Source organism: Calliphora vicina, chromosome 1 (assembly GCF_958450345.1).
Source record: "Calliphora vicina chromosome 1, idCalVici1.1, whole genome shotgun sequence".
In the NCBI taxonomy this organism is placed as follows: Eukaryota; Metazoa; Arthropoda; class Insecta; order Diptera; family Calliphoridae; genus Calliphora; species Calliphora vicina.
The window spans coordinates 42,325,421-42,469,599 of NC_088780.1; positions in this window are offsets into that span (position 1 = coordinate 42,325,421).

Here is a 144,179-nt window from a genome sequence, read left to right on the forward strand (position 1 = left end):
AATTTTTTTTAAATATTACCTTAACTTTTAACTCAACTTTTTTTGAAGTTTGGACGCCTCTAAATTGATTTTTTTGATATGTCGTAGTGGAAATTTTTTTCCTCATGGCAAAATCTATCGAAAAATCGATAACACAATATCGATTGCTAAATCGAACTCTATAAATAGTTAATTTGTCATTTTATGTTTCGTATGAAATTTACAATAGAGATGGTTGTATGTTACAGAAACCAGTCAAGTGCGAACTTTATAGTATTTTTTAAATATATGTTAATATAGATAAACAAAAGTTTTATTGTTATCAAACAGTTACACAAATATATTACTTTCATAGGAAAAAATATAAATTTTGTAAAAGTAGGAAGTTTTTTTTAATTAACTCAAAATCAATAATTTGTTGCTTAACTGGCTTTTGACAATTAAGAAAAGTATGCCCTACAGAAAATTAAGCTTATTTTTGGAGCACTTAAGACATAAACCATATTAGGCTCTAAAACTTAAACTTATTGGCTTTGGACTGACCTTATTTATTTTTTTAGCACCTAAATTTAAGGCCAATCGGATAACTACAACTCGTACAGAAAGTTGTGAAATTGTGTTATATTGTAATGTATTCAATATTCCATCTTCCCTTTTTTGAAAAATTTGCTATTTAAATTTAAAGCAAGAATATATTTAAAATTTTTGAAATAAATTGTATTTTCTAAAGAAAATTATCTGTCCAGTTACCCTGGCTCATCAAAATGAAATAATCTAAATATTGTAATATGCAGAATTGTAACTTCCAAAGTCCTCGGAATGTATTAAAATTATCCGGAAATAAGCAAACATAAATAAAAGTATATTTAGTTGAATTTTGTGTGAGTGTTATTAAATGAATGGTAAAAATTCCATAAAATTATTGCTCTGGTCCTGGTGAAGTTTTCATTTTGTGCTCTAAAAATAATGTTGGCGGAACAACCCAGATGAGTATACTTATTTTGTATAGAGGAAATATAAAGCTATAAAGGACGATGAGTATTTTCTGGATATCCATTCCTCCAATTTTCCAGAGCCATTTTCAAAGATTTTTTGAATTTGTAAAATTGTCGAATTTTTACCCGTTATTTCCCCACCAAGACATGACCCTAAATGATGATCAATTTGTCTTGAGTAGTCCTATTCATCCTTTACCTATCCATGAGAATGGTTTTGATTAATTAGTAAATATCATGGGGCATGTATACATACATATTTATGTCGTACGGAACTTCCAGTAACACCGCGTTTGAAACTGGATTAGGTTTTGTCTAGGTTCCTTTTACATAAACATATATAAGATTTTGTATCTTCCTCTTTTCTTTTAAATTATTACTGCCACATTTCAAAATGAATGCTTCTTCATCCAGACAAAGCCTCTTGCAGATTTAATGTGACATATATGACTGACTTACCATTCGTCCCCTCTAGCTCCTTCCTATACTTTCAAAGGTCTTGGTTTGAATGTATTTTTTGTTCCTTAGTTATCTCAATTAAAATACTTTTGTTTATAGTTTGGTGACACAGACTATGAACTCCTCGAAATGAAAAATTTAACAACCATTATACGATTATAGTTATGTGTTACAAATTCTACAAAAAAAGTCTTCGAATATTTTCCATTTTTTGGTGCATTTGAAGCCCAATTGAATTCTTTTTAACTTTGAAATGTTTCTACTTCCATCTGATATTAAAATCAGAAAAGTACAAATTTATTATTTTAATTGTTGTTTAAAATTTATTCGTTTACACAATATTTTTACTGGTTTTACTATTATCCTAAAATTTTGGATTTCGTACCCAAAAAATAATAAAATCTAAAATGCTGTTGAAGAGAAAATATTTATTTTTTCTATTTTAAATAATGACAATAAAATATATATATGTATAGAAATCTTCGTAGCCATAAATTGGAGTACTTGTAGGTTTGTGGCGCAATATTAATTTTCGCTCACCCAGTCCGCTGTTGTAGATTTTTAAGTCTTTGGATCTTCAAATAGTAGAAGTTTCTTAGTGACAGCTCCATTTCTCCATTTGTCTTTGGGTATGGTACCATGTGAATATGTATATTAAGTTAGTGGTTTGTTAGTCGACGATCCACAGTGGGCCCATGAGGTCGAAGTTTAAAACTTAAATCCGACAACACTTCCTCTTTGCACATGTGAAATTTCATAAAGACTGTACTAATGTTTAGACGTTACAGATTTAGTTCCCTGTTTTTTTCTGTATCACTGTGCGATCGCAGTAAATCACATAAAATTTATTGAATGAACGTTAAAGGGGCATATAAAACGAAAAGGGTATTAAATAACTATTGCCCATGCTGGTCTTTAAGTATGATCTTCAAATCAGGTATCAAGGGGATACCTATTTGAACCATATTAACATTAGAGTAACTTCGGGTATTGTGGACTATGCGTCTAATGTGGACCAGTGTCTTTTTTCAGAAACTATTGAAGGTATGATAAAACTGATTTGTCGTACATTTTACAATTTGTTTGAAACGACAATTGCACATTTGCTTTCATGAGTTATTGATATGTTGACTTTTTATTCTTGTATTGAAATTAATGCGCCTGCTCAACATTTTTTTCGGCTCAAGTAAGAAACTAAATTTGGTACAGTTACTTAGTAGAATTTAATGTTTGGTTGTTTTATATAGTTAAAGTGGACACGTAGTTTTGCATATATTTGGTAAGAATTTAAGCACATTTAGATTATTAGGTAAAAATAACTTTTTACCACTGTAACCCAAGTTCGTGTAATGTGGACCACTTAAATTACTTGATTATGTACTACTGGTCCATATTACCCGACAATAACTATGTACTTTGTAAGCAATCTATCTAAGCCAAGAACGCGACTTTTTAGTTTGTATTAATAAAAATATATTGAAATTAAATTTTTTAATCATTCATGATTAGCTGGTTCATGAATTTTATGTATTAAATACTAGTCCACATTACCCTCATATAGTGGTCCATATTACCCTCCAATTTTTTTAATGCTGATTTTTGGGTTCCTTAAAATATTTTCACATAAATTTTTTATCCTTTAACGGAAAAAATTTTCAACTGCAAAAACCATTAGAGAATACATTAGCTAATTTATTGCTTCACAACTCTTTTAATATCCATATATATTGTGGCCAAAATTTAGAAAAAACAAAACGGTAGTCCACATTACCCGAAGTTACTCTACTACCTGGATATTATGTATTCATATAGCTTCACTTCACACTTAAACTGTTATTAAGAAGAACTCCTTCTACTCTATTTCACTATGTAATTAAAATTAAAATTCCTTTTGCAATTATGTAAATTAAGTAGACAGAACTCTTGAACATGTTGTACTACCTAAGCTTTTGGCACATTGAAAAATAAGTATTTTCTACTTTTTTTCTAAATATTACGAGTGAATGGCTAGACAAGTTAAATACTTCTTTAGTGTGAAAAAATGTTTCACGCAATCAATGTCATTTCTTTAATTAAAAAAAGAGGGGGTAAAACATTATTATACAAGATGCGGTAATGACATATTAGAAGAAGCTTTTAATGTTGAAAATAATTAGTTTTTGTAATAGTGCTGTAAAAAAGGTACGACAGAAAATGTACGTAAGAAATTTTTAAGTGTAGAGGTATTTATGTTTAATGATTAGTGGCGTTATATTTTCATTCGACGTAAGAACATGAATATTAGTATATTAGTACAAAATTTTTTGATTTACTGTATTCTTAGATTTGCGAGCTTTTATCCACTTAACATATATAAAAACATACATATGAAAATTGATTAAATACCTATACGTATATCTAATATATAGTACATATATGTATGTATGCATGTATGTATGTTAATAGTAAGATTAAATTAAATCTGATATATTTATACATAGAACTCACATGAATGAGTTAAATAAGCTACATATATATGATTTTACGGAAAAAGGTTTTTACATTTTTCTAAATTTAGTTTTTTATTCAATACTTAACTGTAATTTTCGGCATGAATGTTTTCCTATATCGAATACCCAGAAAAAACTGTATTAGTTCCACAACTAGTTCTAGAACACAGGAATACAGCTGGTACTCGTTCTAACAAGTTCTACGAAGCGTTACGAAATCGGCGCCCATTCCTTGGTACCAGTTCTTTAATCAATGATATCAGCTGGAAACTGATTTTAAAAATGTCCACCATAAAATCCTGTTGAAATTATTTTGTAAAAATATTCAATGTAAATTTTTTTCTAGTAGTTATACGGGAATAGAAAATTAATATTATAGTAAGAATTGTGCTAAATTTCCCAATCATTGATAAATTCACTGTCATTTATTGTTGGGGGATAAGCTAGTTCCTATGCGCATTTCACTGGTTGCTTAGGCCAGATCATCATGAAACCTTTTGCCAAAAAGCTTTAGATAAACTAAAGATATTATACAAATAAAACTATAGAGTGAATGAGAATTACAGACACTCAGGCTTGAGTTTATCTTTTCTTACATTCCCTCTACAATTGGTTGGTTTTTTTCCGACTCGAACTGTAGTTGTAAGTGGGTAAAGGAAGAAACAAAACAAAAAAAAACAACTTGCTTTATTCAAAAATTCACTTTTAGTGTATCTGGCGCATTAGATTATTCTATTGCAAATCCGACCAAATTTGTCATTTATTCAAATTTTATTATGGATTTTCGTTATTAAAGAATAAAATTTTATATTACATTTTTCAATCAAAATTTTTTGACAAATGCAATTGAATTAAATTTGTTAATGGAATTTTAAAAGTAAATTCTGGTCTTCTTAAGAAAATTAGTTACATATTTCTAAATCAAATACCACAATTGATGTTGCAAATGTTTGTGAATGTTAAATGAAATATACATTTTTTTGCCGTGCAACACCATGTATAAAAACATGAACGTAATGAATGTGCGTTGGTAATACAAATGTTTATCACTTTTGCATGTTTATGCATATCACTGTTAGTATTTCCTACATCCTTTTCCTGTAGAAATGTGTGAATAATCAGACACATTCACTTGCTTAAACAGCTCTACATTTCCAATTATACCCTACAACACCATAGTGGAGAGGGTATATTAAGTAGCATTAATGTTTCTAACGTGCAAAAATATTTTCCCAACACCCACCTTAAAGTACAACTTCCTCTTAGCCCCCATACAACTGACCAATATTTCCTTGTTTCCGCTGCGGCGGAAATTTCCTTTGTAATTTCTTTGGCGATTGATTCCAAGTCTAATATCTTGGCATATCAGAATATAGCAGCGTTCGGGCAAATTCATCATTCCGGCACATTTCAAAAAATCTGGCCAATGTTGTAGATGGCGGTCGATCAATTCGTTGTAATACATTCTCCTCAGTAAAGTACACTATTTGATCATTTTCCAGATGTGCGGCTAAATGAACAACAGATGTATGTCTATCATAAGTTACTTCTTTATTGCTATCATAACAGCCTATTTGAAATTGAGTGACTTCATCATTGTAATTCTCCCCACTAACTCAGCCATGGCACTGCCTTTAGTTACATATTTGTAGATATATTTGATAAGTGGGCGTATTAGTGGACGTGGAAAATTATTCTTTCTGTTAAAACATTTCTGGACTATTGCGTACATTTAAAAAAAAATACCCAAATTGGTCCACACGTCCTGCGTTCGAAAAAATTGGGCGTGGTCAATTTTGCTTTCAGTAAAAATTAGCCAAATCAGTGCAGCAGTTTTTCGATTTTAGATAACTCTAAAAAAGAATTGCCCAAATCGGTCCAGCCGTACCGTCATGCCAACTAATAATTAGGCATAGCCCTATATAAGGCCCAAAATGTTGTGCAGACGATTCTCACGTAATCCAAAATCACACAGAAAAAATTATATTTCAATTCAAACATTTATCCCATATTGAACTGGTTTCAATTATTTCAAAATTTCTTGTATTGAATTTTGAGTTTTGAATTTGATTATTTTGACAATTGACTATACAATTTTCGTTATTGGTTGAATTTCTAATACAAAAATTATTGAATAGATCATTTTCGTAATTGAAACACAAAAAATAACAAAAATGTGTTTTCAATTACGAAAATTATCTATTCAATAATTTTTGTATTTGAAATTCAACCAATAACGAAAACTGTATATTCAATTGTCAAAATAATCAATTTCAAAACTCAAAATTCAATAGAAAATATCAAGAAATTTTGTTTTTGAGCAAATGAAGTTTATTTCAAAATTAAATAATAATAATGTTTATATATGTATCTTTCATCATATCTGCTAAAATGGACATATAAGCGAAGTCAGTGGAGCTTTAAACCTATAAAATAGAAGACGGTTTGCCAGCCATTACGAAGTTTTAACAGAGTTGTTCACCATTAAGATAAAGATTGAAAATATATATATTTTTTGTAAATGTTTGTGTGAAAAATTTATTGAAAAAAGTATTGAAGAAACAAATATTATCCAAAAAAATGGTTTCTGGTGAAAGAAAAATTCTGGTTAAAAAATAATTTTCCCGATTTTGAAACATTGTTGGTTTGAATTACTATGCTCGATCCATACTAATATTTTAATAATACAGATATTGATAAAACATCGAGTTAGTCGTAGTTTTTTGTTTATATCTCAGCCATTCTGAGACAATTTACTCGAATTTAAACAGCAACTGAATTTGAACTATAGCGGATATACTTATGTATAAATCATTGATGCGAGGTGTTTGGGGGATATTGAAAGTTGATTACAACATACAGATGGAAAGGCGGAAAGGCGTTTCGGTTACTTTAGTGGTCTAAATATGTGGAAAAAAATAAAAGAATATTACCTGTCTCTGAAAAAGTGTGTTAGAATTGCAATTTTATTGCAAATTTCAAGAAAACGTTTTGAAGTAAATTTGTAGTAAGTTGAATTCACATACTACTTGTATGTAAGAAGAGAGAGAAGTTGTTGTTGTAGAAAAATTGAGAGGATTCCCTTCTTGTTATTTTTTGCATAAGAAGTTCACAAAGTATCAACATCATAATAAGCAAACTGAGTGTGATTCCCTAAGTTTTCCCTATAAATGTCTGTAATGTGCACATATCAGTGTAAGCTTTTTTTAGTCTTATTAATTTATTATTAAGTATTTTGCATGCTTTGATAATCTCAAGATTTCTTCCACCATTTTTTGTGGTGGAATTTAGGTACTATTTTTCTTCTAAATAGCACTATTTCTGCTTTCTGTGGGTTAATACTAAGTCCACAAGCTGTGAACTATTGATTCGGTTGCTATATTATATCATATCTGCGAATGTTTTTGCAAATTTCCCACTTATTACTACCACTACATCATCCGCATATGCTGTTACGCCAACTCAATATAAATACCCTGGATTCAATATATTGGATTTGTGCAGATGTGTGTAACGCTCAAAAATATTTATTCTAAAATCCAACTAAAAGTATACAGGTCGACTCAGACTTTCTGAGTCGATTAAACGATGTTCCTTTGTCGGTTATAAATTACTCACGAATCAGAGAACGAAAATCACTCACGAATCAGAGAACAGATTGAATGCTATATTTTGTGCTTTTGAATGCATTCACAAAAAATTAGCCTTTTGTTGACAATATACATTAAAATAGAGTGCAACGAAAAATGATGCTTGTCTTCTATAAAAGTAAACTAACACTCCCAAAAGTGTGAATGGTTTTAATGTTGATAGAATAAATTTACGTTCATGTTAAAAGTTTTACTTTTCACAAGTTTAAATATTGTCGAGTTTAAGTTTTGAGTTTCGACCTCATGGGACCAGCAGATGCTCGTCGTAGCTACCAATTATCTCTTATAGCTTAGGAGATATTCGCATTTAAAAACTAAATTTTAAAAATTTTTACCCAATAATATCGGGACTAAATATTTCCCGATTTTCTTTACTTTTATCTTATTGGACTAACAATAAATGTATATATTAAACAGAAAAAGAATTGTTAAAATATCATGACCGACTTCAATGTTATATGCATTTTAATTTAAAAAATTTAAAATACTAATTCCGTAAGATTCTGTATGTTCACAAACTACATATGTATGCACACAAATGTGAACGAATACTTAACGAATGGTGAGAATGTTTTTAGTATCTTTCATATGGCAATCAGAAAAACAAATGTACTTACGCATAGCTCGATCAAAGGCAATGCAATAGCAATGAATTTATGAGTTGTATTAGTGCCTCTGCGCCACCTTCAGAACCTTCATAAACCAAGTAATAGTATTTACTGCTTCGGTACACAGAAAAAATTATATTTCAATTCAAACATTTATCACATATTGAACTGGTTTCAATTATTTCATAATTGAATCAAGTATTCTTGTGCTCAAAAACAAAATTTTCTGATATTTTCTATTGAATTTTGAGTTTTGAATTTGATAATTTTGACAATTGAATATACAATTTTTGTTACTGGTTGAACTTTAAATACAAAAATTATTGAATAGATAATTTTCGTAATTGAAAACACAAAAAATAACAAAAATGTGTTTTCAATTATGAAAATTATCTATTCAATAATTTTTGTATTTAAATTTCAACCAATAACGAAAATTTTATATTCAATTATCAAAATTATCAAATTCAAAACTCAAAATTCAATAGAAAATATCAGAAAATTTTGTTTTTGAGCACAAGAATACTTGATTCAATTATGAAATAATTGAAACCATGTGATATACAGTTTGTCAAAAAATTCTTTGCACATAGAGAAATAATAACAAAATTTCAAAGAAAACATTGATTACTAATATAAATAATCAACTTCTTTATTATTTTCAACACATTTTTTATAATCATATGTTTATTAATATAATAGATAACAAAAAAAATCAATTTCAATAAAACCATTCATATTTATAATAAAAAAGGACAAAAAACTCAATTTTTATACTGTCAAATAAATGTTTGCACATTCGATAAAATATTAAGTTTATGATACATTTCCAGGGTTTTAGCTGCTAATATATTGTGTGTCCTACTTGAGCATCAATTACGGCTGCCCATTGAGTTAATTAGCATAGGGATATCATATTCCAAGGGTATTTTGTCCCACTCTTCTTTAATTTATTCGTTTTGATTCTTTGGCGATATTATGCCACTTTTTCTTTAAATGTACCCACAAATTTTCGATATGGTTAATATCAGGACTTCGGGCAGGGGTATCAATAACTTTTGTACAGTTATATAGTAACCACGACCAAATAAATAAGAGTTATGTTTGGGATCATTGTCTAGTAATATTTTTATTAAAACTTGTTTGAATTTACCGGGTCAACAAAACCGAATTTCAGAATGATAGCGGTTAAATCGGTTTTTAAAACATCAAGATAAACTTATTTCGTCAATATTTTATCCAAAATCCTGATTACCCCTACTCCCTTACTGGATATACAACCCCATACCATAACTGAAAGCTTTCCAAACTTAACTGTAGAAATTAAATTTTTGTTTTCTAGAGCTGTCAGAGGTTTTCGCCAAACTTTTTGGATTACATCATGACAGTACAACATTATTTTTGTCTCATCAGAAAAAATTTAGTCGTCCCAGCGGAGAGAAATGTGCTCTATAGAAAATCTTAATCGTTTCTAAATATTTTTGATTTAGAGCAGGGGTTTTTTCCTAGCCATTCCTGAAGAATATTTGTGTTTTAGTAGCACATTTCGGAGTGTTTCATGTGATACTCTTAGCCAATAATAATTTTCCACTGGCAGATTTTCCTTTATAATAATTAAAATACAAAAAGTATAATCTTTTTCGAAATGCGATTTCCTGCCATTATTTTTATTTAAATATAAAGTCACTTGTAGAACTTAAAAAAAATATTTTTTAACTAAACGCTATGCAACCTCTTTCAAATGCGATAACATTCATAAAAAGGCCTATTTGCACAAAATTCGAGTATATTTAACCAATTTTTTGTTTTCTTCACTCAGTATGCAAAGATTTTTTTGACACCATTCATATTGAAAAAACATATATTTTTGTTGTTGGTGTTGTAACGCGTTTGTAAATTTTAAATATGTTGGTGGAGTCAGATAGTCGTAAGAGGTCCAATAACGGAATGTGTAAAAAAAAACAAAAATGTAATGAACTTATTCTTAGAATTCTTAAATGAAAATAAAATTTTAAAAAATAAAATAATAATAAAACCCAAAAAAAGGACAACGCATTTCATCTGAAGAGTAATTATTTATGATTATAAATCAAAAATATTTAAAACAACATATTTTAGAAAGTTTTTAGTGTCTCAGGTAAAATTTGTGATGTATCACTTCTACTAACGATATTGCAAAACAAGTTTGCTTAAAGTATTAATTAAGTAACTAAATAAATTAAATAATGCAGTGTAAAAATGTGTGTCACTAAAACTTAATCATCTTCTTAGTTCCTTCACCAACTTCCTATGATGAATCAAAAGTTATACTCCATCTACTTCCTTGGTGCTTATTCTTGTTTGGTAGTTTCTGGTTTTTCTGCAATTTTTCAAAACTTTTTAATTGAAACCATGTTTTTCCAATTTGACTTGTGTTACTACATATTATGTTTGTTTCAATTTAAGTAGAAGATGCGAAATACAATGGCAAAAAAAAACAGCTGCAAGGAAAATCCAAAGAATTACTTGAAAGAAAAACTAAGTTAATTTTTGGAAGAATCCGACAACAAAATGTCAAAATGAGTTATTATCTGAAAAGACTATGTAACTGTTAAACCATATGTTTTGTTGTTTAAAACATATGTCTTGTAAATGCAATATATACACAAGTTAATAGTTTAGTGCTGAAAGAAAGTAACGAAAAATTTTATAAGTTTGTAGAAAAAGAGATAAACTTAAAATGTTAAATAAATAAAATTTTATTAGATTTGAAATATCATAAACTCCATAAAACATCACGAACATATTATCCTTGGATCATCCGATGTTGATCATATTTATAATTTTCAGTCAATTATACATTTCCGTTTTTAATTTTTGTAACCTACACCACTATTAGAGTGGCTAAATTATTTTCTCGACCAAGTGGTTGTCAAAATCGTAATCTACGACGAATTCTAAGAAGGTTTGCCGAAGAAACCATGGGTCTAAAATCAAAATCGAGCTTTCCGTTTTTAACGCGAATCTTTTCTTTTTGTATTTTATATATTTTTTTTAAATATGCTAATATTTTTTTCATTTCATTTTTCATTTCATTCATGATACAACCATTAGAAGGTAGAATCACTAGGGAGAGAGTTTGAAATGCTATGCCTTGTTACGTCAAATAATAGAAAAATAAAAAACAGAAATCCAAAAATACGAATAATAACAAATGAAAATTGAAAAACATTTTGTTTATATTTGAAATACAGTTCAATATAATCGGAGTCATTGAAATGATGCATGCAAATCCGTGGGTGTTTCTTCAGCTCAACACCGCAGGCTGCACTCCATTCTTTAATTTTATTTTCAAATTTGTTCAAATAAACATTTAAATTGAATTTAAAATATTTTTCAATTTAGTTAATTTTTGATGTTTTTTTTTCAATAGTACTTTTATTTTATACTAGCTAAAACCCGGTGTGCTTCGCTACCCGTACCGTAAAGATTTACAATATATTTAGTCTATCTAAAATTAGTTTCTGTTCATGTGAAAAACATGGATTTTCTAGATTTAGTCCGCAAACTTGCAAACACTGACGTTGGGCTTTATCAATTGTCATTGCAAATACTAAGCAAATAGGAAACTGTAACCGAATAAAATCAAATGGCATTTCCGAAGTTATAATTCCCAGTTATAAAGGTCGCTCCGATTAGATTGTTCATTAATTGCCTTACTGTAAGTCGAGTGCCATTACAAATACGCAAACAATCATACAAACAAACAAACACACATTGACTTTTATATATGGGGGATTTCATGTCAAGTGAACCAACTTTTGAAATCGATGTCTTCCGATCGGGATGAAATTTGCACCAAGGTTAGCTCTATTGGATAGTAACTCAGACACAATTTTTCAACAACATCGGTCGAGAACTCTCTGAGTTATAGGGGGTAAAATTTTGACAATTTGGTCAAACAGGGGTTTTTTCTTATCCATGTAACTTATTACCTATTGTTCTTAGCAAAATGTGTTCCAAATAGTATAGATAGCTATTTCTTCGATCTTTCGAAAAAAAATATTTAAAAAAAAAAATAAAAAATTTTTAATATTTTTTTCCGAAATCAAAAACTTTTTTGACTTTTTTTTAAAATACGGTATTTTTTTTATTTTTTTTTTTTCTTAAAATAAAGTTTAGATATTTTCCTTGAACACCTACTTGGTCGCTTAGTGGGATGCGAGTGGGATATCTATCAAAATAAATATTTTGTAACTCAAAACATAAAATTTTTGACTTTTTTTGCAAAATCAAAAACTTTGTTGACTTTTTTTTTTCAAAATGGACCCTTTTTTAATCTTTTTTTTTAGGTCAAACAAAAGCTTAGATATTATCCTTGAAGACCCTTTTGGTCGCTTAGTGGGATGCGAGTGGGATATCTATCAAAAAAATATTTTTTAACTCAAGACTTACAATTTTTGACTTTTTTTTTTGCAAATACGATTTTTTTTCCAAATGGGCCCTTTTTTTAAAATTTTTTTTGTAGTCAAAAGAAAGCTTAGGTCCATTCCTTTAAGGTATTTTTAGTCCCTTAGTGGGATGCGAGTAGGATATCTATCAAAATAAATATTTTGTAACGCAAGACATACAATTTTTTAATTTTTTTTTGCAAAATCAAAATTTTTTTCCAATATGGGCCCTTTTTTAATTTTTTTTTTTTGCTCAAAAGAAAGCCTAGGTCCATTCCTTTAAGATATTTTTAGTCCCTTAGTGGGATGCGAGTGGGATATCTATCAAAATAAATGTTTTAACACAAAAATTGTATGTCTTGAGTTACAAAACATTTATTTTGATATATATCCCACTCGCATCCCACTAAGCGATCAAAACCACCTTAAAGGAATAGGCCTAAGCTTTCTTTATAGCAAAAAAAAAAATTACAAAAAGGGCCCATTTTAAAAAAAAGTCAAAAAAGTTTTTGATTTTGCCAAAAAATCAAAAATTGTATATCTTGAGTTACAAAATATTTATTTTGATAGATATCCCACTCGTATCCCACTAAGGGACCTAAAATATCTTAAAGGAATGGACCTAAGCTTTCTTTTGACTAAAAAAAAAATTTTTAAAAAAGGGCCCATTTTGAAAAAAAATTCGAATTTGCAAAAAAAAAGTCAATAATTGAATGTCTTGAGTTACAACATTTTTATTTTAATAGATATCCTACTCACATCTTCCTAAGTGACAAAAGAGGTCTTAAAGGAAAAGACCTAAGCTTTCTTTTGAGCAAAAAAAATTTTTAAAAAAAAGTCCCATATTGGAAAAAAATTTCGATTTTGCAAAAAAAAATTAAAAAATTGTATGTCTTGCGTTACAAAATATTTATTTTGATAGATATCCCACTCGCATCCCACTAAGGGACTAAAAATATCTTAAAGGAATGGACCTAGGCTTTCTTTTGAGCAAAAAAAAAAAATTAAAAAAGGGCCCATATTGGAAAAAAATTTTGATTTTGCAAAAAAAAATTAAAAAATTGTATGTCTTGCGTTACAAAATATTTATTTTGATAGATATCCTACTCGCATCCCACTAAGGGACTAAAAATATCTTAAAGGAATGGACCTAAGCTTTCTTTTGACTACAAAAAAAATTTTAAAAAAAGGGCCCATTTGGAAAAAAAAATCGTATTTGCAAAAAAAAAAGTCAAAAATTGTAAGTCTTGAGTTAAAAAATATTTATTTTGATAGATATCCCACTCGCATCCCACTAAGCGACCAAAAGGGTCTTCAAGGATAATATCTAAGCTTTTGTTTGACCTAAAAAAAAAGATTAAAAAAGGGTCCATTTTGAAAAAAAAAGTCAACAAAGTTTTTAATTTTGCAAAAAAAGTCAAAAATTTTATGTTTTGAGTTACAAAATATTTATTTTGATAGATATCCCACTCGCATCGCACTAAGCGACCAAGTAGGTGTTCAAGGAAAATATCTAAACTTTATTTTAAGAAAAAAAAAAAAATAAAAAAAAATAGCGTATTTTAAAAAAAAGTCAAAAAAGTTTTTGATTTCGGAAAAAAAATATTAAAAATTTTTTATTTTTTTTTTTAAATATTTTTTTTCGAAAGATCGAAGAAATAGCTATCTATACTATTTGGAACACATTTTGCTAAGAACAATAGGTAATAAGTTACATGGATAAGAAAAAACCCCTGTTTGACCAAATTGTCAAAATTTTACCCCCTATAACTCAGAGAGTTCTCGACCGATATTGTTGAAAAATTGTGTCTGAGTTACTATCCAATAGAGCTAACCCTGGTGCAAATTTCATCCCGATCGGAAGACATCGATTTCAAAAGTTGGTTCACTTGACATGAAATCCCCCATATGTATATATAAGGGTTTCAAATGTATACATACAAATTTTAACATTTACTTAATATTTTTGGTAGTCCGCGCATTTCTGTACTAAATATTAATATTGATAGCTGCTATAGCTGTCCCTATATATAATTTTTCATCACATCTATGGGAGGTGCCACGCCCACTATTGCTATTTTGCCCATTTTTGGCCTAAATAAGTAGTTCATACAAAATTTTAACGCTTTACATACTACAATTATACAGATAGATATGAATTTTAGTATTTAGATTGTTTGGGAAGTGCCACGCCCATTATTTCAGTCCGCCCATTCTTGTCCTAAATATTAAAATTGATGGTAGAATATCCGTACAAAATGTATGGATTCTATCTCTTATTGTATCCCATATATTAGATTTATTAAATAATCATCATATGGGAGGTGCCACGCCCTCTGTGGCTACTACTCCCATTTTTGCCGCAAATATTTAAACAAACAGTGGAATTGCTCATGCAAAATTTGAGGACTATAGCTATTATAGTTTCCTAAATATTTGATTTTAAAAATCAAAAAAAAAAAAAACAAAAAGTAGCCTATAGCTCCTTCCAGACATACATAAATATACTGTAAAAATTTCAAGCAAATCGGTTCAGCCGTTTAGCCGTCTATAGATCCCAAACTAATAATAATAAACATACATACATACAGACACACATTCACTTTTATATATATAGATTAGTCTGACAATTCAAGGCATGTAGAATTGAGAACATATTTTGTAGTGATTCTACCTTTTATTGTTATATTATGATTTCATTTATTAATTTTTATTATTATTTTATTGAGCCTTTTAAGAAACTTGACTATGTTGGGGCTTATTCGAAAGGAAATAAAGACAGAAAAGATGAATCTTTGCAAATGGAGAAGATTAACAATAAACTTCACCCGAGCATATTTAAAATGATGATGAAAATGTTCTCGATCTGATTTGTATATACATTCAGAGTCAAAATTTAGTATACAGCACGCATTTTCATCTATGAAGCTAAATATTTTAATTATAGAAAGAAATATATAAGTTTGATTAAAATTAAATTTAGAGTTTAATCATTTATTATTTTAAAAAACTTTGAAAATTAAAATCGATTTCGTGGAAAATTTATGAGAAAAAGATAAAAGTGCCTAAAGACAGCAGTCAAAATTTAGTATACAGTTGATGGGAGCGCTCTATTTTATATCACCAAAAGCCGAAAATAAAAAGTTTATATTTTGTTGGTCCCCATTTAGCTTAATTACGGCCTCTAGTTGCCTTTTCATATAGATTCCTAGATATTCAGTTATATCTATAGTAATTTAAACCCTCTCTTCCGTTAAAGAGCTTTCGAAGTTCATACTTGGATGAAATGCTTCGTTTTCCAATATTCCGGTGTAAAATTTCCGACACTAACTCTATTGATTAAGACCTGGAGATTGCGGAGATGAATATAACTGCTTAGGCACGTTACACAATAGTCACTCCTTAACAATAATTGCGGTGTGCTTTGGGTCATTGTCTTTCTGAACGACCCATGGTGTTATAGGACTTAATTTTTCAGCACTTACTTTCAGATTGTTCTTTAAAATTTGTAAGTAGTCTCGGCTGTTCATTGTAATTGCAATAAATTCAAGATTGCCAGGTTCTACAGCCCACACCACACCCACACCATATAAGACCCACCGCCATGTTTTACGGTAGAACTAAGGTAAAAAATTATAAAGACTATTTGCAAAAATATGGGAAACAATTTTAAAAATCCCAAATTAAATTATAATTAGTCATAGTTCCTATATAAGGCCCACTTTAGAAAATCACATTATCGAGCATAAATATCTTAAAAATTTGTTGATAAATAAAACCAAGGTCTATTAATAAGGTCTGTGCAACTCTACAACAATTCAAAAACAAAAAGAAAAACAGGCATTTTGTTTGTGTAAAACTATACTGAACTTGTCAAAAACATTACCAAAACAAACATACATAATATAATTTTATTTTCAAAAACATACATTTATTTTTTTTGGATATATGAAATTAAAGAACTATTGAAGAGCATTAACGCATTTTTTATTAATTTTTTTATGTTTTTAATTTATTTTTTCCGTTTTCAATTTGTTCACTACACTTTTTCTTATTTTTATATAGAAAAAGAATTGTTTAAAAATAATGACTAAGTTCAAAGTTATATGCATTTGAATATAAAAAATTTTAAAAATGCGATTTTCGCAAAAGTGCTTTTTTTCTTTTTGAATTATCGCAAAAAATTTCTAAGAGGATGTATAAGAAATTTATACTTTTTGAAATGCTAACTTTTTATCAAATATTTTAAATGAAAAAAAATTTAAAATTATTGATACCGAGGGCACCAGGTCCATTAAAAAAACGTAAGTTTTTTATGAAAAATTCAAGTTACGGCTAAAATTCTCAAATCGCATATTCGATATCAAAATATAGTAACCGATTTTAGACGGCCCAATATGTTTTTAATTATTTTGTAAAGGGTTTCGATAACCCCGATCACTGTTATTTACATTCATAAAAATTCTGTTAGGTAGGCCATAGTTTTTTATGAATTTTTATGTTAGATAAATTCTGAAATTTAAATCAAATAGGACTTACTGTTTAGAAGTTACATATTTATTTCCCTCTATTTTTTTCTATACTACTGTGTGCTGGGCTATTGGCGTAAACCTTATATTTCACGTCGACCCACGTCGTCCCTTAAAATAGCAATAGTTTCGTTGCTTATGTGGCACGTAGCTCCGTTTTGTTGAAAATAAACATTGTCCAGATCAATATCATCCAACTCCGACCATAATGACGTTTGTGAAATGCCCAATTCCAAAGAACGACGAGGAGTTGACAAACCTGGGTTTTCTTCACTTTGGGCTACATCAGCAATATTCTAGGTTGTTCTTGAGTGACGTGCACGGGTTTTATTCTTTACATCACTATCTTTTCCCAACAGCTCGAATTTTTCCACCAAAAATGCTTTGGTTTTGCGAACTGTGACTGCAAGATTTTTACCATTTTTGTATTGAATTTTAATATTTAAAATTAATTTAAAATAAAAGTTAAACATTTTTCTTTAACCCTGCTGTTAGGTTAAAAAAAACTTACGAATCTTAGGTAAGGGACCATTTTGGTCCTCTTTGTATTTTTCATAAAAAATTTTACATAAAACTCTTTGACCAGACATTTTAAATATTTATAAAAGTGAATATATAAATTTTTATAAAAAAAATTAAAAAAAATGGAAAATTGACGAAATATTATCAGTGATATTGCCGAAATTCTAAATGAAATTGATTCAGATATTTCATTTTCGTCCATATTAGATGAAAATATTGAAAGAAAGTCATACTGATGAATGTGAAATGAACAATGGTGAAGAAAATGAAGCAGATTATGCTGTAGATGCATTATACATTGCGAAAACCAAAATGCAATGGATTCCTTTACCACGTCACATTGGAGCTTCAGCGGAGAATATCACATCATTACCACCAGGTTTAACGCTTTGTGGTGTGAAAATAATCATGGATAATACGAATAAATGTGGTAGACTTAAATTTGAAAGCAAATGGAAAGATTTATTGGTGTTCTAATTCTTGCTAAGATTTTGGTCTTGTGTATACGTAATTAGGTTATCACAATAATTTTATATTGCAGTGGCAAAAACGAAGATTAGTTTGATGCAAGTTTTGGCATATTGATACAAGTGCTCTCAGCTTGGATGATGTTGTCAACAGAAGACAACAAAAAAGTAGTGACAAGTTTGAGTTATGGGACAATTGGGAAACTCTTCTTTCAATGTTTTATAACATCCTGATAACAGGTGATAACTTCATCTTTTGAGTAAGATGCAAAGGAGACGGACATATATGGGAACATTTCGGGAAAACAAAACTTCCACCGAAATTGTTTATGTCCAAAAAAGTTCCTTTATATACATCCGCATTTGCTTTTAGTGAAATCGCAGCACTTGTTTGCTATATATATCGACCATAAAACTAAATTAACTATATTGATGAGCTCCATCAATAATCATAACAAGATACCTGCAATCGTTTCTTATTATAACTGTACAAAGTTTCCTTTATCTATCTTAGGAGGCGTTGATACTGCTGATCAAACGATTAGTTACTACAACACTAAAAGAAAATTAAATAGATGGTAAAATGATGTATTTTCAAATATAGATGATACATCCGAGTTTTTACGCCAGTTAGCTATTTGCCTATCAGAAGAATACGTTTTGAAATGGACAGTCAAACCTAAAAATCCATTTGCAGCAGAGCTATTGACTCAACAAAAAGCTTCGCCATCAAATAGTGTACCATCTACAAGAGTTGATATAAAAATTTCAGCTACTAGAAAATGGGGAATTTGCAATTGATGTAAGTTCAAATGTAATGCCAAATGCATTATATCCAACATAATTGTATGCAAATCGAATCGAAAAACAATTTTTTCATCTTGCTTCGAAAATAGCAATAAGCCATAATTGTTTTTTCTTACTTTTACTCATATAAAGAATAAAATATATTGCATGGACCAAAATGGTCCATAACCTAAGATTTGTAAATTTTAATTTTTTTCTGTTCTATGTTAGCCTATATAGCTAAAAATTAACTAAAATCATTAAAATAGAAAAATAATACCTGAGCAGACGCTTTAAGTTGATACGATAAGCCATTGCAAATTTATATAAAAAATAAAAAAAAATTTGACCAAAATGGTCCAAACCTAACAGCAGGGTTAACTAAACCAATATATTCTTAGCATTTAACGTTATAAACACATCCATCCTTTCAACCCAACAAGTATTGAATAATGCATTTGGATAAACATTAAGCTTGAGTGGATTTCATGTTATATCATCGTTGGTATCAACGCCTTAAGAGAAGAACAAATCTACATATTCTTTACTAAAACAAATACTTCAGAGGAACTCACAAATCCATATGCATGTACATTAGGGTGACCCTGTTTGTATCGAGGAAAACAAATAAAATAAAAATTAATGTTTAGTTTTTTGGAAGAGACAAATTGGCAACTGGCACTTTAAATTGCTATGTTATAGTTACTTTTTCCAGTTAGCTCGTAATATCGTGGTTTTCATATTTTATTTGTATACCCTATTTTTTGTTGTTTTTCTTCAAAAAAACAACAAAAAATATAATATTAATTTTTTTAGCATAAAACTGGTCTATGTTTCTTTTAAGGGTAATAATTCTGGTGAACGTTTTGGAACATTCGTCTGATCTATCAAGGATATTGAAATCTAGCTTTATCCGCAATAAATTTTTTTATTAAGAAATTTTCTAATTAGGGTGACAGCCGATCTTTTTGATTTTAGTAAAACTTTTAGACTGTAAAATTCATAACAGTAAGGAAATTGGCTCATTCGCCAAAATATGTCCAAAAAATTAGTTTTTCTCGAAAATCGAAAAATTTAAATCGTAGGTACGGAAAAACTGTAGGAGGTATTGCAATAATTTTCTCACATTTTTATTCGCTATTATAATCTCAATAAATCCCAATTTGGTGGTCAAACAATTCTGAAATTTTAGTAAAATAGTTTTATGCTAAAATTTGTTTAACAAAGTTTTAAAAAATTTGAAAATGGAGATTTGAAACTGTCGTTAAAAAAATTTTATTTTGTTGTCATACCAACGAATAGGTTAGCGGTATCCTGCGAAGAAAAAAACTCACACACAAGTAAAAACATATATTTTAAGTAAAAATAACCTTTTATTTTAATATTTCTGAAAATATTTTAATTTTTTCCCTAAATTTCTTGTTCAAGTGGCCTGAGGTATATAGCGTTTTTGGTGAAATTATCCTAAAACTTTTATCAAAACCACTAGTTTATTTTACAGAACAAAATAATTTTTACACACATATAGATTTATGTTTACATTTGTAAACATAAATCTATGGAATTGTTGCGAATTTGAATACTAAAGTAAGCAAAATACAAACGGAAAACCGTGTCTATAAATATACAACCGAAAACATTGTCTGTAAATTCAAGCACTAGAATTCGTAAATTAGTTTTAAATTTTTTAATAAAATCAAAAAGTTATATCTGTAGTTATGAGAAGATATCCAGACATATTTTATTTTTGATAAAATTAATTAATAAACAAGTAAGAGTTTTATATTCGGATGTGCCGAATCTTGTTATTTCGAGTATATTAGCGTAACTGAAAAATGTCCGATTTTCGCCATACTTTACAGTATTTCAGAGTACTTAAATCTAATTTGTGCAAAATTTGATCAGGATTGTCGCATAATATACATATTATTGAAATCAGGATCCGATATCGCCCATATTCAATACCAAGCAAACCTTATCGACATAGAGTATTTGTGGAAAATATCAGGCATCTGCCTAATTTCGATTGGGCCCTATCGTGTTTTCAACATATATACAGACGGCCAGACGAACACAATGACGGACATAGCTATTAAGACCTTATTTTTTATTTTCGATTTTTCAAAAACGAAGTGCAGTTTTGTGTTAGGTTAGTATAAAAATAATTTGACAAAAGTTTGAGCTCGATCGGTTATAAATTGGCGTGCCGCACGAGGGTTAAAGTTCGTTAGAACATTTTCATTGTGAAAAAATGCTATTTTTTCAGTTTTTTTTTTTTAATTTTCCATTAAATAATTATTTTAGCAATTTAGTATAAAATAATCGAAATGTACGTAATTGTCGTTGTAATGAGTTATAAAAAACAAAAATTGGTTAAAAAATGTTTAAGTTATTAAAAATTCCCCAGGCCATTAACGTGTCTCAGGTCACTGGAACAAAATATATGAACAAAATTAACATATTTTGAGAAATATTGAAATAAAATGTAAATTTTACTTAAAATATATCAATATTTATTTGTATATGCTTCTTAGAATACCGCTAACCTATTGGCAGGTATGACCTAACAAATTTATTTTTTTTAACGGCGTTTTTTTAAAGTCCATTTTCAAATTTTTAAAAATTTTATTTAATAAATTTCAGAGTTTTTTGATAATCACTCAGGGATTTATTAAGAATATAATATAGAATAAAAATATGCAAAAAAGATGTCCATACCTGCTACAGTTTTTTCGTACCAGCGGTCATATTTTGGCGAATGATACCAATTTACTGTTATGAATTTTAAGTAAAAACTGTACAGAATAGTATAGGCCAGATAATTATATAATTATGAAAGTTTTACTAAACCAGTTAACCTTAAAATCGTGAAGATCAAAATTAAAATTTTACAATATTTGAAATTTCTAAAGGAATGATAGAGAAAAATTCACCTCAATGTCTTAGATTTACAATAACAGTGCAAACATAAAAATTAACCCTTAAGAGTACTAGGTGTCAAAATGACCCTCAATTTGACTGTGTTTTTCGTGATTTTAAAAGTTGAGGGTCACTTGGAACCAAAGTGCTCAAATTAGCTATATCATATATACCTTTTGACTCTACGACAAATATTTCGATATTTTACAAACGGAATGGCATCTTTTTTGATGGTGGGTAGAAAAATAAAAAAAAAAATAATTGCGCAATCAATTTCATGGTTTGAAAAGTCTGTGTTGTATTCCTGGGGCTCAGCCGCCAACTAGATATACCTTAAACTATTGGAAATTACAAGATCTTTTAAATGATATTATCAAAATTTTATTCCAATAATGCGTGCACAAGATCTCTTAAAGCATCCTTTCAAAACCTTTCACATGTTAGCAATATCTCATATCATTCCCTTACGAGAAATATGAAAAAATCGTAACGTAAAAAAAGAACTTTCTAGCCTTTGATACAGCTCACCAAATATTGATCGCAATACAAACATTTTGAGAAACGGTATATTAAATATAATTTGAATTTAGTTTTAGTTATTTTTATTTGGGGCCACCCTAATTAACATACTTTGCTATTTCGTCATTTCTATCGAGAAAAATAAAATTTTTACTACATAGTCTAAGACTTATAAAAGGATTTCTACAAGGTAGCAACTCATATTTTTTATTTATCGGGTTTCAGGCAAGAGGCTAGGATGTAATATACTTTGGAATATAAATATTTAAATATACCTATAGTAGAGGTTTCATCACTATTAAGACTATACTTTAGCTGATAAATATGGAATTTTTCATTTGTGAACATTTTATATTCTGTTGAGATAAATTATAAATGTCCGACATTTATTATTGGTTTTTATTTTTGTGGACAAAATTACAAAACCCAGACAAATGTTTGTACAAAACAAATCAATTTTCAAACAAACATATTTGTTTAGTTTCTCAATGTTATTGTAAATAAATGTGTATGTATATATTTATTAGTTTCTATTTTAATACTCTTGTTTGGTTAGATATAAAATCTACAAAATATAACCATATAACATAACTTTAAGTAAGATACTAAAAAATGCAAATTTATAAAAATCCTCAAAATAATCTTTGTATGATCTAAAAAAATATGATGTGTAAAAATACCAATAAAAAAATATTCTTTATTAAACGCTTTTCTCTCTTTAAATGTACAATTCATGAAAAAAGTTTATTAATATATTTATAAATATTTATTAAAATAAAATGAATTTATTTAATAATATAAAATATTTGGTTATATTACTCTTGACAGAAGATGTTAACCATGACTTTGTATAGCTTGCGAGGTGCTGTCAAGCTCAATGTGTCTGCGACATTTCAAATGTACTTCTACATAAAATATGGTCTCATATGTTACTCCTTTTGTAGTACTAGGAGTTTAGCTTGAATCAAATGTAAAATATGTTTTACCAAAGCATGATTTTTTTCTGGTTTTTTATATAAAAGTAAGTCTCTAAAGAATTTTTATAAAAATAAGGATTTATTTTGTTCGGCTTATACATACAGATATATACTCACACCTTACTATTTAAAGTGACTTTTAATTTAAAAATCATTGAACCTTGCTGCTTTCATGCTGGTTAAACATATACAAGTTTTTTTGGTAAAGTTTCATTGGTTTACAAATACTTTGCATTTAGTTTAAAAGAAAAAATGTTTCTGGATACAATTTTTACACAAAAATGTTCCTACCTAAAGAACTACTTCGAAGTTTTTTGAGAACACTCCATGCATGTAATAAAGTTTATTTTTATCATTTCGGTGTTAAGTTTATACTTGCTTCTACACGTTTTTCTGTGTTGTGAAAAATGTTTTGAAATTGTTTTGTAATTGAAGTCAGTGAATTTGGCTCACCAGCATACGTTTATGGAATTTTTTTTGTAGTCAGTGACTTTCACGGTTGTTGTTTGCATAGATTTTAGGGCATCCATATATTTAGCAATGAAAAGCTTTGCACAAATTTAACAGAATTTAAAATCTGAAAACGAAGTAATTTATCTCAAAATTCACGTAATTAAACATAATTCAGGCTCGAATTTTTGCGGTAATTTTATACTATAAATGGCACGCAAATATTGTATATATTCCGAAGAAAGAAAAAACAGTCAGATAGAATAATTTTTCAAAGTAATATTTGATTGAGTATGTTACGGATTGAACCAGAAAACCTTCAATTGTTACATTTTTATTAAGCAGTAAGTAAACAAGTAAACCATACTGGATAAAAGTGAAATAATTAGTCTGAACACCCATAATACTAACATAATACACTACACTATATCCAAATCTTTATCAACTTTCAATGTAATTTTTGTACATATCTACATAGTAAATTTTAAATTTTGAGTTGTAGTGGCTTTAAACCAGCGAAATGCAAACTCACACCACTACAGTTTTTAGATATTGTAGTTGTATGAGTTGAGAATTATTCTCTGGCAAAAACAAAAACAACTAGCTGAAATAATGAAATAAACAGGCATAAAAGCGTAACACAACCTGCTTCTATCAATGCTCATGCGAAACTGACTGTTTTTATACAATGTGTGTGCTTGCGTACATGTGAAAATAAAAACAAGAGAGCTCATTTGAGAGCTCATTGCATTTCGCTGCTTTAAACTAAGTGAGCGAGTATTTTTACATAATATGTCCCTTAAGTAAAAACACACTATTCAGTTCTAATTCTAAAATACATATTTACTGGAAAAAGTAAAATTATGTTATTTTACCAATTCAAATGTATCACTTTTTAAACTAGTAAAAACCGAAATTATTATATCCTACTCCATTCCTCAAGTTCGTCCACAATGTGCATTTAGTATCAACATTTATTTACATCATTTGTTCTCGTATTATGAATACCGCAGCGTATACTTATTGCAATAATCACATATTACCAGTACGCTAAAATGGCCAATGTACAATAAATTTGCAGCTAAAATATGTAATATTTCATTACAATTACTTTGAAAACAAATAACTAACATACACAAATAAGAAGTTTCAGCCATTCTTCAGAAAAAATTTAAGAATAAATTTAATTTATTTAAATATGTACCCGATTTAAGGTCAAGAGAACCAACTTTTGAAAACGATATCCGATCGGGATGAAATTCGCACCAAGGATAGATCTATTGGATAGTAATTCAGCAGTGTTGCCAGGAGCTGGCGAAAAAAGAAGCTATATTGGCTTTAAAAAAAGGCCAGAAAAAGCTAAACCGCTTTAGAAAAAAAGCCAAAAAAAAGCTAAAATATTATAAATTAAGAATTTTGGTTTATATTTATTTTTAAATAAAAAATTAGAAAATCTATCTATCTATCTATATATATAAAAATGGATGTTTGTATGTGGGTATGTATGTATGTATGTTCCGAATGAACTCAAAAACGGCTGGACCGATTTTGATGAAATTTTCAGGGAATCTTCAGAATAGTCTAGCGGGTAACACTGTATGGTCAGATTTTTGATTTTCGGTCTGTGGGCGGAGGGGCGTGGCATTTTTAATTTTATACATTATACCGCTAATACCATCTATATATATAAAAAACGGCTCTACCGATTTTGATGAAATTTTCAGGGAATCTTCAGAATAGCCCAGCGGGTAACACTGTATAGTCAGATTTTTGATATTCGGTCTGTGGGCGGAGGGGCGTGTAAAAATCTAATTTTTACATTATACCGATAATGCCCTATCTATATATGTATATAAAAATGGATGTTTGTATGTATGTTCCGAATGAACTCAAAAACGGCTGGTCCGATTTTGATGAAAATTTCAGGGAATCTTCAGAATAGCCTAGCGGGTAACTCTGTAAGTCAGATTTTTCAATATCAGTCTGTGGGCGGAGAGGCGTGGCAAAATCAAATTTTTACATTTTACCGCTAATGCCATCTATATATATAAAGAACGGCTGGACCGATTTTGATGCAATTTTCAAGGAATCTTCAGAAAAGCCCAGCGGTTATCACTGTACAGACAGATTTTTGATATTAGGTGTGTGGGCGGAGGGGTGTGTAAAAATCCAATTTTTACATTATACCACTAATGCCCTTCTATCTATCTATCTATCTATCTATCTATCTATCTATCTATATATATAAAAATGGATGATTGTATGTGGGTATGTATGTATGTATGTTCCGAATGAACTCAAAAACGGCTGGACCGATTTTGATGAAATTTTCAGGGAATCTTCAGAATAGTCTAGCGGGTAACACTGTATGGTCAGATTTTTGATTTTCGGTCTGTGGGCGGAGGGGCGTGGCATTTTTTAATTTTATACATTATACCGCTAATACCATCTATATATATAACAAGTAAGAGTGCTATATTCGGCTATGCCGAATCTTATATACCCTTCACCTTTGTTGTGGATGCATTATTATTTTTTATAATTAGTATATATGTATGTACATTGCCCACTTTCAGCGTACAGCATCCTAAATTTATCAAGAACACAAAAAACAACAACAACGCCAAACGAAACAAAATACCAAAAGAAAAAACAAAATACGCAAGGCAATGAAACCAACACACATCCAAACATACGTTTAATTGTATAAAAAACAACAACAACGCCAAAAGAAACAAAATACGCAAAGCATGCACATTAAAACATACGATTTGTTGATTTTTTGTCAAAAAAACCAACACACAACCAAACAAACGTTTAGTTGTATAAAAAACAACAACAACGCCAAAAGAAACAAAACACAAAAAAAAACAAAATACGCAAAGAATGCACATCCAAAAACATACGTTTTGTTGCTTTTTTGTCAAAAAAACCAACACACAACCAAACAAACGTTTAGTTGTATAAAAAACAACAACAACGCCAAAAGAAACAAAAAACAAAAAAAAACCAAATACACAAAGCTTGCACACCCAAGCATACGTTTTGTTGTTTTTTTGTCAAAGCATGCAATACATTGTGTTTTTTGATGAAATTTTCAGAGGTTGTCTCGGATTTTTGCTCATATCTCCGTTATTTATGGACGGATTTTGCTGATTTTAAATAGCAAAATTCTCGAAAGTATGTCTGACAGAATTGTTGAAGATTTGGATCCCGGAGATATCTGGGGCCTTCAGAAAATTGATTTCAACAGACAGACAGACAGACAGACGGACAGACAGACAGACAGACAGACGGACATGGCTTAATCGACTCCGCTATCTATAAGGATCCAGAATATATATACTTTATAGGGTCGGAAATGAAAAATGTAGAAATTACAAACGGAATGACAAACTTATATATACCCTTCTCACGAAGCTGAAGGGTATAAAAAACGGCTCTACCGATTTTGATGAAATTTTCAGGGAATCTTCAGAATAGCCCAGCGGGTAACACTGTATAGTCAGATTTTTGATATTCGGTCTGTGGGCGGAGGGGCGTGTAAAAATCTAATTTTTACATTATACCGATAATGCCCTATCTATATATGTATATAAAAATGGATGTTTGTATGTATGTTCCGAATGAACTCAAAAACGGCTGGTCCGATTTTGATGAAAATTTCAAAGAATCTTCAGAATAGCCTAGCGGGTAACTCTGTAAGTCAGATTTTTCAATATCAGTCTGTGGGCGGAGAGGCGTGGCAAAATCAAATTTTTACATTTTACCGCTAATGCCATCTATATATATAAAGAACGGCTGGACCGATTTTGATGCAATTTTCAAGGAATCTTCAGAAAAGCCCAGCGGTTATCACTGTACAGACAGATTTTTGATATTAGGTGTGTGGGCGGAGGGGTGTGTAAAAATCCAATTTTTACATTATACCACTAATGCCCTATATTTCATAAAAATGGATGTGTGTATATATGTTCCGTATGGACTCAAAAATGGCTGGACCTATTTTGATGATATTTTTACGGTGTCTTCAGAAAAGCCTTTTAGGTAACAGTATAAAGTCAGATTTTAATTTTCTGTCTGTAATAAACAATTTGGTTGGCTTATACATAGGGTCATGAATAAGATATTTCCATACTGAATTTTTGAATTCATTGGAACCAGCAGAAATGCCACTACATGTATTAACATTGAAAGTTGATTCACCGACTTTGTCCGACACTGTATATTAAAATCGAGATCGATATGCAATATAAAACAAATGTTTTCTAAAGGCCAGCAACGCGGACAGGGTTCAGCTAGTATGTTCATAAAATTCATCAGCTTTACTTAAAGGAAGTACTAAAAAGTTAAATACTAGATTAACCATGTCAGAAAATGGACATTGTTGGTCTATATTTGTCCATTTGTAGTTTAATATATTCTGCCCCTGAGCCTTAAGCTTCGTAATTTTATTAGCACTTTAATTTTTCACTATCAATATGACATAATATATTTTTTTTGGTTTTACTACTTTATTATCAACGGGAAAAAAATTGATTTTGCGTAGAGTTTTCATATGGTAATCTTTGTCGCAATTGCTCAATTAATTTAATTTGTCGTATTATTTTTGTCATAATCTTCACTAATTAAAACGTTCTTTATTTTATCTCTCATTCATCAAACTAGTATGAAAAATGTGTCAAAAACATTAAACAATTTTCAATTGGCGACGATAATGGATCAAATTCCTTGAATTTTAAATCAGAAAACAGCAAATGATTTATTTATTTTTTGTACTTTGTGCAATACTGGTTTTAAAAAAAGATGGTACGCCAAATTATAATCAGTGTATTAATTACTTAAAAGTTTGGCTTTTTAGAATTGCTGGTTTGACGAAATTAAAATAAAATGGGTTTTAACTCGAAGCATAGATCCACAAGACGTTTAACGGCTATTGATCGCCATCGACTATCACAAGCCTTCAAGAGTTTGTGGGGCTCTTGTCCATTATATAATGATGAATATAATGTGTAATAACAATTTTGTCTTGAAAGAGAATTTGCTAGACATTTAAGCTTTCAGATATAAAATACTCTATTTCATTTTGAACCACTTGATATTGGCAATTGTTATTTGTTCTTTTAATACTGCACAATTCTTGAGTATGTTAAAAAGCTAAATGAAAATCAGTAATGAATTAAAATGAAAATGGTTCACAAATATAAATTTAGCCTTTTTATTTACTCTTTAGTCTCGAAATTTTTAGCCTTTTTTAATTTCAAAAAAGGCTATTTTGAAATTAAGAAAAGGCTAGAAAAAAGCCACGAAGCTAAAACCAAAATTTCGAGGCTAAAGAGTAAATAATAAGGCTAAATTTAGCCTCAAAAAGGCTAAACTGGCAACACTGTAATTTAGACACAATTTTTAAACAAGATCATTAGAGATCTATCTGAGGGGGTCAAAATTTTATATTTTGGTCAAACAGGTGTTTTTTCTCATACATGTAACTTACTACCAGTGTTGCCAGTTTATCCTTTTTGAGGCTAAAAATTTTCTTTTTGGTTTCTTTATTATGTTGAATAAATTAGTAAAAATTTAAAATTTTATTAATATGAACAATTTTTCAAAATTATCAAGAGTCACATTTAATCAAAAATTTATTTGAAAAATTGCAATTGCATTATGTATGAACTTTTATTAACATATGCATTTTTTCATTACTTAGTTTAAAGTTTTTAAGGTTTTGCAAATCAATAAAATTTGGTATTTCGTAATGGTTTGTGAAGTTGTAAATCGAGATTTTTTCGAAACTTAAAAGAATACAAATAATGTCCGCAGTTCTCCAAAGGGTATGTGGTTACTGAAAAAGGTTGAACTTGTGATATTGTGAGCTCTTTGCTTTTTAAAATCATTATGATTTTAAAAATGCTCGCATGCATAATTCAAAATCCAAATCTAACATTTTATGATTCTAAGAAATGCTAAATGAGGATTATAACTACAATTTATAATAATAAAAACTAGCTGGAGACCGTTTTGAAATTAGCGAATTTCAAGGAAGTTTGCATTCTATTTTATAATACTTAATTAATTCCAGATTAATTGAACATTTTGTGAGAGGGTAAGCAAAACTTCCCAATCACTTCTTTCTAAATAGTTTTAGAATATGTGAATAGCTTAGTTTTGCAATATGTGACCTAGCGTTGTAATTATGGAATATTACGGTGGTTGCATATTCATTTTTCGGCCAATCCTTGTTTCAAACGAATCAGTTGCATTCGGTATATGTTCCATGGTCTGGCCAGATGTCAGCAGCTCATAATATATAGGGCCCTTTTGTTCCCACCAAATACAGAGCATTAGCATTAGCGCCATGGATATTTGGCGTTGGTGTTGATTCGACTGATTGTCCGGGCTTCACATACGATCTCTTATCCTTCAGGCAACGTAATGGGATCATTCATAATTGTCTTATAATAATTAATATCGTAAAGAAATGAGTTCAAAGTCTTTATACCAACTTTTGTGAGGATCGTTCCATAATTTATCCGTCCCACCATATAACTCCTATGTCAGAAAATATTATATAGTCACGTATTGATGGTGGACACACAAGATTCAGCACAGCCGAATATAACACTCTTACTTGATTTGTTTGTGTAAAATATGTCTTATGCAAATTCGAAACAACCGCAGATAGGATAACTGATTTATTTTTACACAGTGATATGTATATTATTAATTAAAAAATTTTTAGTAATTACTTAAAATTTTAAAATTTTAATATTAGGAGTAACAAAATCATTTTTTCATTTCCTTACGAATATACGCTTTAATATATGGAGACTCAAAATATAAATATATTTAACATTGTTATCTAATACACTAGTTTTCATTTTTAATAGCTTCAACAGAGTTGAATTAAATTAAGTTAAGAAATCAAATATTTCACTAAATGTTTTATGTTATTGAACTAAATTTTACGAATACTGAAGAACATACAGTGTAGCTCTTGTGTACTGGTATAATTCGAATTATAAAACACATACACAAATATCTTGAATATAAAAATTACTTTGAATGACATGCAACTTTACACGATACTTTCTTTAAGCTACTCATGAAAAGTTGTTCCTGTTTTGTTCATTGTTTGTGCGTTTTTGTTATTCGCCTTTCTCTCAAAGAATTTCAATGTACAATGAATTTTAACTTAAGCATAAAAAACCATGATATTTTTCTTAAAAATATTTTCTTATAAATATACATTTATCGATGTTATTGTTCAATTCAATGCACGAATATTTTATTTTGAAAAAAGAAATATTTTTGAATATACATACCTATACAGGAAGAATTGAGGCATTACTCCATGAATATTGTTGTCAAACTAAATAAGATTAAACAATGTCCGTCCGTCTGGCTGTCCAAATACACCTTGTGCGAAAAGTACAGGTTGCAATTTTAAAGATGTTTTAATAAAATTTGCAAAATACAATTTTTTTGGCCTAGGGACAAAACCTACTGAAATTGGCTGAAATCTGTCCATTATTATACCTAGCCCCCATACAAATATCCTCCCGAAATTGGACTGGTCGGTGATAAATATTAAATTTATATAGGTCCAAATAAGTTCTATATATACGGTAGTCAAACATATTGAAAGCTGCTAAAGCCATTGCGATTTTTATTAAAAACTGACATACACTCTCCATCGAGTTTGTGAAACTATTCCAGATATAAAAAAGTGGATTTAAAGCTCTACGTAGAGTGGCAACAGGGAAATGTATGTATATGAAATTATTAGGGTACATGGATTAAGACAGTGAAATATTATGCCAATAAGTAGGGTAGAAGGGGGACCATACACCATTTTTTTTTTGAGGCGATCTCAAATCAAAACCTCAATACATATTCTTAAATTTCTTCTTGTTTCGGATACTTCGATATGTTGGCTTTAGTTTTATTCATTTCAATCTTGCCTATCTCATCTTAATATACATATTTTTTTAACATATATAGACTGACCAAAAACGGCGAAACCACCCCACACCTATGGGGGATGAGGCAGATTTGCCATTTGTAAAATAAAACAAAAAAATCCAAAAATATAAACGTATATTACTGTTTTATTCTTTAATTCACAATACGAAGTATAATAAGATATTTACTGTTTTATTTCACATAATTTAACAAAACATTTAAACAAATTGTAACTGATTTTTTCTATATTTTATCAAATTATTTTGCTCTACATAACAACGATTCCTTGTATCTGGCGTATGTACCTCAGGGAAAGTTTTGAGGTTTAATATACATTTTTTTCGTACTACAAATGAAATGATCTAAAAAACTTTTTTTACTTATTGTTCACTATTATTGATATTCTATCACCAACCAATATCTTTTTTGAAACACAAAAACTAAAGAAGTTAGCACAAAAAATTCACACCATGAAATATTTTCACAGCTTTTTGAAAAACAATTAATGGCGTCTGCCTCACATCATATGTAAAATTAAACTTTCCAACTATCAGGGATGGTAAATAATTGATAAATGAAAACATTACATGATAATGTAACAAAATCGGTTACTCGGTTTTTAAGTTATTCGGTGTTGGCATATGTGCCCCTATAGCGAATGATCCCCCTTCTAACCTACTAAAAAATGTTTGTATTTTAGTATTAGTAGTCTTCCCTAAATATATTGCTCAAAAGTAAAAATAAACGAAAAACTATTTTTGGGTAAAAAAATGATGGTGAAAGAAAAAATTTTACAAAATTTAAAAAAAGGTTATATATTCATCAATCATGTAAGTAAATTATTTGTCGGCTTCAGAAGTATATATCTATAAAGGTCCAGAATATATATACTTTTTGGGGTTGCAAATGAAAAATGTGAAATTTACAAACGGAATAACAAATATACATACATATAACTTTACCACTCAAGATAGAGGGTATAATAACTACGGTTTGATAACAATACAATACATCATTTGATGTTATTTAAGCATATAGTTCTATATTTAATTAGATTTTAGATTTTAAAAATGCACCTCTAAATATATTTTTTAAAGTTGTAAGCAGAAATTGTATTTCAAAATTTATTGCATTAATAGAACTATCTACATGTAGCCATAGTCATCAAAATCGAAATTTAATCCTATAAAAACAAAAGCAAACTATTTTTAAGTGCATATTTTTAATAATTTAAGTTCATTTTTTATGCACATAAGACACTTTTTTTAGAGGATATTTTTGGTTGTCTTGATTATTACCAATACAGAAAACAAAATGCTGTACATTGTAAGCAGATTTTTCTCATAAAAATAAAGTAATATTCATGTGGCACATTTTTTTCAAAATAGATTCAAACATTATTTTCAAATGTATTTAAGAACCATATGTTACCACATACATACTATTCGTTAATATCGAAGATTTATTACGTACATAAAATATTACTTTTACAGCTAAAGTGGCAAACATACACATACAAGAAAATATTATTTACAGTAACATATTTTTAAAATATAAATCCTTCGTATTTTAAGATAGTTTTTATTTTAAAGCAATGGTCGTCGGATTAGTTGTAGTGTTCTATTCGAGTGATATTCGAAAATAACGAGCGTGAAAATGCCGACACAATAAAACTGAAAGTAGAACTGAAATTTATAGCTTTATGAAAATAAAGTTATACATTTTATAAATACTCCCCTCCACCACCATAATGTGATTGATGTTCTATATAAGTGTGTAACATTGAGAAATATTCATCTACGATCCAAAAAACAATATATTTTCTTGATCCTTACGAAATTCTAAGTCTGTCCATCTGTGTAAAACACTCTCACTTCCAAGATACACTAATATCCCGGTTTGCGACGTTTCGTTCTGCGTCCATTTTGAAGTTGCGTCTTTTTTTAAAATTTCTGTGATTTCGAAGTTGCGTCGTTTTTGTTTCAGTATACGTCGCATGCATCGAAGTGGCGTCGTTAGTGATTTGATTTGCGTCGTTAATACGAAAATGTTTATACAAAGCTAAAACAGAAAAAGGGGTTTTTCCCGTTTAAGTCTAGTGCATATTCGAAGTTGTGTTTTTTTTAAATTTCTGTGACTTCGAAGTTGCGTCGATTTTGTTTCAGTTTGCGTCGTTAATATGAAAATGTCTGTACAAAGCTAAGACATAACAAAATCAGCAAGATTGGCGAATCCCACGGTTGAATGGTAATCGATTTAGATGACAAAAGTTAACAAAAAAATACATACATACGTACATCGATATAGAGTCTATATTATAGACTTCTGATTTTATTCTAAGAATTCCTTATTCTTTTTAATTTTATACTGTTTTCCTAAGAAGAAAAACAGTTTTATTTATTGAAATAATAGTTATTAAAATAATTTTGATTACTTCTTTTAACCTTCACAAGTTATTCGGTTCAAATTTGCCTCATTTTGAAATTAATATTTAATTTTCTCTAAAAGTTATTGGTTGATATTTTATGAATTTTATTTAATTTTAAATGTCAACAACTATGTTAGGTGTTTAGAAAAACAAATTGGCAAAAAAATATCTATAAATTTCTTTGGACTTAAAGTCTTTGGGTCATTTTTGACCTGGAGCAAAAATCTGTAATTTTTTTACCCACAATCAAGTTCAATTTTTAATAGCTTTGTAGCTCTAATATATATCTGTCTCTTTTCATCATACTTGCTGAACATTGTATTGGATTCCAAGGGTAAATATCAAAGCTATGTTTTTCTTACCCTTCATAAGGGTATCGGTAAAATTTTTGCCATTTTGAATTTAAAATTTATTTCGTACGTTTTATAAAACAAAATTCGCCAAAAAAATTTATTTTCTATTTGGGATAAATTTGACCAGAAGATCGTTAACGTCAATAAATTTTAAGAACTTATGAAGGTTCAAATAATCGTTATTTTCTTTTGTTTTTATAAAATTAGACATTGAAAATGAACTTTCACTCAGTGTACTTGTAGGACATACATTTCGTTACCGTGGCCGAAACATGGATCCATTGCAACACACCCGAGACCAAACAGCAGTCAAAGATTGAAGAAACGTTGCACAAAGTGCATAGAGCTCCATTTGTTTCATTCAAAAAATCTCGGACTTATTGACCCGCCCTCATATCATCACAAACAAATACTTGATTTTTGTACAAAATAATATTGATAATATAAAAAGAGTTAAAAGAGTAAGCACTAAAGATTTTCAATATGTAATGCGAAAAAAGTAAACAAATTTAAAAACATTTCTTTGCTTTCATAAAAATATTTTATAGCTGTGCTTTGTGAATTACTATTTTTTGTGAGGTTTCATCTGTGCACTTGGCACGTTTTTGTAACGGACGCAAAAGTATTAGTGGCTTTACCGTTTAATTCAATTTTCTTTTATTAGTCGCAACTTTATAAGTTATTGTTCAACCGTTCTAGTTTTCCTATTGTTTTTCAATTCAATGCACAAAAGGGTTTATTTTATATTTTGCACATATTTCTTTTTTGTTTGCTATTTTTATACCCTTGATGGAGGTATATTGATTTTGTCAATCCGTTTGTAACATATCGAAATATTGGGCTTAGAACCAAAAAATATATACAACATATCCTGGGTCGTCATAAGATTTTAAGACGATATAGATATGTCCGTCCGTCTGAAAGGAGCTAGCTGGCTAATACCATGTTCACACGACGGCATTATTCGTCATTCAAGCTCTCATTCGTCATTCAACCCCCAATTACGAACTGAATTACATGATTCGCCATACAAAATTTCAAGTGCGAATTACCTTGTTCGTACGTAATTCAGTTTGAATTACCTTATGAATTACGAACGAATGACTGTCATCTCTAATTTTTATCGATCATTTATGTATCAAAATCAGCTGTCCAAACAAAAATGTCAAAACAAAATAAAGAAAAAGATTTTTATATTAAATAAATAAATTAAAAGAAATAAAAAGTTTGATTAAAGTTAAATTCATTTGTAGAAGTAGCAGCTCTGCCATTCTTTCAGTCCACACCTCTAATAAAGCCCGCTCGCTGCCCTGGTCCCACTTGCTTGCACTTTTTCTTTTTTCTAATAATGAAAATAATAATTAAATTATATTTGTTTAATTAATAATGCTACAATTTTATGTTTTTACTTACCTTTTTTATCCATTGCCAAATTATAAATTTAAAATTCGCACCAAACAAACAAAAAAACATAACATATAAACAGAAGAAAAAAAAACAAGAAGAAGAAATAAATAAATGTCAAACTGAATTACGAATGTTGTCGTGTAAACAGGTTGATTCGCAATCGTAATTCAAAACGCGAATTAAGTAATTCAGACTGCCGTGGAAACATGGCATAAAATTTTACATAAATTATCTCTGGTCAATATCAATCCTTGATTTGACTTAGCTCCCATACAAATGTCCCTCCTGAATACTGTTTGAGTTTTTATAAATATGTTGATTATGGGGCAATCCTGATCAATTTTGAACAAATTACTCCGAAATTATACTGTAAAGTATGGCGAACATCGGGGAACATTTTTTCCTAGTCCCGATACAATGCCCCCCTCAGAAAATTACTTGATCATTCATAAGTGGTTTTTGATAACACTGTCCAACAAATTGAGACTTTTTGATTGAAACAGAATAGCGACCCTATAATTCTGAAAGGGCATATTGAGTAGATCATTTTTGTACAATAAACTTATAGTCCACCTGGTCGGAATTTTTTTTTACAGTAGGTCAAAATTTTCATTTTTTGATCGAAGGGAGCAGTATACTAACTGAAAAAAATGTTGTAAGTTAATGTCTAAGAGTATTCTTATTGTCAGAGTTATATTGTGGAATTTTATGGGGATCATTTTTGTGGAAGATCTTAACCATCTAGCTCCTCTCCTTAGGAGTCAATTTGACCCTTTTTTTTCGAGAAAATGAAAAAAGTTCTTTCAAAAAGGACATTTAAGGATTAAAATATTCGACGAAAATTTTTGCCGAAAATTTCAGTGGGGGTCACCAAAGATGTAGATAAAACACTTTACGCTTAATTAGAAAAATTGCACGCCACCTTGGGTCTCACATTTTTTAAAAAAATCGCCAAAATCTATTTATTATCCGAATGAGCTGATATTTAAAATATAAATAGCACTAGATAAGATCTACAAAAATGTATATACATATGTAGATTATCACTTTTAGCTCAAGAGTTATTTAGGTTTATTTATTTACTTTTTTTAATTTTGTTCGAATTTTTTTTAGCTTTTTAGATATGTCGGGCCTACGGTGGTTCGAAATTGTTTTTTTAAAATATCACCTATATTCGCGATAAAATTTCGAAAACTATAAAAAAAATAAATAAACATAAATAACTCTTGACCTAAAAGTGATAATTTACATATGTATATATATATTTTTTATAGATCTTCTCTAGGACTATTTATATTTTAAATAGCAGCTCATTGGGATCATAAAATTTTTTTTTATGATTTTTTTAAAAAATGTGAGACACAAGGTGGCGTGTAATCTTGCGAATTAAGCGTAAAGAGCTTTATTTACAACTTTGGTATCTTTGGTGACCCCCACTGAAATTTTTCGGCAAACATTTTCGTAGAATATTTGAATCCTTAAATGTCCTTTTTGAAAGGACTTTATTTGATTATCTCAAAAAAGGGTCAAATTGACCCCTAAAGAGAGGATCTCAAATAAGTTTTATATCTTTCAACCAACTTTTATGTGGATCGGTCTACCATTGACACTTCCCCACATATAACCTCTATACAAGACAAACATTTTATTGGTGGTAGGTATACAAAATTCGGTACAGCCGAATAAAACACTCTTACTTGTTTTTATCGACATTTTTCAACTTTTGCTTTTAACAAAAAAAAAATAATAATAAATCATTTGTAAATCCTATGGTCTGTGTTACAGTTTCTATTGCTTCCTCCTTTTTTCATAAATACAACATTTGCATTTGAGTTTATTTATTTCTGGTTATGTGTGCAAATTGTAAATTAAACTTGATAGAAATTTGATTATCCAAGCGGAATGATTTTTATTTAAATTATGGAAATTTAGCAAACAGTTAAACCTTTAATTCTTTGACAGTGTATCAGCATTGTTTATTTAGGAATTGTGTTGGTTTGTATGTACATATTTCGATTGGAAATACATATATCCGTTTCGTATATAATATAAATTTAAAGGAATTTATATATTTTTATTTCAATAAATATATGTACTAGGGTGGGTCTATTTAGCAATCGATATTGTGCCATCGATTTTTCGATAGATTTTGGCATGAGGAAAAAAGTTCCTCTACGACAAATCAAAAAAATATTTTACGAGGCGACAAAATGTGTGCGACAAAAAAAAAACCTTTAACAGGGTGAGAGGTGACATTTCATATTATTGCGCAATATATGTATGTGAATGCTCCATATTATTAAATGCAAGAACAAAGTTTTAGTTTAGTTTAAAGTCAATTCAATAAATGGGTATTCTCATTTATGTACACAGTACTCAAATAAATTCAGCAATAGAAAGACTACTCAATATTCATATATCCATATAATTTGTATGTGGTACCCGGGTGCCTGTCAGCCTATTAAGGGAGTAAAATGTAAAATGATTTACCACTCCCTCCCAAGACGAGACAAAAAAGTGTCCATTATAAAAATAAATATAAACAAAAAGTTATGAGTTCTCAGAAAGTTTGAAGCGCCTATGAATTCTACATACAGAGAAAATTGCAATTAAATTTCAAAAAGTTACCCGGGTACCCTGTCACACACATAAGGGTTAAACAAGTTTTGGTCGAAAAATTAATTTCTTTCGATTTTTCATTTTTGATTTTTTTTTTTCGAAAAAATGATATCGTCATATTTTTAAGTGTACAATTTTGCCTACAATTTTATATTTAAAAAATTTTAAATCGGCGAAAAAAATATAGATTTTTCGACAAAAACTCATTTAAAACCTCGAGCAAAACTGTTATCGACATCGTTTTTAGCGTACAATTTCACCTTGGAAAGCAAGTATTTAAAAAAAAATTAATGCAGACGATTTTTTTATGCATACAAAAAACCTTTAAAATAAAAGTTGAGAAAAAGTCAAAAAAATTAAATTTGGGCTCCTCGAAAATGATTTTGTTGATATGTCGTAGTGGAACTTTTTTTCCTCATGCCAAAACTATTGAATAATTGATGGTTCAATATCGAAAAATTGTTGTCCTTACAAATCCGCCCAGCCTCATATATATTTATGTCCGTATTCTGTATGTCTAAACTGATAAACTATTGTTGAAGATTGCTGTGACTATCACCGAAGATATCTTGGAATCTACAATATGTCTAAATAACTAACTTTTTCTTTGAAAATATTAAAAAATTATAATAAATATTCTACCCGGAATATATGGCATGACTTATAAATGCGAGATTTTTTTAAAATTTTTAGCTCTTATTTTGAAACATTTGTGGCCGAGCGTTCCAACGAATCAGTTGTGTTCGGTTCAGGTTCCCTGCTATGGTCTGGTCAGATTTCAGCAGCTCATAATAGTCAAGACCTTTGTGCTCTCACCAAATACAGAGCATTACTTTAGCACCATGGATATTTGGCTTCGGTGTCGATTCGGCTGGTTGACCGAGCTTCACATACGATCATTTAAGGTTCGAGTTATATAATGGATCCATTTTTCATTGCATGTAATTATTCGGTGCATTTGTATTTTATAGCGTTCAAACACCATTTCAGACCTGAAAAATCGTCTTTCACGGTTTCAATTCGTATGGTATGGATGAATCCCGCAACTTTAGCTCCCAATGATATTTCAAGCTCATGTCGACTTTTCTTACAATTTTCATTTAGTAATGACTCCAGTTCTTGGTCTTCATAATTTTTGGCTGGGCAATCTTTATCTTCCGTGTCAAAATCACCACTTCTGAACCATACAAACCATCTCTAACACGTTGGATCCAATTAAAGAAGTAAAGCAAAACTTCACGCATATGAAGCTTTGTTGGTTAAAAATTCGAAATTTTCGAAGTCAAGAAAACTTCGTTGTTTACACTATAATTTCAATAACTAAGTGAGAATAAATGATGGATATGAATTAGACAACATTTTTAAACATTTGAAATATCTTCTGCGAAAACCAGTATTTCTATCAAGATATAAAATAGTATAACATAAATTAAACAAGTAAGAAAGTATGGTAGGTCAAGCCCGACCATATAATACCCTACACCAAGTAAATGAGTAAAAATATTTTTCTTTTAAAATATCAATAATTTATATTTTTGAGTGATTTTCGGAAGTGGGCCTTATATGGGAGCTATGACCAATTATGGACCGATCACCATAAAATTAGGTCGTGTGATTTATGTATATATTAAAGTTAACTATGTTGAATTTTGTGTGTATACCAACATTTTTAAGCGATTTATGCACGTTAAAGTGATTTTCGGAAGCGGGTCTATATGGGAGCTATGACTAATTATGGACCGATCTTAACCAAATTTGGTGACATGAATTTTGTATATATAAAACTTATTTGGAGCGAAATTTGTGTAGATACATATATAAATTAAACATTTATGACCGATAAAGTTCAATTTCGAGGGGACATTTGTATGGGGGCTAGGTGAAATAATGAACCGATGTCAGCCAGTTTCAATAGGCTTGGTCCTTGGGAAATATCTTCAAAATTGCGACCTGTACTCTGCGCACAAAGTTTACATGGACATTCAGCCAGCCAACCAGACGGACGGACGGACATCGTTTAATCGACTCAGGAAGTGATTCTAAGTCGATCGGTATACTTTAAGGTGGGTGTTAGACTAATATTTTTGGACGTTACAAACATCTGCAAAAACGCATAATACCCTCCCCACTATGGTGGTGTAGTGTATAAAAACACATAATCCACATATTCCGCTCTATGTCCAATAAATAACACTGAATATGTATATTATAAAACATATGAATTTATTGAAATCAAAAAATTAAGATTAATATACAAGCAATAGTGTAATAGTATATAAATATAAATATAAATATAAATATAATTATATTTATATTACTTACAATTATTTTATAATAATCGTTTCCTTACATACTTGTATAATGTTTAACATTTTTAAAGCAACCTTTAGTGTTTTGTATAATAATGCTAATGATATTAATTAGAACAGTAGGGGGTTACATTTATTATCTGAAAACGTTCCTATACATATGTCAAATACAAAGTACACTTCAAAAGAATAGAAATTAATGTTGAAAAAAGTCCCAAGTGTTCACAGACTTTAAGGAAATAAATTAAAATTGTATTAATCAATATTGTAAGTAGGTACAAACACTTGAACATGACTCACAAGCACTCATATAAACTCTTGTAATCATGTGTGAATTTCAATGTAAAATTATATTTAATATTCAACTATTGATGAGTATTAGGGAATTCAAATTATTCGATTTTTCTCTTGTTCGAATAAAACGAATAATTCGAATAGGAGATTTTAAATTGGTCAAATAATTCGATCACAAGTTTGCAATGTTTTGAGTTTATCATTAGATTTATTAAATATTTAGCAACACTTACGTACGCACTTATCTATATCTATATATATATATAAATGTCTTTGTAAGTTTGTTTGTTGGTTGGTTTGTTTGAGCGTGACGCCTAAACGGCTGAACCGATTTTTTTGAAATTTGGAACATAGATTGATCCTTACTTGGAAGCGTCAATAGGCTTTTTTTAATACTTGGTCCAGAAAGAGATTTAAAGGGGGAAAACCGGTGAAATTGGTACCTTTAGTTACAATCAAGAGTAAACAGCTGCACCGATTTAATTGAAATTTGAAACATAGATATTCCTTTACTTGGAAGCAATTATAGACTATATAGATTTTCTTAACTTGGAGCACAAAGGGACAAAGGAGGGCAAAATTTGTACCACCCATACAAAGTAAATAGTTATTTTCGAATATCTGCAAAACTAAAATTGAGACTATCTTCAAACTTTACACGAATCAATTTCGTATCACTGTTTGAAGTTTAACTTAAAATGGGACGAATCGGAACAGGGGGTGTTACACCTCCCATACAAAGTAAATAGTTATTTTCAAATATATGGTGAACTATAATTGTGGAAGTCTTGAAATTTAGTCCGAATAGCACCCTTATCATTTTACATGGTTTGGCTGAAAATGGGCGGTATTAAATTAGTAGGCGTGGCACCTACTATACAAAGTAAATATTTATTTTCGAATATCTGGAGAACTGTAAACGTGAAAGGTTTCAAACTTCATATGAGTTACAAACTGCAAGAAGTTAATAAAAAATGGGAATGATCGGAACTCGGGGTGAATTACCTCCCATACAAAGAAATTAGTTATTTCTAAATATCTTGAGATCTATAATTACTAGATTCTTCCAACTTTGTCAGAATAGCTCTCTTATCACTTTACATAGAATAGCTGAAAATGAGCGGGAGTGGATAAGTGGTCGTGGAACTTCCCATGCAAAGTATATAGTATTTTCGAATATCTGCAGAACTATTATTGCGACAGCCTATATTATACGAATCAATTTCTTATCAGTACATGAAGTTTATCCAAAATACCTATTGAACTGTATTAGAGAAGGTCATAAAACTTTTATGGATTTATTTCGTTACCATAGTACGTAGTTGGCTGAAAATGTTCTGGATTGTATTAGTTATTTTCGAATATTTGGAGAACAATAATTGTTAAAGTCTCTAAGATTGGTACCACTGAAAGAAGAAAATTGTAATTCCTAATATTTCTAGGATGTTTGGCTGAAATTGGGCGGGATCGGCTTAACATATAAAGAAAATAGTTATAATTGAATATCTGGAGAATTATAATAGTTAAAGTAATGCTTCAAATGAGTAATTTTGTAACTATTGTAGATAAAATATATAAATATTCGAATATCAAGTGAATGTAATTGTAAGAGTCTTTAAACTTTGTGTAAATTACGTTGATGCCAGTGTCCTGTTATGCCAGAAATTAAGATGGGACGTGCCCCTCCAATACAAAGTAAATGTTTATTATCGAATATCTGGAGAACTCTAATATTCCAATTCACAATACTTTGCATGTGTTATTTTGCTACCTCGTCGCATTGAAAATTGATATCTAAACAACTGTTATAGCTAGAGTATTCTAACTTTTTATAAATAGCTTTCATATCATTTTAAGGAGTCTGACTAAAAATAGTCGAATGTCTTCAAAAAAGCTTCAAGATTTTTTAAAATCAGAGGATATTTTTTATACCTTTAACGGCATAGTATGCAATTAATCACAAACAAGAAATTCCGGTATTAATTATATTCATTTATTTGCTTATAAAATCTTTTCACATTTTTTTTATTTTACTTCGACAGGGGTAGCGAAGCGCACCGGGTCAAGCTAGTATACATATATTTTAAGATCATGGCCTTCGTCTATTTCAACGTAATCATTACAAATGTCATCCTCAATATCACTTTCGACGATCGTTTCAAAACCACATTCCCCATCACTTTAATCTTTTGTTAATCTTTTGATTATTAATTGAGATTTTGCCGGCATATGATCATGTTTAGAAGCTAAAATATCTGTTTCGAAATCAGTTCTAAAATCATTCATCCTAGTTTTTACTAAATAACAAATATTTTATTCCGTACCTTTTATTTTCATTGGTTGAAGTCCTAAATTAAACATTTTGAAAGATTTTTTAGAATTGTAACTTCTTGCAGAAATATTTATATGCTAGCTGACCCGGTGCGCTTCGCCACCCCAATTAGAAGAAAGAAATAATACTATTAAGTCTCCCGCTCACTCGGGTCCATATAATCTTTATTTCATGTTTCTAAATTCATTGATGAAGAAATTACTAAAAGTACCATTAGAATAAAGAAATAGTACCAAAAAGCAGCCACTTGTGGATTCCTACCCACTCGGGCCCATGTAAGCTTTATTTCATGTTTCTAGGTTCATTGGTGAAGAAATTACAAAAAGTACCATTCGAATAAAGAAAAAGTACCAAAAAGTCTCCCCCTAGAATTCTCACTCACTTGGGACCATATATGCTTTCCATTGTAATAGAAAATTTTGTATGAATCTATGACCCAATGTTAAAAAAATTATCAAAATTGGCTTAATAATTTCAAATATAATGTATTTTCCCGATTTTATCTCCTTTTTGGTACCTTTTTTTATCCCCATTGCGGTGGTAAAATATTACTAAAATAATTTTCTGTATCGTGGTGGAAGCTCATAGTAAAATATTCGAATGTCAAATTATAGAAAAACAAATTTTATGAAAAAGTACCAAAAATAAACACAATTTTTATCCCTTAAGGGTTCGAATTTCCAAAAAGTACCAAACTAATATTTTTTATTTTTTGATAAGTAAAGAATACAATTTAAAATTTGTTTCTATGTTTATTGATTTAAAAGATACATAGGGCGCCAAAAAAGTACCAAAATACAGTTTTACCCGTTTCTCTCCTAAAGGTTCGAATTTAGTGGATCGTTTTGGGGAGGGAGGAACCCACAGTTAAAATCTCATGATTCTAGCTTCAGTCGTTTGGGCTGTGGGATGATGAATCAGTCAGTCATTCAGTCAGTAACGTTACTCTTTTATATATATAGATTTATAGAAGGAGCTCTCGGACCTCTCATCTACAGTGATCGAAAGACTCCCATTATCTTTAGTTATTTGTCGAATTTCAGAAATAATACAATTTTTTAAGTCATTATTACTTATTTAAATTTGGAATTATGAAAAATTTAAGCGATTTAATTAATTTAAATATATATGTACATTTATTCGTTTTATTCGATTTTTCTACATAAAATTTTTCGAATTATTCGTTATTCGAAAATGGAAATTTTTAAATTTCAGAAATTATTCGATTAATCGAACAATCATTACTCGAATGAATACCCCAATGAGTATACACACATAGTAATATAGCATACAATGAGATTCAAGTGAGTAATACAAATAAAGTGGATGCATGTCAGTTTATCGTCACCTTAAATGCAAACGGACATAACTACACAAAATTTTAAAGCAGAATATTCAGTAAACCAAACCGTTATTAAGTTACGCGAATATACGAACGGTTGGCACCACTGGATTCAGCGTACTCGGATTAGTTTAACCCGCCGGATTCCCCGCTTGACAGAAAATAAGTGTCAATTTCATGTATAGCGTAATTTTATAATATCATAATATTAATTATAGTTAATAATAATTATTATTAAATTTTTATTATTAATTGAGTTGTTATATTTGGCTTCATTAATTCCTCTCATTTTACGCAAATACACAGTTGCCTTATTCATGTTATTCCCCTTAAATTGTTCACACTTTGAACATACTTAGTACATACATAAATAAGATCATTTGGCAATAAACTCTGGGAACAATGTAACAATGTACTACTATATAATTTGTTGTGTGTTATGAAGGGAAAATAAACACTTGTGGTATAAATTACATTTAAAACATAATTTATGGATTTATGCAGACTTCAATAATACTATTTTGCTTTTGAAAATTATAGCGAGAATTATGCAGAAAAGCATCTAAAGTGTGCTGCTAACACTAGTTTTTAGAAATAAAGAGCTCATATTTTACATTATTAGAACCCCTATTATAAATTAAAAAGTAAAGATTAAGTACAGGTTGTTAATGGTTGTCCATGTTAATGTACTCAGAAGAAGCAGAAGAGGTTATATAAAATTTATTAAAAGAGCACAAAGTACAAGTAAATACGGATATATTTTAAATAAAAATGAGCTTTTATTTTAATATTTCTTAAATTATGTTAATTTGGTTCGTACATTTCTTGTTTTAGTGGCCTGAGACTCGTTAATGACCTAGGGAATTTTTAATAACATTAAAATTTTTACAAAAACTCAACAAATTTTTTTTTTTCCTTGTAAATGCACCTCAAAACTTCAGCGTTGGTGCTAAACCAGTTAACGTTATCCTATCATTCTAATTTTTTACACAATATGTTTCTACAATGCTTAGAATGATTTTAGTGAGGGGATGGCCTGTACCTTGAAATTAGTTTTCGTCAATACAGTCTTGCAGCACGTATATGGTTGTGTTTTATTTTGTAAACTATTAGATTTAGAAAACAGTTGTAAAAGTAAGAAATTAAAATTGTTTGTTTTTCCAAAAATTTGAGAGTGTCACGTCTTAACCCCAACCGATTCATCTAAAATTTTTTCAGGACAATTTTTTTTTACCAAAATTCACATTCTGAAAATACGACATATAGCTAATAGTGCATTTACGCCGAAGCGAAATCTAGTACATATGAGATTTCGAGCCAAATCTAGTTATTTTGACGAGATTTCCCATACAAAATGAAATCTACTTCGTGACTAGATTTTGGGGAAATCTCCTCAAATCTACTCAGTACCAAGTGATGCAACTGTGAATTTCTTCATAACGGACTAAAAAATACAGCACTGTACAAGTAAAATTTGACAGATACAAATAAAAAAAATAATATAAAAAGTGAGGAACAATTTTAGCGTTTGATAAATATTTTCAATGGATGCAAATATGAATAAAAGTTAAATTTATAAATTATAATACTAAAAATTTACTTATTTACTGCGGGTTTTGTTAGTCAGCTGTTTTTGTTATTAAATGAAATCTTGCTAAATGTCAGAAAACAGCTGTGTAAACGGTATAGATTTTGAACAAGATTTCAACTAAAATCCACTAGATTTCGACTAAGTGTAAATGCACTATAAGTAACACCAGAGTTTAAAATTACTACTATATTAGTCAAAAAATTGCAAAAAAATTCATAATTTTACATGAAAACTGCAACAAATATTTAACAAGATAATATTTCATTGTATACATACTAAAAATATAAATACTATTTACGAATTCCATATATGCACAAGCTTCATGGTAGAAATATTTGTCGCAGTTTTTCCAAAAATATTTTGCCTTACACAATATTTTACGTTGCAGATAGAAGACAAAATGAAAATTTTTCATTTTTAAAACATTTGCTGCCTAAATATATGTATATTTTTGGTTAGCAAAAACAAATGAAATTGCTTGTGTATAATATACAAAACAATTACTACAAAAACATCATACATGCAAACAAATTGCAGCGTGAAAACCATAAACTGCAAACGATATGCGCAGTGAAAAATTCAAACAATGAAAATATGGAAGATGCTAAAAGTAGACTGCCAAACCATACGAAGTTGAAAAATGTAAAATACGAAATTGTGCAAAGTTAAAAATGTTTAAAGCGAAAATGTTTATTTTTAAAATATTTCCGCCGCATATATGGTTTTGTTTTGCCGCATATAGTCATTGAGTAGAAAAATGTGAAAAAAAACTATGAAGTTGATTTGGGTGTACAAAATAAAAAATTGTATTGAAATGTGTGTTAATAAAGAATTTTAGTGCAATAAAATAGAAGTTTTATTTTTTGAGGTATGTAATTGTATGTATTGTGAAAGATAGCAATGCAGTGAAAATTAAATTAAATAAGATTCTGGACAAGGATAGCTAGCGGAGGATATTATTATTGAATTTTTTGATTGATTGGCTTTTTTAATACGAATTCAAATGTATTTATGCTGGTGGTAATAGGAGTCCAGAAAAATTAGTAAGAAAAAAAATAATTTTGTATGTAAAGCGGTTAAAAAAGGATATATAATGCAACAACAAAATGTGATAAAAACAAAATACCATAAATAGCAGGATTGTGAAGTTCCTTTGCTTTGTATTTGTTCCTATTTTTTGAATGTGTTGTTGTTGCTTTATGCAGCTGGAGGACACACAAACCACAGTTGTATTTCAAAATTACTTGAGGTAGTAGTTAAGTAGTTGTTGTTGTATTTCCTTTTTCTCCTGCTGCACTCGTGCCTATGTAAAAAAATTGTTGAGCCTTCGTTGCATAATTTGTTCTCTGTTGCTTATTTGTTTTTTTGTTCTCCTGTTAGAAATACTACGAATGGATACATATGAATGAACATTTAAAAACACAAACAAAGTCGATCATTTACGCTCTCACTTGATATTTGTATACAGTAAAATTTTCTTCATTGCAGAATTATATTTTCAGGAACTTTCTTAAATTTCTTATCTCCTGTTATTTATAACCTCTTTGTATTCATTTGTAGTGATAAATTATTCTTGCTTTCATTCATGTGTCCTTCCATAATCTGGTTGTTGCATTTTCTATCCCTTTTTAACTCTTTTCATTTCTTTTGTTGATGCTTACATTTTCTATCATTCCTCTTTATCCTCTTTTCTCCTGCTACAAAATCACTCACGATCACGATTGAACCTATTTATGTATTTGTTTATGATTTTTGCATAAATTGTTGTTGTATGTACACACAAACAGCAATTTTATATCATAATTACCTACTTGTGTGTATAAGTTGATGTTGTTGCAGTTAATTCCGTTTTGCTCCTGTTGTACTTATACCTGTGCCTTTTTTGCATTATATCTTACACATAAAATTGTTCTTCCACAATTATTTTCTATGCTGCTTATTTTTTTGTTTGTTCTCCTGTTACAAATTTTACGAAAGGAAACATTTGAATGTACAACACTTTATTATGATAGATTTTATTCATAAAATGAATGATCCTGCTATTTATGGTATTTTGTTTTTATCACATTTTGTTGTTGCATTATATATCCTTTTTTAACCGCTTTACATACAAAATTATTTTTTTTCTTACTAATTTTTCTGGACTCCTATTACCACCAGCATAAATACATTTGAATTCGTATTAAAAAAGCCAATCAATCAAAAAATTCAATAATAATATCCTCCGCTAGCTATCCTTGTCCAGAATCTTATTTAATTTAATTTTCACTGCATTGCTATCTTTCACAATACATACAATTACATACCTCAAAAAATAAAACTTCTATTTTATTGCACTAAAATTCTTTATTAACACACATTTCAATACAATTTTTTATTTTGTACACCCAAATCAACTTCATAGTTTTTTTTCACATTTTTCTACTCAATGACTATATGCGGCAAAACAAAACCATATATGCGGCGGAAATATTTTAAAAATAAACATTTTCGCTTTAAACATTTTTAACTTTGCACAATTTCGTATTTTACATTTTTCAACTTCGTATGGTTTGGCAGTCTACTTTTAGCATCTTCCATATTTTCATTGTTTGAATTTTTCACTGCGCATATCGTTTGCAGTTTATGGTTTTCACGCTGCAATTTGTTTGCATGTATGATGTTTTTGTAGTAATTTTTTTGTATATTATACACAAGCAATTTCATTTGTTTTTGCTAACCAAAAATATACATATATTTAGGCAGCAAATGTTTTAAAAATGAAAAATTTTCATTTTGTCTTCTAGCTGCAACGTAAAATATTGTGTAAGGCAAAATATTTTTTGGAAAAACTGCGACAAATATTTCTACCATGAAGCTTGTGCATATATGGCATTGGTTTATAGTTTGTATATTTTCAGTATTTGTGCACATTAATATGAAAACGATTCATATTTATTGCGCAGTCGGTAGTCAAATGTAAAAAACGTTTAACTAATTTTAAACCCTGAGTAACACCCTAATGTATATATAATTAAGATATTTTTTAGATAGACATGAGGGATAGGAGAAATAATAGACCGATTCTTACTAAATTCAATATGCTTAGTCCAGGGGACAATAAAAAGTTTGTGGGAAATTTTGTCGAATTCTCTTTGAAATAGTTTGCATGGATGGACCCAGAAAGTGATAAAGATTGGTATACTTTAAGGTGGGTGTGACAATATTTTTTCATGTTACAAATATCAACACTAACCCAATATACCCTCCCCATTATGGTGATGTAGGGAATGAATATAAAAAAATTAATATTATAACTTGCATTTGAACTATTTGCAACATTTCATAATAAAATAATGAGCTTTTAATTGAGAAAAAATTGTTACAGATGAAAGGCCATTTTAAATAAATCGTTCATTTCTTAGTAAATTTTTGTGAAATATAAATTAAAATCCATTACCTATAATAGCATAAATATAACTGTTTAATACAAAAGAATATAGAACCTCATTACAATACACTCTTACAGTCGTAACTTTTGTTAAAAATTTACTTCACTTTCAATGTTATGACCATATGTTACCAAGTTCGGAATCATGTCATCACAGATTTATGACTTTTTAAGCATTTTTTTTCACTTGCAAACATAAGATTTATATCTGCAACAGATACAAAAGTTTTTGCAAGTTTTTTAAGAATAACAAAATTTCATTATTGTTATAGTTTGAAAATTGTGTAGTTTTTTGTATAAACTTTTTAATTTTTTGTAATCTATGTAAACAAAAGTAGTTATAAGTAGTATTGTAACAAAATATTACGAATTATGTATATTGCTATTTTGAAACTTCACCATTTAGGTGTGTAAGATATTATGAGTTTATTCTGATGTTTATAGAACCTCTAAACAATAGTCTCATATACAACATAATATACGGCAATTGGTGTCTTATATGGGAGATAATGCAATTGTTGAGGACGAAAAATTTTCATCATGGTTTTCGACTTTTTAAAATTAACCCCTCTCTAAAAAAATCCATCCAAGAAGACAACTGACCATCCCTCCCCCTGGAAAAGAGGATAACATCATGATAAAGGTCAGGCAACACGCCACCCCCTGGGAAAAAGGTAAGAATCAAAGAATTAAATTAGCAAGGTTCCCCACCAGTACACCAAATACACAGAGGGCCTTGTTTCTAGGCAACGACAAATGGCAGCACCATTATCCTAGACCAGCTACAGCAGACCAATCATCTACTTAGTTGGAACAACAACCGATTAACGAAACTGACACAAGGCAAAAAAAACAATAGGCTGGATCTTATGGCAACATCCTACATGTATCCTTGGACCCGCTACAGCAGACCAATCACCTACTTAGCAGGAACAACAGCCGTTTAACGAAACTGATACAAAAATAACAACAGTCTGAAGTACATGAAGACGCAAGATACTCCAATAACAAGGAGTGCAATCTTACATGGGAAATATGCGAAAAACAACTGAAAAACAAATCGTATAAGATGGAAGATGCTTTGTGGAAGCCAAATGCTCCCAAGAGGGGTAATGGAGAAAAAAATAAAAAAAATGCAAATTGTGGACTGATCGTCGCAGAAACCAATGGAATAATTTTATTTCTAATCTGTGTAAAATTTTGGTTCAAACTCGATATTTGTAAGATATTTATGAAGGTTAATGTGGTTTTCTGAAGTGGTTCTTATATGGTAGCTATGACAAATTATGGACTGCTCTTCAATATTTGACACCTTCTTTTTCAGGGCTTATTTAGGTCGAATTTTGACATGATAATAATATTTATGCGTATTTAAGTGTTCTTCGGAAGTGGTCCTTATATCGGAGCTATGACTAATTATGGACTGATATATGGGGGATTTCACGTCAAGTGAACCAACTTTTAAAATCGATGTTCTGCAATCGGAATGAAATTTACACCAAGGTTAGACCTATTGGATAGTAATTCAGACACAAAAAGCTCTTAAAGGAATGATCCTAAGCTATCATATGAGCAAAAAAAAAATTTTAAAAAGAGGGCCTATTTTGGAAAAAAGTTCGATTTTGCCAAAAAAAATTGTATATCTTGATTTACAAAATATTTATTTTGCTATATATACCACTCGCATCCCACTAAATAGGTCTTCAAGGAAAATATCTAAGCTTTATTTTAGGAAAAAAAAAAGTTTTTGTTTTCGGAAAAAAATATTAAAAATTTTTTATTTTTTTTTTAAATATTTGTTTTCGAAAGGTTAAAGAAATAGTTATCTAAACTATTTGGGACACATTTTGCTAAGAACAATAGGTAATAAGTTACATGGATGAGAAAAATCAAATGTTTGGCCAAAATGTCAAATTTTGACCCCCTCTAACTCCGAGAGTTCTTGACCGATGTTGTTGAAAAATTGTGTCTGATTGGTGCAAATTTCATCACGATCGGAAGACATCGATTTCAAAAGTTATTTCACTTGACGTGATATCCTCCATATATATATATTAGAATTACTATGTGTCAAATTTAAACCTGATAGCGATGTTTGTAAGAAATTTATCAGTATTTTAGGAAGTGGACATTATATTAGGGTATGTAAAATTTCATGCTAATTTCTGCAAAATATTTAAAGAAAGTAGAAAAACATTTTTAAAAACTTTTGGTCCACAACTTTGGTTCTACTTGAGCTATTTTTCACATATTCAATACCAAATATTTTTGATCAACAAAGAATATTCAAGGATAGTTTCCCGTACGTGCTTTCCTGGAGGCCCTATCGTGCCAACAACATACGGACTATATCGTCTTAGAATTTTTTAAGGAACTATAATATATACACTTTTTTTTCTACGGTCAAATATTCGTTATGCTACAAACAAAATTTACAAATAATTTTTTTGGAGTAGGAAATAACAATAATATTGTTTAATTAATTTCTGATATGTTATTATTGCTTGTTTACCTCTAAATTGGTCATTATTTATAAAAATATATCAAAGGGTTTTAAAAAGTTAACTCGAATTTCATTTTTATGGCTTCTTGAAGTTGGGTAATTCTTGATAATTTTTTATTTTTTTTTTTTAAAGAGAAGTAACACTCAGTCAATTAATATGCCTATATATAATTGTGTTACTTTCTTTGGAAAGGGGATAGAGTGTAGAAGAAAAGGCGGTGAAAGGGGGAGAAAAGCTTTTTAGTTGACAACTCTGCAATTGTGCGTTATGTTTGTTATTAGTGTAGGTTGCAGCTCCTCTGGTGGTGAGATGGCGCATTAGTTAAGCCAACAACCTTTATTTAATTATTTTACTTCGGAGGCGTTTTAGTGTAATACCACCGAAGGAGGGCGCTGTGATAAATATAAGTTATTAGTAAACTAATAATTATTATAAACTGATGTTGTTGATTGGCAGCGGTTGGGAATCGAACCCAGGCCACAAATTCCATATCATGCTTAATGATCAAACGCGCTAACCAATTAAGCCACAGCACCCTAAAATTTTTTACTTCATTTTTACTTTGAAAAACGTATAAATATATAAAAATATTTAATGGACTGTAATTGTGCATACTTATTATTGCCTTGAATCCAATGTGGACAAATATATTTTTTCCTTTATGGTGGGCGGTATAGGCGTGTCAAATGTAAATAAATTATCAATTTTGGATTAAAATGCACTAAGAATTTAAAACTAATCTAGATAAAATGAATTCTATTGTTTCTATTGAATACTACAATTTATTTTCAGAATGTGATCTGAATATTTTGAAAAAAAAAATTAATTTTTTTTGTTTTATTAAAAAAAATGGCCCATAATCATAGTCAAACACTAAAGTCGGTTCTTTTTAAAAACAACTTTAAAATAAAAACCAGCTTTTTATTAATTTGCAACCATAGTCAAAATTAAAGTATGTTTTAAATTGAACCGACTTTAACTGGGTGCCACCGCAAATGTAGAAAATGTTTTCATACAATATACAACAAAAAACAGACAAGTGGCAACGCTGAACAGCTGACATACAAAATTAAAAAAAAAATCCAAAAAACGTAAACAATAAAAGTAACCGGGACATCTAAAGAAAGAAAGTTGTTTGTTGTGGAAAAATGGAAAAGATAAGATTAATATCATAATTACGATATGTTGGTACTAATTTTATTGATAACTGTTCAATAATTGCAAAATCCCTACCAATATCTTGTAACTTAAACATATTTTACTTTGTGACGACCTTTTTTACTCGGCGAAGAACAGCAGATGCTGTTGTTAAACGAGTTAAAAACAACTTTAGCTAGTTTTATATTTAGAGTCGACTTCAGCGTCAGAAGTATAATTTAACCTGTCTATGATAGACCTAAAGTCCACTCTTAAGTAAAGTCCAGTTTAATTCTCTTAAAATGTACTTTATTTTTGACTATGATTATGGGCCAATGTGTTTAAAATGTTTTAATTCTATAACGAACTCAGTGTTGCCATTTTGTTCATTGGAACCAGTATAAATATTTTAAACTATATGGTTCGAAGTCTTTTTGATGTTGATGGAAGCTGTAAATTTTGGGTATTGTCACTCTCATCTTTCGAGGCTGAATCCATTTCTTCTTCACTCTCTAAATTAGCTCCATTATCATCTTCCTTTATTTCTTCAAGTTTTTACTCCACCAACAAATTTCCGCTAGAACGGAGTCTGGCGACTTTTTCCCACGGTATCTTTAATTTGTTTTACAAATATATGTATGTCATCAATACAAATAAACAATTTTACCTTATTTCAAATGGATAACAATTTGGTGGTAGCGTTCACCTTGTTCGTCTGACTCATAGTGTAAAAAATTATCAAAAATTGCCCAACTTCAAGAGGCCATACAAATGAAATTCGAGCTAACTTTTCAAAACCCTTTGGCAGTTCTGTTTACTTATTGGTCTATTTTCATTTCCCATTGGAAATGTTGAGGCTGGTTTTTTCTTGCTGCACAGTGTTATTGGAGGTGTCGTGAAAGCTATATAATTTGACTGGTTACTTTAAAATTTCCTGGTAGAATTTTTGATTTTTTCAAAATAATGTGTATACAATTAAGTATTTGTCATTACTTGGAATTTTAAGATATTTATTTGCTATATGGTATCTGTGACCCATCACGGACCGAAATTTAACAAGTAGCAAACAAAGTTTGCGGAAAGTTTTGCTTTACTTTATTAATTTGAAAAAAGTTCCGCTGAAGCACACCGATTGGTGTGGATACCTATTTAAATCAGATATTTATGACAGATAAAGTCCTGTTACATGTGGTAATTTGTATGGGTCCCGGATGAATTAATAAACAAATTTTAAAAGTCCCAAGGACGAAAATTGTGTACATATTTAATATTTTTGTGCATTACAAGAATCAGCACAAATGCAATATAATCTACAAATTTTTGTATTGTAGTGTAAAAATAGTCTAATCAACAACAATTTTGTCAAAGTATCTCATCGTAAGTAAAACCACCAACAATTTTACATTCGCCTCTGACAAATCTTATATTTCCACAATGATGGCAATACATATTTTTCTTATTTTAAATTAAATAGATAATAAGTACATATATTTATAAATAAATATTTTTTCTTAATTTAAATACCCGCAAGCTGTTTAAATTTAAATTAGCAGCAATAAATTTTAATTATTGCTTTTATTTTATTTCATATAATAAATATGTATATATAAAATAAATATAAACTAAATTAATTATAATACATACAACTAATTTATTATTGTCTAAGAATTTCAAGGATACTTTATCTTTAATATGATACCATGACAAGTAAATATTAAAATATTTTTACAGCGTACAATTACATTAGCTTTATATTTTACAAGAAGGCGTGTTGTAGATGAATTATGAGTCCATTAAATTAAAATTTTATAACAATTAACAAAAAATATTATTTAATTTATAGTAGATAAGATATGCATAATAGACTGTTATTGTTTTATTTTCTATTCTATTTTAAAAATAGTGTTATCATTTTAAATATTCTTGATAAAACTTTTTCTCTTCTTGCTCTTTAACAATAGCCTTTCCCACTATTTTCTGAACTAACTTTAGTTTCTTCGAATAAATATAAGTAACCAAAAATATATAGAATTTTCTAGGAAAGAGAAAATGAGATCATTTAACGTTATTTGATTTTACTAAAATTCTTATTTAATCCTGCCATAAAAGAAGATGACATGAATTGATTTCACTCTATCAACAAAGAGATTTTTTCCTCGCCACAACACCATTATATTTTCGCCATTTTATTTAATACATTGTCCTTAGTGGCTCTTAAATTTCATTTTCTTATTACACAATCAACATCTGTGGGAGGTTTAATAAAATGAAAGTCAATTTAACAAAGGTATCTTAGAAGTTAGTTGTGATTATTTTCATTTTTGAAATTCTTTCACTTGAAGTGATGTAGTTTTTTAAAGTAAAAATAAATTTTTTTACGTTACAAGTTCATAATGAAAACAGTTGATAAAATGCCAAATATTTCGATGGTGTTTTTAGGTTTTGTAAAAACTTAAGGTTTTGCTTATTATTTTTGTTGAATGTTTTTGTTTCAGAAAATTTTCAGGAAATTAGAAAATGCTGAAATTATTCGTAACTTTTACACATATAGTCGCTTAATTAAAATGCCATCAAGTGAACAAACTTAACATATTTTAATTTTTTTAAGTATCTTGATTTTAATTAAAAGAAATTTTTACTAAATTTACAACTTAAAAAGAGTTACATCTGATATTTAATTGAATATTACTTCGGCGACATTTCAATGCTGTACCACCGAAGGAGATCACTGTGCTAAATATTAGTTATTAGTATACTAATGCTCATCATAAACTGATGTTGTTGATTGGGAATCGAACCCAGGCCGCAAATACCATATAATGCATAATGATACAACTCTCTAATTGAAAACGCTCCAAAATTATTATCATGCGTGGTTATTTTTGATACACTGGTGATGAAAACTATGTGCACACAATTTTTTGGTCAATTATGAAGTAAAAATCTTCCTCATGAAAATAGGTACAGGTTAAACCATACAATTTTAGGACCTCAAAATCTTCATTCCTTGTGGGTAAAACAATTTTAGGCATTGCAAGATTAAGGTAAAGATAACCTGACTTTTTTAAAAACACGTGATCCTTCAGATTAGGTTTTAAATCCTATGTAAAAAAAATTTATTTTACTTACAAGAATTTACCAAAGAAAAGTCACTCTAAATTTTACCTTTGAATTTATTTCAGTTTCACTAAAATTTAGATAAATCACGGCAGTAAATTTAATATCTTTTTTAAATTTTTCAAAACTTTTATTTTTCACTATAAATTATTTGGATGAAGAGCAAATTGTAAAAAGAACGATTTATTGCACTTAAAGTACATACAATGTAAAACCATGTGAATAATATTAAAAGACAAATCAGGTCATTACAGTACACATATGTGTACCTTGCATTATGTCATGTACTAGAAAGTATCGTTATATCAATGTCGCTACCAATACTCCTGTTATATACTTTAGGCTATTTGGATTTTTTATAACCTAAAAAAAAATGTAGTAAAAACAAGTAAGAAAGTATAGTCCGTCAATCCCAAGCACTCTTAAAATTTAACAATTTTGTTTTCCTGTGTGAAAATATATATATATATATATATATATATATATATATATATATATATATATATATATATATATATATATATATATATATATATATATATATATAAGGACTATTTTTTTCAAAACATAATGGATGTGATTAAGTGAATTCTTTTTTTCTTGCTAGTTTCTGTTCTCTAAGCTATTGGAGGTAGTAAGTAAAAGTATTGTGTAACAAATAAATAAAATTCAACTGCACATAGCTTCACGTTTATTATTTGTACAACTTTAAATTGTTGCATTCGGTGATTTGAATTTTTACTACATCAATACAGAAGAAGAAAAAGCATCTTTAAAAAAAATAAAAAAAATATACATGCAGCTTTTGAAAAAGAATTGGGTTTGACTGTTGACAAGTGAAAGCCGATGAAAACACCGCTCAGGATCACTTTCTGTGTCCGTCCGTCTGTAAACCTTGTGTGAAAAAAATTCCAATTTTTAAGATATTTTGACCAAATTTGGTAAATATATTTATTTCAGCGTAATGACGAAACCTATTGAAACTGTCTGAAATCGGTCCATTATTTAACCTTGCCTCCATACAAATTTCCTCCCAAAATTGGACTTTATGGATCATAACTGTTTAATTTATATAGGTATGTACATTAGAGTGACAATCAGTTGTATGAAAAAAATTTTTTGTTAAAATTTTGAAGAGTGCCGGGTGGATTATTGTGACACTAGGCCTTAAAGTTAAGTGCTGAAAATTTGGGCCAAATCGGACAACGATTTCTGGACGCGAATCGAGGTCAAAGTTCAGATATATCCTAAATTTTACTATTTATATGGAATAAATAGGTTAATCTCGTTAACTTTCTGCATTGTTTTCTAGAAACTTGTAGATTTATTTATATTAATAAATATTACATTAAACATTTTTTTTGGAAATTGACCCTGTATCTCCTTTGGGTCCAAATGACCCAAAAACTGTATTATCGCCAAAATTCGGGAAATTTTTCAGTTTTTTTAAAAATTTTGCTACTAAAAAAATGCTTTTGCAATTGAATGCAAAAGAACAGAAATTTGTACGTAATTATCGTTGTAATGAGATATAAATGACAAAATTTGGTTACAAAATGGTAAAGTTATTACAAATTCGCAAGACCATTAACGTGTCTCAAGCCACTTGAACAAGAAATTTAGGAAAAATACTAAAATATTTCGAGAAAAATTAAAATAAAAGCTAATTTTTATTTAAAATATATCCGTATTTACTTGTGTATGAGTTTTTGTCTTCGTAGGATACCGTTAACCTATTCGCAGGTATAACCAAAAAAAATATTTTTTTTAACGGCTGTTTTGAATCTTCATTTTCAAATTTTTAAACATTTTGTTAAACAAATTTCAGATTTTTTCGATCATCACATTGGAATTAATTGAGATCATAATAGGAAATAAAAATATGAAAAAATTATGTCAATACCTGTTATAGTTTTTCCGTACCTGCGATTTGAATTTTGCGATTTTCAAGAAAAACTATATTTTTGTTCATATTTTGGCGAATGAGCCCAATTTCCTGACTGCTACAAAATCTATTCATAATATTATAGTCCTGGTAATTCTAAATATGGTCTGAAAGTTTTACTAAAATCGGAAAACGTTAACCTTTAAATCGTGAAGGTCAAAGATCAAATTTTTCAATATTTGGAATTTCTAATGAAAAGATAGCGAAATGTTATATATTTTGGGTCGATTTTAATGAAACTTGAGGATCCAAATTTTGACCCAAAGGAGATACAGTGTCAATTTCCATTTTTTTTTAATGTAATACTCATTAATATAAATAAATCTACATATTTCTAGAAAACAATGCAGAAAGTTAACGAGATTTACCTATTTATTCCATATAAATAGTAAAATTTAGCATATATCAGAAATCGTTGTACGATTTGGCCCTCTTTGAAATCTAAAAAAAAATCGGCTGTCACTCTAATGTACATAAATTTCTCTCTTAATAAGTTTTATATATACGGAAGTCATATCACGAAATGATCGGTACATAATTAGTCATAGCTCCCATATACGACCAACTTCCAAAAATCATTCACGAACATAAATTATTGAAATTACCTAGTGTAGGGTATTATATGGTCGGGCTTTACCGAATATACTTTCTTACTTGTTTTAGTATGTAACATCGCCATATTGCATTCCACAATATTAAATTTGTTAATTTTTAATAAATTTTCAATAAGCAAATTCATTTAATTTTTTATATGGTTTTTCGTATGACATGACGCCATATTAGGTCGGCCATTTTAATTTGCTAATTCTGATATCAAATTCGTAATTAGAGACCCCAAAAACCCCCATATAAAAATTTTTGGGTAATTTTCCACATTTTTCGACTTTTGGCCGCACTGTGGATTGTCCAGTAATTATATCACGTGATTTCTTTCTATATACAATTTACTGCTGTTAAATTTTATTTGGATTCCAGCATTTATAAGAAATTCATGCTCGTTAAAGTAATTTTGAGAAGTGGGCCTTATATGGTAGCTTTGAGCAATTATGGAACGATCGTCCTAACGAACTTATTTTTGTTAAATTTTATTTGGATTCCAATATTTTTAAGAGATTTATGTTCGTCAAAGTGATTTTGGAAGTGAACGTTTTAGTTTAGCTATGACCAATTTCTATATGCGATTTATTTTTGTTAAATTTTATTTAGATTGCATTTTATTTAGATTACATTTTTGGGAAATTTGTGCCCTTTAATATCGTTTTCGGAAGTTTGCCTTATATGGGAGCTATGACAAATTTTGGACTGTCAGTATGAGACTTATATCTGTTAATTTATACATATGTAGCTACCAACATTTTTAAAATAATGTTCCTTATACAGGAGGTACTGTGGATTACTCCAAAATAAAATTTTAAATATAATCTCTTTTTATATATGTAAATCTTATTTGTGGGGGAACTTGTGTGGAAATCTATATAAATAAGACAATTATATGGGGCCTAGCCACTTCCTACAGGCTTCGGCCCTGGGAAGAAATACGTGTATTTACCAAACTTGATCGAAAAAGCTTAAAAATTACGACCTATACTTTGCACACAAAGTTTACATGGACAGCCAACCGGACGCAATTAATTAATTACTTCGCAAATATATATTAAAAAAAATTACATTTTCATTATTTTTTAACATTTTGTCGTACAAAAATGTTATATATTAGAATCTCACTCCATAATGGAAATTCCCATACCTTTAAAATTTAGCAACAATAAGTGGCGATTTATATTATTTATACATGAGTTCATCAATAAGGATTAATTGAGAGATTCTAATATATTTCGATAAACCGATTTTATTTATTTTGATGTGAGCTACTAAGTGCATGTATAATTACTTGAATTTAAAACGTTATTTAGTGCAGAAGTTTAGTATGTTAATGTCAGAATGTAACCAGCATTAACATTTTAGTCATTTATTCTAAAATTTATACAAATATTTGTATTACATTATAATATTGCCAAGACAATTTGTATTCGACAGACTTGCTTGCATTCTACATATACACAATAACATTGACATGTTTTCAAAGATGTAACTACAATAAGGAGAAATACTAGCAATGGCTTAAATACATTTCTGAAAAAAACCCTGTTTATTGTTTTGCATATTGTCAATATTACATGTCGATGTTTACAGTTATATACTTGTTAGTATACGAGGGTTTTCCGGAAAAGCATGGAAATATAAAATACATTTGACAAAAAACTCGTTCGCTCACAAATTTTAATATATTTAAATAACACATGTTTTAAAAAATATAGCAAAAAATCATATTTTATTGTATACAACAAAATAAATGGACTTTTATTTTATTCTGTTAAAATAATTAAAAATTGCCTGTATGGACCAAATCGAAATATTTAACCTCTGGTAGAAAATCTAACATCTAATTAAAATTTTTTCAGATTAGTCCCACATTCAGCATATTAATACACATCGTTTGTGTTGTATTTCTAAAAATGTCTGTCCTAAGAACATAATACATATATTTTTGTAAGAATAATACACTAGAATGAAACAAAATGAAATTAACAAGAAAACAAGTGCAGAATATGTGTAAATTTTTTATTACATATGTGCTGAAGAAAGAATATGGCAAAATTGAATTTTAAATTGATAGTTGACTTGACAAAACACAAACATATGTTACAAATGGAAAACTATTTTGATGGTTAAAACATGACAATAACATTACATATTAGATTCTTCTGTTTATCGAAGTTTAACTTTATCATAGAAGCAAGTCAATTTTATATAAAATATATGTTGGTTTTTTCTTTCATCTATATATATATATATGGGGCATTTCACGTCAAGTGAACCAACTTTTGAAATCGATGTCTTCCGATCGCGATGAAATTTGCACTAATGTTAGTTCTATTGGATAGTAAATCGGACACCATTTTTCAACAAGATCGGTCAAGAACTCTCTGAGTTATAGGATGTCAAAATTTGACATTTTGGCCAAACAGGTGTTTTTTTTTATCCATATAACTTATTACCTATTGTTCTTAGCAAAATGTGTCCCAAATAGTTTAGATAGCTATTTATGCAATCTTTCGAAAAAAAAAAATTAAAAAAATTTAATAAAATATTTTTGATTTTTTTTTTTAAAATCAAAAATATTTTTGACTTTTTTTTTCAAAATGGGCCCTTTTTATTTTTTTTTTTATTTTTTTTAAGAAAGCTTAGGTCTTTTCCTAAGCGACCTATATGGTCGCTTAGTGGGATGAGAGTGGGATATCTATCAAAAAAAATATTTTGTAACTCAAGATTTAAAATTTTTGATTTTTTTTGCAAAATCAAAAACTTTGTTGACTTTTTTTAAAAAAAAGGACCCATTTTTTAATTTTTTTTTTTGCTCAGAAGAAAGCTTATGTGTTTTCCTTTAACACCCTTTTTGTCGCTTAGTGGGATGCGAGTGGGATATCTATAAAAAAAATGTTTTGTAACTCAAGACATACAATTTTTTACTTTTTTTTGAAAAATCAAAAACCTTTTTGACTTTTTTTTTCCAAAATGGACTCTTTTTTTATTAATTTTTTTTTTCTCAAAAGAAAGCTTAGGTCTTTTCCTTTAAAACCTTTTTGGTAGCTTAGTGGGATGCGAGTGGGATATCTATCAAAATAAATGTTTTGTAACTCAAGACAAATGTTTTTAAATTGATTTTTTTCATATTTGTGTGTAAGTGTTTCTAAAACCTTAAAAATAAAAACCACAACAACTGACCGATAATAGCCACTGGAGGGGTGCAATATGAGGCCGACTGCTATTAATTTTCCACCCCCAAAATTTGTCTGAGTTTTGTATCTTGCGGCTTTTTTAGTCAATCCTAGAGGTAGTTTTCAGCGCACGTGATTTTCATTGTTAAAATATCAGGTGCCCCAGAAACAAATTTTTGGAATCAAGTGGAAATATTTTATGGCCCTTCTCCGAAGTACCAGTTTATTTATTATTTTATGACATTTGACTTTAAGAGTGGGTGGAGAGGTAGAAGTTGACAGGTAGGTTATTTATATGGTGGTTTATTTTTATTATTATTTGTAACATTTGGTTAAACTAGGTACTTTAGTATGTAAGCCCTTCTTGACCCTAATAAAAGATTTTAGACTCATTCATTAAAACGTACTACCTATATGATCTTAAAAAACTATTTATTGTCATTCTGAAGACATACGGAAATCAGTTTTTTAGAAACAGCGTTAAAGTTAAGACGTGTGTTATTTACATAAATACTTACAAAATTCAAAATGTCTACGACTTCTAAAAAGGCTAAGGTTGAAAATGAAATTTATTCGTCTTTTTGTTTTAATCCCTTTAACAAAATGAAGCACAGATCATCAGATATGCGAAATATTTCCGACGGCTTATTAAAAAAATTCCCTACGCTGTCAAAACGATTGAAAATTTGTGGATCATGCAGGAAAGAGCTCGGAAAGTTGAACGAATTACCGAATTTGAATAGTAATGAGCCTTGCGTTGAAGTTATTCCAGATGAAGACAAAAGTAATTCCGAGAATGAAGACAGAACTGTTGATGATGATGGTTATTCTAACTTTTCAAATTCAACGAATGAGTGTCGAAACCAATACCATAAGGATGCAGTAGAAGTTCTTGAACAAATAAAAGAGAAATACAAAACGTCACAGAGTGAAGCTGAAAGAATTCAACTTCTCACGCTTGCTCCAAGAACATGGAGTTCTGCAAAAACAATGACTGAGTTTGGAACGTCTCAACGAAAAGCAAGAATTGCTAAACAATTGGTTGCTGAGCATGGGATTCTCACACTCCCAAACAAAAAGAAGGGAAAAACTTTGAAGTGCGATACTAAATCTCTAATAACTCAGTTTTATCAGCGAGATGATATGAGTCGCCTGATGCCAGGGATGAAAGACTGGATGTCTGTACGAATCGATGGCAAGAAAGTTCAAATGCAGAAGAGAATGGTTCTCTGTAACCTGAATGAATTATTCGCAACATTTCAATCTGAATACGAGGATGTCAAAATTGGATTCACAAAATTTACACAACTCGATCAACTCTTTTGATCGAGAATGTATTGAGGAGTTAAAATTTGAATCTTGGCTTCAGACTGAAAGATGCATACATACTAAAGTACCTAGTTTAACCAAATGTTACAAATAATAATAAAAATAAACCACCATATAAATAACCTATCTGTCAACTTCTACCTCTCCACCCACTTTTTAAAGTCAAATGTCGTAAAATAATAAATAAACTGGTACTTCGGAGAAGGGCCATAAAATATTTCCACTTGATTCCAAAAATTTGTTTCTGGGGCACCTGATATTTTAACAATGAAAATCACGTGCGCTGAAAACTACCTCTAGGATTGACTAAAAAAGCCGCAAGATACAAAACTCAGACAAATTTTGGGGGTGGAAAATTAATAGCGGTCGGCCTCATATTGCACCCCTCCAGTGGCTATTATCGGTCAGTTGTTGTGGTTTTTATTTTTAAGGTTTTAGAAACACTTACACACAAATATGAAAAAAATCAATTTAAAAACATTTGTCTTGAGTTACAAAACATTTATTTTGATAGATATCCCACTCGCATCCCACTAAGCGACCAAAAAGGTTTTAAAGGAAAAGACCTAAGCTTTCTTTTGAGAAAAAAAAATTAATAAAAAAAGAGTCCATTTTGGAAAAAAAAAGTCAAAAAGGTTTTTGATTTTTCAAAAAAAAGTAAAAAATTGTATGTCTTGAGTTACAAAACATTTTTTTTATAGATATCCCACTCGCATCCCACTAAGCGACAAAAAGGGTGTTAAAGGAAAACACATAAGCTTTCTTCTGAGCAAAAAAAAAATTAAAAAATGGGTCCTTTTTTTTAAAAAAAGTCAACAAAGTTTTTGATTTTGCAAAAAAAATCAAAAATTTTAAATCTTGAGTTACAAAATATTTTTTTTGATAGATATCCCACTCTCATCCCACTAAGCGACCATATAGGTCGCTTAGGAAAAGACCTAAGCTTTCTTAAAAAAAATAAAAAAAAAAATAAAAAGGGCCCATTTTGAAAAAAAAAGTCAAAAATATTTTTGATTTTAAAAAAAAAAATCAAAAATATTTTATTAAATTTTTTTAATTTTTTTTTTTCGAAAGATTGCATAAATAGCTATCTAAACTATTTGGGACACATTTTGCTAAGAACAATAGGTAATAAGTTATATGGATAAAAAAAACACCTGTTTGGCCAAAATGTCAAATTTTGACCTCCTATAACTCAGAGAGTTCTTGACCGAACTTGTTGAAAAATGGTGTCCGAATTACTATCCAATAGAACTAACATTGGTGCAAATTTCATCGGGATCGGAAGACATCGATTTCAAAAGTTGGTTCACTTGACGTGAAATTTCCCATATGTATAAACAAGTTGGAAAGTGTGGTCATCTATAATACCCTACACTGAGTAAAGGAGCAAACAAATGTGTATTTTAAAACTTCAATAATTTTCATTCGTGTGGGATTTTTGGGAAGTCAATTTATGGGGACGATTCGCCATGAAATTATATACCGATATACATGAAATTATGTAGCGTGATTTTTATTTCAAGTTATGGACCGATCTGCATACCAATAAGTCAGCTGTCCTCTAAGGCGTATATTGTGGCTAGTTTATATTTACTTCACTTGGCCCTACAGGATATAATCGGAAGGCCAATTGACATGTCCATTTCTCGAAATCAATTTATCGCCAATCTTTGATTTCAATAAATCAAACCGCACCAAATTGTGCAATTTTCTGTATGTAATGGAGTCTGTAGAGTCTGTTGACGATTGGTCTCAATCCATATTAGCCAAAAATTAGCCTCATTGCTGAACACATTCTTGTGATAAAATAGTCGTCTCTATTTTGTTCGAATCGATGACTAATTTTAAAGTAAATTTGCATAATTTGGTTGCGTTGTTCAAGAGTCAATGTATTCCTTATATTTTGCCAGAGTATACTGATCGTAAATGTCAAAAAGTGAGCGCAGTATGAAAGTTAAAACTTGTAAACATGGGTGCCAACATTATTGATTTTTTGGTTTTTTAGGTCTCTTCATTTAGGACCTATCTTGTCTTTATTATTTTTAAACCTTGGACGGACTGAAATTTGTTTTATTGGTTTGATCGATTTTGTCCATTTATAATATATTTGGGGAACATTTTATTCCCCTACATTCTTCCTATTGAAAAATTCCCATATTCAAAAATTGGTACTGGGTACAAAAACTTTATCAAAAACACTTATAATCTAAGATTTTGCAATTATTATACTCTACACCACTATAGTGAGGAGGGTATTATGCGTTTGTGCAGATGTTTGGAACACCCAAAAATATTAGTCTAACACCCACCTAAAAGTATACGGATCGACTTAGAATCACTTTCTGAGTCGATTAAACGATGTCCGTCCATCCGTCCGTCTGGTTGGCTGGCTGGCTGGCTGTCCATGTAAACCTTGTGCGCAGAGTACAGGTCGCAAGTTTGAAGATATATCGATCAAATTTGGTACATGTTATTTTTTCAGCCAAACGACCAAGCCTATTGAATCTGGCTGAAATCGGTCCATTATTTCACCTAGCCCCCATACAAATGTCCTTCCGAAATTTGACTTTATCGGTCATAAATGTTGAATTTATAAATGTATCTCCACAAGTTGCACTCCAAATATATTTTGCATACACAAAATTCACGTCACCAAATTTTGTTACGATCGGTCCATAATTAGTCATAGCTCCCATATAGCCCCGCTTCCGAAAATCACTTTAACGTGCATAAATCACTTAAAAATGTTGGTATACTCACAAAATTCAACATAGTAAACTTTCATATAGACATAAATCACACGACATAATTTCATGGTGATCGGTCCATAATTGGTCATAGCCCCCATATAAGGCCCACTTCCGAAAATCACTCAAAAATATAAATTATTAATATTTTAAAAGAAAAATGTTTTGCTCTTTTACTTAGTGTAGGGTATTATATGGTCGAGCTTGACCGACCATACTTTCTTACTTGTTTTTACTTTAAAATGTTTAAACTTTAAGTATAATAAACTGTCTTTGCACATTACCGTAACGTCAATTACTTTTAAGTGTTGGAAGTTATTAATTTATATATGGGGGATTTTAAGTCAAGTAAACCAACTTTTGAAATCGATGTTGTCCGATCGGGATGAAAAAAAGTCCAAAAAGTTTTTGGTTTCGAAAAAAAAATTTCCATGCAAATTTCTTCCCGTAATAATGCAATAGCATCATACAATTCAGCAAAAATAAGTTACATGTAAAAATAAATCTCAAAACTATATTTTCTTTTGATCAGTCTACAGCCCCCATTAGAAATCCACTTCCGAAAATCACTTAAATACACACAAATATCTTGTCAATATCGTGTCGTTATGTTTAAGGATTAAATAGGAGAAATTAAGTTTATATCAGAAATACTTTTCATTGTGCTGCCCATCACTTTGAAAATGTTTGCAATGATGTTAAGTCATTTTGCATTTTAGGTGATAATATGTATATTCCAGGTCCTTATAAAGAGTAGAGGGAAGGACTTAAAGGGATGCAAATTTTCCATAATATTCTTTGTTGTTCATAAATGTTTTTTGGCACAAATTAAATAAAACAGACTAACTTGTTCTCAATAAAATCTCTATTTGTTTGTAACAACTTTGATACTTTTAACTAGATTTCAAATTTTATAAAGATCTCCAAAATTTGGGAGATCTAAATGATGTAAACATCATCATTAAAATATAACAAAAACTTATAAGTATTGCTAATATCCTAAAAACTTACCAAATAATAGTAGTATAAAATGCACCATCACGTATTCTTTGTCAAGTAGATGTTCATTAAAGAAAACATATTTTTTTCTCAAAACCAAGTACTACTGTGGCCATGAACTTTTATTACGTTATTACATATTAAAAAAAGACAAAATGTTAAAACGTGCTGCTTTTGTGAAACTAATACAATAAGTATGTCTATGTCTACGAATTTTGTTCATATTTTACTTTTATCATCGTAAACAAGTTGATAGCTGTATTGAAAGAAGATGGTCTGTAATGTTTAAATATATAATATATATGTACTAAAACGAATTGATTGTAACGGTAAAGATAATTACATATTTATGAGAATGGTGATAAAGTAATTTGTGATACTGACCCGAAATGTTAAAGTAAGGTTTGGCTGATGCTGGAATCATGAACAAATTTGTTCTTGTAATTACTGAATACTTGCAATACTATAGTAAAAATGTGCACAAAATATTGGTCACAAATTTATAAAACTGATTGGCAAAAAACATTTTAAATGTTGTAAACACTTTTCTTTAATGTCAGTAGATAAATCATCAAAATTTACAGAAGAATATTTAATGAAACGATACAATTATATCTGATAATATTATGAAAATCCTGTTAAATCTCTTATCATATATGTATGTGTGCGATAGAAGACATAAAAGGCTTATAAACCGGAAATATTGTAGAGATAATAAATCATATATATGGTATTTTAACTGATATAAGTAGCTAAGTTACATAATTTTCTAAATGACTATATGTATACAGCTAACATGGTGACCAAAAGAAGATTTTTTCTCTATGACAACTGATGATAACAAAAGCGAGCAAACATGTTATTTATATATTAAAAAAACATGCTAACATAAATGAGTTGTATATTGGATATATTTACATATATATTAACAGTAAGGTGTGCCTAAAATAATGTTCATGCATATATGAAAGTTGTTACTCCCAAGAAAAATTAAAGTTTATTTAATTTGCAAATATTTTATCTCATAATTTGTATTTCTAGGGCTTCGTGTTGTTGAATTGTTAGATAAATAATTCTCATAAAAACTTTATGAGATATTTGCATTAGACTAGGACTGAGATATAAGCAGTCTAATGAATTTATATGTTTTTCCCATGATTAAAAATAAGGACATACAATTATTTATAAAATATTTTCTATAAAAATCATACAAATTTGCATGCATATATTTGATTCAGAAGAAAATACCTAACTTTATTATACTGCTGAACTTCTTAGCTTTTATTTGATAAACATTTTGGTATTAAATATATTTATTTGATGTCATTTTTAAATATTATATATCCTTTAAAATTTTAAAGTACATTTAAAAGAACATCACATCCTATTAAGAAAAATTTAGTACACAGTATTAAAACTCTTACAAGGTGTTGATAAATTTCAGATTTTCTATATTTGTGTTTTAGATTTGAAGAGTAAACAAAATTACAAAGAGAAATATGCAAATTAGGATGTACGTGTAAACCTTGCTACCTTTTGTGTGAATGTATATAAAAGACAAAATCTCATTTACTGTTAATACCCCGGAGGGAAAACAAATATAAGAGGAAGATTTATCGGTTTGTTACATTTTACGGAGAGACATAAATACATAGATATGCATTTGTTAGTCTGTAGGTTATAAAAATAGCTTTTGGAATTACTATATTCACTAAAATATTCTGTGATATCATGTAAAAAAAAATCATCAAAACATCTTTTCTTAGAGTATGTTTAGTTATTTTTTTCATTGATAATCTTCAAAGTATCTTTGAATTTAAGGCGTATGATTAATAAATATTTAATATGAATTGAACATCAATTATATGCAACATATGAAATACATACATATGTACATAAAATTTGTTTGTTATTTTATAAATATTTTGAAATTTCGTTTAAAAATATATTTGAAAATGTAAAGTTTGAGATTTAAAATATTCATGAAATTTTATAATTTTGATGGTATCATATTGTAATGGATTATTTATATCAGAAAATCTATATGTTTTATATTAAAACATCTATGGGTAAATAAAATAAAACTGGTAAGAGTGATATATTTAACTATGCCAATTCTTGTACATACATATACCCACTGTCAATATGAAGTTTTGGCCTTGAATTGCACAGAATTTTATAGATGACTTAAGTCGAAATTTAAGTAAATATCATTATATATAAATTATTTATTGGCAATAAAATATTTATGTGATATTGGAGTAAGGTCAATTATGTACCGATTCTCACAAAAGTTCATAGAAAGATTTGGATTCATATAAAACCTGTTTATGCCCAATTTCATTATTGTATTGATTATTATATGACAATTATGAATGTTCAATTAATTTTCTGAGGGTACTTTGTTGTATGAGATTTTCGCCATACTTTGAGCAAAATTTTAACAGCATTTAATTATAATCAACATATTTATGACTGCTCAAACAGTATTCCGGGGGAATTTTAATGTAATCATTGACCGATATTGCCCATTTTCAATACCAAACAAAGCTTACCAACAGAGAGTATTTCTGAAAAACTTCAGTCAGATAGCTCCGTTTGTACCCTATTGTGTTTTCAGCAGACAGGCGCACAGAGGGATTTTGGTGTCAAAAAGTATATTTTTCAAACACTTAATTTAAAAAATCAAATGATGCAGTTTTGTAGATAAATGTTTAAAGATGAAATGTACACTGATAGTTTTAAGAATTTTTTTTCATGCAAGGGTGTTAATAATAATACCATTTAACTTTAACATATTCGAAAAATATAGCATTTCTCCATAAATACAAAAAAAAAAATTTTTATTTTTGATTTTCCATTGAGAAAAAAAAATGTTGCCCCACTTTCCCCAAGCTGTTTTTATAATAAAATGAAAGGTGGGATTGTCTTGTTTCGATTATAAGAAAAAATAGTTTCCGGAAGTTTTCGGAACAGGATGAAAACTTCACAGTTTTTGTAGAATAATAAACGAAATATCAAAAAAATTCTTATTTATGTATGGGTTTCGTGGGCGGTGGGCGGTTGGCGTGACCGATTTAATTGAAACTCGGCATGCGTTCCTTTTTTGTATCAGTAAATGTATGTACCAAATTTCTAGACTTTTGTTTGGATATAAACAATTTTATGCGAAAAAATCAATTTGGATTGTATGGGCAGTGGGCGTGGTCGATTTTGATAAAATTTAATTTTTTTCTTAATTTAGTCCAATATATATGTACCAAATTTCTAGACTTTTACTTGGATAGAAAAAATGTTATGCGAAAAAATCTATTTGGATTGTATGGGCAGTGGGCGTTGGGCGTGGTCGATTTTGATAAAATTTAATTTTTTTCTTAGTTTGGTCCATATAATCGGTACCAAATTTCAGCGCTCTACAACCACTCCTTATAATTTTTGCAAAAAAATGTATGAAGCCATCCCTCTGTGAGGCGGACAGAGCTAGTTCATCTCATTGTATTAACAAAAATTTTAATTGGGATTTACTTTCAAAATTTAAATTTTTAAATTTTTTTGAAAAATATTGACTAAAACCTGGAAGCTTCAAATAAAACGAGTAACCTCTTAACGTTATCCGATTTTGCTGAAATTTTCAGCATTTGATTTTTAGATGTCGAAAAACATACCTTGTGAAAGTGGAAAAAAAACGAATGTGGAAAATATGGGCCATAATAAATACTTACTGTAGTAGATAACTTTTATTTACTCGATTCCAAAATACTTAAATTGTTTGCTGAGTGACTGTAATTATATACCATTATTTTTAAGTACGATTTGATAAATAACAATACAATAATTGGAAAGTAATTATTATATTTTTTATAAATGTCAAATTACTATCTGCATGTGATGTATAAATTAAACATGATTAAACATAATACATATAGAAAAACCTGCTGATATAAAAAAATATGTAAACAGTCTCACTTTGGCTTTTGACTCAAAACTTATAATTCATCAGTGCATAAAATTAATTAATTTTGTTTTTTCAAATAGAACCTCTTATCAAAGACATCAATGTCAATACAACATTGTAAATATCTGCAATTTAATTTGACAGATAAAACCGTTTTTTTCCTTTACATTTCTATTGAACGAAAACAAAATAATAGAAAAATATAATTTTTTTTAGAAGAACAAAATAATGTATAGTTCATGTATAATTGCGCTATTACTTATTCATATTTACTTTGACAACTGAATTGTGAGCAAATCGAGCACAGTCACTAAAACACTGTTATATTTGTTCAATGCATCACTAAACATGATCTTTAATTTTAAACGTATTTGTGTTACAATATTATTTTGATTTTTGTAATTTTTTTATAAATATAATACATAATATTATTGGGGTATTCACACTGTGTGCTATCAATTCATATTGTCATAAAGTACTAACGTTTTACAATAGTTTAAAGAAATTCAAAATAAAAGATTCTTAAATAATAAGATCTGTTATGCTTTGTTTATTGTGTTGTCATAACAGAACACTGTAAATCTAATTCGAAAGGGAAAAACTCTTCATCGAGCCCTTGCACTAAAGGTAATTTCACCCATTTTTGGGGCCACAACTATAAGTAATCACTGAACAGGGATGAAAATCAATATACGGGGGCTTTGAAAGTTGCTGATTTTGAATCTGATGTAAAATTTTTCAGATTCAAAATGGCGGATCCAATATGGCGGCGTAAATTTTAAAATTTCTTCTGATTCGCGTGGGTAACAATGTGAACTGTGTAAAATGCAAACTGTTTCATTTCCAAAACATAAAAAATTTTTTTAAATCTACTCATCCAACCAAAATTCAGCAAGTTAGCTATTTTGGGCGATTATAAATCATTATAAATCTTACCAAATAATTAATAAAACTTCATTATCAGATTTTAAAAATATTTCAAATCATGGATTTTAATTAGACCGTTCTTTCTGAAAAGGAACTTTGTACACTAAGCTAATGAAATGATTAATAAAATAAAATTTTAAAAACTAAACACAACAAATTCAATTTAACGCTTGGAAAATCATCCCTAAATTTATGATGAATCATTAGTAAGATTTAACTTAACTTCTATAATTATGAGGAATTTAATCTTAATTTTTAAAAGTTTTTAAGTAAACTCATTATCCTCAACTATTTAAAATCATTGTAATTCTTAAAAGGTTTTATCTAAAGTGGTAAATCAGCAGTTTAGGTAAACAATGAATATAAAAAATACCAAAAAACATGAGATTTATTAATTTTAGTCCCAAATTTTAAAAACCGGTTAACCGAGTAATATAAACCGGTTCACCGAAAATCAACATTTTAAATTAACCGATATTTCGAAGAAAAACCGATTTTTCGGTTATCCGGTTTATAAACACAAAATCCGACACCCTTAATATTTCTCTCTAATGTATTGTTACGTTTTAACCTTTTCAAAACGTTTGGTTTATTTCCTTTAAATAAACCGGATACTTTTGATTGCAAATAAAAGCCGTTTAGTAGTTTGAAAATGGTAACAACTCTTTATTTATTCAAATGTCAACAACAGAATTAAATAGTCACTCAATGTTTTTTTATACACGTTTGCAAATTTGCAGAAATACAGACACAATTTATAATGTACACGAATTTACTTGAAAAACACAACACACTTTAAGGCACTAGTTGATGTTTATTCGAAAACCGTCTCTGATAAACTCACTCACGACTGCAACCTCTGCCACTATTTATAACACTGCCATCTGCATTCTAGATTGCTCTTTAACTGTCAAAATTCGAATATTCTAGATCTTACCTAGCGTTTACACATGCAAGTAACAGTTCGAAAAACACAATACATTCACACTTTTGCACTAACACAAGCACACATGCAGCCACTTACAGCTCACTGCCTAGTGAATTTCGATGGACAGTGATTTTTTGACACTTACTGCAATAAAGTGTCAAAAACACAAACAGAGTTGCCTAACTAAAAAAATTTAAAAAAAATTACTGTATTGTGGTAAAATAATTATTATATTTTTAACTTATTTTATGTATATTTGTAAAAAAAATTGTTTTTTCTCTTCAAATATGAATAGAGAACGCTATTAAATTAATTTAAGAGCACTAATCTCATTAAAGTAATAATAATAATTATTTATAACAATTATTTCCCTACAAATATATGTATGTGGTATCCTAGGCAACTCTTAATAATAAAATAAAAGCTTTGATTGTTTGTCATTTTTACAAATTTTATAATAATTTATAATTTTATAGGAAAACTGTCTTTTATATAAAAAAAATAGTAAACATATACATATTTTAATTATCTCGTGGACATCTACTTTTTTGGTGCTTTTTTAATAGTTTTACTGGAATTAATAATGGATCCAAAATTAAATCCACAAACTATAATTAAATTGATAAATTTATATCGTTCTTATCCCCTTTTGTGGGATATGAATAGTAAGTCGTATAGGCGAAATGACTTAAAAGCCAAAGCCTATGAAAATATAGGGAATGATATGGGTATGACGGCTGAAGTCATTAAAAAAAAATACGTTCCTTACGTGCCACCTACACAGGTGAAAAAAGAAAGATGAGCATGAAGAAATCAGGCTCAGGAGTGGAGGAAAAATACATATCTACATTATCCTGGTATGATGAGATGTCTTTTCTGGACAGCTCAATTGTTATCCGCAAAACCATGGATAATGCATTGGAGGTAAGTTTATTTTAATTTTTATTTATACCCAACACCATCATAGTGGGGAGGGTATATTGGGTTAGTGCTGATGTTTGTAACGTACAAAAATATTGTCCTAACACCCACCTTAAAGTATACCAATCTGCCCAGGATCACTTTTTGAGTCGATTAAGCGATGTCCGTCAGATGTCCTTGTAGTCAAACTACAGGTCGCAATTTCAAAGATAATTCGACAAAATTTGGCACAAAGTTGTACACTGCCCTAAGGACGAAGCCTATTTTTTGTGTGTGTTAGCTTACGAATGGATCGGTTAGGAAATTATGACTGATGATAATCATCAAAGTAAGGCGCCGATGGAGCGTAATGTTGTGTATTTGAATTATTATACGTAGTAGTAGTTACACTACTCATTGGACGACTGTTAATTGTTGGTACATTGCTATTATATGCTGAAGCGAAAGAATTTACTAAAGAACTTTCACGATTACCAGTCAATGTATATGTAGTGATTGTAGTTTTTCTTATTGTCGGATATTATTAGCAGCGCTAATTGGTATCTCGACATTACGTATAGAAGAAGTTGTAGTAGTTGTATTACCGCTTAACGTAGTTGGCAAAGCTTTGGAATGCCAATTTATGGTTTCGGTTGCTTCTGAAGTTGAACATTGCTGTGATTTAGTAGGCGTTGCCATATTACCAGACATATTAAGGGCAATAGGTGTAAAAGCTGATTTTGTATTATTAGAATTGGTATTCGTTTATTACCGATCGATTCTCAATGTTCTATAGCCCTCATATAACGACCGATCTCGAAAATTTCTTTAATAAAATTAAGTTTGAAAATGCATTTACAAGGTTAACGGTATCCTACGAATACAAAAACTCATACACAAGTAAATATGGATATATTTTATGTAAAAATAAGCTTTTATTTTAATATATCTAAAAATATATTAATTTTGTTCGTAAATTTCTTGTTCTAGTGGCCTGAGACACGTTAATATCCTGGCGATTTTTTAATAACTTTAACATTTTTTAACCAATTTTTGTATTTTATATCTTATTAGAACGACAATTACGTCCACATTTCGATTCTTTTATATTAAATTGTGAAAGTAGTTATTTAGTAGCAAAATGTTTGCAAAAACTGGACAAAATTTCCTTTGAAATGCATTTCCAAACTTTAGGGCCGTTGCGCCACCAGTTAACGTTATCCTATTGTCCTAATATTTTACAGAACTTCAACAATATATAAAACAATTCTAGGGGAGGGGACGGTCAAAACTCGCAATCTTGGAGCACTCCAATGTGCATACATCTCTGAAATAACTCACTCGTTCAACAATACTGTATTAACTTAAAAAGTGTTCAGGAGAGACAAAAACTGTTCTTGGTAACATTTTAAGAGAATTTGAAAATCCGAATACATCATAGTAAGCAAACTCCATTTGAAAATATATTTACATTGTTTTTCTTTAACATGTTTGCAATTATTGTAAAATAAATCTATTTTTTGAGTTAAAACTATTTTTCTGAAACTTCTTTCTTTTTTTGTATTATTATATAAAAAGAATAATTCTAATAACAGATTTTAACTTGTTCGAATAATTCGATCACACGTTTAAAATTAATCGAATTATTCCAATAATAAAATTTTTTTTTTTTTAATAAAGAATGAAGTTTTGATGTCGGTTTTTTAATATTTTATTGTTAAAGAAAAAAAAATAACGTTAAAGTTAACAATTCAAGTATTGATAATGTTAAGAAACATTCGAAAACAAATTCCATCATTAAATTCAATATTAAATTAATATTCAGTACAAATTAGTTTCATATCGGTATAGGGTATCATATGGTCGGGTATGACCGACTATACTTTCTTACTTGTTTTTTATATTTTAAGCATAGTAGTAAAAATCCAGGAATTCAAACTTTTAAGATATTTATTAAGAAAGAAAATACTAAAAATAACAGTATATTATTTCATCAAACATAAATATAATAATAATTTTTTTTATATTTAATATTTTTTGAATTTTTAACAGGAGTAATTGTACATACGAGTAATTAACCAAGTAATTTTAAATAATTGAATAGTGATACAGATTGGTTTGTTTAGTCGAAAGTAAAACATTAGAACATTACATTACATTTGGCGGATTCAAACGGTCTGCTATTAAGTCATATTGTCATAATGTCCTAATATATTATTTAAACAAATCGTTGTTGTGCTTCAAGCAAAAAAAGATTTATTTTATGACATAACAATAAACATGGTTCAAAAAGTTTTGCTTGAAACACAACAAAAATTTGTTAAAACTATGATAATATATTAGAACATTATGACAATATGACTTAATAGCAGACCGTTTGAATCCGCCAAATGTAATGTAATGTTCTAATGTTTTACTTTCGACTAAACAAAATTTGTATTTAAAAAATCAAATTTGTATTTGGGCCACTGAAATTAAACATGTTTAATGTTCAATTTTTTCCATTGGAAATCGACATTTCCATCTGTTACTAAATGTCTTGAAATTTCATCTCTAAGTCTACAGGCATATTTGTAGGTTTTATTTTCTTGGCGACCAATTGATGAAAACGTTGATGGTATATTTTCATTTGGTAAGTCTTCTGTTATAGGCTTGGCCTTTTTTTTTGTCAAATAATTGTGCAAAACGCAAGATGTCATCACAACTAAGTCTACCGTAGACGTTTGCACTTCTATTGGACGATTAAATATGCCAAACCTTTTAGCCAACCTGCCAAATGCGCACTCTACAACCATCCTTGCTCGACACAGTCTGTAATTAAATATTTCCTGTGGAGTATTTAATTTTAATGACCTACTGTATGGCTTCATTAAGTGTGAGTCAAGTGAAAACGCATCATCACCAATGAAAAAGTAGGGAATTTTGTTGCCTCGTCCAGGAACAAGTTCCTTACTCCTTGGGATGTTAAGATCTCCATTTTCACCGGCATTGTATAGGTATGACTCTGTATAGATTGTACTATCGGAGGCTTTGCCATTTGATCCAACATCTACAAAAATGAAACGGCAATGTGCATCCACTGCTGCGAAAAGGACAATGCTAAAGAATCCTTTAAAATTATAAAATTGAGATCCAGTGTTCGATGGGGCCTTGATACGTATATGCTTTCCATCCAAAGCTCCTAACGTATGTGGAAATTGCCAAAAATTATTAAAATCTTTTGCGATTTCCTCCCACTCTACTTCGGTATCTGGGACCTGTAAAAACATTTTAATTATTATTAGATATTCTAAAATGATATACATATGTAAATGTAAAAATTCTGTTTTCAGAGAATTAATACACTAAAATATTACAATATGCCAATTGTTTGTTTATTAATTATTTTTATTTCTTTTAGGAAAGTTTCAATTCTCAAAACTGTGAAGACATTGAGGAAGGTCAAGATTATGTGTATAATGAAACCCCGTGCAAAGACTCTGGGTCCAATAAATTAGACAGAGCCTTGGAAAAGATTTTAGAACTTAAAGAAGAAGATAATGAGTTTACCGCATTTGGTGTGAGTATTGCGCTCCAATTGCAAAAGATGCCAGAAGGAAATGGATACGAATTGATGAGCGAAATTCAGAATTTAATAACTAAAAGAAAGTTGGAAAATCTACGAGAGAAACGCTTCCGTCCAATGACGCTATTCTCCCCACGGTCAAGCACTAACAACTCCTCCCCTACTGATATTTTAAGTACAGCTCTTTCAGATGCTGAAATTGATTTTGAAACAATTTTAATATAAATATAATATATATGGGGGATTTCATGTCAAGTGAACAAACTTTTGAAACCGATATCTTCCGTTCAGGATGCACCAAGATTTGTCCTATTGGATAGTAATTTAGACACAATAGTTTAGTTTAGCTATTTCTATATTTGCCAAAATGTTTACCACTTCTAACTCAGAGAGTTCTTGACCGATCTTGTTGAAACATTTTGTATAAATTACTATCTAATAGGACTAACCTTGGTGCATCCCGAACGGAAGATATCGGTTTCAAAAGTTTGTTCACTTGACAAGAAATCCCCCATACATATATAAAAATGCCAGCTGGACTATTTAATTTAATCTTTTTACCTGCATTGTATTATTATATATGACATTAATATATAAAACTATAATTAATTGAATCTTTTTAACAGAATTATTATATTTTTTTTTACTTGATTGTACCTGAATTATTATTTTGTTTAAAAAAAAATAAAAAAACGTTATGTTCCTATTTATAAAATATTACCTGTTTTATTTTTAAAAGAGTGCTACTTTTATGTAATATGTGTTTATAATATATGATAAATATCATACATTTTAGTTTTCGAGTTGTTCATTACAACGAATAAAAACATTAAATTATAGACACATTATCCTATTTAGTGAGAATTCCCAAAAAAAGACACAATAGTACTTTCTGAATTAGGAGATACAGTAAATGTTCAGAAATATGTGTCAATCCACAACTATAATTGTGGAAATATTCATGATATTAAACATATATAAGGAAGTCCATAACAAAACGCAATAATTCAATTTTGTTGGATAATCGAATAAATTTAATTAAAGACGTTGGATACAGGAAATGTTTAATTTTGGTATTGAATTACAATGAACTATTGATCTGTTAGCTTTTAACAATGGCTGCATAAAATGTGTAGAATTGGATTCAGTAAAAAACTTAAAAATTGGAATTATTCCGTTATTATGGACGTCCTTATATAATCGTAATTGAGTGGAAATCTAAATTTCTGTAATAATGGAAAAACTAACTAATTTCGCTAACTATGAAATGTATGCAATATATACTTTCCTTAAAATAAACATTTTTTAGGGCATCGTATATTGCACGTAGCACCATTGGCATAAACACGCTGATTGTGCTTCTTGATACCCTTGTTAAAAACTCCAGAGATGCAAATGAGTCCCCAGTGGCCAAGTATCGAAGAGCGATTGCCAACTTTGATCTCGGAGAAATCGCTGTCCGCATATGGGTGTCACTTTTTTTAATTTTGTGTTCAACCTACATAAATTGATTAAAAATAGTTTTTGAATGAATTTTTATATAAAATTTGTTATTGTACTTACCATATTAAGAACAACTTCAAACTGGTCTATTTTTAAACGGCAAAAATTGTTGAAGTCCTTGTCGTCATCTTCCCACAACAAATCTTTTAGCAAATGTGCTTCCATGTCCATGTCACATCTTTTGATTAGGAGGGGCTTCACCCAATACCTCCTCTTTACATTTTGTTTTTTTTTTACTTTTTGTATTTCACTTAATTCGTTTTCTATAATTTTTAGTTTAAGAATTAGAGCAATTTTTTTAATGTGTTTACGTTTTGACGACATTTTTAAAATGAACTTTTACTTGCATGTGTAAACGCTCAAGCAACTTGTAGACATTTCGATGTATTTTCGACATTTTCGATAATAATACGTATTCTCAACTTTCCTCAATCTACTTGCATGTGTAAACGCACCGTTACTAATACATAAGCCATCTGTGGTGTACTTTCTACAATATTCTTTAATTGAATATTCGAATACAGCGTTGCCAACTTACGACCAAATCAACTGAAAGCTTTTATTTAATATTGCCCACAGATATGTTACAGTCTGCCATTACAGCACTGTTATTTGAAAGCATTATGCTACTTTTAAATCAGCCCTTAAAATCGTTATATTTGAATTCAAGTACAATTTCGTAACAGTATATTATTAGATAGAAGTTATATGTAATTATGAGCTGATATGTATATTAGGGATACAACTATTGACAATTTTTGTAAATATGCAAATTGGCGTAGCATAGTGGAATAGAGCATTAAAAAATATAAAAAACCACGGTATTATTTTTTCGCGGTTGTTAAAAAAGTTCACGCACCAAACGCAATAAAGTTTTTCATGAAATATTTTCAATTATTTTGAAATACAATATATTTTATTTTAATAATAACTGCTGACATACTTCAAAAGATAGTTTTAAAATAAGGGAAGTATCCCTCACACTTGGGAAAAAAATATGAAATTAATTATATAATTTTTCAGAAAAAAAAAGTTTGGTTTATTTCAGAAATTGGTGTTGGTGCGTGATGTTTTTGATTCAAAAGGACCTAAAAAAATGATTTTCATTACTTATACAACATTGGCCATGACGTGGTGGTACGCCAAAATTACTTATATGCCTAATGTATATGGGGCGGACGTGGTACGAAAAATTTTATATATATGAATTTATATATGGGGGATTTCATGTCAAGTGAACCAACTTTTGAAATCGATGTCTTCCGATCGGGATGAAATTTGCACCAAGGTTAGCTCTATTGGATAGTAACTCAGACACAATTTTTCAACAACATCGGTCGAGAACTCTCTGAGTTATAGGGGGTAAAATTTTGACAATTTGGTCAAACAGGGGTTTTTTCTTATCCATGTAACTTATTACCTATTGTTCTTAGCAAAATGTGTTCCAAATAGTATAGATAGCTATTTCTTCGATCTTTCGAAAAAAAATATTTAAAAAAAAAAATAAAAAATTTTTAATATTTTTTTTCCGAAATCAAAAACTTTTTTGACTTTTTTTTAAAATACGCTATTTTTTTTTATTTTTTTTTTTTTCTTAAAATAAAGTTTAGATATTTTCCTTGAACACCTACTTGGTCGCTTAGTGGGATGCGAGTGGGATATCTATCAAAATAAATATTTTGTAACTCAAAACATAAAATTTTTGACTTTTTTTGCAAAATCAAAAACTTTGTTGACTTTTTTTTTTCAAAATGGACCCTTTTTTAATCTTTTTTTTAGGTCAAACAAAAGCTTAGATATTATCCTTGAAGACCAAAAGCGATCAAACCATCTTAAAGGTTTTGATCGCTTAAAAAATATTTATTTTGATAGATATCCCACTCGCATCCCACTAAGCGACCAAAAGGGTCTTCAAGGATAATATCTAAGCTTTTGTTTGACCTAAAAAAAAAGATTAAAAAAGGGTCCATTTTGAAAAAAAAAGTCAACAAAGTTTTTGATTTTGCAAAAAAAGTCAAAAATTTTATGTTTTGAGTTACAAAATATTTATTTTGATAGATATCCCACTCGCATCCCACTAAGCGACCAAGTAGATGTTCAAGGAAAATATCTAAACTTTATTTTAAGAAAAAAAAAAAAATAAAAAAAAATAGCGTATTTTAAAAAAAAGTCAAAAAAGTTTTTGATTTCGGAAAAAAAATATTAAAATTTTTTTATTTTTTTTTTTAAATATTTTTTTTCGAAAGATCGAAGAAATAGCTATCTATACTATTTGGAACACATTTTGCTAAGAACAATAGGTAATAAGTTACATGGATAAGAAAAAACCCCTGTTTGACCAAATTGTCAAAATTTTACCCCCTATAACTCAGAGAGTTCTCGACCGATGTTGTTGAAAAATTGTGTCTGAGTTACTATCCAATAGAGCTAACCTTGGTGCAAATTTCATCCCGATCGGAAGACATCGATTTCAAAAGTTGGTTCACTTGACATGAAATCCCCCATATGTATAAAAGGCTCCATTTTGAAAAAAAATTCAACAAAGTATTTGATTTTACAAAAAATGTCAAAAATTGTTACAAAACATATATTTTGTGACCAAAAAGCTGGCCAATGAAAAGACCTAAGCTTTCTTTTGAGAAAAAAATCCCCTTTTGATAAAAAGTCAAAAAAGTTTTTTATTTTGAAAAAAAAGTAAAAATTTTTTTTAATTTTTTTTCGAAAGATTGAAGAAATATCTATCTAAATTATTTGGGACACATTTTGCTAAGAACAAAAGGTAATAAGTTACATGGATGAAAAAAATCACATGTTTGGCCAAAATGTCAAATTTTGATCCCCTCTAACTCAGAGAGTTCTTGACCGATCTTGTTGAAAAATTGTATCTGAATTACTATCCAACTACTATTGGTGCAAATTTCACCCCTATCGGAAGACAGCGACTTCAAAAGTTGCCTCACTTGACGTGAAATCCTCCATATATAAAAATAATATTTTAGTTGGAACTGTCCCAACCATCCTAATGTAGATATGCAGAATTTTTATTGCATATTTTATTTGTTTATTTATTTAATTGCAAATAAACATGAAAGGGATATCCTGTTGGGTTTAATTTGAAAATAATTGTTAAAATAATAACACAAGCAATAATTTATTTATATGTAAATATTTAAATTTTAAAAATTTGAAAAAAATACCAAATTTATAAAACCATTTAACTTATTGTTATATTTGTTACATATACACCACACATGTATGTATATGTACATAATTAACAAAATCAAATGGTACTTGACAATATAATAATCAATTATTTACTATTTAAACGATGGTAAGTGTACTTCATAAATTATTATATAATTAATTGCTATTGTAAATTTTTAAATGTAAAACTATAGAGATGCCTGAACTTCTCAGCCATGTTCTCTCTACATTAAAAGCATATTTATCTTTTTTTTAATTGTTGGTGAATATCAAACTTAGCATGGTAATATAGTAAAACAACTAAATCAATTGTTTGTTTTTTTTTTTTTAAATTGTAAATGTTTTATCTCGCCAGTATTCAGTAATTCACTTAATGTTAATCGTAAAATCTAAAACATAAATAGTTAATGACAGTATTTTATAATTTCGTAATTTATTATCATATTGACTACCTTTATCAATAAAGTTGTTCCATAGCCTTTTAAGAGCAAGCTTAGAGAAAATAGTTCAAATCAGAGTAAACCAAAAAGAGAATGATTCAAATGATAATGTATTATTTTTAAAAACTAGATGATAACTAATATATTGGTAGACGAAACGAAAATTTCTTTTCATGGACATAAAGTTTAAAGTTCTCCAGAATTTCAAAATTCATTTTATGTTTAACAAAAATTTCAATTAAAAATTGTTTTCGTATTTCATCAATGTTTAAATATAAAATTTGTATTTACTAAATAATTTTTAGTTTAGTCTTGGCCAAATTTTTTGGTTTGAAATCAACCCAAAAAACTATCTGAAATATAAGAAAATGTGTTACAAAATGTATTTTTAAGAAATAATTTAAACTAAATTTTATCGAAATCCGCCAGATCGTTGTACACACTAACCCATAATAGGTATGACTGTTCTATCGTTTATTAGAATCGAAAACATTTCAAATTTCGGTCGTTTACAAAAAAATTTTAAAATGTAAAATTTGTAATTTGATATATTATAAATTTGAATTTTATGATTTTTTTGGTATCAAATCATAATGGGTTACAGAAAATTCGAATACTTAAAAATCTTTGGGTAAATTAAATCAAAAAACAATTATTAATTTCAATGTTTTTTCAACATTTACTTTTTAAGACTTTTTTTAAAATAATGCTACTTTGACCGACCCAAAACTCGAAATTTTAAATCAAATGTGCAACCTCTAAATGTTATCCGAAGTTTTCAGCATTTAGTTTTTAGATGAGATTTCAAGAATCAAACAAATTAAGGACCTCCCTAGTACCCATATTACACATGTAAATAAAGTAAATGTCAGGTTATGTATATATTTGTGTACAGTAAAAAGGTTTAGTACTGAATAGTTGATTGCTTTATAATAAAAACATTTGCGGTTCAATCATGTGGTGTATTTGTTTACCTTTTTGTGGTAAACTTTACATGACTTATTTTGGGTTTTTTTCCCTTTTGTTAACGTTTCTAAAAACTCCATTTAGCAGAAAAGGTATACAAGTACGAAATGTGCTTAATTTAGAAATTTATAATCATTGAAAAACGTCAATATTGTAAAATGTGGGCAGAATAAATTCGTTTAAGTATGTATACTTTCTTAAATTTTAATAATCAAAAATTTTGATATGAGAGATATCATATAAAACAAGTGTTATATTTGGATGTTCCCAATCTTGTATGCCCACCATCAATATGTGACAATAAAATTGTTTTCTGATCTATGCAGTTTAGGGTCAGTTATAAACCGATCCAAAAGTTGCTAGAATGATTTAGGTTCATATAAAACTTTTCTATGACATCACAATAATTAATATAATAATAATACAATGTTCCAGAGTAATTTCCGATCAAGTTTTTTGAATATAAAAATTGCTGACCTGTGGTCCACATTTAATCTCTATTTTAGCTCCTCATTGCTAACTTTTCATCATATTCAAAATGATTTTCAAAACAAATTGTACAACTTAATTTTCTTAATTATTTATTTATGCAATTTTTTGTATATGCTTTAATATGTATAACAAATTACACCTACAACATAACAAAAATAACTTTATTGCTTGTACTTATTAATATTATATATACTATATACATTTATATAGAATACAATGGTGATATTTAAAAAAAAAAAACTATAATTTGCCACAAAAAACTATAGTTTGTTTAATAAATTATATGCTAATTTATTAAATTTTATAATATATTTTCACACTCAATTCTGAATCAATTTTTTTTAAAACGACTATAAACAATTCAAAAAAATATTGGGCAAGCCAAAATTTTACATACCCTAATTGTAATTAAATTAAGTTATTTCAATAATATGCACTTACTGTATAATTAATACCGCTAATCACTTTGGTGAACTACTATCTCCAAGTACAGTGAATCTCATTAACTTAGGTTGTGTATTTTGGAATTTTATAAGGATCCAGAATATATCGATGGCTTATATTCAAATAGTGCTATAAGGAAAATCAACCTTTTACAGGAGAGCGAAAAAACTGTTTTTTTCGTTAACTAACCTTTAGTTTACAATGTGATTTAAAAACGACTTCTAAATCCTACATATATTAAGTTTTTATTAATTCCTGATATTCGCGCTTATATGTTAGATATCACTTTTTACAAGTTGAAGTTTTTTCGATTCTAACAGTGAAATAGGCAGATAGCACTATTTGAACAAAAATAAAAATGAGCTTTAATGTAAACTTTGAGGTTTTTATGTAAGTAATAGGGCTCATGCACAACACCATCAAGGTACCGTGAAATAGCTCCCAAATGAAATAACTCCCAATGAAATAACTCCCTATGAAATAGTTCCCATCAAAAATGAAATAATTCCCAAACTTGAAAAATGAAATAACTACCAAAGGGTAAAATGAAATTACTCCCAATAATCGGCGGTTTCATAATTTTAAAAATATTACTCCCAAAAAAGCGAAATAACTCCCAATGAAATAAATCCCAATAGAAATGAAATAATTCCCAATCCGAAGCAATTTATTTATGTAATCTATAAAAAGAAACTTCAAAAGTGAAATTATTCTTCGCTTAAAAAACAATTTTTGCATTGCTGGTCTATGGCGTAGCGCAAAGTTTAACTCCTCTGGGATGTATCAAAAACTGACTTCACTCAGAAAATTGATTTTGCATTGCCGGCCTATGGCCGATCGCTAAGGTTTTCTCCTCTGGGGTGTATCAAAAACTGGCTTCGCTCAGAAAAGTTTTTTGCATTGCGGGCCTTTGGCTGGGCGCTAAGGTTTTCTCCTCAGGGGTGTATCAAAAATTGGCTTCGCTCTAAAAAGTTTTTTGCATTGCAGAAAGGTTTTATAATATTTCAGAAAGCCGATTTTCATTTCGCACCAGATTTAGAAATCGTTGCAACCTGACAAAGGTCGACGATGTAAAAAGAATCTTTTCTGAGCGAAGCCGGTTTTTGATTCACCCCAGAGAAGAAAACCTTTGTGGCCGGCCAAAGACCGGAAATGCAAAAAACTTTTTTGAGCGAAGCCAGTTTTTGATACACCCCAGGGAGAAAACCTTAGCGCCCGGCAGAAAGCAGCCAATGCAAAAAATTTTTCTGAGTGAAGCCAGTTTTTGATATTTATGGGTTCTGCTTTTGCAAAGTAGAACTCAACAAAAATGAAATAACTCCCAATACAGTAAAAAAACTCCTAATTCCCTAAATAAAATGAAATAAAACCCAATATCAAATTCATTGGAAGTTGTTTCATTGGGAGTTATTGCATTTTGAAATAACTCCCAACAAAAAATTATGAAATAACTCCTAACTATGCGTTAGGAGTTGTTTCATAATGAAATAAGTCCTAATTTGTATGAAAAATTTGTTGGGTGTAATTTTTTCTTTTCGTGGGGAGTTATTTTATTTGGGAGTTATTTCACGGTACCCACCATCAATGGTGTGCCATCAAGTGATTGTGCAATTAAGCTGGACACTACAACCAGCATGCTGGTACAAAATAATTTTTTTACCAAAAATTGTGTGGAAAAGGTTGTAATGAATAACGATTAAATTTGTAATGCATTTATTATTGGTATTATCCTAAAATGAAAAAGGACTAAAACACGCGTTTGCATAAAGAAATTGCTAGAAAACAAAGGAAATCTAGGTTTTATTTAACTTTTATGAGCTAATTTTACAACACTCGATTCAATCATACTGGTACAATCAAAAAAATATCAAACTATTTTTGATAAAACTCAATCAGCTGGTACAAATCACTTGATTGCACATTCATGATGGTGTAGTGTATGGGCCCTATAACACGAGTTTTTAATATATGATTGGTTGAACAGGACATAGTTTTAGATATGTGAAGAACTTCGTAGTTGTAAGAAAGTTTATACATAAAGCTAATCAAATAAAATTCCTAAAATTTTCCACAGAATTTCTTTTTGTAGGAAGCTGTGCTACGTGGGTCTTTAAAAAAATTTGCTTACTTACTCAGGACATGCTCCAAAATGTTTCAAATGTAGGCTGTAGGGAATTCATTTTGTTGGTTGATCGGGCTTGCCCGACTATACCATTTTACTTGTTTATTAAAAAGTATTCTTCGTTTTTTTCACAACGGTTTTTGTTATATTTTTCGAATGAAATATTGAAATAAAATATAAAAAATCAAATAATGCAAATTTAAAATATTATTTAACACTTAAGTAGTGAAGATAGAAGGATGAAATTTTAGCATGTGGTATTCAATATATGGATCTTTAACTCACTATGTTTTTGAATAAAATTATTGGAAATCTAAAAGGATATTCAAGGATAAAAATTTGAAAGGACATTTTTAACATCTTTTTATCCTGACAGGATAAAATCAAAATAATACGAAATATTTTACAACCCTTCTTGATCATTTGATATCAAATTTGGCATAGTAGGATGATCAGAAGTATTTTAGAAAATGTTTTAAAAAATGTACTCCTCTGAAAATTTGAAGTCCTTTTAAAAGGAAACATGAAATGAAAAACTGAAAACACAGTTTTTCTCCATTTAATTTATAGTTTTAGACGTATATCATCCGGTTCGTGTCGTGCGGTGTAATATATATTTGGGGTATTCGCACGGTCTACTATTTGGTCATATTGTCATAATGTCCTAATATATTAGGACATTATGACAATATAACCAAATAGTAGAAATAGTGATAGTTTAATCAAAATTTTGTTGTGTTTCAAACAAAAAAGTTCTAAACTAATAAGACTATTTGAACTATGTTTATTGTTTTGTCATAAAATAATACTTTTTTTGTTTAAAACACAACAACAACTATTATAATATATTAGGACATTATGACAATATGACTAATAGCAGACCGTGTGAATACCCCAATTATATTTTATAAAAAACACTTTTAATATTTTATTACATACACGAATATTTCATATGCATATGGAACTCTTTTACTAACAAAATAAATTGTGTGTTAGATAGCACAATACAAATTTTGGAAACCATTGGAAATGTTTGTTTTTTTTAAATTTAAATGAGTCAGGGAATACGTTGATATAAAAACCTAATTTTCGGGAATATGCCGTATAGCACTATTTGAATATAAACCCTCGATATATTTTGTGGGGTCCTCGATGAATATTTCTTAATGTTACATACTGAACGAGTAACTTATATATACCTCATTCATCATTAATAGTTGAGTAGTATATACAAATAATTTTAGTTATTAGTTGGTTAAATATTTAGTAAAGTATTCAATTGATTTATTTAGCAAATAATAAATATTTACAATTGAATTTCATATACTACTATTTTTTGAATTACACTACTGATAATATAATGCTATTATTTTGTTTATTGTCACACTTTTAAGCTGACCAATAAATATACTGGTGGCGCAACGACGCTGAAGTATTGAGGTGCATTTACAAATTTTGCCATTAAATAATTATTTTTTCAATTTAATTTAAAAGAATCGAAATGTGTACGTAATTGTCATTCTAATAAAATATAAAAGACAAACATTTATTAAAAAAAATGCTAAAGTTATTAAAAAATCGCCAGGCCATTAACGTGTCTCAGGCCACTAGAACAAAGAATGTAGGAAGAAACAAAATTAACATATTTTGAGAAGTATTAAAATAAAAGCTTATTCAGACTTAAAATATATCCACTTAATTGTATATGAGTTTTTGTCTTCGTAGGATACCGTTAACCTATTCGCAGGTATAAATAAAAAATTCGCATCCCACTAAGCTACCAAAAAGGTCTTCAAGGAAAAGACCTAAGCTTTCTTTTGAGCAAAATATAAAATTAAGGGTCCATTTTGAAAAAAAAGTCAACAAAGTTTTTGAGTTTGCAAAAAAAATTAAAAACTGTATGTTTTGAGTTACAAAATATTTATTTTGATAGATTACAACTCGCATTCTACTAAGCGACTAAATACGTCTTCAAGGAAAATTTTTTTTTTGATTTCGGAAAAAATATATCAAAAAGTTTTTATTTTTTTCGAAAGATTGAATAAATAGATGTCTTGACTACTTGGGACACCTTTTGCTAAGAACAATATGTAATAAGATACATGGATGAGAAAAAACTGCTGTTTTGACACCCCTCTAACTCAGTGAGTTCTTGACCAATCTTGTTAAAAATTCTGTCGGAATTTCTATCCAATGGGACTAACCCTGCTACAAATTTTATCCCAATCATGAAATCCCCATATGTATGAAATTTGTTTAAACAAATTGATTTTTGTGTGGAAAAAATGTTGGTGATTAATATAAAAAAATACTAAAATTAGTTTTTAGTTTTAATATTGTTGTTTAGTAAATTGGACATTATTATTGATTGCTAAAAAATCGTAAACGATAAATTCTCCAGTTTTTTTAAATTTAAAAGAATACAAATTGAAATATTTGGACTCCAAAGTAAAAAAATTATATTTCTTCTGTGATCTTTGGTGGAGTTATAAAACATTTTTAAAATTTTTTTCATTGTTTTCTATTATTACAAAAAATAAACAAACAAAAATTAGTCTTGAATTCTTCTAAACTACATTTCATTTGTTAAAGTTAGCCAGAAAAACAGAATTTCTTATTCATTTTATTCCTATTTTTTAAGAATTTCTAAATTTTTTTTTATGCATTTTTATACAGATAGAACAAAACTTATTTTCTCAGTAAAACAAATCAATGTCTAGTAATTTATTTATTCTAGTTTTTCTTGACAAATAATGAATGTTTGCTATAAGTTTGCATGTACGAATTTTTATAGAACATATTTTTACTAAATTGAAGTATGTTACTTTTATGAGCTGGAGGTAACAACTTCTATACTTTACTTTTTTATACTAAATATTCATTATTGATCAGAAGTATTTTGGTATTTAAATGGACAATCGGTCCAACAAAAAAATTACACAAATTGTTGTTGCTAATGGTTAGCATATGTGCCAAAAACTAGCAAAATAGTTTGAACTAGGGATGCCAATCCCGAAATCCCGATCCCGAAAATCCCGGGATTTTTCGGGATCGGGATTTCCCGAATCCCGGGATTTGTGAAAAAGAATCCCGGGATTTTTCGGGATTAACAAATCCCGAAATATTATGAGATTTTTGATATTTTAGGAAGATTTTTGAAGCACCCAAAATACTTAGAAAGCTAAATTTCAGCATATTTATAATAATCTCGCTTCAAATCCAAACGCAGCCAGATTTTTTCATTTGAATCAGGAAGCAGCACGTCTCCCTGCCATTGACAATTTACACTTTTACGAAATTTATGTTCAAGTTATTTTCTGAAGGGGCAAATGTAGTCCGATTTCCGCAGTACTTTACAGTATAATTTCAGAGTACTTACAACTTATTTTGTGCAAAATTTTGTAAGGATTGCCGTATAATCAAGATATTTATGAATGCTCAAACAGTACTCCGGGGGACAATTGTATGGAGCTAGGGGAAATCATGGACCATTTATTTTAATTTAATGCATTAGTTTTTGATTTGTTATATTTTTACTTAAATATATTAATGAAATCAATAGTTTTTATTGTTGAATTTGATGTTTTTGACGTTTAACTAAAATCCCGAAAAATCCCGAAATCCCGAAAAATCCCGGGATCCCGAAAAATCCCGGGGTCCCGAAAAATCCCGGGATCCCGGGATTTACATTTCTAAAATCCCGAATCCCGGGATTTGTAAAACCCAGTCCCGTTTGGCATCCCTAGTTTGAACCGTTTAATATAATTACTAGCAAATCCGGTTAGTTTCGCTACACAAATCATAGCAAAACTATGAAAGGATGTTTTATATTATTTTTATTTGTAAAGAAAAAAATTCAAAAATTCCGGGTAAAACTCGGAAATTCTTTTTTTTGTGAGTCCAGTCAACTGTAATAAAAAAGCTCCCTAAAGTATGCAGTACAAATTTAGATATTTTATTTGCAAATAAATAACAACAGGCTGGTGTGCGTGGGTTGGAGAAACTTGAAGAACTAACATTAGTAAATAGCCCCGATCAACTAGTTTAAGATAAAAATGAATTTTTGGTATAAAATATGAGTGATGACAGATATAATTCGATTGGATTTATCTACACCTTCAGCTTCAAAAGTTCCAAATTACAAACTGTTAGTTACTTTTTATATGACCGCAGGAACCAATTTTTAAAATGTTATCAAAATTGGCTTGGTAATTTCGAATAAAATGTGTTTTTCCGTTTTTACAACATTTTAGTCCTAATTGAAATGATACACATTTTATTTAAATAAATTTCAGTATCGTAGATGTAGGTCATAATGAAACATTCATATGTCTATGTCAATTTATAGACAAATATTATTTTATGAAAAAATATCAAAAATAAATAAAATTTTTATCAATTAATTGTTCAAATTTCCAAAATGTAGAAATCTTTCATTAGTTATTTTTGATGTTTTACCCACAACAATATATGTATGTATATAAGACACACATTAAACAATGAAGTCTTGAAAACTTATGAATAAATTTTCATATGTCATGGAAATTGTTGTAGCTTCATGTCGTTGTCTGCATAAGATATGTAGCATGGGTTGGTAAATATGTTTGCGACGAAAATGGCTGAGTAATAAAACCACTAAATGAAAATTGTTAATAAAAATTCCAACAATTATTCTACAGTTTTCTTGATTTCATTGTTCGTGCACATTTTGTATGGCCGCGTAAAAGATTTATGTAAAAGTGGGTTTATTTTGTATTCGTACATTACACAGTAGGACAGAATCAAAATATTTTGGAAATAAATTTTCCAAAGCCGGGATTCCTATTTTGGAATCCCGGCTTTGTTATTGTTGGGCTTATTGTTCAGAGCCCAAAATTTTAAATTTCTATAAAAAATTGTTTAAATTCTGAAAGACCTAAAAAAATCCCTATCCCTTATTGAGACACTTTAAAAAAATATAAAAGCTTTACAAATTCTAGGAAACACAGAGTAATAAAAAAAAATAAAAAAAAACAAAATTTTCGAATTTTCAAATTCAAAATAAATTATTTTTGAACACGTAAAATATATTGCATCCAGCCTTTTGAAAATGATTTTCTTATTTACTGTTTAACTAACGGAAAAATATTAATGAAAATGGCCATAGATTGTATTTTGAAATTTTAATTTTAAAAAATATATCTTTGATTTTAGAAAAAACATAAAAAGTTCGCTAGTGTTTAAACATTTTGCGTTTGTCTTAAATCAGCTACGCCTGTGTAAAATTTCATGACAATCGGCCAGTTAGAAATGGCAGATTTATTTCAAAAATATTTTGATTATGCCCCACTGTGCATTCATACATCCGTATCTGTAAATATAAGAGTGTACATGTTCTATGGCATGAAATAAGTATAAGCGAAAATAATTTCATACATTTTTGGGAACATATCTCATACATAACAATTTTGTTATTTATTTTACTTGTGAATGAAATTAAGTCTTAACCCTAGTGAACAAATGTAATATGGATTGTAGTTTTGTCAAATTTAACTAGATAACTTTTCAGTGAATTATTGTGTGACGAAAACAATGTCAAAAGTAATTTTTTAAAGCAATCGTGATATTATATTACCTGATACAGTTTTATATCTATTACTAATATAAATAATTGGTACATTATAATTATCAATTTCCGAAGACTTCCGATCCACATAGGCGCATAAAAACAAGTTTTTGTTAGTATCCAATCTGATCCTGAAATTGTATTTTCTTATTTAGTCTAGTTAACGGGTTAATATAATCAGCAGCACCACAAATACCTGAATATTTATACAAGTACTAATATTAACAATGTATACATTCTGTTGTTCTTTTTAATTTTTGAGTTTCCTTTAAAGGGGGGTCAGACGGCATGTATTGCTTGTATTTTGTGCCATGTATTGGGACATTTTTCCATATGTAAACATATACATACCGTGTGATCCACATGAAACTTTGTGTATGTAAAATACATGTGTATTACTCGTGACATTTTTGGCAATTAGAGCATGTTCTATTTTCGTGTGTATAACAGTGTTGTATTTTCAAATACAACACTGTGTGAGTGCAAAATAAAAAAAACAAAACAAAAGCGAGTAAAGAAAAATCATAATAAAATAAGTTTCATTGCATTAAATATATTTATTGTGATTTAAAAATGTTTTAAATAAATATATTGTTAAAAACAATAAACATATAAACTTATAGAGGTTATGTCACATGCAATTACATATGTACGTTTGAACGTGGAAATTATGAATCGTATGTATAATGTGAATTTTGACATACACATGGAATTCCATATGTATCGAATACATGTCCCAATACACAAGCAATACATGCCGTCTGACCCCCCTATTAAGCAACATATGTAGATATTTATTTTCGCAATCACAAAACTATGTAGTTTTTGGGCCTGAAAATAAAGAGAATAAGCAACAACAAGGAATATAAATGATGGCGATGTTAGCTTTTGAATTAAGTTTTCACTTAAGATAAATTGTGATTATTTAATAATATGAAAAACTGTTTAGCTAGCTTCCTATGAATATGGACTGCATCGAGTATTATTTTAAACAATGTAATTATATACAAATCAGGCCATTAATTTTTTGGTGAACCTTTTTCTTGGCAAAAAAAATATTAATTTCCAGTATTCAAAATTCTCGTAGGCATATTAGATATATTCATGAATTAATGGTCCATAAGATATCCTTCGTGTTTCCATTAGATATCTGCGGCTTTCGGAAAGCTAATTTAAAGTGACATACTAACATACGGACTTCGTTAAATTATTTTCCTTATCTACAAGACGCAGAATATGTTTACTTTATTTTACTTTACTGACTAACATAATTGGGTATTCAATAAATTAACCTTCAATCGGTTAAAATATTAATTTAGATCGATTAACTGTTCGAATAATTTAAAATTATCGATTTTCAAATAACAAATACACCGATTAATTTGTGTCGATTAACCGAATTTTCTTCTTTTTTGTATTTATTTTTCTGTTTAAATTCAACTACAAATATCAAAGTAAAATTTGTTCGAACATCCAAGAAACATATTTAGTGAGTACTATAACAACTGACATATTTAATTTACATGTAACTGTAGGATATGGAATTCAAATTCTAATAAAATCCAAAAAGGACTCCAATGGAGGATGCTTAGAAAAAACTAAAAAAATAATTTAGATATTTCACATTTGTAAACATGTCTTATTTTCGATTTCTCCAACATCTAGAATCAGAGAGGGTTTTATGCAAGTCAAGTTTTATTTCAGAAGATCTCATTAAAATCCTATAAATAAAAATCAAATGTCGTTCGTTGGTAATTGCATCAGCAGAGAACGGCCGGACCGATTTAGACAATTTTTTTTAAATGTTGGTCATAGACCAAGTTAGGTTTTTACGGAATAAAAAATTGACCATGCCCACTTTTTTGGATTTATCTAAAATCGGAAAACGGCTACACCAATTTGGCTAATTTTTTGTCTAAATGATCATAGTAATCCAATTTAAGTTTTTACTGAAAGAAAAATTGACCACGCCAATTTTTTTCCGATATATCAAAAATCGCAGGGCGCCTGGAACGATTTAACTAATTTTTAATAATACATAGTCCGCAAATGTTTTCACAACAATAAAAATTTTCCACGTCCACTAATACGCCCACTTATTAAATACATCTGCAAAATACATCGATCTGTGATCAATCATATCTCAGACCAAAATTCGATTACTTATATAAAAACTCACAATAGCTTAAATCGATAATAACTTGGCCAGTGATCACCCATATTTCTAGCCAAAAATCGATTTTTTATATAAAAACTCAAAATATCTAAATTCCCTATAATTCGCTAATAACTTGGCCAATAAGCGTTTAATTAAGAAAAGAAGCTCGATCTGTGATCACTCATATTTCTGACCAAAAATTGTTTTTTTATATAAAAACTCAAAATATCTAAATTCGCTGATAACCTGGCCAATAAGCGTTTAATCAAGAAAAGGAGCTCGATCTGTGATCACTCATATTTCTGACCAAAAATCGATTTTTTATATAAAAACTCTAAATATCTAAAATCGCTAATAACTTGGCCAATAAACGTTTAATCAGGAAAAGCAGCTCGATCTGTGATCACTCATTTTTCAGACCAAAATTCGATTACTTATATAAAAACTCAAAATATGTACATTGATGTATATGTATTCTGGTGTTGCGAGACTTAGGTTTTTGACAAAAAACTTATGTTCTTTGTCTCTCAGTAGCTCTTCTATTTATATTTTATTCTATGTCCTCTATGAATAAAAATTAACATTCAATAAAACTTTTTTTTTTCTTTTTAACTATTTTTACCCTTTTCGAACCGCTTCTCACAAATTCACAAATCGAACACAAGCATTTTTTTTTTAACTTGGACAGGACAATGTCTGTCGGATCAGCTAGTATGTATATAAAAAAGATCTCAAATACCATATTTAAAAGATTTACTGGAATTTTGGTCGTAAAGTGCAAATTATAGTTCCTCATAACCATGTTTATTGACTACATATCAATGCACGCTACATGAATAATGATTTCATAACTGTATGTAACAAAAATTCACTTACTAGGCCTAATATATATCGCAATACAAAATTTTAAAAATCAGTTTTACTCTTAAAAACATTTATCAAACGCAGTACCAAAATAAAACAGTCAATTTTCAAAGACAATACTAAATAAATGTTGTAACCGAACTTTTTTGAATCTAAAATTTTTCGTTATTTAGTTATTCAATACTTTTGTGTTGGGACACCGGTGTCCCCGTGGTCGTCAAAGTGTTAACGAGTATCTTAGAAATGTTGGTATTCAAATAAAATAGTCATAGCTTGAATATACATTTTAAATGAGAACTGTTTATAATCATTTTATCGGTTAAAATTTTTATCATATGGTATCATATGCTTGGCTGTACTTTCTTACTTGTTTTATTTGATTTATTGGTCAGGTCACAACAAAGCAAAACAAATTTACAAGAGATAAACGATGTAGCAGAACGAGGTGCAGCTTTGGCTTACATCAATGTCACAACTTCTGAAACTGATGTTCAGAAGTTATTGCAAAGCAAAAGAGAACGTCGTGAGAAGGGTATTGTAATTTCTACATTTTTCATTACCGACCCTATAAAGTGTATATATTCTGTATCCTTGTAGATAGCGGAGTCGATTAAACCATGTATGTCCATCTGTCTGTTGAAATCAACTTTCCGAAGCCCCCAAATAACTTACATACACGATTCATAAATCAATATCTCCGGAATTCTTCCGGCTCGGTTACCATTTAAAGATTACTAAGTAATTAACATAGGCAATAATGATATCTTATGATAGATATTTCAAAGACCTTTACAATGACGTATATAAGACCATAGTAGGTTGGACCTGCAATTAGTCAAAATCGGAAAAAATATTTTTTAACCCAAATTTTTTTTCACAAAAGATTTTTTCGCTAAATATTAAAAAAAAAATTTAAAAAACAAAGAAACATTTTTTAAAATTAAAAAATTAAAATTTAAAAAATAAAAATAATTTTAACCCTTATGTGAATAGCAAGGTACCCGGGTACCTTTGGCGTTTTCAGCTTAATTTTTTTTATAGAAACAGTTGGTTCCCAGTAGGGAACTACGACCGATTTTATTATTTTTTGCAAACCGGAAACTTCAAAACCTTTCCCAAGCACACTCTGTATTGCAGATTTGACTCATAATTGGGAGATAACTTTTGGGTTCTTAATGCGTTGATGAATGTTTTTCTTGCTCAGTTCAAAGCTTAGCTCTTTCAAAAATTGTCTGCAACAGTCTGTGGAACGCAATTGTGTATGGTTTGCCATATATAGAATATAAGATGCTAATACTGCTACATATATAGCATTATAAAATAATTATTGTGACCATCGATTTGTTCTGCGTTTGCATGAATGAATATTAGCATAATAGTTTGTCCATATTATCAAATCCTCCTTTGGTTTTGGTGTAATTTGTTATAATTTCAGGTTTAGCCTCAAAAGTATATTATACATTAGGCTTTCCATGGTGTCAGTAGTTACATTTCTCCCGGAGCTTTTGAATGGATAAAACAGTCTTCAAATGGTTTACCAGTGTATCGCAATCCCAAAATATGTTTATGGCATATTTGTCTGGCTTATACGTCATATTCTGCGTAAAACGGGTACGTCCGCGATATCCATACAACTGCTCATCTATTGAAATACACTCAGAAAATGTGACGTAAATTCTCATTCAGCATTGTCCAAATATCTCGAAAAGCAGTAGCTTTATCTGTTTCATTGCTGTGTGGTCTCTGGCGTCCACAAATCAAATTGTGGATGCCAGTATGAATAAAAATTCCGATAAAAGCATTTAATTCTTCTTCACGGAATGGCTCAAATGTTTTTATTTTCTTTGCTGTTCTGTCTATTTTTGTGTTGTAGTCGTTTACTATTTACAAAATATTGAAAATTTACTAAAAATTAAGATCTTTTGTAAGTCTCAGAGTTATTTTCAGTGATTATGCACATATTTTCGACAAAAATATCTAGTTTCCTGTACTATTTCCATATAGGTACCCGGGTACCTTGCAATGCTGTTAAAGGTTTTTTTTTTGCCATTCACATAAGGGTTAAAAAAACAATTCGAAAACAAATTTTTTACATGAAATGAAAAAAAATTTTGTTTACCTGAAAATATTTAAAATTTTTATTTTGAAGTTTAATTTGGTGAAGATTGAGCTAAGATTCGGCACAGACGAATATAGCTTACTTGTTTTTATTTGCTTTTTGGGTATGAGTTGTAAATTGGCAAACAGCTTAAAATAATATCATAAACTACAAAGCTGAAAACCGATATAACTCAGGAACGGTAAAATATAATTAAATAAATTGTTGTACTTAAATTATTAAGAATTTGAATTGATCTTTCGAACTATATTGTTAGTTTTTTTTAATTTTCATACAAATTTTTAAATATCTATTAGGCGTTATTTTATGGAAAAACTACGAAAAATTGTAATGTAGGGCACCATAATAAGCCAATTTATTGCACACAAAAATAAAGCTTGGAAATTTTTCTTTTAAAATGTTTCCTCAAAAGTAAAGAAAATAGTGGGTTTTGACAAAATTATGAAGAAAACTCCAAAAAAGGCCGACAAACCCGATTTTTGGCATAAGCTCGACTTGAAGGACCTCTAACCCTCTTCCGAAAAATCTTAAAAAAATCACAAAAATATTTGACCCTTTAAGCTTTCAAATTATGTTTGAGCCCCAAAAAATTAGTTTGGCACACACTATTATTCATACCAGGGAGCCTCTGCGATAACTCATCGAAATGGAAAAATCTTACTACTAAGATCTGAAGTGGAATTGATATTATAGTATGCAAAATTTAAACTTTCAAGGTATTCCGTGAGTATCAAAAGCTCAGGAAATTATCAAATAAACTTAAAAGTACTTACAGTTGAATTTTTGTGTGAGTGTTCAAAGAAAATTACTTGCCTGTTTCACTCTATAAGCCCAATAATATAGTACAAAATATTTATGATGTTTGATTTTCCTCAGTTAAAATGAAACCAATAAAATCAATAATGAAGATTGTGTTACAAAATATTTTGAATCCATTGAAATTATTTTGTTAAATTTAATAAATTTATTCCCCCACTTGTTTTTCTTTTAAAAAGAAACTAAGTAATTCAATAACAAACTGTTACACTTAATATGGACAAATTGTTTTAAATACATTAAAGTAAACAGAAACTAATTAACAAAATTATATTAAGGCAAATGGATATTAATGAATAAAACAACGTAATAATATTATTTACTGACAGAGATTTAAATGAATTGAATGAAAATTTAAAAGAAGATATGTAATCAACAAAAGAAGAGCCTAATCCGATTATATTGAAAAACAGAGCTACTTATGTTACCGACAATGTATACCTCAAAAGTTTAGGTTATAGAATTTTCTTTTAGATGGCGAAATATTTTTTGTTCTTTGACCTTGTCCAAATAAAAATTAATTACTTGCAATAGCTGTTTACACTAACATCTTTAATGTATGTTTTCTAATAGTGGGATGTTGAAGTGTGTCTATCAATATTATTTTGTTTTGTTTGTTAAGCCTGATGAGGTTTTCAAAACTGATTCAATGACTATGAAAAAATTTTCACTGTTTGTTAAAACTAAGTTCTTTGTGTTATTTTATTAATATTGTAGAAAAACTGTAGTAGTGTCAGTTTTATGGCTTTAGTTGACAGTGATAAATCATCATATAATTACTTTAGAAAAATATGTGATTAGTGAAATACGATTTATTCATACTATAAAAGAAATATCGAATAGGATGAATTTCATTTTAGCAGATTTTATTATAATTTCATATTACCTAATTAAGTAATATGTAATAAAGTAAAATATTGTCATATCTTTTGTTACCCCTAATTTAGTATTTAGGTAACTGTTGTGCAGGTCCACAACTTTTCGACATTATTGTTCTGAACATATGACTGAAAATATAAACTTAATGTTATGCATAGGTCTTTTTGCAGTCATTCAATACGACGATCTACAAATTAATTATTTTAAGTGTTTAATTCATATATTTCATAACTACAATTGTACTTTGAAGTCTTTATAGGCATGTATTAACATCCTTCCCTTTCATATGTTTGCTATAATGTGTGCCCTCTAATGAAAATTTCTTCAAAGATATTTTAATAAATACAAAACAATTTTAGCTGGTTTTATTCATTGGTAAGAGAAACTATTAATATTTATATCTTTGAAGGAATAAAAGGCAAGAAGGAAAACGGAAACACAACTATTCATAATTTAATCTGCTCTAGGTTGAACCGCATAACCGGCAACAATTTTGGCATGAAACTCTTTTAAGTTATTTCATATTTAAAGCGGTTTTTTATTGCGAGAAAATAGAAAAGTTGGTAGGAAATAAAACTATTATGAAAGTACGGAAAAAAGCACAGCTGAGAATTACTTCAATGGAAAATAATATTTAACACATGCGAACAATTAAAGAAATATTTTAAGCATTTTTTATTTGATGATGACTTTAAATGTATAAATGTGTTGACTTTATCCCTTGTAGGGATCCCAAACGAGACTGGGTTTTACAAATCCCGAGGTTCGAGATTTTATAATTTTTTATCCCGGGATTTTTCGGAATTCTGTTTCGTATCAAAAAACATTAAATTTAACAATGAAAACAATTTATTTTATAAATATGTTTAAGGCAAAATAATTTAATTAAAATAAATTCGACACAAAAAGACATTTAACCCATTATTGCCTGACCATAGATCCGCTCGTACGATTTTAACTAAATTTTTATAAATGTGGCCGGTAGAAGTTGTTTGGAGTGAAAAAAAATGTTACCTCCTTACATCCCGAGATAGGACATGGGTATTTAAATACCCAACAGGCTTTAAAGATATATTTTTTTTTTCAATATTTTAAAAATATTTATCTTAGTAAAGAAAAGCTTAAAGCAAAATTTTAAACAATATAACTATAAAAAGTGAAAAATTGGAATATTTGTTGGCGTATGGGTTTTACGCCTACTAGAGTTTCATACTAGATAATAAAATGTTGCCTGTTTCTTTAATATAGTACAAAACTGTTTTAGGCGTAAAAACGATTCGTCGTCAGAAAATACTTACTACTGTCGAATACAAGACATTATGGAAAATTGGTCTGATGAAGAAGAAGAACATTTTGGCGAACAACTGTTGATATCAATATAATACTACCTGATGATATGGAGAAGAATGATACGGAGAAATTAGATGTCAATGTGCAATTTTTGTACCAGTGATCTCAACCTCTAGTAATGTTGGCCATACGTCAGCAAGGAGCTCTAGTATGGGTTCAAATCTACATAAAATCGATAAGGGAACACACCAAAATGGTCTAGGCGACAAAGCTACTAGTTTTATAAGGTGATTTTTGATGATACGACGACCTCATATAAAGCTTTGTATGAAAATATCGCATTCGGGTTCGGGAAAGATGTGGTATTAGCCATTGTTAACAAATGCTTTCTATGCAGCTATGGCAAATGCATGAAAGCTACATTTTCTTTGTCGCAAATATGAGAAAATGTCGCAAATGTCGCAATTTGATTAGAGTACGTGATTCGATAATGGTGAAATCAAATCATCAAAATCCCGGGAAAATGCTGACTTCCGGGGCACATATGGGACTTAGTTATGATCGCATTGATCATTTAAACCTATATAAATCCGCCGGTTGCTTTTGATTTTTCACATTGTCCTTTATTTGGCAACGCTTTTTCCGAGCATTTTCCGACACAGAAAAAATCACCATTTTACCTATATGGAAGATAAACTCAGATTTTACTTTTATAATTTTTTCTGGGCTAATCAATCTCTATTTCTAAATAAAAACGTAAGTTGAAGTCTTACGGCCGTATTCATAAAAATGTTAAACAGCATTTTAAGGCATTTTTAAGCAAAATACCTTAAAATTGTATTCATAAACGTATTTTAGCTTAAAATACCTAATTCAAATGTTGTTTTAAATAAACGAATTTTAAAATTGCTTCGACCCTATTTTAAACCTATTTTAAGGTATTCTTTTTATATTTTATCTTAAAATAAAGGAATTTTAAAGATAAGTGTTTATAAATTTGAAATAATAGACGATAATATTGCAATTGCTAAACATAATTTTAACTCCGCTGCGGAATAATTACCATTATAAAAATATATGATTTTGTTAGATATTCCCCCGGCTGAGAGCTACATGAGGTTCACAAGTTAGTTTTATAGACATTTTTGTCATTAACTATTAACCTGTAACGGCATGTAGTAATTAAATGTGTGAATATCGTGGAAGAAGGTCCACACAATCTAATATACTCAATCCGGCATTAAAATTAAGAGTTTTCTCATAGAAAATCATTAGATTCTGTTACAATTTAACATAATGACAATAAAAATAAATTAATAAAACAAATCATAAAAAAATGATGTTTATTTAATCACAGAATATTCGTCATTCGAATACTTTTAATAATAATTGAAAAAAATATATAAAAATGTTTGTATATTAATACATTTAGGCTTAATATAAATAGGAACGGTTTTTATTCGCTGATTGTGTAAGTTTAACAACAAGTTTAATATGTAATTTCAGATTTAATTTACTGAAAAATAAAATATTACGAGTATTTTTTTATTTAATATTCGTGGCACATAAAAGTTATAGTGTTACCATCACAGAATTTAAAAAAATATTAAAATACTGTTTACTTAAAATGCTGATTATGAATACGAATTTATAACAAAGCTATTTTAGGCCTAAAATATGTTTTAACTAAATTGTATTTTAAACCTTAAAATTGATTTTTTTATGAATACGGGGGTTAATCTATAATCTGGCACTCCCTAGATTTTTTTTACTGTTGTCACTGTTTGGGTATTTAAAAAGCCATTAGACAGGAATGGGTTAATAGAGATATGTTTAATAACAAAAAAAATAAAGTAAAGTATTTCGAGATCCCTTGGGCCACAAGTTTTATATAAAAATAGGTCTTTCTACAAAAAAGTACGGCCTTCCATATAACCCCTATAACAGAAAAATGATAACAAAATAACCCATTTTAAGCTATAGTTTAACTAATATTAATCTCCAGACATTCAGTTTTTATATAAGATGGCCATTCACACTATGCCAAACCTACCTAATTTCAGCAAAACATCCTAAAAATATAAAAACGTGATTTTGCCAAAGCTTAAAGACTCGATATTATATTTTAAAATCTTTTTTTTAGCTCTACTTCGTATAGTATTCTTAACCGTTCATGGTATGGTCAGTCAAGCCCTACCATATATTATACCCTACACTAAGTAAATGAGCAATAACATTTTTCTTTCAAAATATCAATAATTTATATTCGTGATAGATTTTCAGAAGTGGGCCTCATATGGGAGCTATGACCAATTATGGACCGATCACCATTAATTAGGTCGTGTGATTTACGTTTACTTAAAAGTTATTTGTGTTGAACTTTATGTGTATACCATAATTTTTAGGAGATTTATGCACGTTAAAGTGATTTTCGGAAGCGGGTCTGTAAGGGAGCTATGACTAATTATGGACCGATCATAACAAAATTTGCTGACATGAATTTCGTATATATAGGACTTATTTGGTGCGAAATTTGTGTAGATACATATATAAATTAAACTTTTTTGACCGATAAAGTCCAATTTCGGAAGGACATTTGTATGGGGCTAGGTGTAATAACGGACCGATTTCAGTCAGTTTCGATAGGCTTTGTCCTTGGGTCAAAAGCATTATATGTACCAAATTTGATCGAAATATCTTCTAAATTGCGACCTGTACTTTGCGCACAAAGTTTACATGGCCAGACGGACGGACGGACATCGTTTAATCCACTTTAAGTTGGGGGTTAGATTAATATTTTTGAGTGTTACAAACATCTGCTTAAAGGCATTATAACCTCCAACCCACCATTATGGTGGTGTAGGGTATAAAAGTAAACATATTAACAACTTGGACATTACAAACATCAGTACTAACCCAATATACTCTACCTACAATGGTGTAGTGAACAAAAATACATATTAAGCTAATTCACAAGGTGTCCTAATTTCAGAAGTACTAAAATAATAACAAGAAAAAATACGACTGTTGTGAACAACCCCTCATAACTAAGTGTGCTATTTCAAATCTAAATCAGCTGATATAAAAGACAGATACAAAATAAAACAATAACAAAAATTTTCTTTAACAATGCCAAGTGAGAAATCTAAAATAATATCCGGTTTGTGCGAAAAATACATTTTCGAGGTGGTAATGGCTGACTCAAGTAAATAAAGATTATCTTAAATTTGTTTGCATATTATTCTGCAACCACTTTTACACTTTTACGAAAACAAATTTTGTTCAAAAAATACGTGAGCCAAGATAGCGTCGACGAGATAGCGTCGATTTTGGGAATTTAAAAAACCGGGAAGTCGAAATACCCAATTTATGGGAATTAAGAAAATCGGGAAGTAAAAATACCCAATTATATAGTAATATTAATGCAAATGGAAATAAAAGCAAAAAACATAAAACCTAAGAAATACTAGAAAACTATAATTTAATTTTAACAAAAATTACTAGTTGGAATTTAGGTATAAGAAGGTTAATCAAAAATGGCAAAAAAAATCGTTGCTGATCTACCACGGGAAATATGGGAAGTGGCTCGGTACAAGCCATATATATTATGAAAGTAGACAGTTTTTGGAACATAATGAGACAATCGTGCTAAAAATCGTGTGAGTGGTTCCATAGAAAAATGACTTCCTCCAAAATGGCCAAAAAAAATCGTTGCTGATTTATTATGGGAAATGTGGGAAGTGGCTCGGTAAAAGCCATATATATTATGAAAGAAGACAGTTTTTGGAACATAATGAGACAATCGTGCTAAAAATCGTGTGAATGGTTCCAGAGAAAAATAGGTTCCTCCAAAATGGCCAAAAAAAAAACGTTGCTGATTTATTACAGGACACATGGGTAGTGGCTCGGTACAAGCCACATATATTATGAAAGTAGAGGGTTTTTGGAACAAAATGAGCCAATCGTGCTAAAAATCGTGTGAATGGTTCCAGAGAAAAATAGGTGCCTCCAAAATGACCAAAAAAATCGTTGCTGGTTTATTACGGGACACATGGGAAGTGGCTTGGTACAAGCCATATATATTATGAAAGTAGACAGTTTTTGAACAAAATGAACCAATCGTGCTAAAAATCGTGTGAATGGTTCCAGAGAAAAATAGGTTCCTCCAAAATGGCCAAAAAAAATCGTTGCTGATTTATTACGGGACACATGGGAAGTGGCTCGGTACAAGCCATATATAATATGAATGTAGAGGGTTTTTGGAACAAAATGAGCCAATCGTGCTAAAAATCGTGTGAGTGGTTCCATAGAAAAATGACTTCCTCCAAAATGGCCAAAAAAAATCGTTGCTGATTTATTATGGGAAATGTGGGAAGTGGCTCGGTACAAGCCATATATATTATGAAAGTAGACAGTTTTTGGAACATAATGAAACAATCGTGCTAAAAATCGTGTGAATGGTTCCAGAGAAAAATAGGTTCCTCCAAAATGGCCAAAAAAAATCGTTGCTGATTTATTACGGGACACATGGGTAGTGGCTCGGTACAAGCCACATATATTATGAAAGTAGAGGGTTTTTGGAACAAAATGAGCCAATCGTGCTAAAAATCGTGTGAATGGCTCCAGAGAAAAATAGGTGCCTCCAAAATGACCAAAAAAATCGTTGCTGATTTATAACGGGACACATGGGAAGTGGCTCGGTACAAGCCATATATAATATGAAAGTAGAGGGTTTTTGGAACAAAATGAACCAATCGTGCTAAAAATCGTGTGAATGGTTCCAGAGAAAAATAGGTTCCTCCAAAATGGCCAAAAAAAAACGTTGCTGATTTATTACGGGACACATGGGAAGTGGCTCGGTACAAGCCATATATAATATGAATGTAGAGGGTTTTTGGAACAAAATGAGCCAATCGTGCTAAAAATCGTGTGAGTGGTTCCATAGAAAAATGACTTCCTCCAAAATGGCCAAAAAAAATCGTTGCTGATTTATTATGGGAAATGTGGGAAGTGGCTCGGTACAAGCCATATATATTATGAAAGTAGACAGTTTTTGGAACATAATGAGACAATCGTGCTAAAAATCGTGTGAGTGGTTCCATAGAAAAATGACTTCCTCCAAAATGGCCAAAAAAAAATCGTTGCTGATTTATTATGGGAAATGTGGGAAGTGGCTCGGTACAAGCCATATATATTATGAAAGAAGACAGTTTTTGGAACAAAATGAGCCAATCGTGCTAAAAATCGTGTGAATGGTTCCAGAGAAAAATTACTTCCTCCAAAATGGCCAAAAAAAATCGTTGCTGATTTATTATGGGAAATGTGGGAAGTGGCTCGGTACAAGCCATATATATTATGAAAGTAGACAGTTTTTGGAACAAAATAAACCAATCGTGCTAAAAATCGTGTGAATGGTTCCAGAGAAAAATAGGTGCCTCCAAAATTACCAAAAAAAAAATCGTTGCTGATTTATAACGGGACACATGGGAAGTGGCTTGGTACAAGCCATATATATTATGAAAGTAGAGGGTTTTTGGAACAAAATGAGCCAATCGTGCTAAAAATCGTGTGAGTGGTTCCATAGAAAAATGACTTCCTCCAAAATGGCCAAAAAAAATCGTTGCTGATTTATTATGGGAAATGTGGGAAGTGGCTCGGTACAAGCCATATATATTATGAAAGTAGACAGTTTTTGAAACATAATGAGACAATCGTGCTAAAAATCGTGTGAGTGGTTCCATAGAAAAATGACTTCCTCCAAAATGGCCAAAAAAAATCGTTGCTGATTTATTATGGGAAATGTGGGAAGTGGCTCGGTACAAGCCATATATATTATGAAAGAAGACAGTTTTTGGAACATAATGAGACAATCGTGCTAAAAATCGTGTGAATGGTTCCAGAGAAAAATAGGTTCCTCCGAAATGGCCAAAAAAAATCATTGCTGATTTATTACGGGACACATGGGTAGTGGCTCGGTACAAGCCATATATATTATGAAAGTAGAGGGTTTTTGGAACAAAATGAGCCAATCGTGCTAAAAATCTTGTGAATGGTTCCAGAGAAAAATTACTTCCTCCAAAAAGACAAAAAAAATCGTTGCTGATTTATAACGGGATACATGGGAAGTGGCTCGGTACAAGCCATATATAATATGAAAGTAGAGGGTTTTTGGAACACAATGAGACAATCGTGCTAAAAATCGTGTGAATGGTTCCAGAGAAAAATGACTTCCTCAAAAATGGCCAAAAAAAATCGTTGCTGATTTATTACGGGACACATGGGAAGTGGCTCGGTACAAGCCATATATATTATGAAAGAAGACAGTTTTTGGAACATAATGAGACAATCGTGCTAAAAATCGTGTGAATGGTTCCAGAGAAAATTGGTTCCTCCAAAATGGCCAAAAAAAATCGTTGCTGATTTATAACGGGACACATGGGAAGTGGCTCGGTACAAGCCATATATATTATGAAAGTAGAGGGTTTTTGGAACAAAATGAGCCAATCGTGCTAAAAATCGTGTGAATGGCTCCAGAGAAAAATAGGTGCCTCCAAAATGACCAAAAAAATCGTTGCTGATTTATAACGGGACACATGGGAAGTGGCTCGGTACAAGCCATATATAATATGAAAGTAGAGGGTTTTTGGAACAAAATGAACCAATCGTGCTAAAAATCGTGTGAATGGTTCCAGAGAAAAATAGGTTCCTCCAAAATGGCCAAAAAAAAACGTTGCTGATTTATTACGGGACACATGGGAAGTGGCTCGGTACAAGCCATATATAATATGAATGTAGAGGGTTTTTGGAACAAAATGAGCCAATCGTGCTAAAAATCGTGTGAGTGGTTCCATAGAAAAATGACTTCCTCCAAAATGGCCAAAAAAAATCGTTGCTGATTTATTATGGGAAATGTGGGAAGTGGCTCGGTACAAGCCATATATATTATGAAAGTAGACAGTTTTTGGAACATAATGAGACAATCGTGCTAAAAATCGTGTGAGTGGTTCCATAGAAAAATGACTTCCTCCAAAATGGCCAAAAAAAAATCGTTGCTGATTTATTATGGGAAATGTGGGAAGTGGCTCGGTACAAGCCATATATATTATGAAAGAAGACAGTTTTTGGAACAAAATGAGCCAATCGTGCTAAAAATCGTGTGAATGGTTCCAGAGAAAAATTACTTCCTCCAAAATGGCCAAAAAAAATCGTTGCTGATTTATTATGGGAAATGTGGGAAGTGGCTCGGTACAAGCCATATATATTATGAAAGTAGACAGTTTTTGGAACAAAATAAACCAATCGTGCTAAAAATCGTGTGAATGGTTCCAGAGAAAAATAGGTGCCTCCAAAATTACCAAAAAAAAAATCGTTGCTGATTTATAACGGGACACATGGGAAGTGGCTTGGTACAAGCCATATATATTATGAAAGTAGAGGGTTTTTGGAACAAAATGAGCCAATCGTGCTAAAAATCGTGTGAGTGGTTCCATAGAAAAATGACTTCCTCCAAAATGGCCAAAAAAAATCGTTGCTGATTTATTATGGGAAATGTGGGAAGTGGCTCGGTACAAGCCATATATATTATGAAAGTAGACAGTTTTTGAAACATAATGAGACAATCGTGCTAAAAATCGTGTGAGTGGTTCCATAGAAAAATGACTTCCTCCAAAATGGCCAAAAAAAATCGTTGCTGATTTATTATGGGAAATGTGGGAAGTGGCTCGGTACAAGCCATATATATTATGAAAGAAGACAGTTTTTGGAACATAATGAGACAATCGTGCTAAAAATCGTGTGAATGGTTCCAGAGAAAAATAGGTTCCTCCGAAATGGCCAAAAAAAATCATTGCTGATTTATTACGGGACACATGGGTAGTGGCTCGGTACAAGCCATATATATTATGAAAGTAGAGGGTTTTTGGAACAAAATGAGCCAATCGTGCTAAAAATCTTGTGAATGGTTCCAGAGAAAAATTACTTCCTCCAAAAAGACAAAAAAAATCGTTGCTGATTTATAACGGGATACATGGGAAGTGGCTCGGTACAAGCCATATATAATATGAAAGTAGAGGGTTTTTGGAACACAATGAGACAATCGTGCTAAAAATCGTGTGAATGGTTCCAGAGAAAAATGACTTCCTCAAAAATGGCCAAAAAAAATCGTTGCTGATTTATTACGGGACACATGGGAAGTGGCTCGGTACAAGCCATATATATTATGAAAGAAGACAGTTTTTGGAACATAATGAGACAATCGTGCTAAAAATCGTGTGAATGGTTCCAGAGAAAATTGGTTCCTCCAAAATGGCCAAAAAAAATCGTTGCTGATTTATTACGGGAAACATGGGAAGTGGCTCGGTACAAGCCATATATAATATGAATGTAGAGGGTTTTTGGAACAAAATGAGCCAATGGAGCTAAAAATCGTGTGAATGGTTCCAGAGAAAAATGACTTCCTCCAAAATGGCCAAAAAAAATCGTTGCTGATTTATTACGGGACAAGCCATATATAATATGAATGTAGAGGGTTTTTGGAACAAAATGAGCCAATCGTGCTAAAAATCGTGTGAATGGTTCCAGAGAAAAATTACTTCCTCCAAAATGGCCAAAAAAAATCGTTGCTTATTTTTTACGGGAAACATGGTAAGTGGCTTGGTACAAGTCATATATTATATGAAAGTAGACAGTTTTTGGAACATAATGAGCCAATCGTGTGATTGGTCCGAGAAAAAAATGACTTCCTCCAAAATGGTCAAAAAAAAATCGTTGCTGAAAATAGTCGGAAAGTCCACAAACTTACAAGAATTTACCGTTAATGTATGTTGGTACTACTGAATGCGACCGAAGTAAAAAAGTGATGGCAACTTTTGTTGACAGACTGTTGTTACTCCCTGTCTATACCTGATAAATTTTTATCATGATAAACGCCATTTTGGAGGAAGTCATTTTTTTCTCGGACCAATCACACGATTGGCTCATTATGTTCCAAAAACTGTCTACTTTCATATAATATATGACTTGTACCAAGCCACTTACCATGTTTCCCGTAAAAAATAAGCAACGATTTTTTTTGGCCATTTTGGAGGAAGTAATTTTTCTCTGGAACCATTCACACGATTTTTAGCACGATTGTCTCATTATGTTCCAAAAACTGTCTTCTTTCATAATATATATGGCTTGTACCGAGCCACTTCCCATGTGTCCCGTAATAAATCAGCAACGATTTTTTTTTGGCCATTTTTGAGGAAGTCATTTTTCTCTGGAACCATTCACACGATTTTTAGCACGATTGGCTCATTTTGTTCCAAAAACCCTCTACTTTCATAATATATATGGCTTGTACCAAGCCACTTCCCATGTGTCCCGTTATAAATCAGCAACGATTTTTTTTTGGTAATTTTGGAGGCACCTATTTTTCTCTGGAACCATTCACACGATTTTTAGCACGATTGGCTCATTTTGTTCCAAAAACCCTCTACTTTCATATTATATATGGCTTGTAACGAGCCAATTCCCATGTATCCCGTTATAAATCAGCAACGATTTTTTTTGGTCATTTTGGAGGCACCTATTTTTCTCTGGAACCATTCACACGATTTTTAGCACGATTGGCTCATTTTGTTCCAAAAACCCTCTAATCATTGCTGATTTATTACTCCCGTAATAAATCAGCAATGATTTTTTTTGGCCATTTCGGAGGAACCTATTTTTCTCTGGAACCATTCACACGATTTTTAGCACGATTGTCTCATTATGTTCCAAAAACTGTCTTCTTTCATAATATATATGGCTTGTACCGAGCCACTTCCCACATTTCCCATAATAAATCAGCAACAATTTTTTTTGGCCATTTTGGAGGAAGTCATTTTTCTATGGAACCACTCACACGATTTTTAGCACGATTGTCTCATTATGTTCCAAAAACTGTCTACTTTCATAATATATATGGCTTGTACCGAGCCACTTCCCACATTTCCCATAATAAATCAGCAACGATTTTTTTTGGCCATTTTGGAGGAAGTCATTTTTCTATGGAACCACTCACACGATTTTTAGCACGATTGGCTCATTTTGTTCCAAAAACCCTCTACTTTCATAATATATATGGCTTGTACCAAGCCACTTCCCATGTGTCCCGTTATAAATCAGCAACGATTTTTTTTTTGGTAATTTTGGAGGCACCTATTTTTCTCTGGAACCATTCACACGATTTTTAGCACGATTGGTTTATTTTGTTCCAAAAACTGTCTACTTTCATAATATATATGGCTTGTACCGAGCCACTTCCCATGTGTCCCGTAATAAATCAGCAACGATTTTTTTTGGCCATTTTGGAGGAAGTCATTTTTCTCTGGAACCATTCACACGATTTTTAGCACGATTGGCTCATTTTGTTCCAAAAACTGTCTTCTTTCATAATATATATGGCTTGTACCGAGCCACTTCCCATGTGTCCCGTAATAAATCAGCTACGATTTTTTTTGGCCATTTTTGAGGAAGTCATTTTTCTATGGAACCACTCACACGATTTTTAGCACGATTGGCTCATTTTGTTCCAAAAACCCTCTACATTCATATTATATATGGCTTGTACCGAGCCACTTCCCATGTGTCCCGTAATAAATCAGCAACGATTTTTTTTGGCCATTTTGGAGGAACCTATTTTTCTCTGGAACCATTCACACGATTTTTAGCACGATTGGTTCATTTTGTTCCAAAAACCCTCTACTTTCATATTATATATGGCTTGTACCGAGCCACTTCCCATGTGTCCCGTTATAAATCAGCAACGATTTTTTTGGTCATTTTGGAGGCACCTATTTTTCTCTGGAACCATTCACACGATTTTTAGCACGATTGGCTCATTTTGTTCCAAAAACCCTCTACTTTCATAATATATGTGGCTTGTACCGAGCCACTACCCATGTGTCCCGTAATAAATCAGCAACGATTTTTTTTGGCCATTTTGGAGGAACCTATTTTTCTCTGGAACCATTCACACGATTTTTAGCACGCTTGGCTCATTTTGTTCCAAAAACCCTCTACTTTCATAATATATATGGCTCGTACCGAGCCACTACCCATGTGTCCCGTAATAAATCAGCAACGTTTTTTTTTTGGCCATTTTGGAGGAACCTATTTTTCTCTGGAACCATTCACACGATTTTTAGCACGATTGTCTCATTATGTTCCAAAAACTGTCTTCTTTCATAATATATATGGCTTTTACCGAGCCACTTCCCACATTTCCCATAATAAATCAGCAACGATTTTTTTTGGCCATTTTGGAGGAAGTCATTTTTCTATGGAACCACTCACACGATTTTTAGCACGATTGTCTCATTATGTTCCAAAAACTGTCTACTTTCATAATATATATGGCTTGTACCGAGCCACTTCCCATATTTCCCGTGGTAGATCAGCAACGATTTTTTTTGCCATTTTTGATTAACCTTCTTATACCTAAATTCCAACTAGTAATTTTTGTTAAAATTAAATTATAGTTTTCTAGTATTTCTTAGGTTTTATGTTTTTTGCTTTTATTTCCATTTGCATTAATATTACTATATAATTGGGTATTTTTACTTCCCGATTTTCTTAATTCCCATAAATTGGGTATTTCGACTTCCCGGTTTTTTAAATTCCCAAAATCGACACTATCTCGTCGACGCTATCTTGGCTCACGTTCAAAAAATAATTGTAAACAAAAACAGCTGATTATCAGAGACCTGTGTCGAACACTTTTATCGGTGGCGGCGGCTTGTGAAAAATGGTATGGCGGCTTTGCATAATTTTTCCAGACTATAACTTTTTGACTGCGATTCTCAGTGTCGGCTCCCGAATATTATCAGCGACTCGGCGGCTCGGCGTATGCGGCTATTAGGGTTCGGCGCAGGTCTCTGCTGGTTGGTTACGACAGCACAATAAACATAGCTAACAGAGTAGTAATAGTTTAGGACATTTTTTGCTTGAATGGCAACAATAACATTTTTAAACCATTGTGAAATATTAGAACATTAACACAATATGACATGATAAGAGACCTTGTGAATTGACCAATTGTTACTGCATCACTATAATGTGATTTAACACAAAATTTTAAATAAATTATGCTACTTAACAGTGACCTAAAATTATTATAATTAACAATATAACTATCAGAAAAGACCATTAAAGTATAATAAAGTCATATTTATATACATATCTATATGGTCAATTCCATGTCATTGTACGTGACATTTGTCCATCTATAGAGTCGAATGGATTATTCAAAAATACGAGTATCTGAAAAATAATTTGGTCTTTACGTTCCATATAGAGGGTACTATATTTTAAAAATGTAATAAGTTCTTTCTAAAAATTGTTGTCCAAAATATCTAGCGAAATTAGGGTATATCGTACGTGACATAAAACGGAAGTAATTTGGAGGTTCATGTAGAAAAATGCGAAAATTTGCGAATCGTGAGAGGCGTTATGTTTTGTTTTAATTTCTTAAAGTAAACCAAAAAATTTTCCTTTACAATCCGTCATATTTAAATAAAAATTATCTTTTGATGATTTTATAATAAATAAAATTTAATATCGTACGTGACAGATTTTTCTCTTGTAATAAAACAATATATATTCTATAAATATATTTATAAAAAAATAAATAGAAAATATATATTCGGTTTCAATAAACAATTTGAAACAAAATTTTATTTTTTTCATATTTTGTAAAAAAAAATTTTTTGATTATTAAAAATTTTTTTTTTTAAATTTTAAAATTTTTTTTTTGGTTTTTTCAATATTTTTTTTTGTTTAAACTTTTTTGTGAAAAAAAAATTCGGTTTAAAAATTAAATTTTTTTTTTTTTGTGAAAAAAAATTAGGGTTAAAATTTTTACCCATTGTAGGTCCAACTTACTATGGTCATATACGTCGTTGCAAATGTCTTTGAAATATCTATCATTAGATATCCATATTGTCTATATTAATGTCTTAGTAATCCAGATATTAGGTCAAAAATAGGTCAAAAATCGAGGTTGTCTTGGTTTTTTCCTCATATCTAGCCATTTGTGAACCGATTTTGCTAATTTTAAATAGCAAAACTCTCGAAAGCATGTCTGACAGAATTATTGAAGATTTGGATCCCGAAGATATCTGGCGTCTTCGGAAAATTGATTTCAACAGACAGACTGACGGACAGACAGACAGACAGACAGACAGACAGACAGACAGACAGACAGACAGACAGACAGACAGACAGACAGACAGACAGACAGACAGACAGACAGACAGACAGACAGACAGACAGACAGACAGACAGACAGACAGACAGACAGACAGACAGACAGACAGACAGACAGACAGACAGACAGACAGACAGACAGACAGACAGACAGACAGACAGACAGACAGACAGACAGACAGACAGACAGACAGACAGACAGACAGACAGACAGACAGACAGACAGACAGACAGACGGACATGGCTTAATCGACTCCGCTATCTATAAGGATCCAGAATATATATACTTTATAGGGTCGGAAATGAAAAATGTAGAAATTACAAACGGAATGACAAACTTATATATACCCTTCTCACGAAGGTGAAGGATATAATTATATATAGTTATTCAGTTTAAACTATTATGTTTGCCCTTTAAATGTTGTAATAAGCTCTAAATACTTTCACATAGTAACATTTTAGTGTTTGCTTTATTAAATTCATCTTGAAAAAAAATTTCAAATGATTATTCTCGTGGAATTGCCCATATGGCTGCATATTAATTAATTATATTTATTGGCATTTCAAGTTTGATTAAACAGATGCACATGTTTTCATATTAAATTAATAAAATAAAAATTCGTGTAGGCATTATAATGAATTAAATATTTGCAGAATGCTTAATTTATTGCCATTTGCTCAATTTGTTTATTATTTCATATTTATCAGCATTATTATCTTCGTATTTATTTGGATATTATCTTATTAATTTAATATTATAGCGGAGTGACTGTAAATATTAAAATCAATTAATAAAATAATTTATTAAATTTCGTTCCTAAAACCAAGGCTTTATTCAAATGTATATACAATTAATTGTAGTTCGTTTGAGTCCAGTTATATTAACTAAATAAATTGGTGCTATATATTTTACCTTCATTTAGGACATATGGATGGGCTTCATAACCAATTAAATATTAATCTTACCCAGGCGCGGATACACGGGGTAGTTAAGATGAGTATCCTTAACCACACGAAAATTTTTAAAAATAAAAACGGAAAAAAATAAAACTACTTCTACTACTTTAAACGTGTTAAATTCATTACTTTGGTCATTCCTGCCTCATTATGACTCTGCAGAAGTTGTCAAAATGAAGAAATAAAAGAGATCTGCTTTCTTAGGGAAACGTTCCGTTAGTAGCCTCTCTGCAAATCAAAAGTGGATATAGAGGGACTATATTCAAAACCCTCTATCTTGAAAAACACAACTTTTTAGGAGAGCCAAAAACCTGTTTTTTGCGAGTATTAAAAAAACTTGAGTTATTAAAATTCGGTATTCTACAATATTTTTTAAAAGCAACTACTGAATCTCACATGTAATTCGTTTTTAAAATTTTGCATTATTGTGGACATAGAGGGTTTTGCATTTTAATAAAACTTAACTATTTTGATTTCATATTTTAACTAATTTATATCAGATAACGGCTAATTTAATATTAGTGGTTAGTTTGTCGAACGTTTTATGTTAATAATTTTATAAGATAAAAAATAAACAATATTAAACAAAAAGTTATAGAAAAAAATTTTTTTTTTAAGATTGATTTGTGTAAATTATCATAAAAGTAATGATATGCCGGTGGTATTATGCTCTTCAAATCTTGTAATTCTTCCACTTATTTGGCTGTATTGATAGTGGACAAGAATATAGAGGTTTTGGTTCAATATGTCTTGTATAAGGTTGTATCGGCGTTTTGAAAGTTTACATCTGAATTTCATTTGAGGGGGGGTTAAAGTTTCCCAATTCTGGCACATTCTTATTGTTAATCGTCAGCAAAGTTATGTAAAATGTTACGGAGAATATTTTTGTAGACCCTCTAACTCCTCAAGGCATGGGTCTTTTTTGTCCTTCTTTTAAAAATGAGCGAATAACACCATTACAACAGGGATTTAAGGGGTTAAAATGTTCCGCAAAAATATTATACGTAAAATTTTACTATAAGTCCCTAAATACACCATAACGGAAAATTCAACCAGAAAGTCAGAAATAAGACATAACAAAATAGAGCCGAGGGTTAATTTCGCTTTTATTAAGAATTTTATTTTAGAGAACATTTTAGGTATAAAATGTATTCAGCAAATTTATGCAAAATGTTACGGAGAACATTTTTTAAGAATATGTTAACCCTCTAACTCCTCAAGGCATGGGTATTTTTTGTCCTTCTTTTAAGGAAGAGCAACAAACTCCATTAAAACAGGGATTTAAATGTTAAAATGTTCCGCAAAAATATTGTCCGTGAAATTTTACTATAAGTCCCAAAAATTTTCCAAAAACAAAAAGGTAAAATATGTTCATGGTAATTCAATTCAGAATCGCTTTCGCTATTTTGATAAATGATTGAAAATGTAAAATTCATATTCAGCAGCTGAAATTAGTAAGAAAACATATATTGCAAGAAAAAATTATTCCAAAAAAATGTTTTAAAATTAATTATTTGAAAAGATAGAGGGTTTCGCATTCGGAAAAAATTAATTGTATAAGATAGAGAAATAACAAAAATTCAAAATAAACAGCAAAAAAAAAAATATGTTCGTTATGAAATTCTCACCATAGATGAGGGCTATTTTACTGGAATTTTACCATCAAAAAGTCATTTTCGTAAAAATCAAAGATAGAGGGTTTTGAATATAGTCCCTCGATATAATGGGTTAAGGAATACAATCACTCTCGTTGTTACCAACATACATTGTTTATTTGTTACTTAGTTTTGTCTATTCCTATAAAGACTATAAAGACCAAGTAAATTCTTTTTAAATCAACATTTTTCTTGTCAGCAATATAAAATATTGTGTGTTTAGTGGCTGATATTGTTTATTTATAACGATTAACTTTATCTGGTCCCCCTTGTACTAGATTTTTCTGTGGCATCTTCACAAACAGAGCAAGAGATTTTAGTAATAACTAGTTATTAAGGCGAAATATTGCAATAACAATTTGCTGCAATAAAAACAAGTACATATAATACCCTACACTGAGTAAATGAGCAAAAATATTTTTTTTTACAATTTCAATAATTTATTTTCATGACTGATTTTTGGAAGGGGTTCTTATATAGGAGCTGTGATCAATTATGGACCGATCACCATGAAATTAGGTCATGTGATTTGTGTATATATAAATTCTATTTATGTTGAATTATATGTGTAGACCAACACTTTTATGTAAGCTAAAGTGATTTTCGGAAGCGGGTCTTATATGGGAGCTATGACTAATTATGTATCGATCATAATAAAATTTGGTGACATAAATTCCGAATATATAAAACTTATATGGAGCGAAACTTGTGTAGATACCTATATAAATTAAACATTTATGAACGATAAAGTCCAATTTCGGGAGGACATTTGTATGGGGGCTATGTGAAATAATGGACCGATTTCAGCCAGTTTCAATTGGCTTCGTCATTGGTGCATGTGCCAAAGTTAATCAAAATATCCGATCTGTGTCGATCTGTGTACTTCAGGGTGTAGAAACGCATAATATCGTAACTACCATATCAAGGTTCATAAAGCAATGCTAGGAATATTAATGAATGTTAGAGTAATGATTTGTAGCGTTTCTAAATAATAAAACTACAATTTAGTAGCGAACATTGTTAATAAATAATTGTGAACAAAATTAGTTTAAATTTTTTGCTCTGTTATATTATAAAATAATTTTTGATCTTGCAGAATACTAAAAAAAATGTACTTTTTGCAAATTCGAACCCTTAAGGGATAAAAATTGTGTTTATTTTTGGTACTTTTTCATAAAATATGTTTTTCTATAATTTGACATAGACATTCGCATATTTTACTATGAGCTCCCACCACGATACATAAAATTATTTTAATAATATTTTACCACCGCAATTGGGATAAAAAGGTACCAAAAAGGGGATAAAATCGGGAAAATACATTATATTTGAAATTATTAAGCCAATATTGATAATTTTTTTAACGTTGGTTCCAGGATTCATACAAAAATTAACTAACAGGTTGTTATTTGGAACTCGAGTACAAAGGTATATTGGGCCAAATCCGGGTAAACAGTTTGGTACTTTTTTTAAAACATATTTATTCTTGGGCACATTAACACAGATTTTAATATTTTGAGACATGCCTGTAGCATAAACAATTTTGGCAAAATGGAATATATTTAAATTTCAAACTTGGGGGGTGTTCAAGGAAGACAAGAGACATTGGTACTTTTCTCCTAATGGTACTTTTTTAACATTTTAAATTATTTCAGTTATCGACATTAAAGTTAGCTGATATGTATCTGAGTGAAGTTAGTGTTAGGAATAGGGTATAATATTTAGGTACCAAAATGTGAGAACTGAACTATAGGTACTTTTTTATTCATCTAATGGTACTTTTTCAATTTTATATGACAATGGACTTAGAAAAATGAAATTAAGCATATATGGTCCTAAGTGAGTGAGAATTCTAAGGGGAGACTTTTTGGTACTTTTTCTTTATTCGAATGGTACTTTTTGAAATTTCTTCACCAATGAACCTAGAAACATGCAATAAAACTTATATGGACCCGAGTGAGTGGGAATCCACAAGTGGCTGCTTTTTGGTACTTTTTCTATATTCTAATGATGCTTTTTGAAGTGAAAATTCGTGGTATTTCTTCTTTATTCTCATGGGTACTTTTTTGAATTTCCTATAATAAGGGACCTAGAGTTTCAAAAAATCAAAGAATTTCAAAACCGCGGTTTCGGTTTTAAAAAATTAAAAACCGATCGGTTTCGGTTTTGTGATAATTTATTAAATATTAAGTATTATAGAAACAAAATTAGTTGATAATATAGGAAATGATATACAAATCTAAAATTCAAACTTGACTGGTTATGGTTTAGTGAATGCGAATATAAAAGTGATAATCAATGTTACTATTTCCTTATTGCAATGGTACTTTTTGAATATTTTATAATAATAAACCTAAAAATTTAAAATTGGGAACACATTTTCTATAATAATGGACCCAGAAATAAGAAATTAGACATTTACAATTAGATTCACAAAGTGAGACTTGATAGTACTATTTCTTTCTTCTAATTAGGGTGGCGAAGTGCACCGGGTCAGCTAGTCTATAATAAAATCAATTTCGAATTTTTTGATGATACTTTGTTTTGCATTTTAGGTGACGATATGTATGTTTAACAAAATGTTGCAGTAGACGGGAAAAACTTTCCTAAGTAGGTATACGATGATGTCTTAAAATTACATTATGTTGTATTATGACAAATATAGCAAATACAACCCTATACTGTTTAAAATTGTAAGGTACGATACCTTTTTGAAAAATTTTATTTCCTCCCATGTATATTAGAAGAATTCTACAATTGTGACAAATTGGACCATATCATTGAATATGTATTATAAATGAGTACAGTATTTTAACATCTTTCTCGGTAGTGCAAAACACCATTTGAATTATAACAGTATACAGTAATGAAAAACGTAGCTAAAAGCTACTTGACATGCAATGAAAATGTGAATCTTCCTAATTCTCTTTCTATGTATGTAGGTATGTATGTAGTTAAAAGCAACAATTCCTTAGGGAGAAAATATGCATAGCTCGTCCCCACTGTACTTATATAAGTATTTTAAAATATTTAAAAAAGACCTTATTTAACATAATTGTGTAAACAAATTAATTATTATGACAACCAAAATCATAATTAAATTTGTTTAATTTGTTCTTCCGCCAAAAGGGTATATTTTTCTACAAAATTTAACTTAACAGATCCGAAGAAGAAACATACCAAAACGAACAAACCAATACAAAAACCAAAAATTAAAACATTCTAAAAGTAAGAAGATTTTTTCTCATTGTATATAAGTATGTAACTCAATAGAGAAAATTCCAAAAAAGCTACCTACATTAGAGTACTTTGATGGCTTTATTAACACAAGGTTCGTTTTTAATCAACAGCAAAAGTTTTGGCAAATTAAATTTTGAATAAACAACAATAAAAGCCAGAAACACTTAAAATATGAAATAAAGGCTAAGAACAAATAAACGTAAATTGGAGCATATACACGAGTACGGCTGCCGAAAATATAAAAGTAAAATAAAAGAATAACAAAACGACACAAGTATCTACCCTCAACAAGGAAGACGTTATGAATTCCATTACCATCTAAGATTGTTTAAATACACGTAAAGGTTAAGCAAACATTAAGACTTTTGCCAGATAAATATTAAGATTGTTGCTTTGGTAATCAAAGAAAAATATCTTAATGATATTTTTTAAAGAAAGTTGGTAAATTTAAAATTTTCTAAAAAAAACTTTAAATGTTAAGAAAATCATTGCATAAAAAGCCAAAAAGTGTTTACAAATACAATACTATTTCGGGAAATTACTTTAAGGCATACACTATTGATATAGGTATCGATATAAAATTCAAATAAAGTTGTTATATAGGAAAACCTCCCTATACAAATTTTGAAATTTTTATGGGGAGGATTTTTATAAAGGATATAAAATTTACACATTATCAAAATTTACACATACAAAAATGATCCCCATAAAATTCCACAATATCCTTACAACATTTTTTTCAATTAGTGCTACCTTCGATCAAAAAATTAAAACTTTGACCCACTGTAAACAAAATTCAGATCAGCTGGACTATAAGTTTATTCTACAAAAATTATCTACTCAACATGTCCTTTCAGAATTATAGGGTCGCTATTCTGTTCCAATAAAAAAGTCACAATTTGTTGGACAGTGTTATTACTATTTTCACATGCCATTGTAGTTTATCATATAGCCTGAAAAGCCTGGCTATACTCCCTTAGTTGTTTAGTTACTGTAAATACTAATAATGTTCAGTTGTATTTCCCTTTACACATAATTATACATTATCCTACTGACATATATCTGTATATATACATACCAATAGTCAGGTTCAATATTGTACAGATTGTTTGTTATTATACCAATATTAAAATTGGTTGGAAATGTATATTTTGGGTACCTAATGTCGGCAAAAGCAGCACACAGAAACCAAAACAAATGAAATAAACTTTATTGTAAATGCTTTACAAAAACAATATAATAAAACAAATTTTCTTATGAATATTTAAAACCACAATTAAAGCAGTAAAATTGGTCCAATAAATAAGACAGTAAAATAAATTTTTATTAGTTTTAATAGCCAGTAGTATTTAATAGGAACTTTTTATTTGTTAAACAAAAAAATTTTCAAAAATTTTGCAAAATATTTATTGTGGTAAATAAGTAGCAATTTTTGTATGTATTAAGATTGTCTGTAGCCTTTGGGGAATAATCAGAAGATAGCAGTAAGAAATATTTAAATAATACACTTATAAGCAAGTACCAGATAAGTACTAGAAATTAAGTATGACATTCTGACTTTCTGGTTAGTAAAATTTCTGACTCATAGTAAAATTTCACGGCTAATATTTTAGCGGAACATTTTAACCCCTTAAATCCCTGTTTTAATGGTGGTTTTTACTCTTTTTAAAAATAAGGACAAAAAACACCCTCGCCTTGAGGATTTAGAAGGTTAAGATAACATACATAAATGTTCTCCGTAACATTTTACATAAATTTGCTGAACACATTTTATACCTAAAATGTAAAGATCACATGGCTTCTTATGCCGATTAGCAATAAGAATGTGCCAGAGTTGGGAAACTTTAACCCCCCTCAAATAAAATTTATATGTAAACTTTCAAAACGCCGATACACGTGTTTTTTTTTTGTCTTGTTTTTTTCTCTATCAAAATTGATTGGTCGGACCTTGTAATTTTTGTTTGTGTTGAACAGTGTAATTTGAACCACCAATAATATTCAATCTATTTTTGGATTCATAAGTTAGTGCCAGATAGAAGACATAGCGACATATGTATATAATTTTGGGGTTCTGCGGCCAATAAATCGATGTGCCTATTAATATACCAGGAATATTGACGGATCAACTCCTGGCTGCGACTTAATTTTTTTGTGTTTGTAAATACAAACAGAGGCGATGTGTGTTTAAATTGCACGATTTAAATAAAATCACAATCCTTTCATTTTTAATTTTCATCAAAAACATCATAATGTATACACTGTACATTAGAGTATCCCAAAAAATTTTTTTTTGGAATTTCGGAACGCATACCCTCTAATTTTTTTTAAATATATAAAACTATAGTTTTTTGTCTTTCTATCATGATTGCAACCCGTGCCGACTTGCGATTTAGTTTTGTGGTGCATTTACAAGGGGAAAAAAATGCAATTTTTTCAGTTTTTGTAAAAATTTTGCCATTAATAATTACTTTTGCAATTTAATTTAAAAGAATCGATTAGTGTACGTAATTGTCATTCTAATAAGACATAAAACACAAAAATTGGTTAAAAAATTTTAAAGTTATTAAAAAATCGCCAGGCCATTAACGTGCTATTAAGGGTTAATTTTAATTTTTGTGCTGTTTCGATTTAAGGGTTAACGTTTTCCGATTTTAGTAAAGCTTTCAGACTATATTTAAAATTACATGGACTATAATATTCTGAATAGCTTTTACTTAAAAATCGTAACAGTAAGGAAATTCGGCTCATTCGCCAAAATATGGCTAAAAAATTAGTTTTTCTCGAAAATCGCAAAATTTAAATTGCAGGCACGGAAAAACTATAGAAGGTAGAATTTTGGGACACTCTACTGTACATCATACCGCAAAAGTCTTGTACGTTTGATTTACTAAAAATATTCAATTTACATGAATGTAGATTAAACCTGCCCTTAAAGAATTGATTTGTAATAAATGGGTTGTTTTTTGGATAACGATAACACGTGCCAGAAAACGATTTAAACTTGTAAGATTTGGTAAACAAAGGAACTTTTTTATTTCCTAAACTAGTTTAGCTATTTTAGAATTCTCTTTTCAGCAATAATATCCAAAATTAACAAAATTATTATATTTTCCACGTCATATATTCAACAACAACGGATTTTTTTGTTTTCAGATAATAGCTAATTTTCTTTAGACGATAATATTTCTTTCAAATATTTAAAAAACCTTATTTAAGTGACAATATATTTAATCAAATCGATTGTTTACACAAATTCACAACTTTTAATCGGTTTTTGGTACGATTTTCCCATATCCGTCTGTCCTCAGATTTTGCATCAGTTAGGTGTAAATACTAAAGTATAAAACAGGTTTAATAAAATGATATGGCCTTATACTTTTCGATCTGTTTATCCAAAAATACAATTGTGTTGTTCAAAATTTGTTCAAAAGTAATCAGAACAACGTTTGAGCAACAAATAGTTTTGCCAATAGTACCAATCAATACTATTCGTATTTTTTCTAGTCCTATTTATAAACCGAAATATCAAAAATTTGTATTTTAAATTGCGTCAAAATTATAAGGTCAGTAAATCTGCGAAAATGATAGATAATTATTATTTTTGTATAAATATATTTCACAATGAGATAGGGAAAATATATTTCTGAACTTAAAAATTGTTCGATTGGAGGATTTTTCGAGAATTAATTGGAAATACGAGAAATTGAGATAATACTTTTGTGTAATGCATAATTATTTAAAATATTGCGAATCTTACGGTAAAAGTAAAATTTCCTGTCAATCAAAGTTCATTTTTAGGTTAACCCTTATGTGTGTGAGGGTAACATTTATAAATTTAATTGCAATTTTCTTTGTATGCAGAATTCCGCTTGGAAACACTTGGAATTTCGGAGAAAAGCATATGACAACTAAGTGGCATCAGGCACCAATTGCAGTATTTTTTTCTTTTACAGCAGACAATTTTTAGTTCTGAAAATTGTTTTTTCTAGACGAAATTTTATGAAAGTTTAACTGTGTGGATAGTTTTATAGATAAGATACGATTTGGAAAAATTAACCTATGTATTAATTATAGAGAATTGTCGCTGGCAGTTCCCTAATTGTTTGGGTTGCTTTTAGCTGAACTAGATTGATTACATTGCAGTTCCAATATAGTTTTGAAGAAAATAGCAAAGAAAACCATACAATCCATGGTCCCAGATCAACTAAAAATAGATTTGTGCAAAATGGATTGTCTGTTATGGAATCATCGGCACATTTACCAGATCTTAATGCTATGAAGAATATGTGCAGAGTATAGTGCAGCAAGATTATTTTTAAAACTGACAATTTAATTCTGTAAAAGTTCTGAAAATTATTATTATTATTTGTAGTAAATTATAGTTAAAAAAATACGATACTTCAACGGTTTATATAAATGTAAACTTTCTCATAAATTTTAACTAACTCAATACTACGTTACATCTTTATTTACAATCAAACATCAGATATTAACGGGTTAACAATAACAAAGATAATTTAGAATTACAAAATCATCAATTAGCAATCAAGACTGTAATCTGAAATTAAATATTATTAGGCTAAAATTTTATTTAATAAATAATTTTAAAAATTTTGAGTGCAAAAGCATAACTTACTCGAAATTTAACCCACTAACCCATTATTGTTACAATTAGAATCAAAAAAAATTATTTTATTTTTGAAATTTCATTTAAACAAATTTTCGAATTGTATGAGTTTTTATTATTATCAAATTATGATGGATTCCTTTCAGCATTTAATTTTTCGAAAATAGCAAAAAATGCAAAAAATCTACATAATATGTATATTATATAAAAAATTTAAATTTTGCTACCCACAGTAAATTTTCATATCTCATAAATGTGCAAACACATTCATCTTATTTTCACTTGCTATGATAATATTATCATTTCACAAATACATCAGCTTAACATATTCATTATTTACTCTATTTGCATAGTTATGAATTGTACTCGAGTATTTCAGCTGTAATGAATGAAATTATAAATTATAATTTTTGGTGACGGTATAAGCAAGAACTCTATAATTTTAATTAAATGACAAAAGGATAAACAAATAAAAATGTTGTATGCATCGAATTAGATAATATACTAATTACATTTCACCAGAATAATAAGGACAATTGAAAATAATTAAAATCTTAATTTATTTTGTAGGTAAATAATAAAACATATAACAAGTATGATATAAATGTTAAGTAAACTTTAGAACCAAAGTTCTAGCTATAGAGAAACTAAGAAATTATATAATCTGAAAATGAATTTAACACTTAACACTAACACTGTAAATCAAATGTCATTGGCCATTGCTGCTGTAGTTTTTAGGACTTGAACTCTTAGAATGCAATTATTTTTAATATGTCTGGCTTAGTTCATTTAAAATGTATCTGTATCATATTTCTTAATACTTTTCGTTGTTTGTATCGCTTTTCATTTAATGTAATTATCACCATCTGGTTAGCTTCATTTACATAGCAATTTTATATACCTAACACTTGGTTTTTAAAAATCTCACTGTTTACAACACACATCATCATAATGGGGAGGGTATTATGCGTTTGTTCAGATGTTTGTAATGCTCTAAAATATAAGTCCAATACCCACCTTAATGGATACCGATCGACTCAGAGTCACTTTTTGAGACATCGATTAAACGATGAACGTCCGTCCGACTATTCTTTCTGCTTGTTTATTTATTGTACATGTACGTACACATTTCTACTGCTAAATCTGTATTTAAATGTAAATTTATACATATATTTATATTCTTTGTGCAACTGTAATGTGGTGATGCGCCATGACGTTATTTTTTCAAAAATATTTTCAAAATATCACATAAAACATGCAATTGTATGATCATTCGTACATAAAAGATCAATTCATATGTGGTACGTTAAAGACCAAATATAACTATATACAAACAAGTCTAAGTATACTTTACATGATTTCATTAAGAATACACTGAAAAAATACATTTTTTATAAAAAGAAAACAAAGGGTATGCTTAGTTAGTTATTTGAACAACAAAAAATTCATTGAAAAATATAAGCAACTTTGCCAAGTCCACCATCAAAGCAAAATCTAAAAAATAATGATTATGTATGAAAGGTTTTCCTTATGAAATTTATATGAGCAAATGATATAAATATTCTTTTTTTAACGCATATTAAACATTTCTAATTTTCAAACTTATTTAAACAATCATATGTTCGGAAAATACTTTAAAATATAGACCAATTTGGAATTTTATTTTTAAATTTTTAAGCAAGAAATTATAAAATGTAAGAAATTGGTCTCAAATGAAACTAAAATAATTTTTTAAGAATAATGAGTAAGGGATTATTATAGCAATTCTAAAAAAAATTTTCAAAAGCTTATACAGGATCAAATTTTAACAGCCCTAACATTTTTTGGAACATAAGTTCGTATTTTTAAATTTGATTACGAATTCTAAAACTTAATATTGCATTGTCTTGGGTTACTACCAGAGATCGAAAATAACTCGTCCATATACCAAAAAACCCAAATTATGTTTTATATTTTTGGGATAAAAATAAATCACTGAAAATAACAGTTATAAAATGATTTTTATTTAAATGGTTTGGTAAGACCTTTATTTGTTTTTGTTGTTTTTAATGGTTTGGTGTGAGATAAACAATTCATTTGTTCTTGTTCTTAATAACTGTCACTTTCTCTTTTATTTACATACAATAACATATTGTTAGTAATTTTTAAAAAATTATGGAAATAATATGATAAATATGAAGTAATGAAGTCTGAGTAACAGAAATGAGAATTTTTTTTAAATTGTTATTAATTAATCTTTTGATAAATTTTATATATTTAAGCGTTGATTTGCATCAAATGCAATTTTGCCATTTATTTTTCATGTTCGCAAATAAAAGTCACAAGCTGACCTTTATGAAAAAAAATAAATTATAAATCATTCATCCAGATTATTTGTGTTTTTTTCTTTTCTGTTTATCTGAACCGCAGACCTAAAATGTTCTCGAATAAATCACTCTCTCAGTGATATATCACAAAAAATTATTTTTAAATGGCTGCGAATGAGAATTTACCATTGAAATGAAAGTGAACCCGTTATTTTCGGTCTCTGGTTAATACTAATAAATTCAAGGATATGAAATCTACAAAGGATAACAAAATTAACGAATGATCGATATGGTGAAAACCTAGAAATTTTTAAGAATTTTTATTTATTTCTTTACCAATTTAAAATCTTGCTGATATTCTCTATGAAAAGGAAATCAAATAATTGTGGTGGTGTGCTTAAAATTGAGTGTGTAAGAGTTCAAGATCAAAAGGATATGACTAGTTAATGTTAGAAGGGTGCTGAAATTTAATGCTAAAATAATATTTTCACAATCATATGACATCATGTGGTCTTTAAAAATTATTAATAATGAAATCATATTCAAATATCCATTTATTTTGGTAAGTAAACTAATTCCAAAACAGCGGAAGACAACTGTATATAATATTAAATTTGAAACTGTTCCTACATATTTCATAGAATCCTATATTTAGCTTACGTGATTACTAAGCTATCGCAATTTTTTACTATTTTAATTTAATATTTAAGGAAATATCGGTGACCAGACACGAATAAATTAAAATTACGTTAATTGACCCTCCATATCATAAATGACCTGCTACGAAAAGCATAGGCGCTTAATTTATATTTGTATATAATATATGGTTTATTGAATTGGTTTCACCTTATTATATTTGCATCATTAAATTATTTTTTGGAGGTTGCAATAGTCATAAATGTCCACATGTGTTCGTTTGGGTAGCATCAAATATATGATGTCACATTCCATGGACCAGGTAACACAGCATTGATTACTTCAATGTCTAACATTTTAGTTTTTTTTTTTCAATAAAATTTAATTCAAAACTAAATTATTTCGGCACTCTAATCATAACACAATTCTTAATTATATCTAAATTTTTATAACGGAATAGGAGTATGGCGTTTTTTGATAAAATGTTTACCCTTTTGAATTTTAATTAAGTAAATTTCCATAGAGTTGCTTTTTTTTGCTCGCACAATTTTACCACTGTTTTTACTAAAAAATTTATAATTATCCTTACGTAAAAAAATATTGGACAAAATGTCATACTATAATTGCAGTGATCAATAAGAATATAAAAATAGAAGATGTGGACAATTGGATATCTTTTTGAGAAAAATCAATGCTGTTGAAAATCACATTGTAAATACCGCAATAAAGTAAAAAATGTAAAACATCCCATTTTTGGGATTCTCAATAACAAATCTTAAATTTTCACTTTTGGATTTTGATCTGAAATAGCTGAAAATGTTTGAATTATTAATAAAGATTTATAAATGAAACATTTAAAAGTTTAAATTTTTCAAAAAAAAAAAAATCAGCTAAAATTAAAATGTCCCCTTATTTTTAAAGTATTATTATTTTTAAAGTATTATTATAATCCAATTATATAAACACCTGTTGCTTTTAAAATGTTGCTGTAAATAAATATGCCTTCCTAATTGATTTCCCAATATACTTTCAAGTGATGTGGAACAAAATAGATTCATAAAAAAAATCAATAAATCACCTAATTTGGCATGCAACATTTGACAGCATGTTGTATGAGTAATAAATAATTATTTTTATATGGAATACATATAACTCATACGTCTAGACACATAAAAGTATAATGTGTAGAGTTTCATTATTTTTGGCATTAGACAGACAGCAGTATGAATTTTTAGTTTTGGCAATCCTGAAAAATTCATAGTTTCAATCGATTTTGACTTCGTTTCGGGTTAAGCACATGTATACAAATATTTTTTAAATAAATTGTTTGATAAAATTGATTTTTATCGATTGTTGTTAGCTATGAAACTTTATGTTATCATTTAACTGGTTGTATGTTTTTTTATAATTTTATATAATATACATATTTATGACTTAAAATAGAACATTTAGTATACATATGTATATTACTCACAGAAACAAAATGCTGAAGTTTCGTTATTTTATATTCTCTTCTAAATTTCGGTCTTTTCTTATTATTCATTTAAATACCTTTTGCAATTCAGTAAATTACTTAATTCAATGATGGTCTACCAAGAGCGCTTGCATATTTTATGTTAAACATTTGACAAAGTTTTGTAGCAACTGGCTGGCATTACAGGTTTAACTTCTTCTTTATTTGCATAAAAGTTCTTTGGCAATCACCGTCATTATTTTAATTAGACAAAGGAGAGTTAAGCCAATTCTCGTTAAGTCGCAAATTGAAGTTAAATATAATGTTAGTGCTGAAAATCTCAGAATTATTTTTTTATTATTCTATGAAAAAAACATTCAATTAAGATAAATTTGGATGTGTTTGTATTTAAAAACTTAAAATATAATCACAATTATTATACAAACAAGTACTGAATTTAATAAATTAAGCAATTCATAATCCATTAAATGTTTCCGAACATCCTAAATATATAGGGATAAATCAACTAAGATCTAATCTACTTGGTACATAAATAATTGATTAATTGTAATTTATTTAAAAAATTATGTAAACGAGATTTTGAGAACTTGCAATTTATTACACTAGATCTGGAAATCATCCAGAGTTTAAAAGGTTATGTATGAAGAAAAATGATTGAATAAAAATAATAAAACCCAGGAAAGCATTTTAGAACTTTTTCTAAAATAACTAGTTCTAGAACGAGTACAACCAAAATTATTTCAGATTCTTTTATGTCTGCCTTGAAACTAGTTATGTCGGAAGTACTTCTGGAAACAATTCAATGAAAACAAAGTTCATCTATAAAGTTGTCTAGGAACCAGTTCTTTGGAATTAGCACTAATTGGTTCAACAGTTGTTCTATAGATCACATCAATTACTGACTGATCATCATGAATGTTCAAGTAATTTTCTTAGTTGACCTTGTATGGGGACTAGGGACAAATTTTGTCCGATTTTCGCCATACTTTACAGTATAATTTACGAGTAATTAGAAATATTTTTTTGCATAATTTTATCAGGATTGCCGTCTAACCAACATATTTATTACTGTTCAAAATGTATTTCGGTGAACATTTGTAAACAGGATACTTGAAATCTTGGACCGATATTGCCCTTTTTCATTGCCAATCAAATCTTATCAACAAAAAGTATTTGCGGAAAAATTAACCTAGCTCCTTTCTTTCAGGCCCTATCGTATTTTCAACACACAGGCAGACATACAGACATATTTAGATCGCCTTAGAATTTCATATTGACCCAGAATATATATACTTTTGTGGGTATGTGAATATTTCGATGTGCTACAAACGGAATGATAAACTCAATATACCGCCATCTTTTTATACCATACACTACCATAGTAGGAAGGGTATAGTGCGTTTTTCTGATGTTTGTAACGTCCAAAAATATATCGAAAGACTCAGAATCTTAAACGATGTCCGTCAGTCTGGCTGGCTGTCCATGTAAACCTTGTTCGCAAAGTACAGTGTGAAATCTTTAAGATATTTCGAGAAAACTTGGTACATACAACTTTTTTAATCCAAGGCTGAAGTCTGGCTGAAATCTGTAAAGTATTTCACCTAGCCCCCATACAAATGTCCTCCCGAAATTGGACTTTATCGGTCATAAATTAATTTATATAGGAATTCATGTCACCTTATATATTTAATATCCATATTTAGTCATAGCTCTCATATAAGGCAATAAATATTGTAATATTATGGTATTATAACCAAACTAGTATTTTTTTAGCGATAAGTATTATTATTTCCAACCTAATAAACAAGTGTTCTAGAACTAGTTATTTTCTTCTCTAAAACCCGTAAAGTTTAAACATTTTTTAAAAAATATTTAAAAATAATTTAATTTATTTATTCGTCTTTTGTTGTACAAAGTTATACCACATAATTGAAAATAAATACAATTCTTTATTTACCAAAATTAATAGAGCATTATATGAAATTATAAAATGTTAAATTTGCCATATTATTTAGCTTTATATTCTTAAGATGATAAAAACATTTCTTGAGAATAATATTATAATAAAATGTTATTTGGAGAAATTCTTAATTTGTATGCATTCAACAGTAGAATTTTAAATGTATGTATTACTTATAGATTGGATTTTTTTTTTAATTCTTCATGTCTGAGAGAACAGGTCATAATGACCAAAATACATTCTACGTGTCATATTATTAAAATATTCATAGGTAAGGAAAATATGTCTGCGTAGTGATAGTAATACACACTTACGTAAATATGAAACTGTCACGTTAAGATTTAAAATCAAGACTATTTCTACTTCAGTTGTCTTAATGAAAATTAGAATGCTTTAATTGTGAATAATTGTACATTAGCAGTCCGACGGTTGAGTCATCCGTTGCTTTTAATTTAAATGTTTGTGCTGTTATTGTAAATACTAGACTTTGTGTTATAGTTTTCTTAAGTTTCATCAAAATCGGCCCAAAAATATATAACATTTCGCTATATTTCCATGAAAAATTCCAAATATTGTAAAAATTGACTTTGACCTTCACGATTTAAGGGATAGCGTTTTCCGATTTTAGTAAAACTTTCCGACTGAATTTAAAATTACCTGTATTATAATATTGTTAACAGTTTTACTTAAAATGCATAATAGTAAGGAAATTGGGCTCATTCGCCAAAAAATGTGTTCAAAAAATTAGTTTCACTCGGAAATCGAAAAATTTAAATCGAAGGTACGGAAAGACTATAGGAGGTATTGTCATACTTTTTTACATTTTTTTCCCTATTATATTGTCAATAAATCCCCATGTGAAGATCAAAACAATTCTGATATTTGTTTAACAAAATTTTGAAAAATTTGAAAATGGATATTTGAAAAATTAAATTTTTTTGGTCATGCCTTCGAATAGGTTAACTATATTCTACGAAGACAAAAAGTCATAAACAAGTAAATATAAATACATGCTAAGCAAAAAGGGCTTTTATTTTAATATTTTTTGAAATATGTAAATTTTGTTCCTACATTTTTTGTTAGTGGCCTGAGACACGTTAATGGCCTGGGGAATTTTTAATAACTTTAACATTTTTTAACCAATTTTAGTATTTTATATCTCATTAGAACGCAAATTGCGTGTACGTGTCTATTCTTTTAAATTAAATTGCCGAAGTGATGATTTAATGGCAAAATTTTTACAAAAACTAAAAAAAATGCATTTTTTCACCATTTAAATGCACCTCAAAACTTTGAGCGGCACTGGTTAACGTCTTTTAATCGAGCTCAAATTTCGGCTATCTCAATATTTGGAAAAGGAAATCGTTTTGTGGGGTCCAGACGAATAATATTCCGACATTTTTCCCCCCCAATATGAGATCTGGTCAACCTATTGTACATGATATGATGCAGCTACTGATATTGTATATATGTCCCGAAGTTTTCTTCGCATAACTCCAACATTTTATTGGGGGAAACTGAATTTCATTACAAAATTAAAAAAAAAACTATCAATACAAAAAGTTTACTTTAAAAATTATAGAAATGTTTCGACATATTTTAAAGTTTATTCATTTACTCAAATTAAAATAATTAAATATAATAAATTCAATTTATTTTCTCCACTCCATAAAACAGCTATAAGTGAAGACGAATTTCATGAAAAGGATCTAAATACGTGCACATGAATAAATAAAAGATGTTTTCTTAATCCCGATAGGACTTGAAATTGTAAAAAATAACACAAAAAAGTTAGTGTCTATCAACAATTTTTTTTTATCGAATAATCAATTCATGGCATTAACTGTTCTTGACGAAGCGCATTCTGGACGTCTAATTTTAAAGTTTTGACTTCATATATCCCCATCGGAAATATTCTACACAGTGGAGGCCAATTGATAGGACCATTTCTCGAAATCAAGTTATCGCCAAATTTTCATTTCAATAAACTGATGGTTGTGGTCGCCGTATTGCACGTAGAGCCATCCTGTTGACACCTCATCTCTGATCAATGTTATCCATATTTTCAAACAAGAAATCAGCGGTGCCTTTTTCTGGATGTAATGGAGTCTGAAGGACCTGTTGTGGTTTAGTCTCACTCCATATGTAGAAATTTTGTTTATTAACAAACCTGTAAAGCTAAAAATGAGCCTGATCGCTGAACACAATTTTGCGATAAAACAGTCGTCAATATGCTGCGCGAATCGATAACTGATTTTCAATACAAAAAAAAAAGATATTCAAAGGCATCTTCCAGATAAGTTTTTAGCTTCAACCTAATTTCAACTTTGACCGCTAATAATTTTTTAGCGCAATTTAGGAATTATATGCTAGTATAAGTCAGTTTCCTTGATGTAAAATTGTCTGGGGTTTAATTGTATGTATCTCACCTTCGATTTTATTCTGCCTTATCTGTGTTATTAAACTCTTTGTTGTTCTTTATATCTTTATGTCCCTTGTAAAACCACAATAATTTTATTTACACAAAATTTTCGTTTTAAAATATTTAAATCTTTAAATAATACATACATAAATATTTGGCATTAATATTATACTTTAGTGCTCAGCAGACTGTAATCAATTACATTAAGAAATTATTGGCTAGTGACTTGATAATGTTATTATTTAATGCATTGACATCAAACAAATGAAAGTTTTACGTCAACATTAAACTGAATTTTTGCTTTAAACAGAAACAGAAAACAGATTCGTAGTCACAAGCGAATTTGGCGCCAATCAAATTTGGTCGGTTGCATGTACTATCACACAAATTCGGTTGGAGTGACTAATTTTGTGGAACATGTAAAATAATTAAAATTACTGAATAAATGATTCTCGTAACAGATTTAGAAAAACAATAATTTTATTATTTTCCATTTTTTTAGCTTTTATACTATAATACTTATTTAAAATAATAATTAAAATACATATCTAATAGAAAATACACCAATATCGACTGCTTTTGCGAGGACAGGTTGTAAGAGCCAAACATATTAGTATGAAATGAAATTTTCAGGGAATCTTCAGAATAGCCTAGCGGGTAACACTGTAAACTCAGATTTTCGGTCTGTGGGCGGAGGGGCGCACAGAGGGATTTTGGTGACAAAAAGTAAATTTTTCAAATACTCAATTTCAAAAATCAAATGATTTCCCCATAAACAAAAAAAATTATGGGGATATCATAAACCGTTAAGAAGATATGCCCAAATCTATAAGTCTCTATAAATTATTTAATGTTTGATTTTCCAAAAAAAAAATGTAGCCCCCAAGCTGTTTTTTTAATAAAATGGAGTGTCTTGTTTCGATTAAAAAAAAATGTTTTCGAAAGTTTTCGGAACAGGATGAAAACTTAAAATGTAAACTTATTTGTTTCAATAAATGTATGTACCAAATTTCTAGACTTTTGCTAGGACATAAACAATTTTATGTGAAAAAATCAATTTGGAATTTATGGGCAGTGGGCATTGGGCGATTTTGATAAAATTTAATTTTTTTCTTAATTTAGTCCATATAATTCTCGGTGCCAAATTTCAATGCTCTACGACCACTCCTTATAATTTTTGCACAAAAATGTATTGTATTTGGATTGCATGGGCGGTATGCGGTGGGCATGGCCGATTTTAATAAAACTTATACATATGTAACAAATTTCTAGACTAACAGCATATCCAAAGACTAGAAACCAATCGTTACCGGCATTTTATTACAATAAGTATGATGACTACAGGAATCACAAGGACGTAATTATTCGCGCAATGAACAAACATTGCTTACATTGCAGCGTTTGAAGTTCCCTAAGGAATCCCCACGAGGTGGTGTTCGAACGGAAAAGTTATTCTGCCACCAGTTCCAAAAGCCTGTTGTGGGATTTTGGAACTATTTTTAAGGATTCAAAAAACATCAATTGTATTAATTTATGATGCACCATCGACAGGTGAAATCAGATTTACAATATATTCGACCGTTTTTACTCTACAGAAAAATGTGCTCAAAATGCACGTCTTCAGGTGCGTTGAAACACCACAAGGAGTGAACATTTTCCAAAAAAAAGAACGCCATTATTTTTATTTGCGCAAAAACCTTCAGAAAAATGATGATACCCGAAAATAAAATGAAGTGACCTGGTCACAAACGAACTCTAATACATATATTTACAGAATATATATTGTTTTACTGAATAGAACATAATGACCAAATTATTTTTCAGATACTCTTATATTTGGGAAATCTATTGCACTCTATAGGAGTATAAATGTCACGTACGATGTTATGGAATTCCCCATATGTATATGTTCCTGGAGTAATTTATGAAAGTTGTATTTTCCTATAGTATTTTTTGTTTTAGCAGTTGTATATAGCAAAGATTTCTTAACTAAAGTGCATATTAAAATACATTTCTTCATAATTATAGATCTTATGTGTTTCTTCATAAATACAAAATTGTATACCCTAAGCCCTCATGTATTGTTGGCTCACAAATAATTCTCAATACATCCGGCTCACCACAAAGTAATGTATTGAATTGTTCCGCTATGTATTATTTTTAAACACATAATCACTATTATTTAATGACGGTCTAAGAATGTCTTGTTTCACTTGTATTAATAACAAGTAAAAGCCTACAAATATACAGAACAACTTTTGTAAGCCTTCAAACATACATTATTGAACAATTTAGTATAAACTGTTAACATTAACCATTGTTGTACTTCAATTCATGATCCCTAATGTCAAATGTCAATCAATTTTAATCGTCTTTAATGACAGCAATGACGACATTTGCTAAATGTTGTTTATATAAATGGATTATATCAAATCATCAGTTGTTTTCAATTTGTAATAGAATTTATTATATACATACATACTTTCGACCTTACACACAATTTAACATGAATAATATAATAGGCGAAAAAATTTGTGGTAGAAGAAAATAAATCTACTTAAATTCTTCGCAAATACTTTAAAATTCAATTACAAAATAATTAGTTATCGTCAATTTAAATTCGGTTTTAGAACTAAACTGCAGTTGAATTACAATTTATTTTAATCAATGGATTGACAAGTTTTGCCATTGTCTGCACTTTAGTGAAAAAATTCCTAAAATGAGGAAAACGTGTTTCAAAAATTTTGTTTTTCATAAAATAGGCAGCCGTAATTTACTGTGTGATATGTTATTAATTACACTGACCAACAGCATTTTTGGAACAGACTAGCGATCCTATAACTCTGAAAGGGCATGTTGAGTAGATCATTTTTGTAGAACAAACTTATAGTCCAGCTGGTCTGAATTTTTTTTACAGTGGGTCAAAGTTTTAATTTTTTGATCGAAGGTAGCATTGTACTAACTAAAAAAAATGTTGAAGGTTAATATCTGAGATATCAAAAAGGACATTTAAGGATTAAAATATTCTACGAAATTTGTTGCCGTAAAATTTCAGTGGGGGTCACCAAAGACACAAAAGTTTTAAATAAAGCCCTTTACGCTTAATTAGCAAAATTACAAGCCATATCGGGTCTAATATTTTCTAAAAATATCTCCAAAAATTCAAGTATGATCCGAATGAGCTAATATTTAAAATATAAGTAGTCCTTAAGGAGATCTACAAAGTCTGATCAGTAAGTCATCTCTTTTAGTTCAAGAGATATTTAGGTTTATTTATTTATTTTTTTAATTCTGCTTGATATTTTTTTGGTTTTTTAGATATGGCGGGCCTACGGAGGTTCGAAATTTTTTTTAAAACATCAACTATATTTGCAATAAAATTTCGTATACAATAAAAATAACATGCTAACAGTTATCTCATCCCTATAAAAAGTTACACGCATCCAAAGATGGAACATGAGAAAATGGTCGTATTTTTTAAATTTTTTCCCAAAAAAGTCCCTATATTTTTTCTTTTGTAGAAAAAAATTTTCTTCGGGACTATATAAAATTTGTATAAAAAAACGTGCAAAGTAAAACTTGGCTCACTTCAGTGGACCTAGTCGCCTCCATACTTATACAAACTTTTTCAATTTAAAAAAAAAAATTGATTTCAGTAAAAAATTATAAAAAGGCAAAGCACCGATACTCGAAAAGGCTACGTGCTTGTATAGCCCTATATCTTAGTTAAATACATACAAAGTTATTTTGCTATCACTCGGTAAATAACGTCGCAGTAGGGTATTTTCTAAAGAAAACTCAGTTTTTGGAACACATTTACCCCTTTGTAGGAATTTTAGTATTCTCAAATAAAGAGTGTCAAAAATTATAATGCCATTGATTTAAAGACATTTAGATCTACACTATTTTCAATTTTTGATGTATTATCTTTAACAGTTGAAATTTTAAATTAATTCAAACTTTATATTTTGTTCATGAAAAATCCGTATATTATAATTTTTTTAGTTTCTAAGGTAAATGACGTCGAAAAATTCATAAAATTATTTCACTTCACTAAACTGTTAAGCTTCAAGTCCTAAGGTTTTCAACAATATCGACTACTTATACAAAAAGCTTCTATTTATTCAACAGGAGCTCCACAAACCTTGCTCCCTTTTTAGAAATTTTTAATTTTTTTTATACATTCCATGCAAAACTTGAAAACGTAAAAAATACGGCCATTTTTTCATGATCCAACTTTGGATTCGTGTAACTTTTTATAGGGATGAGATAACTGTTAGCATGTTATTTTTATTGTATTCAAAATTTTATAAACCTAAATATCTTGAACTAAAATAGATAAGTTACATGTGTAAGCATATATTTTTTAGATCTCCTGAAGGACTATCTATGTTTTAAATTTTAACTCATTCGGATCATTTTTGGAATTTTGGAGATATTTTTAAAAACTATGAGACCCGAGATGTCGTGAAATTTTATTAATTAAGTATAAAAAGCTATATTTACAACTTTTGTATCTTTGGTGACCCCGAATGTATTTTTTGAAAGGACTTTTTTCGATTTTGTCGAAAAAGGTGTCAAATTGACCCCTAAAGAGAGGAGATAGAGGGTTAAGATCTTCCACAAAAATAATCCCCATAAAATTCCACAAAAACAATAAGAATTCTCTCAGACATTAACTTACAACATTTTTTTCATTTAGTATAATGCTACCTTCTATCATAAAATTAAAAGTTGAGACTTGCTGAACTATAAGTGTATTCTACAAAAATGATCTACTTAACATGCCCTTTCAGAATTATAGGTTCGCTATTCTGTTCCAAGCAAAAAGTCTGAATTTGTTGGACAGTGTTTTTAACGAACTTATACAACATTTAGGGTCTGCAAAAAATAATATTTTTTTTTTTAAAAAAAACTTTAAAATATGCTCTATTTTAGATGTTCCGAATTTGGATATTGGTGTAATTTTTTGTATGGGCCATAGAACTATGTGCTCACGATCTTCCAAATTATTTCCACAATAAAAATTTTGCCTGGATTGGTTTATCGTAATTTTGTTCGAAAATGCTCATAGGTGGATTTAGCCAAAAATGTTACTTAGATTTCATTAAATTTAATTTTACATTTCTACAGTTTTTACTACAATATTTTTTTTTAAAGTTATTTCGATTTTCTTTTTAATTTTCACTCTTTGTTGGCCAATTTAATTAGTTGATTGTAAAAAGAAACTTATTTATCGCACCACTTAATTATGTTGCACTTTGTAAATGTGCACACAAGTTTCTGGCAAAGCACATTATTGTTCAGTAGACTATGTATTGTGTTAATTCTAACCATAATTAGTTGGTAACTTGCTTAACGCAGTACATTTATATTAGGGCTATAACCAAATGTTGGCCCTAGCACCACGCGATGGCAAATGTTGTGTTAATTACGATTTTGCGATCATTTTGGATTGACTTTGTCAATTTTTATTCCTTTTTATACCCTACACCACCATAGTGGGGAGGGTATTATGCGTTTGTGCAGATGTTTGTAACGCCCAAAAATATTAGCCTAACACCCACCTTAAAGTATACCGATCGACTTAGAATCACTTTCTGAGTCGATTAAGCGATGTCCGTCCGTCCGTCCGTCCGTCCGTCCGTCTGGTTGGCTGGCTGGCTGGCTGGCTGTCCATGTAAACCTTGTGCGCAGAGTACAGGTCGCAATTTTGAAGATATTTCGATGAAATTTGGCACATATTATTTTTTCGGCTCAAGGACCAAGCCTATTGAAACTGGCTGAAATCGGTCCATTATTTCACCTAGCCCCCATACAAATGTCCTCCCGAAATTGGATTTTATCGGTCATAAATGTTTAATTTATATATGTATCTCCACAAATTCCGCTCCAAATAAGTTTTATATACACAAAATTCATGTCACCAAATTTTGTTACGATCGGTCCATAATTAGTCATAGCTCCCATATAGACCCGCTTCCGAAAATCACTTTAACGTGCATAAATCGCTTAAAAATGTTGGTAAACACACAAAATTCAACATAGTTAACTTTAATATACACATAAATCACACGACCTAATTTCATGGTGATCGGTCCATAATAGCCCCCATATAAGGCCCACTTCCGAAAATCACTCAAAAATATAAATTATTGAAATTTTAAAAGAAAATTTTTTTTTGCTCTTTTACTTAGTGTAGGGTATTATATGGTCGGGCTTGACCGACCATACTTTCTTACTTGTTTTTATTTAAAAAGTGGATTTTAAAGTAAAAAAAGTGTATTTTTCCCGATACCGCTAATTTTAAATATAGAGCCAGGTTAATATATTGATAAAAAAAAACTATTTTAATTTTTTGGATAAAAAAAATAAAAAAATTATATCCAAACTTTACCGCGTTTTGTGGCTGAACTTTCTTGACAACCGCGAAAAAATAATACCATTTTTTTAAATAAGTTTCAATGGTTTCTTCGACTATGCTAGGGTCATTTTGATATTTTCAAAAAATGTAAAAAAGTTATAGCCCTATTGTACATACTTTTGAAAGGAAAATACCAACTAGTGAACACTAGCATTTATCACAAACACCAATTGCAGTGAATTTCGAAGTTATGTAAACCAACAGTGTATACTTGTGTTTTGTGAGGAAACGTTTCAAAAGTGTATTGAGGACTGAGCGCCAAGGCTACACGTATAATATCGATTCAATGATGTTACGTAGCAAGTCAGCATTGTATTCTGATCAATAGCTGGCATTTTTTTGGTTAACAATTTTGTGTATACTTGTCTTACTAAAGTACATTAGGGATGTCTTTGGAATTATTTAAGGCTCCCAACACTTAATACCTTTTATGTCAACTAATTAGTAAATGCATGAAATTTAACCAAGTGGAAAAAGTTTCAAGTTTTCGATGTTCAATTAATATTTTTACATATAAAACTTAAAACTTCTTTGTGGTCTATATGTGCTGTGACATTAACCTCGGGTCTTCCAATTTCGACTATATTCGGTCAACATACCATTTGGAGTATCTGGAAAATATTCATTTATTAAATTTCATAAAACACCACTGCCGTTTAATACTTATTTGTTCTGTAATTCATTAAAAACATTACGATACCTTAAACTGACATGAAAATAATAATAATAAAAAATAAACTGTGTCTCCCTTGTGATGATCCATGTCAAAGCGGATAGCAGTCGGATTTACCATTTCCAATTTTAATGAAATTTACCACATACATAATATATCCAAGATGTTTCTCATATCGGTGACTTTTACAATGGAAACTCATTCCGATATGAAAATATCGTAAAAATATCGATGTAATAAAATTGTCTAAAATTATATACACATAATTGCCCATAACTTCGAAGGTTCTCAAAGTCCATCATAATTTTTGATTCCATTTTAAAGGAAAAGATATTGTCCTTAAAATGGTGTGAATAATTTTTTTACTTCCAAAAGGTTAAAGGACAAATTTCAAAAATAAAATGGTATGAGGACACCTGAACTCAAAATGGAAATGGAAGATTGGTCCCATTGTAGTAAGAATAAACAAACCGGAGAAGGGTTTGTTTGCAAGCAATAGGGTATTGGACTGTCTAGTAGATGTCTTTTAAATTGTTTATTTGGGGCCAATTAGCTTGCGCCTAGGAAACGTTTGGACGTATGTGAAATTACTAGTTATTTATCTAATAAAGTAAACATTTATGTAGCTAGTAAGATAACTGACTCTATGTAACTGGTATGTGAATCTCACACGTTGACTACTTTCTATCAGTTATTAGAAAGCCTCATTGTAATACATGTAGGACACGCATATGTTAAAATAAATAGTCACGTAGTTATTAATGTAACTAAATGTTAGGTAAAATTGCTTGTTCAGGGAAGTCACCCAGAACTGCTGCGAATCCCACAATATGGTGGTAACTTGCTGCTGATGGAATAATAATAGAAGAAATTATAATATGTATTTAATTATTTTTACAATGTAATTTAGCTTTCGCATTCATAAAGCTAGAATTTTTTTGGTGTCGCAAAGTGAAAAAATCTTGTAAAAGAAAAACAATATGTTAAATTATTTTGAGAAATAAAAACCATCAAAACTTTCAAAAAAATAAAATGTCTAATATAGAGAATGATGTTGAACATATTCAAAGTTTTTAAAATGTGTACTGCTAGTGATTGTTCTTGATTGTTATTGCTGCAACAAAGTCAAGACAGCATGCAACAAATAATTTGTACATATTTTTTTTGGTTTGTTCCTTCAAGTTCTATTGTTCAGCAAACGAGTAAAATGTGTCAAGTATAGTAGAAGTTATTAGAGAAAAATTTTCTGCCATATATGATAAAAATAAAGAACATAACTTGAAAAACTAAGACAAAATGTAATTTTTTTTTTCAGTTGGTTTCAAGAAAATGTAATAAGACAAAAGTTTTTCATTGTTTTTTATATCAAAAACTGTTGAGGGTTATGAAATAAATTTTCAGTTTGACAGTTACATACTATTTTTCGAGATTTTTCTGTAAATGTTAAAAGTGTGAAGACTGTATAACAATAGCGTAGTTGTTAAAATCCAGCTAGAGTGGGAAAGTTGGCTGTGTCGAATCTGAAATACCCTCCACCTAAATACAATAGAATTATAGAAACTACACTGGTAAAAAAACTAGAATATCCATGTTTGTTACGTCCAAAAATATTTGTCTAACACCCACCTTAAAGTACACAGATCGACTCAGAATAACGTCGCGTAGACTAAACAATGTCTGTCCGTCTGGCTGGCCAGCAAAGTACAGATACGATATGTGTAAAATTTCTATATTTTTAGATATTTATGAAAGTTTATCTGTTTTTTGGATGGGATCTTATATGAGAGATATGATATATTAGAGTTCGATAGTCAGAAATTAGTGTAACGTGATTTCTATGTGTGTGATGATTATTTTGGTTCAATTTCAATAACATTACTTACTAAAGTTTTTTAGGTGTTAAAGCGTTTTTTTCTTTATAAAGGGGTTATGGTCAAATAAGAACCGATCTATAATAAATTTTGATTTTGTGATTTTTTTGCCATATTTCGGTAAGCAATTTTTATGGAGGATAGGAGAAATCATGGACCGATTCAAAACATTTTCGATATATTTTTTTTATCATAGGAATAACAAAGGCAAAATAGATTGAAAAATATGTGAAAATTATCAACTTTTACTTGAGGTTGTGTCACCTTTTGTATAATGTTTATTCATATTAAAATTAATTTGTAGATAGTCATTGCTCTGCATAGGGACACACATTCTTGTTTTGTTTAATTGATTTTAACAACATGAATAACATGTGGTTTCATGTAGAAACAAATTTCAGTTTGCTTTTGGCCACTAGAAGCAATTGGAAAATAAAGTTTGGTTACACTTGGATGTTTGTATTTATAACCAAACGAGTTAGCATGAATTGTGTTGTTAAAATCTTAGTAAGCATGTGTTAGTATATAATATTTCTGAATGGTCTCTTATGTCTTAATGTCTGTAAATGGGTATTTATACCCCACACCACCATAGTGGGGGGGGGGGGGGGTATTATGCGTTTGTGCACAAGCTTGTAACGCCCAAAAATATTAGTCTAACACCCACCTTAAAGTACACAGATCGACTTAGAACCATTATTACAACTTGGCGTTATAGTTAATGTTACCTTTAAGGGTACCTTTTTCTATTGCTTAAAGTTACCTTTAACTATAACTGCAAGTTGTAATAATGGCTCTTAGAATCATATTATGTGTCGATTAAACGATGTCCGTCCGTCCGTCCTTCCGTACGTCCGTCTGGCTGGTTGCCTGTCCATTAGGTTGTCCCGAGATTTTTTGTTTTGATTTCGCTAACGCAAGACCTCCTAAAATTTTCGTAATTGATCGTAGATTACCAAAATGATTTTAAAAATAAAATGAAACTATATCTTTAGGGCTCTACCGATCTTCAAAGTTTTGAAAAGTAGTTATTTTCATGATTATTTTCGCTATCCTTAAATTCGACACATATTATAAATATGCCACGACTATATATTAAAACGACACTACAAATTTGCTAGATACAGTGGAGTTCGTTTATAACGTACATCGGTTATAACGATTTTTTTATAAAAAAAAAATTCCGGAAAATAATTTTTCCTGACCCAACACATTCACTTTCAAATTATATACCAATTATTACGGTTAGTCATTTATTATAAGTTTTATTTTATTGTACATTAATTGCAAGTATAAAATATATCAATAAAAAAAATTTGTATCTCGTTTTTTTTAAGCATACGGTTCAGGTTTGTAAAAACGTTTTCAAAAGTAGAGCCATCAAGATGACATGTTATTCGATTTTTTTTTACTTTTACCGTAATCTGTGTAAAATTACGCAAATTTTGATACCTCTTGTGAAAGTGTAGCTCGAAGAAACATGTTTCTCGCAATTTTTAATATATTTCGATCGAATTTGGTACATATTATTTTTTCGGCCCAGGGACCAAGTCTATTGAAATTGTCTGAAATAAGTTTATTATTTCACCTAGCCCCCATACAAATGTCCTCCCGAAATTGGCCTTTATCTGTCATAAATGTTTTATTTATATATGTATCTATGCTCGAAATAAGCTTTATATGTAAAAAATTAATGTCACTAAATTTTGTTACGATCAGTCCATAATTAGTCATAGCTCCCATATAGACCCGCTTCCGAAAATCATTTTAGCATGCATAAATCTCTTAAAAATATTGGTATACATACAAAATTCAACATAAATAACTTTCATATAGATATAAATCACACGACCTATTTTCATGGTGATCGGTCCATAATTGGTTATAGCTCCCATATAAGGCCCACTTCCAAAAATCACTCACGAATATAAATTATAGATATTTTAAAAGAAAAATATTATGCTCATTTACTTAGTGTAGTGTAGAGCCAAGTCCGACCGTACTTTCTTAAATTTTTTTAAATATAGTACCCTCTGAATGGAACATAAAGACCAAATTATTTTTCAAAGTTTTGCAAAATCTATTCTACTCTATAGGAGTACAAATGCACGTACGATGACA